The following is a 144,179-nucleotide window of genomic DNA, read 5'->3' as shown; positions in this document are numbered from 1 at the left end:
TCTGTTCCCTGCGTTAGTCTTCTTGCCGCATGTTGCGGCAAATACAAGGTGCGCACGTGTGCTTGTGCGGCAGGGGATGGGGGGCAGCTCGGCAGGGGAATCTGTGGCAGGGGGCCCTGCGACAGCAGCCCCGGTGGGCCCCGGACCCCCCAGTCCGACACTGAGAATAGATCCTATACCTGTATATATTCTTTATTTAATTTTCCTTTAGGTTGTTTGTTTTATTGTAAACAAACAAAGGAAGAGTATGTGACAGAGCATGTGACAGATTCAATTGTCTACAAATCTGTATATTTAAATTTTACAAACCCCACCAAAACAATTAAACAAATTTTATGTTTAATTTAAGGGATGGTTTTTCCAGTTTGGCATAAACGGCCTCATTCACAGCTCTTTCAAACCATCTGTTTCCTCTATCCAAAATGTGAACATTGATGTCCTCAAAAGAGTGTCCCTTTTCCTTTAGATGTAGGCTGCCGAGTCTTGTCCCGAGGAGCTAGCCCTTATGTTAGGCCATTCTCTTACAGAGCAGTTGTTCTGTCTCCCCAAAGTAAAGATCCAAGCACTCTTCACTACACTGGACAGCATAGACCACATTACTCTTCATGTGCTTTGATGTTGGGTCTTTAGGGTGCACCAACCTCTGTCTCATGATGTTGCTGGACTTGAAAAACACAGGAATGTGATGTTTCTTTGAAATTCTCCTAATTTTTTTTTTGTTCCAGCCACATATGGGATGACTATGTTGCTTCAACTGCTTCAACTGAAGAAGCTGCTCGGATGAATGGTGAAGTGTTTTCAAGAAAACTCTAAAAATTGAGTTGCGTTTTGACTTAATTCTACTAGGTACAATATAGCATGACCTGGATGAATGTAAATCTTCATTGACATCATAATATTAGAATTATTTTTCGAGATGTAAATTGCTATGATCAAGCAGATTTTATATTATAACTAAAATGAAAGATATTTTGGAGTATTTTCTTTTTTCTGACCTAAGTAGAAGAGAAACTTTGATGATGTACCCTTATTTATATTCTGTCTTGAAATATTATGTTTAATTTCAATAAATAAGAATAAGAAAACCATTGGCACTAAAAAGGGAGTGAGGCATGTGAGGTCCAAGTGTGCTATAGAAATTTTCAAAAAAGATATTTCAAGCTTGACAAAATGCAACATGAAGGGGGTTGGAAAAAAACTTGAAAAATTTAATTTTTTTTTCTATAGAATTGGAATTCTTAGTGGGAAAAAAAAACTTGAATTTTTCGAGATTTTTTTAAAGCTGGATGCTGCAAAAAGTCAAAATCTGGCATCTCATCTCTGCCAAGGTTGTATATGTCAATGGGAAAGCTCCCAATCCTAATTGAAAGTGCCTGTGATATGCACTGAAATTAGCCAGAAAATCCAACTATTTCAGACTTTCAGGCAAAAACCCAAAACAAAAGATAAATTTTGCTTATGTATTACAGAAATTAGAGGGAATGTTGGCCCAAAGCTAAAGGCCCCCATACATGGGCCGATAAAAGCTGCCAACAGACCGAGTCGGCAGCTTATTGGCCCATTTGTAGGGCCATCCGATGGGCAGGTCTGATCTGGCAGGTTAAAAAATCCCATTGGATTGCGGCCACATCTGTGCGTATATACGGTCCCGCGATCAGACCGTCCGTATCGGATGCATTATAATTCTATCCAAAACAAATCTCTGTAGGGAAGCACAAAAATGGATACTATGGTGCAGTACCCTTAAATTTGGACATTAAAGTGCCAAGTGCAATACACTGTGCTGTGTTAATTACGTAAAACTTGTTTAAAAAAGTGGCATGTGCTGTAGACACTTCAGGTAAGTTAGACCAAGGATGGTAAATCAGGCCACCTCTGGTGAAATTGCCTACTCACCAGATTTTATTAGTATGTACACATCAAGCAAACTGGTGCTGACTCCAAGGTGTCCTTCAGTATTCACACAATGTTCATGAAAATAAGAAATATATGATAATGAAAAATTCAGATTTAATTTATTTATGGTGAGCTATTTGTGGCAGCATTTGCATATTCAATTATATGGCTAATCATAAGCACATATGTAGATAGGGCAAGGGAACTGCTCTCCCCAATGTTGCCAACTATACCCCCAACTTTTTTCATCTGTGCGCAACATTCAGATGTAAAAAGACTATTGGTAGCCCCTATGTGGACTGGCAGCCTACATGAGACTCTGTTTGGCAGTACATCTGTTTTTTATACAACCAAAACTTGCCTCCAAGCCTGGAATTAAAAAAATAAGCACCTGTTTTAATACCACTGGGAGCAACAGCCATGGGGTTGGGGAGCAACATGTTGCTCCGAGCTACTGGTTGGGGATCACTGCCTTAAACTATGGACCTACCTATACTGAAACCATTTTACAATAAGGCAAGGGACCCCCATGCCAACTAACTATGCCCCAAGTCCCAAAACCACAAAAGTTTAAGAAGGTTAAAATTGAAAAAAGTTAAAGTCTATGTTTAAACCATGAGGATGTAAACTATTCAGCTCAAAAATTCAAAAGGTCTCTCTCAGCCTAATAGGGCCCACGATTGGATAAGCCCCATATCACCCACTTCAATATGGGCATATCGGGGAGAGATCCGCTCATTTGGCGACATCGTGAAACGAGCGGATGTCTACTTCTATGGCCATCTTTAGTCACTTATATTTTATAGAGGAAGATTTCTTTCTTCTATCAGAGAGCTAATTAAAGATGAAAGGGACTATCTAGTCCAGGATCTGTGGCTAAATGCATAGCAAAGCATTATAACCTAGAATGTGAAATGTACCTTACTAAATTATTTTTTTTAGCATAAAATAAAATGAATATACAGTATGAATGATTTAAGCTGAAAAGTCCCCTCAAGCACCTCTGACAACATTTGGAATATGTTGGGTAATGGTTTTGCAGAGAGTAGTAACATATTGGGCTAACGGTAACATATTAATACTGGAATGTCTGCAATGGTTTTCTGGTATCTCCTGTGCATGTTCATGTCTTACTCTGTTCCAGTAAATAGGATAAAAATGATTTAGAAGCCTTGTGTACTGACAGGCATGGTTTGATTTTGTGACAGGTCAATATACTTTTGTTCTAGTGTTGTAGTAGGTTGACAAGTGGAAGACATACCAGTAAAGAGATGTCTGTTAGTGTTTTGCTATAATGCCATTTTGTATATGGGAAAGGTATGAAATATTCATAGGGTTTATTTGGAAAGCTTAGTTCATCCTCACAACCAATAAATGTGGTAAGGGACTGCAGGATTGATTCTTGCTTATTCTTTGATCATTTTATCTCTGGTTTATGGCTGCGGTCATTAGATGTCAGATTGGTTCCCTGGAGCACTTTTTAATATGTAGGCTCCTAAAATAGATCTAAAAGGCATCTACAGTATGTGCCTAGTTATTTACAAATGTATTTATCACATGTTTCTCTGCTGTAAATACATTAGAACTAATTAACCTGTATATCTACCATGCAGGGCTGTACCATGGCAACTTTCTAACGTTTATAATAATAATTTATAGCCCTGTTGGGTGTCTTATAGCTTAGCACGACTCAAAACCTGTGGTCTCTGTTTCTTCAGATTCATTTTTTTTTTCAGTTAGCCCATTTCCAAATTTAGCTGAATGTTTTATTATTCACATAATATTTTTTGTTGACAACAAAAGTGCACTGCAGCCTGCCATACAACACCATCACCAACATTTATTCTGATATCTGCTCGTCTGCCTCTGGCTATTGAATTCTTGTTATGTATTTCAAGGGAAAACAGATTTGTGGATGTAGAGTTCAAGGTTTACATTTTATTTAATAATGATTTAATCCACTAACTTTAGCAAACTCCTGGCCAATAGATCCTATTTCTATACAGAGATTAGTAGCCACCCACAACTGAATACATTTTTATTCTTTTTTTTTTTTAATTTGCTAAAATAATAAATATTTTAAAATGTATTATAAAGTATTTGAAGAACTACATATGCAGCCGTGCATGTACATTACTACTGTGCCATTCATCTAAACTATTATAGTGCCGTAGTTATTAAAAGACAAGATATCAACCCTCAATAAGCATGGTTAATAAGCAGAAAACCTATGAAATGCAGTTGTTATAGGAGTAGAGGTCTTAGCATGCGTCATTGGTGGGTATATGCTCAAGGCTGTAGTCCTGGTTCAGCAGACTGCATAATATTGGCATGACAGCTTGACTCTCTAGCATCTCCACTATGACACAGCATGGTATGAAACAATAAGATGAGGACTAAGATAAATATTAGCTCAGATACCACATAGTGAATTTAGGATAACATACTAATAGGACAAACAAGATCAGTAAGAATTTTATAATGAGCATCTACGCATGTAGCATCTACTGCTACTCACAAACAAGGAATTAATAAAAAAACATTATTTTCTTCCAAATTCATATTTTTTTAAGGAAATTGGTATAAATGTTGGTGTCCGGTCAATTGTGCTCCAGTTGTCAATGTGTCCCTGTGAGTGCCTTTTTTTATTTATTAGCCATTTCTTACACTATGCCAAAAAGGAGCATGCAAAATTTGGCACACAATTTCAGTTACAGACAAATATAAATATAATTTGTCCTACCATAACTTTCTCCTAAGTATGCATATTAAGCAGGCTCAACATGAGCATATTGCATTTCACATTTGTCCAAAATCTGTAATTAAGCTGATGCAAAACAATCACCACTTGGGCACACCACAGGACACATAGTCCTGTTTTATTCACGAAAACGAAACTTTCTAAATACAATCAATTAAAAATTTTGCATTGTTTCTGAAATAATCAAGTTTATCTTGATTGCCCCTTGATGTGCAAAATTGGCATCTAACAGGGTTATTTATCAATGTCCAAATTTATCTCAGTAATATCAAACTTCGAACAACTCAGAATTCCAGAATTGACCTTATTTATGATGAAAAAAGCCAGAAAAAATAGGGTCGGGCAAATTTCGGAGCTTTCCCCGAAAACTCCTAATTGTTTGGAGTTCTCTGCAAAAACTAAGATTATTTAGCGCCAAAATCATTGGATATCGGTACAGACATCAGTGCAGACACTGGGACCTTCCCATTGACTTATATAGGACCTTGAGAGCTTTTAGATGCCGGAGTTTCGAATTCAGAGTTTTTAGATCATCTGACCTCCGAAAACTACTAATTATTCGAGGTTTGGATATTCCGACCTTGATAAATAACCCCCTAAGTGTGCGTAGAAGTCAATGGGAGCTATCCTAGCAAGGTTCAAGAGTTTTTTCAATTTGAGTTTTTTTTTTTGTAGTTGGTAAACTTTGAAAACGGTAGTAGAGTAGAATGGGATTGGCCTGAATCTCAGTGTTTTTAAAGGGATACTGTCATGGGAAAATTTCTTTTTTTTCAGAATTAATCAGTTAATAGTGCTGCTCCAGCAGAATTCTGCACTGAAATCCATTTCTCAAAAGAGTAAACAGATTTTTTTATATTCAATTTTGAAATCTGACATGGTGCTAGACATTTTGTCAATTTCCCAGCTGCCCCTGGTCATGTGACTTGTGCCTGCACTTTAGGAGAGAAATGCTTTCTGGCAGGCTGCTGTTTTTCCTTCTCAATGTAACTGAATGTGTCTCAGTGGGACATGGGTTTTTACTATTGAGTTCTGTTCTTAGATCTACCAGACAGCTGTTATCTTATGTTAGGGAGCTGTTATCTGGTTACCTTCCCATTGTTCTTTTGTTTGGCTGCTGGGGGGGAAAAGGGAGGGGGTGATATCACTCCAACTGGCAGTACAGCAGTAAAGAGTGATTAAAGTTTATCAGAGCACAAGTCACATGACTTGGGGCAGCTGGGAAATTGACAATATGTCTAGCCCCATGTCAGATTTCAAAATTGAATATAAAAAAATCTGTTTGCTCTTTGAGAAATGGATTTCAGTGCAGAATTCTGCTGGAGCAGCACTATTAACTGATTCATTTTGAAAAATGTTTTTTTTTCCCATGACAGTATCCCTTTAAGCAATTGAGTTTTCCAAATTTGAGGTTTTTAAATAAATATATGCACATTTTGAATGTGGAGTTTAAGAGATTTATAGAATTTAAAGACAACTTCACAAATTCAAAATTTGACAAACAGGCCTCTAAGCCTTATAGTATATTTGAAACATGTTATTTTGATGTCTGATCTAAGGGTTGCTTGTAGAGAATCAGTGTACCTTAATCCATTTAATTGTACAAAGAGTTGGGGAGGAACATAAGCATAAAAAATGTTCCCGTGTATGACAAATAAGGGCTGTGATTGGATATGTGGTGAGTTGTGTTGCACTTCATCCACACAAACTGCATACAAAGCATCAGAACATTTGACAAATACAAGAGCCTGCCCTTGAACAAAAACATTATCACAAATGACTAATTACTGATCTTTTCACTGGGTTTGCATGTTTATCTGCACCGTGAATACAAACATGCTTTTGATATCTCACCAAGACTCTGTATGTACAAGAGCTAAATTAATTTTATTTCTGGGAAATTATCCAATATTTGAATGTGAATGCTACATGTTGATGCAATGGCACAGCAGCCGCAGCACTTGCTTATAGCAGTAAATCACATTACACAATAGCCAGGATTTAATTACTGGGATTATAGATACAGAGTATTATTCCTATGAATGCCTATATTTAAAAGTTGCCAAATGTGCTTATTTTCTGCCTTATTTACTCTCTTCACTTGAGGAAATAGGAGTTTTCCTAGGTTATTTTTTATTTCCAGCATCTGATTACAATTCAAGTAATGAGTTTTCTCTTACGGAAGAAAAGGTTTATTTTTTTCACAGCATAAAAATAGCTCTGTTATTCCCAAAAGCGGAAGGAACACATAGGGTGATGATTGTGAGCAATAAATATGCTGATATTTTATTTGTTTTTAAATTTAGGTATATATTATTTAAGCATTTAAATTGATGATCATGTGCCTATTTTTTAATGTATAGTGGGAAAGCAAAATAGCCTGACTTGACTTGTATTGGTTAAGGGACTAACACCATTATAATACTGTATGTAATAATAGGCTCTACATTTGCCCAGGTGCAGTTACTAGTTATGTGTGGGTCGAGAAAACCTCGACCTGCACCGCCTTCCCCCCTCCATTTATAGACTCGAGCTGCTCCGCCCCGCTGATGACGTCACAAAAGGGGCGGGGCAGGCACAAGTCTATAAAACAGGAAGCCGGCAGTCTAAGGTCGCAGGTGGGGAAAGCAAGCAGAAGAGCTCAACCCAAACCCACCTGCAAACAAAGCAGCGTGGTTGGCCCGAACTCGCGCAACCCATCCTGCAGGTATCAGGCCAGCCCACATATGACTAGCAGTGATGATGACCAGTAAATGCTACCTCTGGATTGGTTGCTATGGGTTACTGCACCTGGTCAAATATTGTGTCTATTATTACACAAACCCCCTAAATCTTCAGTTTTTTAACCTACAGTAATAGTAGGTCTGGCAACATAATTTCATAGGTTTAAGAGCATTAATGGTGGGGCATGCTGGGAACAGAGTAGCATCAGGAGGAGGACATAAGCTACTCAGAAGGACCCCCTGCGCTGGTGTTATGTTTTGAGTAGCCGAGGATGAGTAGAGTATAACAGTGCTTTATTAGCAGGCTCATGCAGCCATTACACAACAGTAAGCAACTCTAACGCCACAAGCTGTATAGAAAATATGCACAGTATAAGTCTTGAGCACAGTGACATCTACAGGCCATTTGTATAGACACCACAGTTGGGTTTAGCCCAAAAATCTGAAAAATTCTGGGTTTTCGGGAAAAAAAAGTGCGATTCGGGAAAAGAATCTGAGAAATTGGACAATTCAGGTTTTCACTCAAAAATGTTTTTTTCCCTATCGGATTACTTTGCTTTTTTAATTCATATATAAGGTCAAATCAGGCATGGGAGTTTGGTCAAGATAAATTCCAAGTTTAGTAAATAATCCTCAAAATGTTCATAAAACAAATATTTTTTTTACAAATAGTATACTCAAAAGAATTATTTTTTATCCCCCCTTAATATTTATTTTATTCAGTTTTTCTAATAATGTTTATAGTTATGAATAAGTAAGCCATTATATTAGCAGCTGAGGCAGCAGTTGCTTTAATTTCACTCACGTTCTTCTTAAAGGTGTACTTAAAGTTATCTTTTTGTATGATATAAAATGTGCTATTCTTAGCAACATTTCATTTGTATTTGTTTTTACAGATTTGCTGCCTACTTTCGTCTTTTTCCAGCTTTTCTAATATTGCTTTGCTGGGCTACAGTTCTATCCTATTGTTACTTTTTATCACCTATCTTTCTATTCAGGCCCTCTCCTACTCATCATCCAGTCTCTTCTTCAAACCACTGCTTGGTTGCTAAGGTATATTGGAGCTTAGTAACCAGATAAATACTGACATCCCAAACTGGATAAGCTAAGGAATAAGCTAAATGATGGCAAATCTCAAAATGACATACTAAGTTACTTTAAAGGTGAGTTACCCTTTTAATTGTGTTACAGTTTGATACGTTAATTGTTGTTTTCATGTCAGGAAGCATGCTCAGTAGGGGTGAAGCTGCTGCTACTGAGATTTTCCAGCAACCAATGTATCAATTTTAACTGATTACAGAGTCGGAGACCTTACTTATGGAACTACTATGGGAAACATGACGGGGGGGGACAGACAAAACCTTTTTGTGTTTTAAATTTAAACTTGGGAACTGCAAAAATGTTATTACAAAAAATAATGCAGTTGAGAGGGGTTTTTCATTTGTTGTGTACTATTTGCAAACAATAAGTTTTTGTCAAGGTATACTTATCCTATTTAAACAAATACTTCCCATTCAAGTGTGTAGAAGGAAATTCGAGATGGTTTAGAAACATGGCAGCGGGGAAAAAGACCTACGTGGCATAGCCCATAACCCCACATGTAACCAATGACTCATGCCTTCCATGCTATTTTCCACCCATCGTGGATATACCAGGTTGCATAGCATGGAAATGAAGATTTTGAAAAGCAAAGAACTTCTACTACAACTATTGACTTTCTTGGGATTGAAGGAAAAATAAATTCCAAAGCTTTTGTGCCCCCCGTTCAGAATTCATTCCAGCATGACAATCTTCCCGAGCATGCATCAATACAAAGAAATGTTTAAGTGAACACAAAATCAATATTCTTGACAGGCTTTTGCAATCCTCAGCCCTCAATCTGATTGAACATTTGTGGTTTGAAATGAATAGAATAGTTCAGTTTGACTGGAGAAATTCTTCTTGAGTGAATGGTCAAAATATATTTTCCGTGTGATGAAAAGGTGAATGTACCAACTTGAATAACCTTGGTCACAGTCTGCTTTATCGTTCTCTACACCTTTGTTTCAGTTATCATCTCTGTACCTATAATATACAGTGCCATAAAGCAGTGTTCCCCAAACTGTGGGGTTGGCCCCCCCTGGGGGAGCTCGTAGCAGTGGCACGGGAGGGTCAGCCATAAGGTTAGTTAGGGTGAGAATTATTCAGAGTGGAAATTTGTCCTCCTAGATATACCTGAATGTCCTGAAAGTTATTAAAGTTGGCCTGTCACCCAGACATAAAAATCTGTATAATGAAAGTCCTTTTCAAATTAAGCAAGAAATCCAAATTCTTTTTTTTATTAAAGCATTCATAGCTGTCAATCAAATACTGCCTGCCCCTCCTCTATACCTTAGGCATAGAGGCGGGGCAGGCAATTACTTTCACTTTCCATTCAGCACTTCCTAGATGTTACTGGACTCCCCACTTTCCCCTGTTCTCTTCACTATTTAATTGTGTAGCCAGGGCATGGGGATGGACATCAGGTCCCCCATTCTGGTGCACAAACAAGATTCTGAGATGATACAAGGCTTGTCTTAATAACAATGTCCACAAAATGGCTCCTGCCTGCTTGTTATAATTATGAGTTCCCAGACAGAAGGAAACAAGATTCAAATAATTTTTACAGTGTAATTAAAGTTCATTTTGCTTGACTAACATTATAAAATAGGATTGGGAATAATTTTTTTGGGTGACGGGTCCCCTTTAATGGTGAGATTTGGGGTAAATATATACTTGCTGCCCTGGATATTCTTGTAACTATGGATGAATGGCTGATAATCATTTCATGAGTGGGACAGACCCGTGACATGCATTGTAAATGCTGATTATTTTTATTTCTAAATTCTGAAAGGATTTAGGAGATATTCAAAAGTCTGCGCCTGACAATAGGCAGAGGAACAATAGGCAGCACCATCAGTGGGACATAATCCAGTCGTCAAGGCTCCAATACGTCTCCACACACCTGCATGAGAACAATGGGAATTTACTGGGAGGCTGGGCCAGTATAGGCATAAAAAGAGTCACCAAGAGAGACTTGAAGACAGTCTTCAGAAAGAGAGGAAAGAACTTCTGCACATCAGATCCATGACTTCAGTATTATTCACCAATCATTTATTTTGGACCTTTCTATATGCTTGGGACTTTGGAGCTGACTTATTAGATGTTCCATAAACTAATTTGTTGCTTTCATTGGATTTTACATAATAAAGTGAACCAAGGAAGGTTTACAGCTAAAAAGAATAACATATACTGCCATAAAGCCATATGGATTTTATACATTGTAATTTTGCAGATCCAGGGACTTTGAGGGCCTTAGGAAGCCCAAGGTATTTTGTGAGGCCTGATACTTTATCCGGAAACCCGCTATCCAGAAAGCTCTGAATTACTGAAAGTCAGTATCCCATAGACTCTATTGTATCCAAATAATTCAAATGATAAAACATGACTTCCCTTTTCTCTTTAATAAAAAAACAGTACCTCGTAGTTGATCCACACTAAGATACAATTAATCCTTATTGGAAGCAAAACCAGCCTAATAGTTTTATTTAATGTTTACATGATTTTATAGTAGACTTATGGTATGAATATCCAAATTATGGAAAGATGCATTATCCAGAAAACCCCAGCATTCTGGATAACAGGTCCCATACCTGTATGTTAAAGAAATAATTTGGCTCTTTCATTGAGCAGGCACAAAGTTTTAGCATGCCTTGTCCCCCTGTAATCTAGTGGCGGTGGTTCTCCTATGGCGTGTGCGGCCGCACGCTTCCAGGTTTATGTGCCGGTGTGATGACATCACGGCACATTGCCGCAAAATTTAAAAAAGGGATCTCTGAATTTCAATCATTGCCCGTTGTAAGGTTCTATTTGTTGGTTTCTGGTTGTTATTTCTACGTGAATCCTGTTGATCTTCTTGTTATTGACCCTTGCCTGACTATTCTGAACTCTCCAATCTGACCATTGCCTGCCTGTTCATTCTGACCTCTCCAAGCTGACCCTTGCCTGCCTGACTATTCTACGCTGTCCTATCCTGATCCTAGGATGTCTCACCATTCCTAGAACTCTGCCTGCACCGACCCGGCCTGTCTGACTATTCTTAACTCTGCTTGTGCTGGCCCGGCCTGCCCGTCCACATTGTCTGGTCTGTCTTCCAAACTGTGTTGTCTTCCATCCAGTATCCTTGGTAAACGACCGTGCCCCTTTGCTTATCCAGAACCCTTAGCTTTGCTCCTCTCTTAATAAGACCAGGTGGCATCCAATTAGTGAAAGTGAAAGGCGGCTGTTTTAGGCAGAAGCAAGAGCTGAGACCAGGGAGCCTAGCATTGGTTCTGGATTTAGGGTGCCGAACGTGGGCACCCTCTTCCTTGGGCACCTGTTTATCAAAAGAGTTGGAGTACCTATTTATTTTTATACATGGCAGCAGTCATATAGAAAAGAATGGAGTACTAAGTGCAAATATTTTTATACTGTGACCCCTTATTCATCACTTGATCTTAGTAGAGGCCACATTGGGAATCCCTTGAGATGAGAAGAAAGGAGCTTTCAAAAAGGTTTTTACAGTGAGATCTGTCAAGATGTGGAATTTCCTCCCTGAAGTTGTTGAACTGGCAGGCACATAACATAAGCAAATGTGCCTTTTGAGCCAGTGACAAGGCTACTCATAGCAAACGGTCTTCCACCTAAAACCGTTTTGGGAATAAAAAAAAAAACTATTTTAACCAACCTTCCAATATATATATCAGATTTAACCAACCTTCCAATATATATATCAATAGCTGGTGGTTTTAAGGTTTTTTTTTTTTTTCAAATGCAATTGCTGAAGAAAGTAGTATTGATGTTTATATACTTTACACTATTGGCTTTGAGTCCTGAAACAATGTAACAGAAGCCAGCTTAAGATTCACAGACTTGGAGGAGAACTGATCTCTGTTACAGAATAAACAACAGTTGGAATTATATTTACAAATAACTTTTTAAATCAATGTATGATGGAAAGTCACTTAGAATTCCATTGTCTTTCAGTATGCAAAACCAGTTTTGGGTGGAAATGTATTTTTAATACTCTTAATACAAAGTTGATGAAGAAAAATGGAAATGTTCTATTGCCAAACAAGTGCTCTGTGTTTTTCTGTAATTTGTAGTTGCTTTCATTTGATCCCTAGCATCACAAACTCATAAAAGATTAAGTCCCCTCTGATCAATGAGAGGCTGAGACAAAGTAGAAACATAATACAAAACACAAGGAAACAGAGGGATAAAGTTTCATAACTGGTAAATAAACAGTTGCTAGGGTGGCTCTGCTGATATTGTCCAATGTGAGAAGGACAGATAGTATTCAAGTTCTACAGTATAAACATTTAATTGCACAATATTCTCAAATATCTTGCAAATATCACAAATGACTAAGCTCACATTTTAACACCCAGACTAAAACTAGAAACTATATATGTCCTATTTTGGCTTTTTGTGGCCCATTTTACAAATCAAAAATTTAGCAATGACCTTATTGATGCTTTAAGAAGTAAATATGTCAAAGGTATGGGATCTGTTATCCAGAATGCTCCAGACCTGTAGTTTTCTGGATAAGGGTGTCTTTCCATAATTTGGAACTCCAGAACCTAAGGGTACTAAAAAAATCATTTGAACATTGAGTTAACCCAATAGGAGTATTTTTCCTCCAATAAGGATTTATTATATCTTAGTTTGGATCAAATATAAGATACTGTCTTTTAATTACAGGCAAAAGGAAATAATTTTTAAAAATATTTTTTATTTGATTAAAATGGAGTCTAAAGGAGATGGCCTTCCTGTAATTTGGATCCTTCTGAATAACCGGTTTTTAGATAACGGATCCCATACCTGTAGTAAAAATACAGAGCTAACTTCACATTTAAAGAATAAATAAATCCTAAAAATGCATATGGCTAAAAACGCCATATTCTCTATACTGAGTTTAATGCAGCAGCCTAACGGTTTAGCATCTCTACAATAGTAACGATCATAGGCCTTCACAGTTGTCACTGAAGCTCCCCAACCCGGAAGTGCTGCAGATCGTAGAATCTATGTTATTATATTCTGTACAGTATATTGTGAGTTGGTCCCTAAGTTCAGGTAACTGACAGCAGCCCAGTCAAGTGAATCAGCAGAAAAGAAGATGGAGAGCTATTTGAGCATCTTTGGAGACAAAGATCTTCACTGTTAAGGGGCTGTGGTTGCCTTGGGCAGGTACAAAACCCAAAACATAATGTATATCATTCATATCTTACTGCTTTGGTAAGCTTTAATTCTCCTTTAATGTCTTTAGTTAACCCAGCAGCTTCAGTGCAGTGGTAACTACATGTTGAAATCCCCTGACAATATAGCAGTAAAAACAAAATAATAGGCTAGAAGATTTGAGTTCAAGGCTAGTGTTTTATCTAAACCCTAGATGAGCTACAGTACATTCCATTAAGGTCTGGGTATGAATTAAAGTTTCTCCAGAGATTTTAGTTACTTGACATTAGCTTGAATGCATGTTATGCTATAAATAGGGATGTAGCGAACGGCGGAAAAAATGTTCGCGAACATATTCGCGAACTTGCGACAAAACATGCGAATAGTTCGCGAACGTCGCGAACCCCATAGACTTCAATGGGAAGGCGAATTTTAAAAGCTAGAAAAGACATTTCTGGCCAGAAAAATGATTTTAAAGTTGTTTAAAGGGTGCAACGACCTGGACAGTGGCATGCCAGAGGGGGATCAAGGGCAAAAATGTATCTGAAAAATCCATTGTTGACACAGCGCTGCGTTTTGTGCTGTAAAGGGCAGAAATCACACTACGTCACTCAGGTGATGTTTCTGGACACGGAATGTGAAAAAGCTCACACAGCTAGGTGGCACTTGGTTAAAGACTGGGCAAACAATGCCTGCAAGGGCAACGTATACACTACAGCAGTGGATACGGAATATATTATTGCTGCTTGGAAAACGTCACTCAGGTGGTGTTTCTGGAGACGGTATTATTATTGATATTTAGACAGAATGTGAAAAAGATCACACAGCTAGGTGGCAGTTGTTTGAAGAACAGATGCAGATGAGAGATCAGCAGCAGGACAGCTGCCCACAGCAGCTACATACAGAGCACTGCAGTAGAAGGTAGATTACTAGCCAGCAAAGCTACCTAACCTAAAATGTCCCTCAAATCCCTGCAGAGTTCTGTCCCTACAATACAGAGCAGTATCAAGTAGATTACTAGCCAGCAAAGTTACTATCAACTGTCCCTCAAATCACTAACAGCTCTCTCCCTACACTAGCTCTTCCAAGCACACACAGGCAGAATGAAAAAACGCTGCAGGGCTTCAGTTTATATATGGAAGGGGAGTGGTCCAGGGGTGTGGGGGTGGTCCAGGAGGGAGAGCTTCCTGATTGGCTGCCATGTATCTGCTGGTCTGGGGTGAGAGGGCAAAAATAAGCGCCAGCTAAGGCGAACCCAAATTGGCGAACGTCGCGCGACGTTCGCGAACATTCGCCGAACGCGAATAGTCGATGTTCGCGCGAATTAGTTCGCGGGCGAACAGTCCGCGACATCCCTAGCTATAAAAGAATGTGTTAATTTTTGTCACTCTGAATGGTGATCTTCACAAGTATCAACTATATTTAATATTAAGCCAGATGACCATATTTCTTGTTATTATTTTCTTCTGGTTTCTATGTCTAACATGACAGCCAGAGGAAAAATAGCAGATTCTTGCCATATTTTACTTTCTCGTACTTCTACCCAATGCCCCGCCTGTGCCCTGGTGTTTGTTAGGAAGAAGGGTCTGTCATTGAGCCAGCCACTGAATATGCCTTATGAGAATTTTATCAGAAATATCCCTTGGCGTGCATTGGCGCAGGACATAAGGCTTTATGTAACTTTGCTGACCTCAAAACGATGATGCATTATTTAACATGCGGGTGCTATAAATGCTAGCTGAAAACAACAGACATGCAGTTCCATCATTCTACATTATATAACAAAACACTGCACAGAGATTGGCGTACAGATGTAAAATCACCATAACGCTGACAACAAATTAAATATTTTGTAAAGCATTTATCTTTAGTGAATATTTAATAAAACATCAAAGCAGTGTGCTATATATGTGTATCATGGCCAATGAAATATATGCCATACAGCAGCATATAGAACTGAATTATTAATCACTGGCTTCGGGAATACAAAAATGAGAAACCTCAGGATTCTTCTCACTAAAGTTTGTCATCATAGAAAGATCACACAGAACTACATCTGTGCTGTATAATCATAGCAAAACATGTAATCGCAGCCTGCTTAAAAATAAACAGTCCCACGTCTATCACTAATATCAGTTTACCTAAAGAGAGAAATAAAATTAAAAAAGAGAAAATAAAAAATATATTTAAATATATCTACATGTTATATGAAATGTATATAAACACACCTGAAAAGTTCTTTGATCATCAATGAATCTACTTGTTGTATATCTGCAAAATATACATATATATACAGACTATTTAACCAGTAGTAGAGCAATTCATTGGAAATAGATAGGACAGAAACCTGTCAGTGTTCTAAACTGACTTGTAGGGCAATAAGGAGAGCAACTGTGATTTGTAAATTCCTTCTCATTATTCCAGACACGAGTCTGTAACCTCATTCCGAGAATGAGGCCTTTGTGCTGTATCAGTGTATCCCACTTTTCAAGATTACAGTAGTTTCTTTTGGCTGCAGAAGCCTGTAAGTGCTGTCAAGCCAAATTAATCAGTACAGTAGAGATGGTCTAAGACAAGAGTGTCAGACTCGTGGCACATAAATTCTATAAATATCTCAGACACAGGCAGAGGTTCTCGGTATTAAAACTCGCCAGAAATGTATGGTCTAGGTTCAGGAGCCCCAGACCTTCTGCCAAGGGATCAGAAATCCATAAAAGTACAAAAAGTTGATGTGCTGTCAAAGATCCACACAGGCCACAAAGTAAATATAGTTAAAAATATAAAAAATCTTTGATGTGTTTCATGCTAGAAGAGCATTACATTATTGTCATACTCATTACTCAAGGTCCTAACACTTTCAGCTTTTGTAGATGCTAGAATGTTGGGAGTTGTCGTCACAAGTTGCAACTTGAAGCATCCGACAAACAACTGATGCTGATGTTGCATCCTTTAACTTAGTAAAATCTCCAGGGTTGCCAAATTTTATGTACCCCATGAATCTAGTTACCTAATTGGTGGTGCTCCTCTTCTTCAAAAAACACATTGGCCTGGGGTACTTTTTGCTGAGCGACATGCCACCATCTGTTTCTTGTCTTCCTATGTTGGACTTGGATATGCACATTTGCAGTACAAAACTTTTTTGAAGATTTCTGTATTGTACTAGTAACTTGGCAGCCCCAGCAATTTTACCTTTACCACCTTTACCTTATGCAAGACAGTACTTTGTTTACTTTAGTAGCCCCAGAATAACACTGATTGGAACTTGTTATTTACTAAAATCCTCAGCTGATTCTCAAGAAAACCCCCAACACACTGTCATTTAATGTACTCTCATTTACGTATATTATTTCTATCAAAGTGCATAACTTTGCATTTACCAACATTGAACCTCATTTTCCAGTTTGCTGCCCAGTTTTCTAACTTAATCAAATCACTCTGCAAAGTGGCAGCATCCTGCATGGAACCTATAGTTCTGCACAATTTAGTATCATCTGCAAAAATAGAAACAGTACTTTCAATGCCCACCTCCAGGCCATTAATAAACAAGATGAAAAGCAAAGGACCAAGTAAAGATCACTGTGGTACTCCACTAACAACACTCGTCCAATTAGAACATTTTCCATTTACCACCACAATCTATCTTTTAGCCAGGTACAAATACTATGTTCCAGACCAATATTCTTTAATTTAACCAGTAACCTTCTGTATGGCACTGCATCAAATGCTTCAGCATTAAAGTCAATAAAAAAGAGATCCGAGATAAATAAATGTTTCAGCAAAGTCTAAGTAGATTACATCCACTGGCATCCCAGAGTCTAGGTTTCTGCACACCTGTTCATAAAAAGCAATTAAATTATTCTGGCAAGATCTGTTACGCATAAAACCATGCTGGCACAAACTCATAGTATTATTATTTGCAATGAAGTCAAGTATCTTATCCCTTAATACCCCTTCAAAAAGCTTTCCTACCACTGATGTCAGACTAACCAGCCTATAGTTTTGAGGCAGGCAACGGTATCCCTTTTTGAATAGAGGAACCACATTATCAATTTGCCAGTCTCTCTGCACCATGCCAATGAATCCTGACTTCAGCCCCAATAGTGACCTTAGCCTTATACTAAACAAGACAAGCAGGGAAACGGAAGCTGTTGTAGCTTTCTTCTCCAATCAGGCATAGCATGTGATCAGCCAGCTGAGGGCTGCTGTCAGTCATCAGAACCTATGGATCATTGAACAACATACTGAGCAGAAAGCAAGGTATTATCTGTCAAATATATCTTTTCATTGATATTAAGGGTCAGTTTTGGATTTATTGCTAAACTGTACCCCATCAACCTAAAGGTGATCAGTTTTATAACTCCACTACAAACAATCAAATGCACAGATTTCTATACAATCTGAACAGCAGGTACTGATGTTGCGTGGCTGATTGCAAGTTAGTCTGCACCCTACATTGTAGCAACAAAATGAATAAACTTTGCATCTGATTATGCTGCTTAGCATATATTATAGAAAGCTGAGAAAAAGGAGCACTGATTTATATGTACCCATGAAGCTCCAATTAGTGGACTTGGCCAGTTAAAGGGGTGATCTGGTCAGTGTAATCATCTTAGAATAAATTGGGTAAACCTGAATCTCTCATTACTCATTCCTTTAATACACAATTTCATATGATACATCGCTGAGCAAAAAAATACAAAAAAACCTTTACTGAATCAGTCAAAGCTAGTTCCCGGGGCGTGATGATAGATGAAACAGACCCTGCGGCTGCAGGGGGCCCAGGAGATATAGTGGCCCCATGAGGTCCTAATTTATATACAATTTCAATAAATATTGGTAAAACAGGTCAACCTGTAGACATTTTGGGGCCTGAAAAATAATTTGCTGTGGGGCCAAGTAATATCTAGTTACACCACTGGCTAGTTCAGTTAGAATTATGCAAATTGTGTGAAAAAGTCCATTCATTAAAGGTATTTGTGTCAAAAGTTGCTCCTTGCACTTATATTTGCACTCAGTCCTTCCTGCCTCCTGTTCTCAATTGAGCCTGTCGTACCTTTTAACGCAGGGGGACCCTGGAACTCCTGTTACCTCTGAACCAGTTGGAAGCTCTAGGGTTCCCACATTGGTCTGCGTTAATTGTCACTGTGCAGTTGCACCTAAACAATAGGATGCAAATGTCACTCACACTCAGAATAATATAGACTACTCAACACATTTTCAAGGAGAACGAAAGCCTAACTAAAGAAGTGGCTAGAAATATTGTACATTATGTTTTGGGCTTTTGTACCAGCACAAGGCAACCACAGCCCTTTAGCAGTAAAGATCTGTGTCTCCAAAGATGCCACAGTAGCTCCCCATCTTCTTTTCTGCTGATTCACTGCACATGCTCTGTGCTACTGTCACTTACTGAGCTTAGGGACCCACTCACTATATACAGTACACATAGAATATAAATGTCACAATATAAGGCTGATTAATAATTAATACAGATAATAACTATATGGCAACACATAAACCAGTGCAATTAGCATCATAATGTAACAATCAGCCTTGTAGCATCAGTTTATATTACAGACCAACCTAAATTGCTGCTTGATAATTTGTGACGACCCCTAAGCTTAACTTATCAGCAGCTGCTCAGAGAACTGAGCATGTGTGTCCCCTCCACTGGCCGCTCTAGTCTTAATCAATGCACTTGCATCGGCCTGCTTGTTTGAGCAAACGCTTGCATACATGGTTGTGTGGGCCAACTTGTCCCACCACTGCTTTATGCCTCTGACATACAAAACGTAATTTTGTGCTAATTATTTTATGAGTTATAATGATCCCAACCAGGGCCGCCATTAGGGGGGACAGTGTCCCGGCCCGGGCATGAAAGGGGGTCCGACAGTGCTGCAGTTTTGAAAAGAGCCGGGCCCCCCTTGAGAGCGCCGAAGCCTGCAGCCATCCCGAACAGCCGAAATGTGGAAGTGCAGAAAACATCCGAAGGACCCGAAGCCATGAAAACAGCCGAAGCCGAACTCCCGAAGCGGCGAAAAGACCAGAAGCTACGAAAAAAGCTGAAACCGAAGTCCAGAAGCTACGAAAACAGCCAAAATTGAAGTCCTAAAGCGGCGAAAAGACACAAAGTCTTGAAAACAGCCTAAATTGAAGTCCTGAAGCGGCGAAAAGACCCGAAGTCACAAAAACAGCCAAATTAAAGTCCCAAAGCGCCGAAAAGACTCAAAGTCACGAAAACAGGTGAAATTGAAGTGCCAAAGCAGCAAAAAGACCCAAAGTCACGAAAACAGCCGGAATTGAAGTCCCAAAGCGGCGAAAAGACCCTAAGTCACGAAAACAGCTGAAATTGATGTCCTGGACCTGCGAAAAGACCCAAAGTCACAAAAGGAGGCGAAGTTGAAGTCCTGAATCCACGAGTTCAATTCTACTGAACACCAATGTATTATTTTAATATTCTATAGGCCCCTGCCACCAATGTAGTTTTTATAAAAAGATTTTTGGAGCCCCAATTATTTTTCTGACTTGTAAGGGGGGGGCCTTGCCACCAATGTTTTTTTTTAAAAAATGTTTTTGGTGCCCCAATTGTTTTAACTTGTAAGGGGAGGCCTTGGTACCAATGTTTTTTTAAAAAATATTTTTTGTGGCCCCAATTTTTTTTTAACTTGTAAGAGGGGCCGTGGCACCAATGTTTTTTTAAAAAATATTTTTTGGGGCCCCAATTTTTTTTAACTTGAAAGAGAGGCCCTGGCACCATTGTTTTTTTTTTTTTTTAAACTTATAAGGGGGCCCTGGCCGTCAATAGCTTTTTATAACTTGTGTATGGGGGGGGGGTTACTTGATGTCTGTGTGGTTTTTGGGCGGGATGGAGTGGGGCTTGGGTTGGATCTGGGGTGCGGCTTGGGCGCTAGTGTGGGTGGGGCCCAGGGGCCCCGTGATTTCTAATGGCGGCCCTGCTCACAACCCTTCACAGCGATCAAACGTTTTGGGATGGGACCGCATGGAAGGGCCATGCGGTCCCGAAACTTTTGATCACTATGATGTATCGTGAGCACCATGGTATAAAGTTTGGGATTCCCCCGTTTGTAGCAGACAAGGTATCGGCTCTCTTTTTCCTGAGCATGTGCAGTGTCACTGACACTAACAAGATCATGATGATGGAGGCGTGGCTGTTGGCTACTTTGAAGACACATATCTTTACTATAGTAGGGTTGCTTAGCCTCTAGGTTGGTGTAGTAAGTAGAATACATACAATGCAACATTTCTAGCCTTATTGTTTTCAGTCTTTAGAACTCCCTTAACATTTTGATTAGATAAAAACAAAAAGAACATAAAAGCATCTCAGCGTGCATTTAATTTTCTACTGAGAGAAAAATCCATTTTATTGGCCCTGTAGAGTCGTGGAGTCCAGTACAATATTTAAACCTTCTATGAGAAGTGAAAAATGCAGTGAAAGGCACTGGCACTGCACACAGCAGAATGGACATCTGACAGCTTTCTAATTAGGCTACATTTTAATATCCAGCAATTAGAGCACGTAGCAAACCATCATCCAATTTTCACTAGCAGCACGGAGCTGTCATTTTTCAGGAAGGAAAGCCTACATCTGCTGGAATGGCAGCGTGCAAATTTAAACTTTGCTTTTAGAATTGTGAGCCGGCAAACCCCTAAGGGTTTACGGAAATTAAAACTTTTTTAAATTACAAAAAGAAAGAAATAAGAGAGAATTTATTTCCGAGTCAGCTATCAAGCTATTATGTTAAAAGCCATATTTTTATCTCTCGAGTTTATAACAAATACAGTATATTTACGTTTTTCAGGGGACCAGGAAAATGTAAATCAGGGAAATGTATTATGCATAATATATAGGTGGGACTACAAAACAACTATGTAAAATAAGGGTAAACTTAAAATCAGGGGATGTAAAATGGGGGTTCTACTGTAATTTCACAGCCCTTTTCTGCCACATAATGCTTTGTGAGGAATATATTCATCATTGCCTTACAATGCTATTTTCTGAATGGTCATGGAACTTCTATGATGACTTCTAATATTTTGCAGTATTATATATATACATATTTCCTGGTGTTCATATAGTACTGACACAGTTCTGCAGTTCTTTACATACATTATACATCATCCCCAGTCCCTGCCACTGTGGATCTTATAATCTAAGGTCCCTATCGCAGCTTCAGGTGCCAATTTAACCTACCTGTATAATTTTACACAAAAGCAATGCATATTCTGTAAATTATATCCTTATAATCTACAGTCTGGTCATTTCCCTATGGGACCAGACTGTAAATTATATCCTTATAAACGGCGCGTTCTGACGTCAGAATGCGCCGTTTATAACAGGGGCCCCCAGACCCCCGAATTTGACTCAGCGCGTCGAAATTTGACACAGCGCGTCTGAAACGGATGCTGCTGCGCCCAAATTTGACGCTGGCGACCAAAATTTTACGCCGGCGACCTAAATTTCAACGCCGACCCCCCACAAGATGTAGATTATAATGCATAATGGACCCCCTACTAGAAATTTATAAAGATATCAGAAGTCACCTTGGAGTTATGTGACCAGTATAAAAGCACTCGGCCTGCGGCCTCGTGCTTTTATATGGTCACATAACTCCTTGGTGACTTATAATATCTTTATAAATTAAAGTAGGGGGTACATAATCCACCATATAATCGGAGCTTAGTGATGTGATTTGTGACATGATTTACTGAAATCTGTGGATATAGACAAATATATATAAAATAGGGCATATTAGAAGTGACCATCAGCCTTTTTGTTTTTATTTGGTCATCAAAAATCCTCAGTGACTTATAGTATGCTTATATTTTACAATAGATGAATCAGCCTGTACCACTGATTCAGGGAGAGAATTCCACATCTTCACAGCTCTCACTATAAAAAACCCCTTCCGAATATTTTTCAGATTTTTCGTCTAATCGGAATGGACCTTGTGTTAGCTGGAAAAGACCTACTGGTAAATAAAGCATTAGAGAGATTATTATATGATCCCCTTATATATTTATACATAGTCATCATATCGCCCCTTAAGCGCCTCTTCTCCAGTGTGAACATCCCCAATTTGGCCAGTCTTTCCTCATAACTAAGATTTTCCATACCTTTTACCAGTTTAGTTGCCATTCTCGGTGCCCTCTCTAATTCAATAATATCCAGTTTGAACGCTGGAGACCAAAACTGTACGGCATATTCTACATTATAAAATTGTATTTACTATAACATTTACAGTTTGGTCATTTCATCATCATCATCATCATTTATTTATATAGCACCAACAAATTACACAGTGCTTTACCTTATGAACAGGGAACAAATAACAAACAAGATGTTACAGAATACAATAGGATTAGAGGGCCCTACTTGCAAGAATTTACAAACTAAAGGGTTAGGGTACAACTGAGATATAAGGGTTATAGAAACAAATTTGTGATTTAAAATACATTTATGTCTGATTAATATGCTTTGAATAAGCTTCCCTTTAGGAAGGGTTTGAAAGTTTTGAAGAAAGGAGAAAGTCTGACAGCTTGAAGAGAGTGAGTTCCAGAGAAAAGCAGAAGCCCAAGAGAAGTCTTGTAAAGGTGAATGGGCTGAAGTGATAATAGGAGAAGCGAGGAGAAGGTCAGAAGCAGAGCGAAGGTTGAGTAAAGGAGTGTACTTTAAAATCAGAGCTGAAATATAGGGAGGGGGTTTCATTGTTAAGGGCCTTGAATGTATTAGTAATTGGAATTTGATTCTGGAGGATATTGGGAGCCAGTGAAGGTATATGCATAGGGGAGCAGCTGATGTTGAGTAGTGAGATATATATATATATATATATATATATATATATATATATATATATATATATATATATATATATATATATATATATATATATATATATATATATATGTAGCCAAGACAGAAGAAATGTTTTGGTTGTATGTGAACTGAGATATGGTCATATTCACTCAATGTTGGGCAGCTGAATACGACAAGATTTGGACAGATGAGAGTCTGGGATAAATCTAGGTAGTGTGCCTGTGTGGTCGAATGTAAGCAGATGTTGTTAAAATGTGAATGAGATCTGAGGGACAGGGGACAGGCTCTTGGAGGAAATATAATGTGCCCTATTATCCCTAAAATAGTATTGTGCTGGGTAATTTCTTTTTCTGCCAGCAGGGGTCCAAACATTGTGCTGCACTTACGGAATAGAATAACATAAGCCAAAAGTACAGGTATTGTGTTTAGTTATGGAGTGGACAAAGGGGGATAAAATTCAGAAATGTCTGATACTACACTCAATAATATGATAATGTTCGGCATAAGAAAAGAGTATTGTATCAAGTAATAAATCAGAGATAATTCTAGATGATACAGATTTAAAAGCTGCACTGATTACATTTAATTGAATTAAATTACATTAATGGATTTCCGGATAACTGATCCCATACCTGTACTGGGAAATAATGTACAAACTCCATGAAAGCATTACACTGTAGAGTACATGGGCCAGTGGAAAAGCATATGGCCCGTTTCCTTTCACCCTTTTTTTCGTGTTATCATTATTTCACTGGTTCGTTTTCCGGAGTCGCCCGAAGTTGCCTCACAAGGAAACTTCAAACGACTTCAGAAAACAAATTGCCACGTGTGATTAGCGCTGGTGTTTTTTCATTTTAGCCGGCGCAGATTGAAGGCGTTTGGGGAGATTGGTCGCTGCAAAAACGAGTCGATTAGTCGCCAGGCGACCAAATCTCCCCACAATGCCCTGTGTGGCCTGACCCTAAGTCTATAAAAAAATAATGTAAACATTAATTAAACCAATAGGATTATTTTGCATCAAATAAGGAATAATTATCTCATAGTTAGGTAATGTTTTATTATAACAGAGAAAAAGTAAATCATTTTTTAATATTCAAAGGGATTCTGCCATGGGAAAACGTGCAGACTTCTGCACTGAAATCCATTTGCTTCTTTGTCACTACACGGTCCCAGAAGCATTACAGAGAAAAGGCCAACTACGAAGACACCCAGGTTTATGTAAAGGCTCCAGTGTGTGGTAAGAGTCTCCACTTCCTACAACAAAAAAATTCAACAAAATGCCAGTTCATCGCCGGTGGAAGTCACTCTAAGGGGCATAGTTATTATGCTGTGTAAAAAACATTGGGGTAAAACAGCGTAAAAATTTGACTTACGCCAGAAGCAATGTAAAATAACGGCGGCAAATCTGGCATTTGCATGGCATATAATTACACTTATCTGGGAAACCCCAGGTCCCAAGCATTATTGATAACAGGTCCCACACATGTATAACTTCACTCCATACATTCCTCAGATAATGGTTAGAGCTGTATCAGGCCCATTGTCAAACAGAAGTGGCTGATGAAGGATGTAAGACCTGTGGAATGAAGTATAGAATGACATATACACTTGTAACTCAGGAACTGAACTGCCAAGAAAACTTTTGCCATCGAACACAAGTGAAAGCCCACTTTTAGATAATGATATTAAGGGATAAATTTAGTAAAGAGTGAAAAACCGTCTGACCTTGGATAATTTCTACCCAGGTAAACAGTGGCCTAACTAGATTTTACTGGGCCCTACAGCAAATTCATTTTAAGGCCCCAACATATCCAGAGGCTGTCCTTTTTTACTAATATATGTTGAAATTGCTCATTGCTTCCGGTGTAGTAATGACCCTGCAGGTAAATATATCTCTTGTTTTGAACAAAACAGTATAAAAAACAGCTATATTAGGTATAATCCAGTCCTACCATTAGAGTGTTGTGTATTTTAGTAGAAAATGTGAGCTCATTGTGTAAGTCCTGACATCATCTGGAGATGGATGGCAATTAGACACATTGATTTTCTCAGTTAAACCTGCATATGTCCTGTAGTTTGTGGCAGATCTCTACGATGTTATACTTTGCTAATCTTTCTATAAAAGAGACAACATACACCTACAGTATGTTAATCATGGACCCAATTAAAAAAGGTTGTAAGCAGGGTCGGACTGGAGCATGGGGGGAGCCCACTGGGTTCCACACTTCCGGGTCCCCCACATCCATGCGTGACAAACGGTGTGCATGCGCGGACACCGCCACGAATGCCGATGCGCATGCACGAAAACTGGCACAAACGCGGGCGGGTACTGCGCCGCACACTTTTTTCTTGGGGCTCGTCAGATAAGAGGAGAGGGCCCACCAGGTTTTTTACTGTTGTCCCGCTGGCCCAGTCCGACCCTGGTTGTAAGTGGTACAGCTGAATGGTTTCTTGTCATTCTTCCTCCGTCTTCCTGGATTCTGTAGAGTAAGTGGGGTTCATTCATCAACACTGGGCAAATTTGCCCATGGGCAGTAAACCGTGGCAACCAATCAGATTGCTGCATTCATTGTTCTACTTGCAGCTGGCTTTAAAAAACTTATCACTGATTGGTTGCTATAGGTAACTGCCCATGGGCAAATTTGCCCAGTGTTGATAATTGAGCCCCACTGGAGTAGACATTTGTTCTCAGACCATAAAATATAAGCATAAATTTACTATAATTTACTAATTTACTCTCCTCCAACAGTGACACTAAAAAATAAGTTAATATAATAACAGTTTGTTTAAAGGGGTTGTTCATTGTTTAATTATTTTTTAGTATGATGTAGAGAGTGTTATTCTGAGACAATTTGCATTTGGTTTTCATTTTTTATTATTTCGTTTTTTATTCAGCATTGCTCGAGTTTTCATTTTCAGCAATCTGGTTGTTAGGGTCCAAAGCATTTGTTTTTTAGATAGGGTCAGTGACCCCCGTTTGAAAGCTGGAAAGAGTCAGAAGAAAAAGCTAAATAATTCAAAAACCTCAAAAAAAAGTGTTTTTAGACTTTGATTATAATCCACTCAGCTACTACTTTTCATATCGACTGCTCTAATATCTAAGATATGGAAATCCAATTTCTGCTCACAAGTCACAAGTAATGTTTTGTTAAGTGGAACCCCCCTCTGCATCCATTCTCTTAAGCTCCCCATAGACGCGACGATTCTTCTTGCCGAACGACCGATTTTAGGGAAGTCTGACCAATCCTTCGAAATTATCGTGCGGTTAGTGGGATTCGAACGATCGTACATCTTACGATTTTTTGGCCGACATCTGTCAGGAAATTGATCGGCCAGGTCAAAAAATCTTTGTCGGTCCCAGTGCAATCTATCTATGTTTGCAGGGCCAAGCAAGCAGCTCCCCTTTGTTTTCCTGGCAAATTGGTCTTTTTAGCTGATGGTAAACCATACGATCGTACAATCGTTCTGAGAAAATCGTGGTCTCACGATGAGGATCTGATCTTTTAAAAATCTATGGCCAGCTTTACCTTTGGCCAGGGAAGGGGGATGCAGGCTGCTCTGGAGCTGCGCGGGGAGGGGGCGAGGAGTAAGCGGGCGAGGGTGGTGCAGATGGGCGGGCTTCTTCAGAAGGGCAGGCCCTCCGATTTTTTTTGCAGGGGGGCCAGGCGCACTGTATTTAGGCCACCACTGGCATGAATGCAAAATTAAGCATACATTGATGCAATACAGAAGGTACTTGTGTCCGTACAGGCTCCTTTGTAGCTTTTGGGGTGGGGTGGGGGCACCAGTGAGCCCCTTAATCCTGCTCTGATAAATGACATGCCTTGGTGCCAGGGGGTTGGGGCCTGCCAGTAATTCCAGGGTTCCCTTAGTGATTTGAATCAAGTGAATCAGACACTAAGGCCATTATTAAAGAGATACTGACACCAGAAATTAAACGGTTTTTACATCTATCATAATCTTGTCTTTGCATGCTATCTATCATTTTGCCATAAAAGTATATAGAGATGCTTTTACATTACCCATCTGATCCCCCGTGTTCCTCTCTTAGGGTGGTGCCATATTTTAGCTTCAGCAGTCTATTAACATTATAAACTCTAACTGACAGTTGAGAAGGGACAAACAGGTTGGCAAAACAGTCAGGTTAAGGAACTTAAATAACAATTACTTTACAAAAGCAGCCCTATGAGTGAAAAAAGATCAACATGAGCTATAGGTAACTTTTGATGTACATTAAATATTTGAAGAATAATTTTTTAGTGTCAGTATCACTTTAAAATCTCAAAGTGACACCATGGGAACCCAAATGCAGGGGGGAAATGCTTACTGCAGAATTTGTGCAACATATTAGTGCATTGTGGCCAAAAACATCAGAATTTTGCACATTCCCTTTGAGTCTAAGGGTAAGGCCAGACGAGGAGATTCGGGGAGATTTTGTCGCCTGGCGACTTATCGCCACGTCTTTTGCGCGACTATCTCCCCGAACTGCCTCAGCGTTTTTTCCCCATAAGTCGCGCAAAAGACGTGGCGATAAGTCGCCAGGTGACAAAATCTCCCCGAATCTCCTCGTCTGGCCTTACCCTAAGGGTCAGTCCACACTAGCAGATTCGGGGAGATTAGTCGCCCCAGTGACAAATCACCTCTTCTGCGGGGCAACAATCTCCCCAAACTGCCTTCCCCCTGCCCTCCACTGGCTTAAGTTAAAATCGCCTGCGGCAATGCACACGAGGCAACTTTGGACGACTTCGGAAAACGAAGTGCGGCGTGTGCATTCCAGCAGGTGATTTTTTTACCCGAGGGAGGGCAGTTCTGGGAGATTGTCGCCCCGAAGAAAAGGCGATTTGTCGCTGGGGCGATTAATCTCCCCGAATCTGCTCATGTGGACTGACCCTTATAGTGCAAATATACAGTATGTTTATATGCAGCACAAGCTTATTTGGCTAGATCTAAATGTAAAGTAGAATAATAAATGCAGCAGGTACCACGGGATTTTTAAAACTAGGGTGTCCGTGATGTGCCTGACAAGTTTAAGCATATTAAATGGGCACAATATGAACGTAATTGGTTAAGTGCCCCTCTGGGAAGCGTCTTCTGTCAAAACAGTTAACAGTAAAGTCAAAAATGAAAAACTGGATAGCACACTCTGTATTCGTCAAAATAGACAAATTGTTTATTTTTTCATTTTGTGCCCCTGATGAAGACCGGTTCACGGTCGAAATGCGCAGGGCATCCAGAAACCTATTATCCAGAAAGCTCCAAATTACAGAAAGGCCATCTTCCATAGACTCCATTTTAATCAAATAATTCAAATATTTAAAAATGATTTCCCTTTTCTCTGTAATAATAAAGCAGTACCTTGTACTTGATCCTTTAAATGATCTTTAAGTAGACAAAGCATGGTGATCCAAATTATGGAAGGATCCCTTATCCGGAAAACTCCAGGTCTCAAGTATTCTAGATAACAGGTCCCATACCTGTATATACAATAGCCCTACCTGTCCTGGATACGGTGATAAATTGCACTCCCTTCATAACTTAAATGATGATGGGAGCGCAATGAACATGTATTCAGCAGGAAGCTGTATATACAGTATTTATGTGCATGGTACATTAGAATATGTTTCACAGATCTCACATAAATAATTGATCATAACACAAGCGGCTGTAGATGAGACGGCTGTGAGAAGTGACCAAGCGTTTGATCTTAGCACTAAATTAAAAAGTGCCTATGTAGTGCATGCTCTCATTTCTTTGGTGACCTTGTATGAGACAGCTCAGGGGCTGCAAAGGACACGGGCGGTGCGGAGTAGATCATTACTGGGATTGATCTGACTGCATTATTCATTCACTTAGCAGGTATAAATATCCCTCCACCTCTTCATTTCCTTTTTAGAAAACTGATTACATCAGAGATACCAAGCTCTCTGCTTCCAGCTACTGCTGAACTACAAGTCCCTTCATTCCCCACTGTATGGGAGTTGTAGTACAACAACAGTTGGGGATTCCTGGATGACAGGCAGGGTACAGTGATGGGAGAATTTGCGGCAAATTTGCGCGTTTCGCCGCCGGTGAATAAATTTGTGAAACTGCCACAAAATTTCGCCGGCGAGTCAAACTTTTTATACGCCAGCATCAATTAAACAGAAGCCTATTGACTTAAATGCATGTCAAATGTTGCCGACGATTGGAATTGTCGCTGGCATCAATTTTGACGCCCTCGAATTGACGTTGGGGTCAAAATTCGCGTTACGCAAATTTTTCACCTGTTTTGCGAATTTCACAACAAATTCACCCACCACTAGCAGGGTACACTGACCCCATTCTTTGGCACAATGTGAGCATGTGAAGCAGTCGGACTGAAATGCCAGGGGCCCACCAGAAATCTTTAGATAGTGGGCCCACCAGTAAACCCACTTGGGCCCACTTTTCAAACTATTATTCCTCTTCTCTGCAGTCAACCTCTTTATTCTCCTAGTCTTTTACTACTTACTATATTTTATTCTATATATTAAGCCTCTTTTTTTACCATAAAGGAATAGGGCGTGACCATGAAATAGGTGAAATGGTCAGAAACAAGAGGGCCCGCTGACACTTGGGCCCACCGGGAGTTTTCCTGGTATCCCGATGGGACAGTCTGACACTGATACAGCGTTGGACTGGCCCACCGGGATACCAAGAAAACTCCCGGTTGGCCCAGGTGTCCGCGGGCCCTCTTGCTTCTAACCATTTAACCTATTTCATGGTCATTCCCTATTTCTTTTTGGGAAAAAAATGTGTAATAATGAAAGAATATAGTAAGTAGATATAAAAAAGACTAGGAGAATAAAGAGGTTGAGTGACGAGAGGAGCACTAATAGTTTGGAAAGTGGATCCATGGTCTAAGGTGTTCTGGTGGGCCCCTGGCATCCCAGTCCGACACTGCTGACTGATGTGAAGAATGAAAATAAAGGAATAGAAAATAGATACTAGAGTAAGACAGAGAGAGGTGAGTTGGGAGGCAAGAGAATATTGCTGAAGTAAGGAAGGGAGACTGCTGGCAAAACCCCCAAATGTAACAGATACACAGTCGTAATAAATATGTTCCAGGCTCCAACTAAGTGCCAGTCTCTGCTCTGCTCCATGTGAGAGAGTGAAGAGCAGAGAGCAGGGGAAGGTGGAGCAAGCAGGAGAGGAATATAGGGAGGGAGAGGTGAGGGGAAAGACTGTGCCTATAGAAAGCTGCCGCCTGCAGTCTCCTCTGTGAGCTCCAGAGGAAGGAATACAATACACTGAGCTGGGCCAGCCCTTGCACAACCCCGGCATCTTGGTGCTGCCACTTGCTCGGTGCTGCCAGTTGCTGGTGCTGCAGTTAACTGCTTGCTGGTGCTGGGCTGGCTGGTGCTGGCTGGAGCAGGCAGGTGACACGATGCAGACTTGGGGATACAGGCAAGGGGCAGCCTGTGTGTTTGGGTGATTGCACATTCCAGCAGAAGGGGTCTCTCCATGGGTGCAAGGGCTGCGAGCAGGGGAGTGCGTTGCTGCCTGTATACGAGCCGCCGACCCCCAGTGCCAACTGCTGCCGCTGTCTCGCTGTGATGCTGAATGAGGAGCCATGGAGAGCCGCGGCTTGGTCACTGCTGTCAGCCTGACTCTGAGTATCTGCTCGCTGCTCCTCCTCGTCACTGCCATCTTCACCGACCACTGGTACGAGACGGACACCCGCAAACACAAGGAGATGTGCGACAGTCAGGGCAACTCCGACCCCACCGACCAGAAGAACAGGCTCATGCCGCTCTACCAGCTGCCCTTCCGCGGCGACCCCTCCAAGACTCGCAGGTTGGGGCTTCTCTCTCCTGCTTCGGCTGGGGGGGTCAGGGAACCGGAGGATCTGCTGGAGAACTGGAGGTCCCTGTTGGGTCTGGGGGTGTTGGAGTCGGAATGCGGGCGCCCCCTCTTTTCTACCTACTCCGGCCTCTGGAGAAAATGCTACATAATGGGCATCGACAAGGACATTGACAACCTCATCATCAAAGGTGGGCACTGAGCCAAGTAATCAGGGGGCGAATGGCACCACTTACACTGCCTGGGGCACTGCTTTACTGCTTTACTGCTTTACTGCTTTACTGCCAGGCGCTAGTGCAATTCTGCTGCTTAAAGGGCTTGTTCACCTTTGAGATTAACTTTTAGTATGATGTAGAGAGGGATATTCTGAAACAATTTGCAATTGGTTTTCATTTTTTAATATTGAAGTTGTTTGAGTTATTTAGCTTTTTATTCAGCAGCTCTTCCATTTGTATTTTAAGCAATCTGGTAACTAGGGTCCAAATGACCCTAGCAACAATGGACTGATTTGAATAAAAGACTGGAATATGAATAGGGGAGAGTCTGAATAGAAGGATCAGTAATAAAAAGTAACAATAACAATACATTTGTAGCCTTGTACAACATTCGTTTTTTTAGAAGGGGACATTGACACCCATTTTAAAGCTGCAAAGAATCAAAAGAAAAAGACAAATAACTATATAACTATAAAAAAAAATGAATAATGAAAACCAATTGAAAAGTTGCTTAGAATCGGTCTGTCTATTAAAAAATAAAAGTTACCTTAAAGGTGATGGAGCCGGTGCTCCTTTAATTGCTTTGGGGTTAATAATACAACTTTTACCATTAGCTTGGGGGGAGGGGTATTAGGGCAGTCTGACACCTTTCCCTGTAGCACTGGCTGCCCTCTTGGCTGCAAATGAGTTCCCTGTTTGTGTACAATTTAATTGAAAGCAGATTATAATATTATTCCTTATAATAACTGGGTCAAAACAGGCCACTTGGGAATAAAAATGTCCCCAATGTATTGATTAGAGCTGGAGGGACATCAGCTGCTCTGGCAATGAGGGGAATGAATATCATTGCACTTTACCAGAGACTGGGGGCAAATGTTGCTCCTGTGACACTGACTGAAGGCAAATCATGATGTTGTTAGATTTCTACAGAGTGTGTCCTGCTCTTCTAACTCCTTATTAGCACTGCTTGGGGGCACACTGGGCTCTCTATTAATCCTTCTGTTGTACAACTCCCTAGTGATGGGTCGAATTTCTCCCGAAAAATTTACGGGAAAATTATGAAATCGGAAAGTTTCACGAAAAAAAAAAATGAACATTTTCAAGGAAAAATCATGAAATCCGGACATTTTCATGAAAAATTGGAAATAGACGCTTACGTCCAAGCTAACGCTGGTGTTAAAGTCAATAGATGTCTGAATAGTGTTTTACTTTGATGTGAGCGACTTTTCGGACAAGCGTCCAAATCATTTTTGACTTTGCCAGCGAATTTTCGCGGGAGATTCACAAATTTATTTGCCGGCAGGTGAAACGCAGAAATTCACTGTGAATTTGTGCCAGGCGAATTTATTCACCCATCACTACTCCTCATCTTATATACATATGGTGCTCACTCCTATACATACATAGATATACACACACAGGCAATGGGAAATATTTATTTGCCTATCAATTTGCACCTATTCTCCTATGAATTAATACATTACTGTAACAGTATACATTGTATACATTGGGACTTGTATAGAATTATATATGGGCTTGGGAAAGTCAGTCTGAAATTCCATTCTAAAGAAGGACGCTTTCGCCAAGCAATATATATATATTTAAAATGAAAATATAAATGGAAACTTAGTACAGATTTGTAGCATACACCTTTGCTGGATGCGTATGATTGCCATGTACTGTATATTGAGTCTCTAGTCTATGAAGCATGTGGAGGGATGAAGTTAATATGATTGGGTTTCAGCAGGACCTGACAGATGGAGGAGACTTAGGGAATGATGCTTGGCTTCCTCACAGCCCTTATGGCTAGCTGCATGGTACTGTAACACCGACTGCTGTTGTGCCAGATGCCATTCCTGCCCTGTAATCTCATACACAGCTAATAGTGTTTGTAAATAATTTCAGCAAGTGCATATAGTGTCAATTCCACTTGCTTACCTCACTTGCTTCACATTTTTTCAAGGAGATATAAACCCCAAAATTAAATTTTGGCTAATTAAAGAAAATGTCATTCTAGGCAACTCTGCCATATACATTCATTAACTATGTTGTTTGTCAACATAATTAATATTGACGCCAATCCCTTTCTGCACTGCTGCCTCTGACTGCGTCAGGCTTGCGTGCATCTTCGCTGGTCTGTTAATTAACTGGCTTCTGCTACATTGTTTCAAAAGTCAGAGCCACAAGGGCAGTGAATACAAAGGGATAGACGGATATTGCTTTCTAAATAGCAGTTTTATTTACAAATACATTTTGGTGACAAATATTGCAAGTTGCTTGGAATTAGGCAACATTTACATTTTGTTCACATCCTCTTTAATATAGGTCTACAAATTTACAGTATTCCACCATCCCAACTTTTTTTTTGGCCCCCCATACCAAATCTTTAGGTACTCTGATTGTGTAAAATAGATTTGCTACCAATTAAAGTCATAACTGTCCATCATACGAGTATGTGGAATGATTCTATGCTTTGACTCAACTCGCAGCACTTGAAATGCAGAAACAAAAATATTGTTCAGTGTTTTACTGTTACCCAGGGATCTCCCTAGAATAGCTCCCAACAACAGGAATACACGATGGCCACAAAATCACGAGAAGAAATAAAGACAATTGGATATACAGTACAGAAAGAGGCTTCTGGACATACTATTTTGGGAAAGCAATAGCTCATGTCCTTCCCTGTTTACAGGATGCATTATGTTGCGGCATGTAAGTAGCAGTTGAAACTGATAAGGACAAGAATAGCCATAATATCTGTTCTTCACAGATACATTTAAAGAAGCAGCTTATATGTATAAAATCTTCCATGCATATTCATGTGCTGTGTGCAGTAGCCCAAGGGGACCTTATTATTTCATCTCACCCTGCAACACAAACGTATATAGCAACATGTATCATCAGAACCCCTTTAAGGGGGTTGTTCACCTTAAAAATTAACTTTTAGTATGATGCAGACAGACTATGATTGAGACAATTTGCAGTTGGTTTTAATTTTTTATTATTTGTGATTGTTGAGTTATTTCGTTTTTATTCAGCAGCTCTCCAGATTGCAATATTATAAATCTGGTTGCTAGGAGTGGAGGTCTGGGTGACTAAATAAAAGGTCCAGGCGCAAGCAGGAGCGGATAATTTGTGAGCAAACTACTGCCCAGTTAGCAGCTTCTAGTACTCCTAGTTTGTCCATTGTGCCTAAGCAAAACAATTCTGGCTGGGTGCAAAATAATTGTATAAAGGTCTCTGAGAGTGGGACTGTCTGACTGACTCTGTAGGGAGTGAGGGAGGGGGCAGCCAGACAGGCTACAGGACCAACCAAGGCTACAGCTGAGCAAAAAAAAAAATTGATTTTCATCTGGGTGCAAAATAATTGTAAAGGGTTTCTGAGAGTGGGACTTTCTGACTGGAAGGGAGTGAGGGCAGGCTGCAGGACCAAGGCTACAGCTGAGCAAAACAGTATCTACTACTCTTTACTCATCTCATTAGCCAACATCCAAAGTATATTCCTGAGCGAGGGGGCAGAGCAGGTTAGAGGAGGAGAATGATTCCTAAGTGATTAAGGGGATGATGCAGCCTTACTGTTAATCTTTTAACAACCAGAGTGGCAGGTATCTAAAGATTTCAAAGGGGCTGTTCACTGATTTAATTTTTGTGGGGAGGGATTACATGTCCTTTAAAGAATTTAAAGGTTCAGTGGCTTTAGGAAAATAAGGACTTTGGGTACATTTCAATATAATAATCCACACTGGTATGTAGTTTGTATTTACTTCAGAATCTCTAATACCATGATTTCCTGTGCAGATAACAAATAGCCATTTAGAATGCAATTCTCTATTTACTGAGGCGTTCTGTGCCATTCACAGCTCCCTATGTGCTTCTAGAAAAGTATTGGTTTTATTGTTACTTTAACTTGATTTGTTCAGCTTCTTGGGTTGCACAGGGACATGTTGCACTATCATTAGTGTGCAATATAGAGGCCTGACTGTTGGTGGACTACAAATCCTGGCAGGATTTAAAGACTGCATGTAAAACATTCCATATGAGAGCTGTTTTTAAAGGTATTGTGAACAGGAAAAGTTATTGTTCAAGAAGCTGCACTAGAAAGGGAGAGATGGTTCTTATAGTAGCAGTGGGTTGACTGTAGATTAGCAGGTATAGTAGGAGAGATGGTGCCTATAGTAACAGAGGGATAATAGTCTCTGGTAAGGGACTGTGACTGTGGGATAGCAGGTATAGTAGGGAGAGATGGTGCCTATAGTAACAGTGGGATAATAGTCTCTGGGAAGGGACTGTAGCTGTTGAATAGCAGGTACAATAGGAATATATGGCACCTATAGTAGCATTGGGATAATAGTCTCTGGGAAGGGAGTGTGGCTGTGGGATAGCAGGTATAGTAGGGAGAGATGATGCCTATAGTAGCAGTGGGATAATAGCCTCTGGGAAGGGAGAGTGACTGTGGGATAGCAGGTATAGTAGGGAGAGATGGTGCCTATAGTAGCAGTGGGATAATCGTCTCTGGGAAGGGAGTGTGGCTGTGGGATAGCAGTACAATAGGAATAGATGGCACCTATAGTAGCAATGGGATAATAGTCTCTGGGAAGGGAGTGTGGCTGTGGGATAGCAGGTATAGTAGGGAGAGATGGTGCCTATAGTAGCAGTGGGATAATAGTCTCTGGGAAGGGAGAGTGACTGTGGGATAGCAGGTATAGTAGGGAGAGATGGTGCCTATAGTAGCAGTGGGATAATAGTCTCTGGGAAGGGAGTGTGGCTGTGGGATAGCAGGTATAGTAGGGAGAGATGGTGCCTATAGTAGCAGTAGGGATAATCGTCTCTGGGAAGGGAGTGTGGCTGTGGGATAGCAGGTACAATAGGGATAGATGGTGCCCATAGTAGCAGTGGGATAATCGTCTCTGGGAAGGGAGTGTGGCTGTGGGATAGCAGGTACAATAGGTATAGATGGTGCCTATAGTAGCAGTGGGATAATAGTCTCTGGGAAGGGCACTACCCTCTTAAGTGGAAATGGAAAGAGGCAAGGTGGCAGAACAGGTACAACTCAGGGGAGTGTGAGGTCAGACAATGAATTATTGCCTGTCTGACCAACTAAAACTACAGGGCACCATGATTGTGTTATTACTTTGCATACTGACAGCTTACTTACAACACAGACCACTGAGTTATTCATGGCCAATGGCATTACAATTGCCTTTAAAGAGATACTGACACCAGAAAGTATATCTTTTTTACATCTATCTTAATATTGGCCTTCCATGCTACTTATCATTTTGCCATAAAGTATTTGCCCGATGCTTTTACATTGCCTATCCAATTCCCTGTGTTTGTCTATGAGGGGGCTGCCATACTTGTGCAGCAGGAAACTTGTGCATTAGAAACTTTAACTGACAGGCTCAGAAGGGACAGTCAGGTTGGCAAAAAAGTCAGGTGTAGGAACTTCAAGTAACAATTACTTACAAAAACAAACGTCTCAGCAAGAAACAACATGACCTATAGGTAACTTTAAATGTACATTCATATTTTAAAAAGTAGTTTTTTAGTGCCAGTATCACTCTTAAAGGGATACTGTCATGGGAAAAAATTTTTTTTTCAAAATGAATCAGTTAATAGTGCTGCTCCAGCAGAATTCTGCACTGGAATTCATTTCTCAAAAGAGCAAACAGATTTTTTTATATTCAATTTTGAAATCTGACATGGGGCTAGACATTTTGTCAATTTCCCAGCTACCCCATGTCATGTGACTTGTGCTCTGATAAACTTCAATCACTCTTTACTGCTGTACTGCAAGTTGGAGTGATATCACCCCCTCCCTTTCCCCCCCAGCAGACAAACAAAAGAACAATGGGAAGGTAACCAGATAGCAGCTCCCTAACACAAGATAACAGCTGCCTGGTAGATATAAGAACAACACTCAATAGTAAAAACCCATGTCCCACTGAGACACATTCAGTTACATTGAGAAGGAAAAACAGCAGCCTGCCAGAAAGCATTTCTCTCCTGAAGTGCAGGCACAAGTCACATGACATTGGGCAGCTGGGAAATTGACAATATGTCTAGCTCCATGTCAGATTTCAAAATTGAATATAAAAAAATCTGTTTGCTCTTTTGAGAAATGGATTTCAGTGCAGAATTCTGCTGGAGCAGCACAATTAACTGATTCATTTTGAAAAAATTTTTTTTTCCCCATGACAGTATCCCTTTAAGGCAAAGTTTTAAGGCAGCTGAAGCAATGGAATTTATTTTGTTGTAATCATTTTATCCAATACCTCTTTGAAGCACAAATGAGTTGTAGTAGTTGCATCCTTCCAATAAGAGTCAATTAAAAGCCTGTGTGCCATATATATTAAGCTAGTGTACGCCAAAGCATCAGCAGTATATCAATAACAGTAATAATATCCTTAGCAGACCCACAGCTATCAGTTGTCTTTCAGTGACAGTAGGAGAGGAATTTGTAGTTGAAGATGGGAGCTCAAGGAACATAAGGAAAACAATAAAGTAAAAGTCGAATGCGAATAGAAAAAAGATAAGATCAAGAAGGGAACAATCTGAGGGTTTTATCTACTCTTTCCAAGTTTTACTTAGATTCATTCATTGTATTAACATTACAGAGAGATATGTAGGGCCACAGCATGCTACATTATAAAGGAAAACTATACCCCCAAAATGAATACTTGAACAACATGGTGGCATGATTTTAGGGGGCGGCATGCTTCCCAATCATACCCGCATTGGTTCAGAAACACTGGGGATGAGCAGGTGATATGATAGTTTTTTTAACTTCCTGTGCGTCAATCCCCATTGCACTGGTCCCAATGATGAAAATTTGAGCAAATAAAAGGGAGGGGACAGGGGCGACCGACTACAGCGGGCCCAGTGTCGGACGGGCCCACCAGGATACCTGGAAAAGTCCCGGTGGGTCAAGGTGTCAGTGGGCCCTTATGCTGCTAGACATGTGGCCTATTTCATGGCCATTCCCTATTTCTATGAGAAGTGGCTAAAGAGATGGAATAATAGATTATAGTATGTAAAGAAAAGAGACAAGGAGAATAAAGGTTGAGTGAGGAGAGGAATAATTATACTACTAAGAGTGGGTCCTTGGTCTAAGATTAATTGGTGGGCCCCTAGTCAAAGGTTTTTGGGTGGGCCCCTGGTATCCCAGTCCGACACTGAGCGGGCATAGGGGCCCGCTCAGAGCCATGCTGCCTCAGAGATCACCTGACCAGAAATACTTCAACTCTAACTGTAACAGGAAGAATTGTGGAAGCAAAAGACAGAACTCTGTCTGTTAATTGGCTCATGTGACCTAACAAGTATGGTTTGGTTTGGTTTGCTTGTGTGCACCGTGAACCATACGATCCCAGGGGGCTGTCCTTTCAATTTATGATTACCTTATGGTACATGCTACTAAAAAAGTATATTATTATGAACATGGTTTATTTAAATGAAGCAGGGCTTTACATATGAGCTGTTTTATGCAATATCTTTTTTATAGAGACCTTCATTTTTGAGGGGGTATAGTTTTCCCATTAATAGAATGTTCCAGTTCATTGAGAAATTGAAATCAAAATGTATTGTGAATTTTCCTGTTGTGTGCCAGTTTATAATACGCAATGAAATTGCTTAACAACCATCTGCAATTTATTTAGCACTAATGCATATCAAAGTACTGATCCAAATGAATATTCATAGATTCACACTGGCATAGCAGTCACATACCAGAACCAGAATTAATAGGCTATGCTTAGTGATTAGAGTCAATTCTACATCCAGCAGCCGTTGCAAATGGAGAATATCTTAATACAGACCAAAACTGGACGAGAGGCAGGAGAATGCTATTTCTGCCTGTTTTTGGATGAATTTATAGTGTTTAGTGCGTGGAATATGTCACACGGGATCTCTTTTGATGTTGTAGACACGGTAGTTAATTAAGATGACGACATTGTCCTTTCATGTCCTAAAAAATCTTTAGACAATTATATTCACATTATAACATAACAATCTCTATTACAAATATTAACATACAGATTGGCTAATGCTTACATTATTTATGAGATTAGCTATATAATTGGTTTGCTTTTAACCTCAGAAGAGCATAAACAACTCCTTCTAACGTCTATAAAATATTCCCAGTAAACTGCTGTGGTGTAATTGAAAGTCCCCATCACATAAGCACACACACATATTGACATATTCAGCAGTTCTAAAGGTTGTTGCAAAGTCGTAACTGACAGTCCGGAAATTATTTAACCTCAAGTACAACAAACATTGTGAGTGGTCGGAATGAAACCTGATTAAGGCAACCTTGTCTCCTGATTGTTTGTATGGGAAAAAGATTATTTCAAGCAACAAATAAAACATCTGCCCTGCAGTAGTGATAAAAATCACCATTCCAAATCTGGGATCTCTTATCCAGAAACACAATTTCCAGAAACCATCCCCCACAGACTCAATTTTAAGGCAATAATTACATTTTTTTTAAATGAATTTCCTTTTCACTGTTATAATAAAACCTTACCTTGTACTTGAATGGTAACTAAGCTGCATAAATCCATATTGGTGGCAAAACAATCCTATTAGGATTATTTTGGTTTTTTTATACATATATGTTTCTATATTGTAGGATTCCTTTATTTATAAGCTCAATTTGAGAATAGCAATATATATATATATATATACATGATTAACATACAGTATATATGTATATATGTATATAGCAAAAGATATTCTTGCACAGTGTTTCTTGATGACATGTTATAATCGATGCAAATTGATGTCACTTGTGTCACAACTCACCGAAAATTCAAACACAAATACAGGTATGGGATCCGTTATCCGGAAACCCGTCATCCAGAAAGTTCTGAATTTTGGAAAGGCTGTCTCCCATAGACTCCATTTTATCCAAATAATCAGAATTTTTAAAAATGATTTCCTTTTTCTCTGTAATAATAAAACAGTAACTTGTACTTGATCCAAACTAAGATATAAATAATCCTTATTGGAAGCAAAATCAGCCTTGGGTTTATTTATTTTTAGTAGACTTAAGGTATGAAGATCCAAAAACCCCAGGTCCCGACCATTCTGGATAACAGGTCCCATTCAATACAATGTAAACTATGAGCATTATTGAAGTTACTTTGGGGTTCCACGACCTTTATTAAAACAGTCGGCCATTATATGGTCATAGAATGGCTCAGTGACTGCTGATATCCTTATAGTACAATTGGGGGTACAATGATGTCTATATAAGATATGTGTGTCATCGTGCCATTCTGTTAAGATAATATAGAGTAGATACATTATTCTAATTTTAGTATGATTGCATTAATCCTAATAATCTGTACAGCCGTACCTTGTTATGCTGCAACCAATGACCCTTGTAAACTGTGTTTTTTAGGCTCTTGGTACATGCATGTTACTTTTTAAACAATGTTGCAAAATTCTTAGTTCCCCAGCACAGTCTGAGCCACCAGGGCAGAGAATAGAAAGGGACAGACAAACACTTCTTTCAATAGCATATTACAAATAATTAAAAAATCCCAATTTATGTATATTGCAAAGTTGCTTGGAATTTGTTTTATTAGCTGAAAAAACATTTTTTTGGATTGACATTCCCTATGCTACAGGTATATGACCTGTTATCCAGAATGCTCCGGGCCTGGGGTTTTTCCAGATAAGAGATCTTTCCTTAATTTGGAGCTTCATAACTTAAGTCTACAAGAAAATTATGTGAATATTAAATAAACCCAATAGGCTGGTTTTGCTTCCATTAAGGATTAATTGTATCTTAGTATGGACAAAGTACAAGGTACTGTTTTATTAATACAGAGAAAAAGAAAATAACTGTAAAAAATTTGGATTACTTAGGTAAAAATGGAGTCTTAAGAGAGATGGTCTTTCCATAATTCAGTGCTTTCTCGATAATGGTTTTCAGGATAAAAGATCTGTACTATATTTTCTGATTTTAATGTATTCCCCATAGAAATAAGGTAGCCAGCGACGTAACTAGAGGGGGGCGGGCCCTGGCGCGGGACGTGCAGCCGGGCCCCGCCCCCTCCGTACGGGGACCCCCTGAGGGGGTGTGGGCCCTGGCCCAATCGCACCCCCTGCTCCCCCGGTAGTTACGCCACTGAAGGTAGCTCTCATTATTTTTTACCAATTTAATGCGGCCCTTCATATCATTTAAGGTTAGGTTGGCATGTCTGGCATCGAGTAACAAAGGTATCTTTAGATACTTTATTACCTGATTATCTGAGTCTCAGTTAGACCAACAAGAGTGTTGGATTGGGACACTTGGGTAATCTCAGCCTGAAAAAGGCAATGATTTGAAAAATGACTGCTTTGTGGTTTCCAAGTTCAAAAAGCATTGGCCTGCTTTTTGATATTTTCTATATAGGTGCAGGTGCTCCAAGCCCATTAACATGACAACTTGATGAGGTAGGTGTGAATACAGAGGGTTCATTTATTTTAAGGAATAGCTCAATAGTAAAGTCAGTGGATTCATAAAAGGAGGACTGGTTTCAGTTCAGGAGTCTTCACTTCACTTTTTTTTTTCTAATGTGGCTTAATTATAGTTCTTCCCATTGACTCTTACTAGAGTTATTGTGGTGGTGATGCTTAATAGTTTGACTCATTTCAATAGTGATGTTTGGCTTTTGATCATGATAAGCATGGGAGGCTTTAGTGAAAAATGATTGAGAACCAAGATGGTCCCTATGGGTGAAGAGTAAAATAACAACCTGGTTTATCGGAGCCACTACATAAATAAAATATATAGTACAGGTATGGGATCCATTATCCGCAAACCCATTATCCCGAAAGCTCTGAATTTCTTAAAGGCCGGCTCTCATAGACTCCATTTTATCCAAATAATCTAAGTTTTTAAACATGATTTCCTTTTTTTCTGTAATAATAAAACAGTACCTTGCACTTGATCCAAACTAAGATATAATTAATCCTTATTGGAAGCAAAACCAGCCTATTGAGTTTATTTAATGTTTACATTATTTTCTAATAGGCTTAAGGTACGGAAAGATCCGTTATCTGGAAAGCTCCAGGTCCCGAGCGTCTGGATAACACGTCCCATGCCTGTACATATAGGCTTTAGAAAAATCGACGCAGTTATGCTAAATGTTCTCAGAGGTCAACGTCACTTTAATACCTACTTTTTTCAAAATATAACAGTAAGTTGTTTGCCAGCTCAGGCAGAATGAATAACTTCAATTCATCAAAATGATGGAAGTACTAATTTAAGTTGTAATAATGGGATTTCTGTGCTGGTTTATATTTCTATAACTGCTTTCACAATTGTTCCAATTAGGGGCCCATTTACTAACAATTGAATTTAGTTTTTCCACGAATCTCTAAAAAGTTGTGGTTTTCGAGGTCCTATAGAAATCAGTGGGAGCTGCGCTGTTGTTCTATAACTTGTAGGTGACTGTTCAAATCTAATTGCTGGGCAATACCGGTGATTAGCACATTCTCTGCAAGGTACATCTCAGACCGGAAATATACCAACTGTTTCAGCGTATATTATGCTTGTATTTTCCTTACACATGTCTCAGTTGCAGAAACTGTTCTCAATTTAAAGCACACAAAGAAATGCAGCAAAAATATATTCTGTATATAATCTCTCCTTGCTGTGCCTATCTATCTTCAGTCCCTGTCTATTTTCTCGTGCAACAGTCCAGTCATATGACAGTTAGAGAAATGTCATTTACGCCCACTGCCTTGCCCATTACAGAGGATTTCGGAGCGTTAGCAGTAGGAAGGAGTTGGTGTTATTCCTATTTGCTAATGACAAGAGTAACACACAAAGACATAGGGGTATGCTTTCACACAGACACACTAACACACTAAAACAGACACTAAATGACCCAGATTCCTGGAAGAAGACAGAATATTCCAGAGGAATTAACACAACGAGACAGAGGCATACCCAGTGATACATATACTGAGACATAGTCCCCTTTGGGTTTCTTTTCTCCAAAGGTCATGTGTGTGCTGAGACCCAGCTAGACTGTCCTATTCCTTGCCAGTATAATTCTAGCATCAAACCTTATGACATGCCTTTGTTAGGGGCTAAGGCACAAATCAAGCTTAATCTATCAATGTAGCAGGATTCAAGATGTGGGAAATGTTAACAAGAGCATTCACAAGATAATTGGTAGGCAAGAACAGTCTGCAAAATAAAGCATCATAACATGGGGACTAAATACAACAGAAACAGGACAGGGTCTTCGCTTTGACTCAGAGTTCAATTCCATCATCCCTCTGAATTGTTAATACAAAATGCAAGCAGAGATTCATCAGCACCGGCTTTTCTGTAGACCAATACAGAGCATGTTAATCTTTGTGTCTTACCTTTACAGTTTCTGCTCTGTTTCTATAAATTTACTTGTCCTCTTTATTAGTCTCTCATTGTATTATATTATGCAACACCCAATATATATTGAAAGAAACTTGTTCATGTTTGCATTGTATTTGCAAGAGGAACAGAGAAAGTTGGATGTGATCAATTGAATCAATTTACTGTTGGATGCAGGTTTCCTGAATTTTCATTTAAGGAATCATTTGATTTTCAAAATATGTTAAGCCCTTTGAAGATACATTTCTTTGTAAGTTTATTATGCTTCAATTTGCTGTGTCTGGTCTTTGTTGCTTACCTAATTATACTCTAGGGCAGTGATCCCCAACCAGTGGCTTGAGAGCAACATGTTGCTTCCCAACCCCTTGGATGTTGCTCCCAGTGGCCTCAAAGCAGGTGCTTATTTTTGAATCAAGTTTTGGTTGCATGAAAACATAGTGTCCTGTCAAATACAGTCTCTTGTAGGCTGCCAATTCACATAGGGGCCACCAAATACCCAATCACATCCCTTATTTGGCACCCTAAGAACTTTTTTAATGCTTGTTTTTGCTCCCATTTTTTTTTTACATTTGTGGCTCATGAGAAGTGATGAGCCAAGTTTCACTGCAAAAACAACGTCCATAGACTTCAATGCATTCTAGCTAATTTTCACCAGATTCACCCATCACTACTCATCAGTAAAAAAGGTAGGGGGACCCCTGCTCTAGGTTATATACAGGCAAGTATTCTAGAGGGAGTGGGGGTGGACAAGCCAAATCTTTAAGGTTGTGGACAAACAGGAACATAAAACCGCAGAAACTGTGCTGCAAGGTTTTTTTATTCACAACATGTGGACAAGGGCATGGACCAATTACATTGGGGGCAGTGACATGTGGGGTCATGTTTGATTGGGGGGGTCTGTGACATAGCCAGATTTTTGTTCAGGTTTCACAGTATTAAAATCCAAACATACAATATTGAACTGCCTCAAGAAAAGACTAAGCGCCCATTTATCAAACTTCGACTTTATCTGGTCAGAGTTTTTTAGAGATTTAGTATGCCCCAAAGCTGCTAAAAATACAATTCCAAAAATACTCCCATCTCAAACCTGTCAAGGTCACGCATAACTCAATGGCAGATGTCTTTGAAGTTGTTTCTGGACATCGTGATCTGCGCTGGATAATCCGATAAAGTCGAGGTTTTTGTCCAATAATCCAAAAAAGCAAAGTTTTTGCAGCGGAAATGCTATAAAGTCGAGTTTTTGCAGCATCAATAAATATACACTACAAATTGATGCTCAATTTTGTCACAATGCTTTGTTGCAATGTTTTGACACTTCGATTTTTTTCGAGAAAAATTATTGATTAATGGCCAAACGATCTAATTAAGATACGCCAAGGGGCTCCGATGGGTCGGTCGATTAAAAATCAAACCTTCCCGATCGATATCGTGGCCAGATATCGATCAGGAAGACCCGTCGGAAGCCCCCATACACGGGCAGATAAGCTGTCAAATTGGTCCAAACGACCGATATCGGCAGCTTTATCTGCCCGTGTATGGCCACCTTAACTTTGCTTTAGAAGTAAAAAGACATTGAACAGTGCGGTTTCTATTATTATACAGCAGCCACCTGCAACATTTCTGTTTCACAGGAAAGCTTGTATTGATCTATGCAATTTAAATCAACTTACATATATATACATATATACAATAGTTCTTGCAGCTTTAATGGTATATCTTTTTTACTTTACAGAAATCATTTAATAAAGTCAGCCCAGTTTAGGAAGAAGGCTGGAGAGCACAAGCCTAATATCACTAAGAACACTTTTTCATAAATATCAGTTATATAACCTGTTCTTTGCTTTGAGCTACCAGCATTTCTGGGCTCCTGCTGCTTAAGTTGGCTACCTGTACTTAGGTTATCGGACCTGACTGCTGAACGTATGAATCTAGAGGCAATTTAGCTGCACAAATGGGATACAGGGATACTGTCATGGGAAAAACATTTTTTTTCAAAATTAATCAGTTAATAGTGCTGCTCCAGCAGAATTCTGCACTGAAATCCATTTCTCAAAAGAACAAACAGATTTTTTTATATTCAATTTTGAAATCTGACATGGGGCTAGACATATTGTCAATTTCCCAGCTGCCCCAAGTCATGTGACTTGTGCTCTGATAAACTTCAATCACTCTTTACTGCTGTACTGCAAGTTGGAGTGATTCAACCCCCCTCCCTTCCCCCCCCCAGTAGTCAAACAATAGAACAATGGGAAGGTAACCAGATAGCAGCTCCCTAACACAAGATAACAGCTGCCTGGTAGATCTAAGAACAACACTCAATAGTAAAAACCCATGTCCCACTGAGACACATTCAGTTACATTGAGAAGGAAAAACAGCAGCCTGCCAGAAAGCATTTCTCTCCTAAAGTGCAGGCACAAGTCACATGACCAGGGGCAGCTGGGAAATTGACAATATGTCTAGCCCCATGTCAGATTTCAAAATTGAATATAAAAAAAATCTGTTTGCTCTTTTGAGAAATGGATTTCAGTGCAGAATTCTGCTGGAGTAGCACTATTAACTGATGTGTTTTGAAAAAAACATGTTTTCCGATGACAAGATCCCTTTAACTAATAAAGGCACAGATACCATTGTTCAGCAGAAGGCTTAGCCTGAGCAAACAGCTAATATTGGAATACACAAGCCCATCAAATACTTATACCAGTCCAATCAATATACATTATATTCTGGTAAGATTTCCAACCTACAATAGAGCCTACTGTATTTCAATTCCCTAGCACATTAGTCATACTGTGCACCATTTGCAGTAACGATGATTAAAGAAAATGATTGGGCATTTACCATGGTCTTGTTACCACAATCAGTGGTCATTGTTCTGTTTTCTTTCAAAAAAAACCATCAGAACACTTTGACAAACAAAATCATTGGCTAGATCAGAGGGAACCAACCATTGCTTCCCAGCAAATGATGAACATGTAGAGATCCTTAGTGCACCAAGAGTTATAATTAAGTTACCCCTGCCCTAAATACATGTAATGAGAGTCTTTATGCAACCAAGATATGTTTAGCTGTGCCTACTGCAATCACCCATTCACTGAAGCCCCTCTCTGTAGATATACATGCTATAAATCAGGCAAATTATATCCTTTCCTCAGTTACAACCTAATGATTACCCCAAGTCCAGTGTTGTTAAGACTTTGCTTTTCCAGGAAGCATCACAAAATATTATAATTAAATGCCACTATTATGATTTTACAGCACTATATTGGATAAAGGGAATATTATCTTACTCCCATGACTGCTACTTTAGCCCTTTTGAATGGACAACAGTATGTTACATGCAGTGTTGGAACAATGAGTAGAAGCCACCTAGCATCTATTAAGAATGAGAAAACATAAAGTAATTTGATTGACTTGTAAAGATGTGGGCTTTAATGGGTTACATTGTAAAATAAGTGAATTTTGAAGTAAGATGAAGAGGGACTTGGCATAAAGCAGAGGGAGAGAAGGGAATCTTTAAAAAAGGAGATTAGGAGGCACCGATCAGAAGAAATGTCTTGGCCTGGGCCTGGGTTCTAAGAAAGGTTGTGAGAATGTATTCAAAGAGTGTTTTGCAGTGCAGCACCAGAGAAATCAAATTGATTTATTAGATGACGTCCTGAGTTGTTCTTTGTGTTGAAATATCCACTGTGGAAAGTAATGTATTGCTGAACTTCTCTCCTCTTGGAAGCATATCACTTCAGACATCATAAATGCAACCCGCATTACAAAGAATCTCTAGCAAAAAGAACTTGAGAGATGTGAAGAGTAAGCATCCACCATTTTACTGTGCGTACACTCAAAGCTATTTAGTATCACATGTCTACATCCAGCTCACAGCCAGCCCTTGTTATGCTGCATTATACCTATAGTCATGATCCCTGAGCGCATTTCACATAAGACATCAGTTGAACGCAGTTTGCTCAGTTAGTAAAGTGAAGCTCTCGAAGTCTGCTCCCCCTTTCAAAATGAAAAGTGCAACACACCTCATCTCCACTGAGGACTTGGTAGAAGAGAATATAAATAAATGCTGGTTGCTTTAATATTTCAGCACCATGGAGAGAAGCCAAGGTTCTAGTTATATGAACACCGTCCTTCCCAGACGGGAGCAGCTGCCTGACTACCCCTCTGAGCAGCTGCCTGACTACCCCTCTTTCTTGTGAGGAGCTATTATAAATGTATGTGCCGCTCAGAGATATAGTGATCTAATAACTAGAAATCTTCCAGCAAAAGCACAGGCAGTTGCATTTAATGATACACCTTCTTTTAATAACAACACTAAAAGAGGCATAGTCTCCTGTTTAACCTGCTGATGTAAATGAGTTGTTTTATTGTTGAGTAGGTATGTCAAAACAAGAAAATCACCTGTAAAAAAATATATTCCCCATTAAAATGTTTTAAAAAGACGATTTTATATGCAATGCACATATAGATGGCACAATGAGTGACTGTCGATCATCTGAGGGTTCATGATGCAAGTGCAAAACTTATTAATCTAGACTCTGATCAAATAAGCTTTACAGTCTCTGAAAACTTCCAGTGCCTAAGCAAATACAGGTTTAACGATGGAAGAAGTGTGGGCAAATTATTTTCATCCTGTCTGAAAGCCACTGTTTCTGTTGGTGTAGGATATTAACACACAAACACACATATATGACACCCAAACATATATATATAATACACAAGAGCCACATATATCCAAAGTTATATCATAAAACTACGTGCTTAGTGATGTTATTTGTGTCACATGAACCTCTTAATCTTGTGTATTATAAGAAATGACATGCCCTTTGCCAGGCATCACCTCGGAGTTCCATGAGTTATATAAAAGCACTTGGCCTGAGGATTTGTGCCTTTATATGATACAAATATGGTATGGAATGATGGGGGTGCATTATTCCCTATATTAAACACATACATATACACACACACACACAACTACACAAACATACATTTACATACTGTACATAACACTGTAGATCTTGAAGCCACTGTAGCCCTGGTTATAATGCTAGTCTTAAATGTATTAATGAAATCAACCATCACATCAACATCACCAAGGGGAGGAGAGAATATTAGATGTCACCTTGTAGTTCCATGACCTATATAATAGCACTTGGTCTGTTGATTTTTGCCTTTATATGGTAATTGAATGCCTTGGAGACCACTGATATTCTTATATTTTACATAGTTACTTAGTTAAATTTGGTTGAAAAAAGACAAAGTCCATCAAGTTCAACCCCTCCAAATGAAACCCAGCATCCATACACACACCCCTCCCTACTTTCACATAAATTCTATATACCCATACCTATACTAACTATAGAATTTAGTAACACAATAGCCTTTGATATTATGTCTGTCCAAGAAATCATCCAAGTCACTTTTAAAGGCATTAACTGAATCAGCCATCACAACATCACCCGGCAGTGCATTCCACAACCTCACTGTCCTGACTGTGAAGAACCCCCTACGTTGCTTCAAATAAAAGTTTTTTTCTTCTAGTCTAAAGGGGTGGCCTCTGGTACGGTGATCCTCTTTATGGGTAAAAAGGTCCCCTGCTATTTGTCTATAATGTCCTCTAATGTACTTGTAAGGTGTAATCATGTCCCCTCTCAGGCACCTTTTTTTCAGATAAAACAACCCCAACCTTGACAGTCTACCCTCATAATTTAAGACTTCTAACCAATTAGATCCCTCTAACCAATTTAGTTGCACTTAGTCTCTGCACTCTCTCAAGCTCATTTATATCCCTCTTAAGGACTGGAGTCCAAAACTGAACTGCATACTCCAGATGAGGCCTGACCAGGGACCTATAAAGAGGCATAATTATGTTTTCATCCCTTGAGTTAATGCCCTTTTTTTTTTACCAGAACTGTATTTGCTTTAGTGGCCACAGAATGACACTCAGAAATAGACAACTTATTATCTACAAAAAACCCTAGATCCTTCTCAGTTAAGGAAACCCCCAACACACTGCCATTTAGTGTATTATTTGCATTTATATTATTTTTTCCAAAGTGCATAACCTTGCATTTATCAACATTGAACCTCATTTTCCAGTTTGCTGCCCAGTTTTCCAGTTTAGACAAATCACTCTGCAAAGTGGCAGCATCTTGCATGGAACCTATAGTTCTGCACAATTTAGTATCATCTGCAAAAATAGAAACAGTACTTTCAATGGCCACCTCCAGGTCATTAATAAACAAGTTGAAAAGCAAGGGACCTAGTACAGAACCCTGCGGTACTCCACTAACAACACTGGTCCAATTAGAAAATGTTCCATTTACCACTACTCTTTGTAGTCTATCTTTTAGCCAGTTCTCTATCCAGGTACAAATACTATGTTCCAGGCCAACATTCCTTAACTTAACCAGTAACCTTCTGTGTGGCACTGTATCAAATGCTTTAGCAAAGTCTAAGTAAATCACATCCACTGCCATCCCAGAATCGAGGTCCCTGCTCACCTTCTCATAAAAAGAAATTAAGTTAGTCTGGCAAGATCTATTACGCATAAAACCTTGCTGGCACACACTCATAGTATTATTGTTATTAATAATTATTACAGTGGGCTGCATTATTCCTTATAATTACTCAAACACATATATTAACACCCATACATGTAGTATACAAATAAACAAACATATATTTATATACACAAAACTAACTGTAGACCTTGAGATCACTGTAGCCCTGGATGTAATGCTATCATCTTAAAGACATTAATGGAATCAGTCAACACATTGACATCACCAAGCAGAGCATTTTACATGCTTTCTGCCCTCATCTTGAAGAACCATTTGGTGGCCTCTTGATCTTTGCTGTAATGCAGTGATCCCCAACCAGTGGCGCATGAGCCACATTTTGCTCACCAACCCCTGGGCTCTCAGTGACCTCAAACAGATGCTTGTTCTTTAATTCCAAGCTTGGATGCAAGTTTTGGTTGCACAAGTCCACTTAGAGGCTATCAAAGAGCCAATCACAGCCCTTATTTGATACCCGAGTACTATGCTTGGGTTGCTCCCCAACTCTTTTTACATTTGAATGTGGCTCATGGGTAAAAAAGGTTGGGGACCCCTGCTGTAATACATGACTGGCAATAGAAATTGCTGGATCTTTGTGTAAAACTTTGACACATAAAAAGAACTATTTTAAAACTGGTATTCTCCTTTTGGAAATTACTTTTGCATTTTCTAAGACATAGATGTTTCTCAGCTATAATTCCTCTTTTTTTCAGACCAATTCAACAATATAATTGGTTTGTTTGCAGGCTGTGTTTTTTTTTCTCTAACATCAGATAACCTATCTCACCAGCTAGGCAGCACTCGGCCAAGAAATCCCATTTAGTTAAATAATTGGCTGCAATTTAGGTGGAAAACTCTTTTGAAATCATTGATAAATATCAGGCATTTTCTTCTGGCTGAGGCTTAACATTTAACAACAGAGAGATATTACTGAAAACATCATTGGAGTAAAAGGTGCATTTAATGATATCTTGCTTCATTCTTCTTCCATAGTCACAAGCAATTACAGCAGTCATTTCAGTTTGTATTTAGCTGAGTGGATTTCTCTGGATTTTTTGCTTTGCATACCTTATCACTGATGCCGGTAGCCTTGTATTATGTTTGAAAAAACATACTCAGAATAATTTCCCATGTAATCAAACTGCTCTTACTGTATTTATGTAATTGCAAATGATTTATGGGAGCATTAAAAAATGAGGATTAGTCCTTTTGACTTTGCCCAGTGAAAACAGGGATTAATACAATTATTTAATCAGAATTTTATTGCATTGAAATCAACAGTGGATCAATTTAGCTCACATTTCTACCCATTATTTGGTCTATAAATAATATTATATAGGTCTATAAATGATAGTGAGCTTTTCGTGCTTAATGGGAATGCTAAGGTTACTCAGTAAAAATTATACAGGTGAGGTAAACTTCTAATATCCTCGTATTTTACAACAGGGGATACATTATTTATTATAATACACAAGTTTCAGTGAGTCATGTGATATTACACTACTAAGCTCCGATTATAAGGATATGATTTACAGGATATTCATAGCTCTTGTGTATTATATTATTATTAATCAGTTATCTTTGTAAGAGGGTGGCCGAGTGTTGTGTGAATCGTGTAAAATGAAAAATTGTAATTGTTTGGAAATTTTGGTATTGAAAGTGTAATGTGTAAGTATCACCACAAGGTAGTAGAGGGTAATAATTTTGGGTGTTTAGTGCAATTCCTTCCCCAGCCACTAGCGGGCCAGAAGGGAATTTAAAGGGTAAACACAGCTAGGGCGTGGTTCTTTTCACTCTAGAAGTAGATAGAGGTAGACACAGTGTGAAGTACTAGTACTAGGTACTTCAGCTAGTTTAGAGATAGCTAGCACAGGTAGCTAAGACCCCAACGAGGAGGTAGAGGCTTGAGAGCCAAGGCTAAGCCAGTTAGGGCAGAAGTGTCAGAGAGGCATAGGCATCCTGAAGGAGGGGCAAGCTACCCATACCATGTGTACTAAAGCACTATACCATCATGGATGCTGGCTTTTGTACTGCGGCCTGAATACAAGCCAGATGGTCATTCTTCTCTTTAGCCCAGAGAACATAACATGCATGAGTTCCAATAAAAATTAAATATTTTTAATTGTGAAACCACTGGACAGTTAAATGATTTGCATATCATCCGATTCTCTTTTAATTTACATTTTTCACAGTGTCCCAACTTTTTTGGAAACAGGGTTGTATTAACCTATTAGTTTGTGGCCTTTGAGCTTGTAATTTATAGGAGTAATAATTCAGTCTTAAATTTGCTTTTAATGTGTTACAGAATGTCCTATTGTTAGCAACTTTTCAACTGGTCTTTATTTTATATAGTTTTTGAATGATTTGCTTTCTTCTTCTGCCACTGTTCAGTTTTCGAATGGGGATAGGGTTACCACCTTCTGTCTTGTGGAACTCTGGCATTGCGCGGAGCCTCGACATAATCTTAATTTTGAAAACCTAAATGGGGATCACCAACACCAAAAATGTATTGCTCTGTGAGGCTTAAAGGTTGTTCACTTTTAAATATTTTTTTTGTATTATGTGGGGATTTATATTCTGACACTATTTGCAATTCATTTTAATTTTCATAATATTTATGGTTTTTTTTTTAGTTAATTAGGTTTTTATGCAATAGGTCTCCAGTTTTCAATTTCAGCAATCTGGTTGCTAGGGTGTAAATTACCCTAGAAACCATGCATTGAATGAATAATAGACTGGAATATGAATAGAAGAGGACCTGACTAGAAAGATGAGTAATAAAAAATAGCAATAACAATACATTTGTAGCCTTACAGAGCATTTGTTTTATATGGGGTCAGTGACCCCCATTTGAAAGCTGGAAAGAGTCAGAAGAAAAAGGCAAATAATTCAAAAACTATAAAAAAGATAAAATATTGTGTAATTGCAAAGTTGCTTAGAGTTAACCATTCTATAACATACTAAAAGTTATCTTAAAGGTGAACTATATTATAGAACCTAATTACATACGCTAGGCAGAGCCGGGCCAGGCAAACTAGGCAACTTGGGGCAGTCACGGCGCCGACTGGGCGATCAAATGCGTGCGAACATCCATTGGACACTCGTAAGCATGCGCAAATAAATGCTTGTGCGAATAAACGATTGTGAGCATTCGCGAATGAACAATTGTGTGCATGTGCGAATAACTGCTTGTGCACCTGCGTGGGTCGATGTGCATTGGTTAAACTATAAGTACAGAGCAGAGAGGGGACTGGACTAGTAACAGGCACAGCTACCCCTAGTTCCTGCCCTGACGTTAGGCCTGTGTACTGTCAATCAGACGCCATATAGCTTTATGGGGATTCAGCAAAATCTTTTTTTATATAAGGTGGGATGATCCCTGACTGCCCTAATATCTCAGCTATGGAAATCCAATTTCTGCTCACAAGTTATGTTATAAATGCCTCAGGATGCACTTAACTCACTGAACACAGGACAGATGCAATCACTAGAGAGTTAAAGCAGTTTAGGTAATATTAATAATGTAGCAATGGAGAGTTCTACTGTAATGAGAAATTCAGATGAAATTACTGTAGCAAATGCACCGCATATAACAGCTGGAATATAATATTTTGTTTTCTTTTCTGGATTTGATTGTGCAGCATAATTTGGCCTTCTTAGTTAGTAAACAGGAAAAATCAGGAATATGGTCACACATGTTAGACCCACATTGGTGACCAAGCAGCACATAGCACCCTACCTGATAAAACAAAATCTAATTAAGAGCTGTCTGAACCAAGCTTCAAACATAATGAGCCAAGAATAGAGAAGTAGGAGGCAGCTGTGTGTGTTGAGTAGCAAGATTGCTAGCTCCCTGTATCACTTCGTCTGTTTGCGTTAAACAGTCTTTATTTGATAAAGCTTCTTAACAATACAAACTGACTTTATACTGCTAAACATATGCCATTTTCCCTTTGCTTGCCTTTATTTAATCACAGCTTGTCACGTGATGTAAATAAACAGTACGGTACACTAAATTAAAGGGGTTGTTCACATTTAAATTAACTTTTAGTATGATGTTGAGAGTGATATTCTGATACTGTGCAATTGGTTTTCATTTTGTAATATTTGTGGTTTTTGAGTTATCTCACTTATTTTTCAGCAGCCCTCCAGTTTGCAATTTCAGCAATCTAGTTGCTATAATCCAAATAACCCTAGCAACCATGCACTGATTTGAATAAGAGACTGGAATATGAAAAGGAGAGGCCTGAATCGAAATAAAAAAAAAAATTAATAGCAATAACTATTAATGTGTAGCCTTACAGAGCATTTGTTTTTAAATGGGGTCAGTGAATCACCCTTTTAAAGCTGAGCATGTCCTAGAAAACTCTGGTTCCACGTGTGATGTGAAAGTAAGTGAACTGTGCCTAAGGTTAGGTGGGAGACTCTCAAAGAAGGTAAACTTTGTAAGGGAGAGCCTATGGCTGCAGTCATATAAGCAAATGTCAGAGTCATACTCAGCAGGCAGTGATATCCAGATATCTGTTGGCTCAAATAATGTGGCACTACAATACTGGACAGATTATGCTAGAGCAGACAAACTCCGACTCCAGCTCATTTATTAGAACTAAACCAGTGAAATATGCCATTATCAGGAAAAAAGCCCTTCTTGTAAACTCAAATAGGACCATTGCAGTGGCGGAACTACCGGGGGAGCAGGGGGTGCGATCGGGCCAAGGCCTGCACCCCGTCTAGTTACGGTACTGGTCCATTGTAATGTTTTACTACCGCAACTTCTAACTAGAGGAAATTTGGGAATGTAGGCAAGTATAGAACAGTGTCTTTTATAACTAGTTATAAATACATATTATAATAAACACACACATAAGGGATTGTGCACATGTGTTTTCTGGAAGGAAGGTACACTATAGCAATTAAAAAACAAATTTATCGGAAGGCCCTTACTGAGCCAAGACTTGTGCCCTGGACTTAATGGAGCTTAATGAAAAAAAGTTTGCTCTCTAAAGTGCTCCCTAATCTATATTCCCTCAACCAGAATGTGCCATACAGTGTTAGTCATGCCTATCATGAATATCCCACCAGTCTTGTGCCATCATTAATATCCTACTAGTCTTATGTCCAGTCTTGTGTCACTATTAATACCATACCAGTCATGTGCCATTAAGAAGCCCTACCATTCTTTTGACAACAAACATAGCCTTGGGAAAAGGTATCAGGAAAATAGATGCTACATCCACTGTGAGAACCAGCATGAAATAAAAGGGAAGACGTCACCCCAACATATTGTATTTACGAGGAAGCACCCCCTTTAAAATAAAAGAAAAAAAAACAGACAAATAAATTCGGTGACTTTTTTCCCTGTTTTTTTGCTTCTATATATTTTATCCAATTGCCTAATTAGACAAATATTGTGGAAGCATTACCTCATCTCCTTAGAATTAAACAACATGAGCAGAATGGGAAAGCAAATTGTACAAATTCAATCAACATCATGATGTTTCACTTTTTTCGTCACAAGTCTACAATGATGAGCTCAATGGCAGAAGCAGTGTGTAGCTGATGTTTAGTATATTGTGGCATTAGGGGGCCTTTAAGCAAAATATATTTACTTTTACTTGGGAAAAGCGTGTTTCTGTGTGAGTGTTCTGTGTTGCTGGTAGAGGAGAAAGAGCAGCGTTTTAGTTTGATCTTTATTTTCCTCCAATTTTATTTTGAGATGTCACAGAAATAGACCATTGTGTCTAAAATTAGATGTTTGACTTGGCATAAACCTAGAAAAAGTCACCTTGTGGTACATGGATTGAAGCCTTCCTTTTTGACGTACAACTTGTGATCGCAGTGTTCGACACTGAGCTAAATCCATCTGGCCAACACTTTCCATATTGATTGGCCTAAAATCACATGGCGCTCATGACAATCTATTTAATACCCCGCACTGCAATTAGTAAGCGACAGACCAGACTGATGTCGACAACTGAGCGTAACACTCGCGTGGGAATTGCTTTTTAAGATTTTGATTTGTTACAGTTACAGAGCTTCTTTCCATAATGCATTATGCATATTTATTTGTTCAGAAGTAATGCAGGAATTCTGTGGCTTATGTTCTGTCATTTATTATTTTACATTTAAGGTGAGGCTTAGCGGCAGTTTTATTAAGGTTCGAATTGTGTTTTCCGTAAAAAAAGGTTATTTTTGAGTAAAAAAATTTTCAGGTTAAAAAAAAAATGGAATTTTTCGAGATTTATTATACTCCGACCCTGGAAATAGCTCTCTGTCGAGGTCATGTAGGAGTCAATGGCAGAGGTCCCTTGAACCATTTGAAGATGTTAATAGCCTTCATGATGTTCAATGGGTTTCTCTCGAAAACTCAATCAATTCAATAGGTTTCAGGTTTTTTTCCTCAGAAAACTCGATCAATTTGAGTTTGTAAACCTTGAACTCGCCGATTCAAGGTTTTTTCTTAAATAAGAAACCATAAACCATAATTCTAAGCAACTTTCCAATATACTCCTGGTTGTTACTTTTTTAAACAGTTTTGCAAAAGTCTTGGTTCCCCAGCAAAGACAGGTCTATTAGGGCAGAGACACACGGTCAGATTTGGGGCGATTAGTCAGCCAGGCGACAAATCTCCTCTTCTTTGGGGTTACTAATCTCCTGTACTGCATTCCCCTGCCTTCCCGCAGGCTAGAATGTAAATCGCCGGCGGGATGGCACTCCGAGCACTTCGTTTTCCAAAGTTGCCCGAAGTTTCCTTGTGAGGCAAGTTTGGGTGACTTCGGAAAACGAAGCGTTCCGGGTGCCATTCAGCCAACGATTTACATTCTAGCCGACGGGAAGGCAGGGGAAGGCAGTTCGGGAGATTAGTTACCATGAAGGAGAGGAGATTTGTCGCTGGGCAACCAATTTCCCCGAATCTGACCGTATGTCTCTGCCCTTAATCAGCTGGCTTATTTTACATTTTATCAACAGTCTGAGCCACCAGGGCAGACAATAGACAATAGACAAGCCCAGACAAACACTGCTTTCAATAGCAATACACGAACAAATAGCTTAAAAACAATAGAAAATTTGAAATCTATGTATATTGCAAAGTTTCTTAGAATTATATTTTTTTTATTAGGCAAAAACTATTTTTGGCATTGACATTACCTTTAATGTAATTGCGAAACACATACTGTATCTGCTGTATAGTGTATACTGTACACAATCTGGGGACAGACAACACATTTTCAAATGGAGTTAAATCACAAATGAGAGTAGGTTTAACAAATGAGCATCTGAGTACCCTGGGTAATTTATCCCATATAGGTTATTTCTGACAACATGGCGTCTTAACTATGCTTTCTGCTCCAGGTGCTTAAACTCACTCACTGTACCTTGATTGCCCATGAGGCTCTAGCATGAATGACCATATTCCTGACAGACAGACAACCAGAGAGATTGCTAGTGCCATGTCACCCTGCAAAACTGAGAGAAGAAAAAGATTTATATATTTCGACTGTTATATGTAGTATATTTGCCAAAGTAAGTTCTCATTGCAGAAGAGATTTCTGTATTAATACATTTCCAAAACTGCTGCTACTCTCTTGTGATTAGATCTATCCAATATTCACTTTCCTAAATGCAGTCTAAGGCAATAAAAACATAATTTGTGATCAGAAATTGGATTTAGATAGCTGAGATAGTTGGGCAGTTAGTATGAAAAGTAGTGGCTGAGAGGATTATGATCAAAGCCTAACAACACTTCCTGGGATCACATCTTATATTAAAACATTCCTGCTAAATCCCCGTAGAGGAAAACGGCTTCTGAACTGTTGCCATGACTCTCGCTAAATTGCAACTAGAGATTACTGATCCCCGCATTGTGGTCATTGCTAACTTTGGCCACTCAGGGCATTTACCCACTGATTTTTAGCCAGAAACTAAAGGCGGGCATGACTTTTTTAATTTATGAAAACATTTTACATTTTTGTTTCTACTAATGAATGCTTTCCAGGTTTGAACAGTATAAACCATTCTCTCCTATGAACCAAAAATGTAAAAGTCTACTCCAAATTGAATTCTGTTAAAGTAGATCTCTAGAACTGAAGCATTTTGTGAAGATGGCACATTTCTCTAAACATCTGCACTACCTATATAAAGAGGCTTTGATATAGTAAAACCGAGTTTCAAGTTTCTTGCCCAAATAAACACAAATTCAAGGCACAGCACAGTCATGATTATTTGAGGGAGAGCTTAATAAGTCCCAATACACTTTAAGATGTTTGAGACCACACCAGTTGCAAGTTTCAGGCACCACCTCCATTTCTTTATTGTATGCATGTATATTATTTATAGTGCTACTATGCAGCACTGGATACATTAAAAACACAGAACAATACATTAAAAGAACAAACGGGGTCAATACAATAATAGAGACAAATAAATATAAAGTACAGTTGCATGAAAATTTCCCAGAGCTAAGAGACAAGAGGATGGAGGGGGGTTCGTACCCACCAAGCTTTCCACATCTGGAGCACGCCACCTCACCTCCACCCCCACAGACCCCCTGCCGAGCCACAACCTTTGCCGTCCCCTTCCCCCTGCCAAGTGTACCTTCTTATGGCAACACGCAATTTCAGACAGCCATGGCGAGCGGGTCTGGGTCAGCAGGGCCCACAAAGGCCCAGGGGCCCACCAGTCTGATCCTGGGGGAGGTCCCTGCCCCGTAGAGTGGGAAGTGGGTGGGTAATTTACAGACATACAGTTAATAGGAGGATATTAAATGCTGCAGGTTACAGTGGTTGACACTGCAATATAATAAGTTCCAGAACTGGGTCAGGTGTTATGTGAGTGTCCCAAGAGGGAGTCTTTGAGTTTATTTCTGAAGAGACAGAGGGAGGATTCTCTAGAGAAGTTCTGGGATGGCATTCCAAATGTAAGGAGCAGCAAGAGTAAGTTTTAAGGTGGAAACAGCAGTAGTAGTGAGGCACCTGACCAAGCGGTTGCTCTGAGAGGAGGGGAGGAGCAGGTCATGAAAGTATGAGAGGCAAGAGAACATATGTAGTGAAGTCCAGAGGGATGAAAGGCTATGTTAATATGAGAGAGAGTTTATAAGCAATGCTTTTTTTTTGGAAAGCCATGATAAGGAATTCAGTAGAAGAGGGGTCCTTACTCTCTGAGAGGAAGAGAATTCTGAGGAAGAGGTCAGGGAGGGTTCCCTGAAGACCACCTCAAACTATTGTTGTCTTTAACTTCACAACCATTTGTCATTAATGGGTGGTCTGCAAATAATAATACAAATCAATGTATTGAAAAAAATTAAATACTGTATAATTTACACCCCCCAGACACAAGTACAAAACCACTAAGGGTAGAGAATTATGGCCCTAAGTGATCATTTAAAAAGCACTTCTGTTTGGGGTCTGGCTGTGTTCATTATCTCACACTGGAGATATAATCCATTGTGCCTTACCTTTGTCTGCTCATCATGAGTACAGGGCTGTGTGTGGAGAAACTTGAAGAAAAGTTTGAATTTGAAGGACTTTTATTTGTATTTGTAACCTCAGCTACTATATGACAATGTAATAAAACACAACCCATAACTAGTGCCAGGCCAGGCCTAGACAACCTTGATCCACCCCATACGTGATGACATCTGGGTGGGGGTGGAGAGATGAAGGAGCATTGGAGAACATTAAGGAGTGGGCAGTACTGAAGGGATTTTAACGCCTGGACTAGGAGTATGCAGGCAAGAGGTATGTGCCTAGAGCCCCACCAGCATTGCTCCCTAGGCACATGCCTCTTCTGCCTAACCCTAGTTTTGGCCCTGCTACAGCTGGTAACGTAATGTTCTATGGGCTAAAATGTGCATCTCAGTTCATGAAGACAAACTATACAGAAGCAATGTTGTTTTACAGAAAACAAGTCAGTATACAGAAAGTTCCAAATTACAGGGAGGCCATCTCCCATTGTAATCAAATAATTATATTTTTTAAAATGAAATGATCTTTTTCTCTTAAAAGAGCACCTCACACTATTTACTGCAGCCAACACTCCAATAATTTGTCATAAAACATCACTGCTCTTCTCCAATTTGGAGAGGGATCTTTGCCTCTCATTCAATGTCAACATTACCCAATGTTGTAAATCCTTTTTTATAAAAAATATTATTAATTTGAAGTAATTTGTTTGGGTGATTTCCTAATATATTGCCACTTTAACCTCCCCCTGTAAAATACAAACTGAGGGAATCTGTGCTGCATAATAGAGGCTTGGCACTGTGTGGAAATTGGCAGCATATCTGGTTTCATCATTCCGGCTTGTGCTGGTTTGAAATCAGAGCCTTTTGTCTTATTGTAAATCACTATCTGAGATGTTAGACCCAAAACATATCCAAGTCTCTACCAAGTCATAGCAAACACACATTAATGAAAATGTGCAATATATATATATGTTTCCATTTTACTAAATATTCATTAGGTTCTTCAACAATTTACATTATTATTATTTCAGTAAAACAAAAGAAAACATCCCAGATCTGTGTCCCTCAGTCTCACCTCACTTTTAAGCATTCCCCAGATTTCTGATGGTTTTCCATGATTTAGGATTGTTTCCGGTAAAAATCTGATGAGTGTATGCTCAGAACATTTCAGTGATGCCAGCGGGAGTGATGTGAGTATGTGCAGCATGAAATCTTTGGCTTTAGGAAAGGCCTGTGCACCCGTGTGATGTCACTTCTACCAATGATGCAGTTTCCACAAAGCAGGCCTCGTGTTATTCAAATTTTTAAGATTAAATGTAATAACCCTGCCCTTTCTCAGAGCATGGCATCCCGTGTAGCCCTACACCAAGCAATTGCTTAAACAAAAGTTTCCTGGAAGAATGAGTAAGGTAACAAGGTTTCCATCTGGTTTTAGAGTTAAAACCATTATCCTATCTGGATTGATGTGCCAGTAAAATGTGCAGGTGCACAGTTCAATGTCTTTGTCCTAATATTACGCCTTTTTTTTGTTTCTGGAGGTCAGATACCCTTTCAGATATCAACTCTGCTGGTATAATTAATTGTCATGATGGTTCCTTGCAAGTAAGGTTTGAAGGTAGTTATTTGTTCCTACCATGAATCTGATCAGTCCCAAGCACAAGTTCTGTTGCAATAAGCACAAATATATGCCGCCCCCCCCTCTGATCTTCTTCATAAGAGGTTTCCTGATTGGCATTTTCTACACCTGGAGTTGTTTTCTATGTTCTATGAAGGCTTCATGCTTATTATTTCAGCCAGGCGTATTTTCGCCAGCGCTATGCAAAGCAACGAAGTTCCGATGGCGTTAATTCGCCAAGCAAAGCGAAGTTACACTAGCGCTGTTAATTTGCATACGGCGCCAAATTCAAGTTACAATGGAGGGGTATGTAGCAGCACTACAAATGCCTGGGAAACCTTCAAAACAGCAAATAAATTTTTTATTTTGCCCTACACATATGCCCACTGTATAGTTAAGTTGCCATGAGTTAGGAAATGTAGGGGGGAAGGAGGGGAGCCCCAAAAAAATGTTCGATCTTTTTCAGCCTATCACCCATAAAAAATGAAAAAAGCCAGCGTTTTTTGGGACTTAGAAAAGTTTTTTAACTTTTTTTGGCGAAGGAAGTCTGGCGTAAAAGTTAGCGTTCAGAATAATTTGCGCAAATTCGCCAGGCGTAAGGGTGCGAAGTAACACTAGTGAATTTACGCCAGTGTCCGTTAGTGAATCAGCGAATTAACGAAAATGCACTACGCTGGCGTATTCACGCTAGCGTTAGACACTTCGCGTTTAGTGAATTTGCCCCAAAATGTTTTGGGAAAATGGAAGTACGTCTGTATTTCAGGACAGGACAGCATTGGGACAGAAAGTGATGTCACAAAGTGACACGAACACTGGGGAGCTCTGCTTTTTTTTCAGTTTTATTAAGTTTTAAAGCTGCCTGCAACCTCCCAGATAGGTACCTATGGGCCATTCAGGATGGTGTTTTTTCTAACTGATTCGAGGGTATTCATTGGGTACCATACCTGCTGCAGGACTCTAGTCTAATTGAGCATGGATAGGATTGCCTATCTGCTATTTCACAGGCTTAGCCAGTAAACTACTGTACCAGCCAGGACTAGTATTACATATTTACTTGCAATGTATTTTCCAGGAAATTTGTAACAATCCAACCCTGGCCCTCCTCCAATCTGCCCCCAGATATTTACCAAACCCCTTCAAAAATTCAGTGTGATGGCAATCTCTGACCCTTGACATTATAATCAACACCCTTGTGGATCTGCCACGTCCGGTATTTTCCCTATAAAAAAAAGACAGCCCTATGCATGGAGGGAGATCGTATTGCTTCAGCGCAAATCTAGCAAAAGGATAAAAATACAAATCCTTGTTTTTGTACATACACCTTTACACCATTTATTACCATTATCTGGAGAAAGAGTTGAATAAAACAACAATCATCTTTGTGGCAAGACTGGGGTTGTAACTGTGTTAGGGAATGTGACAAATGGTACATACAGTTTCCTTGAATAGCTCTTCTTCTTCACGTAACTCCCTAATGAGCAAAATGGATTGCTGACATTTCACACCATCAAGCAGTTAAAATGGGTTAATGCAGTGGCAGTTGAAACAGCAGAGTACATTTTAATATTCTGAATACAAATTCATTTTAGGTATTGCTCTGCTGAAGGGCAAGCTATGCATTGTGTGTGTGCTAATGATGTCAAACAATGACTGTACCAAGTCTTCTGCTGTGGCCTAAAGAGCCCTTAAATCTAATCTATTCACTTGGCATCCTGCTTCACTCTCCTATCTCTTTCAACCTTGCAGTCATATTCTCTTTTTTAGGCTGTTACTCAGACCGACACAATGACCAGCAATGAACTTTTTGAACTGCAGGCTTCGATTAGGAGAAATATGTTGAATTGGCTGCAGAAAACCATTTAAATTATTTAAAATAAGTGCAGGGAGAGCTGGCGGCTCTTTTTGTAGAGGCTCATTCCTTCCTTGATAAGTGACATTTTCCCCAGTGATTGAGATTTTGCCAGAACAATCTGTGTACAAAGCACAACCAAGCTATTCTGAAGAGCACAAACTTCACGTCTTGTGTTGGATTCTGGGTAAAGGTTATGAAAAATCCAATCAATCATTCATTCGGCTCTTTCTGAAGAACTCAGAGGCGCTCAGGGGACTCAAATAAAGCAGCATATTTAATGTATTTGCCTACCACACTTTAAGATTAGATAAATATGGTTTTACAGGGCATATCTTCTCTATAATAAATACAAAGGGGAATCAGGAATTTTTGCATATGTAGTCATGTCTGATGCACAGTACCACACCAGAAACATTGACTGGGTCAGCCTATTAGCATGACCTATAGCTCTTCTCCTTGGTAATGAATGTAACTCTGACATATCCAGGGCAATCAGTGATAGGTGTAATGAAACCAGCTGACTCAGTATCATAATTGGTATAAGGATCTAGATAAGATTTCACCATTGCCAACACTAATCAATTATCTGCCACTGGATGTAAGATGTTATTAAAGCAAGACTGGGTCATTATAAAAAGAAATATGAAATCTACAGGTTGGTGTCAACCCTATGCTTTGGTGCTGGGCAGATTCAAAGATGTGGACAATATCAGCCTTCCTGAATGAGCAGGAGACGGCCCTATTCTAATGAGTAGATTCACTAATGGGCGAAGTAGCCGTCGCTAGCGAAAATTCACTAGAAATCCAATCTGCAGGGACATCATCAATTCACTAACAGGAGCAGACGACAATTCTCTAGCGAATGGGACAGTCGCTAGCGTTCATTTGCACTCTGTCGCCAGGCGACTTTTCGTTCAGGTGAATGGTTGTTGATCAATTACATCATATCCTGTCTGCCGAAAATGCACTAAAGTTTAAAAAAAACGCTGGTGACTTTTCCTTTTTTTTAAACAGAATTGCCTTCCAAGTCCTAGCTTAAACTTTTTTTGGCTTAACATTTTTCTCCAGAAATTTGAGGACACATGGAACATATGGAACATTCATTTTACAGTGGGCTCATGTGTAGGGAATAATATTAACTCTTTTGTCTTTATTAAGGTTCCTTGGACATTTTTAATAAAAAGTGGCAACTTCAAGCATTTGCACCAATTTCTCTAATAAAGACGTCCATACAACTTTGATGTACCTGCCCTATTCAAATTGAACTATGCGCAAGATCACTAGTGAATTTTCGCTAGGCACAAATGAACGCTAGAGCATCTTCGCTGTGAAATGCTTGCACTGCCGAAGTAACGCTAGCGAAAAGTTGCCACCGTTCTGCGTCTAGGATGCAACTTTGCATATTAGGGTAGTGGTAGAGAATTTGCACTTGGCAAAGTAGTGTGAGGTGTGCGAATCGGTTCACCTCCAAAAAATTACCCCAAAAAAGTAAGTGGATTCAGTGACCAACATCACCTGCATTTTCTCTTACAGAAGAAGCAAATCAAATGCTAGCTATTAGCAGATCTTTGCTACAACCTTAGTACATTTGTGCTTTACTACCATAAGCTAAATCAGAGACTATGGCGTTAAATGTTAATATAAAAAATTATTTGGGCAAAAGGTATAGATATTCTTATATTAAAAATAATCATTAAAAATCCATTCTTTATAGTGCATGCCTCCATCTATCACTCGAAAGTTGCAGAATGCATGAAATATAATGCACCCACAGGGATATACACTCAGCAATGCACTAATCGACAATCATTTCAATTAGCAATGCAAGGACATCAGCCTTCTGGGGGGGGGCTTTTTTGGGTTGTTCACCTTTGAGTATGTAGATGTAGTATGATGAAGAGAGTGATATTCAGAGACAATTTGCAATTGGTTTTCATTTTCCATTATTTATAGTTTTTTACTAAAAGTTAACATAAAAGTGATCCACCCCTTTAAGTCTATATAGAAAGATACTATCCATCTATGCCAACATAGTAAATATTAGGGATGCGCCGAATCCACTATTTGGGATTCCAAATACCGAATCGAATCCGAACCCTAATTTGCATACGCAAATTTAGGGTAGGAAAGGAAAACGTGGAATAAATTCTTCTTTTGTGAAGAAAAGTCACGTTATTTCCATACCTACCCCTAATTTACATATGCAAATTAGGATTTGGATTCGGTTCGGCCTGACACAAGGATTCGGCCGAATCCGAATCCTGCGGAAAAAGGCAGAATCCTGGCCGAATCCCGAACCGAATCCTGGAATCGGTGCATCCCTAGTAAAAATAAATTAGCATAACATTTTCGGTATAGCGGCCCTTAACTACACATATACTAACCCATTTAAAATTCAAGCAACTTGTAAAATGAGTAAGATTTGAGGCGTTACCGTCCTGGGGAACTTTTTTTGGAGAGGTACATGCACAGTATAGCAGTTTAAAGTGCAAATTAGAACTAACCTTAAAGGGAATGTAAAGACAAAAAAATAAATCCAATTTTTACTTTCTTTAATGAAAAAGAAACCTATCTCCAATATAATTTAATTAAAAAATATGTGTTCTGTTTTTATAAGAAACCTGACTGTATGCTGTGGATAGAAATTGACGGTCCCTAACTGCTCTGCAGGGAAACAGTCATACTTATGAACAGCAGAGGGAGCCCCCGCCTTACTTCCCAGCCATGCAGAACTCAAGCAGCTTTGTTTGTCTCCCTGTAGAGCAGTTGGTGACTGTGAGAGATTTGTATTGAATTTAATTTTTGCCTTTACATCCCCTTTACTGTTTCCAACTCCAGCAGCAGGGACAAAGATCATGGAGCCAGATTTAAACAGATAAACTGGGATTCTATTTGGAGGATTATTTTGCTGCGGCCACTGGTTCTGCGGAGTTGGAGAAAGTTTGGATAAATAATACAACAACTGTAAAACCCACATTAGAATACATGACAACACAGGACCCAGTGCAGTCTGCATATTCTGATTATTAATCAGTCTTGCTGTATCGGCTTCTGGCAGATATTATTTGACTTGTGCTGTTTTGATCATTTTTGACGATCCCTAAGCAGCTCAGACCACACTGAGAATGTGCGTAGTCTTAGTCTTGCAAAGATGTTTAAAAAAGTTACAATATGGTGACCCCCTGTGGCCAACTTTGAAAGCATAAATCATTTGTTTAATTAGGCTTGTGGTGCAGTAAGTTCATGTTTATGTTTAGTGTACAAAATACAGCATTTTTAGCCTTATTTTATTTTAGACTTTACTTCCCCTTTAAGTAGTATACTTAGCTGTCTATTTAATTTGTAATATCAATTAGTCAAATGACCTTGTATAAATATTCAATTGCTAAAGTATAGGAAAATAAGGTACAGTAAATAGCAAATGTAATGGGAGAAACTACAATTAATGGTGCTATATACAAGCGTTAGTCTCTGAAAGAGCAGTGGGTGCTTTGTATTACTGAGCTACTGCTTCAAAGCTTGTTCCTCGGAGATTAGCTGCAACTGTGGCTTTCAGTTAACTTATCTGAAAGTCAACTTTCTCTGTAGTATATGATAAATGGCACATAATGTGTTTTTAAACATGACAGGTAACATACACAGGTAATTCCCAGCCATTTATCTTGCTGGAGAGTGGTGGAACACAAAACAAGGTATATAATCAATTTTTCTTGTAAGGGACTGTCAAGAAAGGGGACAACATATTTCTATTAGATGTGTATTGGAAAAGCACAATATCTAATCCAACTTTTACTATAGAAGAAGCTTATATAGAAAAGACAGATTTGGTCACTTACATTTTGAGAAAGAAAGACATAATAAAAGAAGAAAACTGCATAGCATCCAATTCCATTCTACCTAATGCTCCTGATTCAGTTGGGATTGTGGATCCCCCCAAAAATTGAGCTTGGAGCATAGTGAAATTATCTTCAAACTCGCCTCAGGAGGAGACCTCAGACACATGGTTCCTGCAAAATGATGGAAGTGCAGGATTCCAAGAACTCCAGCAACTCAGATACTCAAACTGGAGCTAATAAGCAGCTGGGCTTACAAAACAAGCATGGCTAAATCACATTGGGAGCATAGCAGACAGTTGAAAAGCAGAAATGTAGGTTAGGTATAGGCAGGCTGTAGGGAACTAGGAAGGTCAGAAACCAGGCTGATGTGCAGGAGACCAACCACAGAGATGATCTGGGCAAGTACATCACAACAAAAGCACAATAAAGAAAAGGAAGGGCAATTTGCACGGAGGACATAATGACAGCACCAAGAAATTATAGTAATAAATTCCAGTGGCATAACTAGATGTTTCTGTGCCTCACATCAAAATAACTTTAGGGCCCCAAAATATTGGTAAGTTGACTTATTCTACCAAGATATATTGAAATCACTCATTAATTAGGACTTTATTTGGCCCCTTACACTCCTGCCCCCCCCCCTGCAACCCCAGGGTCTGCTTCCTCTGTAGTTACACCCCTAATAAATTCTTACATATTTGATCAATTCCTTTTGGTCAGGCTTCCAAATCACATACAGCTGGGCACACATTAATAACTAATCATCCTAAATGGCTGTCTATCATTATAATTAAATCATTGAATAACTAAGATATTCATGAAATGATTACTCCAATCTGTGAACTCAAATAGAGCAACTTTGTCTTTTCATATGAAATTTTAAGTTAATAATTCAAAAAGAAATTTCCTTTGTGAATTTTACAACTACCATACAATATTCATGACGATTTCTTACAATCAGTTAAGGAGCGGAATTCATACATTTATTCTGTGAATGTAATTACATGGCGAGATCATCTGCACTGCAGTAATGACAGAAAAACATACATTTTTTCATATATGTTCTTTTAAATAAATATGAGGGTCTAGGTTTTTAGCTGACTGTTTTGCATTTGCAGTAAGACAACATGAGCCCTTGCATTAGTCATCCTCAATGTACACTATACGGACTCTGTTTTGATTCATCCCGTTCACAAAATCCCGTTCACAAACGTACTTATACCTAAACATGCTATTCTATACTAGTTCCAAGCTCAGAATTGCTAGTTATACCTGGTTGATGCATAAGGCTCTTTGTACATAGAGCAATGTGTTCCGGTGCAATGGAACCGATACATTACACTTACCTTGAACAGACGCAAAGTACAGGGCATACTGTGTGTGGTGTGCCAGTTAAATCACACTTCATTCTTGCCACTGCATGTTTTGAACATCTACATTGAGCCTAACGCAACCTACATCTCATTTAAAAAAATGGATAAAATCTTAACCCCAGAAATGAAACTCCAGGTGCAAATAGAGGGGCTGCAAACGTTGCAGTGCCAATGATCTTGCTGAATTTCCTCTTTGTAAAATGTACAGTAAGTAAATTATACATCTATTGTGGAGTTACTAGCTTCTTATGGTGTGTATGCCCTTACAAGTCCCCACTTGCCCCTTCATGCATTTAGCTTATGATTCTGCTCCCACATTTGCTGCTAACGAGGTAACCTCTTCTATCTGTAATCAAGAACAGGTCTAAAGGGCATCTCCAGTTGTAGGGCCAAAGAATTTAGAGTCAGATTTACACGGATCAGGGTGATTTGTCGCCAGCGACCGATTCGCACACATTGCAACACTTCGCCAGCTGCAAATTCACTACCACTACACTAATTCACTAATAAGTGAAGTTGCTCCCTGTGCGCCGAACGCTGGCGACTTTTCACTAGCGTTACTTTGGCAGTGCGTGCATTTCATAGCGAAGATGCGCTAGCGTCTGTTTGGGCCTAGCAAAAATTTGCTAGTGATCTTGCGCTTAGGTCAATTTGAATACGTTGGGTAATTTATAGTTGTATGGAGGTCTTTGATATAAATGTTGGTGCAAACATTATTACAAATGCTCAGGGAAGCTTAATAAAGACAAGAGGATTAATACAATGCCCTACACATGAGCCCACTGTAAAATGAATGTTCCATATGTTATGAAGTGTCTGGAGAAAACCGGTTACCCAAAAAAGCGTTTTTGGAACTTTAATGCATTTTCGGCAGACAGGATATGATGTAAGTGAGAGAAGATTGAGGAAGATCTAGCTTGTTTTTAGCACTTCGCCTGGTCTGAAGTGGCAAAGTCAACGCTGGCGAAAGAGGTAACGTTCAGTAAAATCCAAACTTTAGTGAATTTATGGAGTAGCGCCCTTTCGCCGGAGCGAAAATATGACTGGCGATTGGATCCGAAATTGCGCTAGCGACGGTCTGGTTTGCTAACGAATTGGCATTTGCACCTGTTAGTGAATTGGCAAGGTCCCTGTGGGTGGCAATGCTGGTCGCGAATAATCAATGCTGTATCACTATCACTAGCCACTTCGCTCTTTAGTAAATCTGTCCCCAGATGAGATGCTCATTGAACAGTTATTTTGCATTATAATTATATATAATTATAAAAAGTTGCTGGCTCTTTAGAGATAGAGAAAAGTTGAATTGAGCATTACAACCCTGATTTTAGTGTTTTTTGATACCATGAGTAAACCCATTTTCTCTAAAAACCACCAATGTCATGAAATTAGATCCGAACTGAAAGCACAAATGGGTCGTAGAAAAGTTGAGAAAATCACAACTTTGTCAACTTGTCGCACAATAACTACGACTTTTTCATATTGTCGAAAACCTCTAAATCCATGAATCAAAGAAAGATCTTCCAGTTGTAAAAGGGACATCTGCCGTTGATTTCTAAATGACTGGTCTTTAGCTGGAGTATTTTCAAATTCAGAATTGTCACAGTTTTGTCTCATAATCCCAGAAAAGTCACTCTTTTTTTCCAGCAACCTTTTTTTTGGTGTCAAAAAGCCCAACCCAAAACAGTCGCGGTTTAATAAATCGGCCCGTAATGTGCAGCATTTCTCCCCTACTTCTTTGTTTAGCTTTAAGCTTCTTTAAGGACAAGGAAAGGTTAATACACTAGGGGTAGCAATATGTTTTTTTTCACCAGGCCGATGTTCCTCTGCACAAAAAAAAAGATTATATAATACACTGCCAGACATATTGCCACCAACCAATTGTCCTTCCTTGTCCTTTTAGGTATCCAATGTATAACACTCCATAAAAATCCTTTAACATCTTATTATGGCTCGTTCAGAAGTGTTTCTCAGTGTGACACCTCCTGTCATATACTGTTGTTTTATTGCCAAGCTTGGGGCCTTCATTCCTACTTGTCCCTCTCTATCTTTAGGAGAAGTGTAACATTAATAGCAGGGAGGCAGGAGAGAGAGAGGTTTTCTTCAGCAGTCTAATAACAGAGCCAAGCTTCCTTTGGGACTTGATATATATCTACCTCTCAGCTCCCACAGCTCATATCAGTTCAAGTGGCTGCTATTGCTTAGCAATAAACCAGCTGTGAGCTGACATCTACCTTTTACAATCGTTTAGGAAAGCGGTGCGCGCTGTATAAATCTGGGCAAAATGCACATTTGGGTCATTTGTAGCAGATCCAAACCAGAGCACTTCAAGAAAACATTACAGACTGTTATCGTTTAGTTCAGTTCTATTTACAGGCTGGATGTGGAGTCCAGAGAAACTCCTTGCTTGTGTGGCTCACAGTTGGTCGCTTTGACCTCGTTTTTGCTGCTTTTCTGTATTTTTATTGGTTTTATCTGTTTACTTAAAATAATGTATTCCATTGCTGTATAAAGGGGGTCTCATTTGGTAGAGATATCTTAAATAGAGAAGCAGCAGTTTGCTTTAATTTTCTAATTAAAAAACACATTTCTGATTCTTCTCTATGGGCAACAGCACTCAAACCATAAATGGGTTGTTCACCTTTAAATGAAAGTTTAGCATCACGTAGAGCTTGATATTCTGAGACAATTTGCTATTAGTTTACATTTGTATTTTTTTGTGGATTTTGAGTTATTTTGTTTTTTTTATTCAGTAGCTCTACATTTTGCAATCTCACCAATCTGGTTGCTAAGGTCCAAATTACCCCAGCAACCATGCATTGATTTGAATAAGAGACTGGAATATAAATAGGAATTTGAATAAGAGTGGAATATGAATACGAATAGGAATGGAATATGAATAGGAGAAGCCTGAATAGAAAGAAAAGTAATAAAAAGTAGCAATAACAATAAACGTGTAGCCTTACAGAGCATTTGTTTTTAAGATGGGGTCAGTGACCCCCATTTGAAAGCTGGAAAGAGTCAGTAAAAGAAGGCAAATAATATATACTATAGAACAAAAAATGAAGTCCAATTGAAAAGTTGCTTAGAATTGTGTATTCTATTTAGGGATGCACTAAATAGACTATTTTGGATTTGGCTGAACCCCCAAATCCTTCGTGAAAGATTTGGCCGAATACTGAACTGAATCCGAACCCAAATTTGTGGGGTGGGGGAGAGAAAAAAATCAGTTTGCTGTTTTGTTACAAAAAATTCACATGATTTTAAGGATTCAGATTCAGTTCAGCCAGTTCGGCTGAATCCAAATCCTGCTGAAAAATACCAAACTGAATCATGGATATGAAACTTACTTACTATGTCTTACTATATAATAAAAAATGAAAACCAATTACAAATTGTCTCAGAATATCACTCTCTACATCATACTTAAAGTTAAAAGGGGAACAAGCCCTTTAAGACTGAGAACCAACTGTATCCACCGATTATTTTCATATTTATATCATGATGGTGACAGAATTAGTGTGGGCTGTTTCTTTGGCAGCTGAAATATGCTGGAGGACTACCCCATGAGATAATTATGTGTGTATAAATAAGTGGAATCTTTGTCCTCCAAATAAAACGCTTGACTTTGATAATGAACAGTCACTCAGCTATAAGCAATAAAAACATTTATTTCATTCAACATCATGTTTAAATAATAATTGTTGCCAGATTTATAACTATCTCATCACATTTACTTTATTTTTACTGTGTCTGAGAAGCTCTTTCATGAGTAATGAGATTCATGGAAATAATACGATTAATGGGAAGGTTTACTTAATCATGTGACCCTGTCCAGTTCAGTGAATGCAGGAACCTAGACAGGATCCACATTCCCCTATTAGTCATCTGTGCTGGGTTAATGTTTCTGCTTCATTTAAAAGGATTACGGGCTATTAGTTAACCATGAAGTGATGGTTGTGGTGGTTATGGTCTGATCATTGATCTGCTGGGCAGGGTGCAAAATAAATCTGTATTGACAGGTGGATTCTATGGAGCAGATTTACTAAAGGGCAAATTGTCGCCAGCGACCGCTTCGCACCACCAGGCGCAAATTTGTTACCACTACGCTAATTCACCAAAGTTGCATCCTGGGTGCTGAACTCTGGCGACTTTTCGCTAGCGATACTTCTTCAGTGCTAGCATTTCATACCGAAGATTTGCTAGCGTTCATTTATGCCTAGCGAAATGTCGCTAGTGATCTTACGCTTAGGTCAATTTGAATAGGGCGGGTACATTGAAGTTGTATGGACGTCTTTATTAGAGATGTTGGTGCAAATGCTTGAAATGGGCTCCATGAGGGGAAATGCTATGTATTTTACTGTGATATAATAAATTACTTTTTTAACAGCATGAATATAGAGTAAAAATAATTTTTTGCAAATGCTTGAAGTGGCCACTTTTTATTACAAATGTCCAAGGAACCTTAATAAAGACAATAGAGATCCTCTAATGCCATAGACATGAGCCCACTGTAAATGTCTGGGAAAAATGTTAACCCAAAAAGGTTCAAGTCAGGACTTTTGCAGGCAACCCCACTTAAAAAAGGAAGAGTCGCCAGCGGTTTTTCAACTTTAATACATTTTTTTAATGCATTGGATATGATGTAAGTGACATAAGATTGAGGAAGATCTAGCTTCATTTTAGCAGTTTGTCTGGTCTGAAGTGGCGAAATCAACTCTGGCGAAAGAGGTAATGTTCAGTAAAATCCGCACTTTAGTGAATTTGCGGAGTAACGACCATTCGCCTGAGCGAAAAGTCGCCTGGCGATAGAGTGCGAATGAACGCTAGTGACTTGGTGAATTGGTAAAGTCCATGCAGATGTGATTTCTGCCGAAAAGCCGCTAGCGTTAGCCACTTCGTCCTTTAGTAAATCTGCCCCATTGTCTGTATATTTCATAATGGGCCAAATCCAATTTTATGAGAAAACATTATTTTATGGTTAATCATGTGAATACGTATGGGCAAAATTCAATTTGGGGAGAAAAAACTTTTCTCCTAATTCAGCTCCAATTTTTTTAATAGAGTTTTTATGTGATCATTTGTCTCATTGAAGTGCTTCTGGCTGCATGGGAAAAACTGGTGGGTTTTTTTCACACCAAATACATTGAAACCAATGGCTTTTCTTCGCAGTTTTTTTTTTTTCATGCAAAATGCATGGAGGTCAATGGGTGTATTCTGAGTCAGTGTGAGACAAACTCTAGATTCCCTGCCCTATTCATCTTTCAATCTGTCATTCATATCATATTGCTGTACAGTGCTTTGCCCTCAAGGAGCGCTATACAAATAAATATATACATACACACATACAAGGCCAGAACTAGGGGTAGGCAGAGTAGGCACGTACTTACGCCTATCCCTAGTCTGGTCCCTTCTCTGCCGACCACCCACTGTCCCATCTGTTTATGCATGCGTCAATTCGCGCATACGCTGAAGCGTTTTTTTGCACATGCGCAGAAGCAGTTTTTCACGCATGCGCAGAAGTGCTCAACCAGCCGGCTCAGCATACATATCACTTGCTGTGTTGCTAGGGTAAGTAAAACCTTATCAACCAGATATCAGTGTAAGTCCCAATTGGCAGTTGTCTTAGGCTGGAACTACATGGTGCGCACAGGGTCGGACTGGGCCAGCGGGGCACCGGGGAAAAAACCTGCTGGGCCACCGGCTCTTGTGGGCCCTCCTGGTCCAAGGTCGACACCTACATGTTGCTCAATGCTGCGACCCCCTTTGTCAGAGGTTGCGGGAAAAATATTTTATACGCACGCATACGCACAACCACGGTGCCGCGCGCATGCAGTGGGGTCTGGAGGGGGGCCCTGGGGCAGCAGCCCTGGTGGTCCCCCAGTCCGACCCTGGGTGTGCTTCTTTCCGATCCAAAGCGATGAGAGGAAGTGCAAGTAATACAAATGTCGCATCTACATAAACTGATTGCATCCGACACAACTGTCGGATGCGAATGCTGCACGTTACGTCTTCATTCAACTGTCGTGTCGGATGCAATCAGTTTGTAGATGCGACATTTGTATTACTTACATTGGATTTGGCGCATCCGACATGACGCCTGCGCTTCCTCTCATTGCGTTGGATCGGAAGGACGCACACCGTGTAGTTCCAGCCTTAGGGGCAGATTTATTAAAGGTCGAGTTGTAGTTAACCTGAAAATGTTTCGTTTTCAAGGGCACTTTTCAGTCAAAACTCGAATTTTTAGGTTAAACAAAACTCAAATTTTTCAAGGATAAAAACAACTAAAATTTTAGAGATTTATTATACCCTGACCCTGGAAATCGCTTGAATACAAAAATACACCAGCTAAAGTGAAGTTCATGTAGAAGTCAAAGGCAGAGGTCCCTTAAACCATTTGAAGTTGTTAATAGCCTTCATGATGATTTTCGTTTTTGGTGGGTTTCACTCAAAGACTAGATTCATTTGAGCGATTCGAGTTTTTCCCACGGAAACTTGATTAATTTGAGTCTTCGGGTTGTTCAACTCCAATCACTGATTCGAGTTTTTTCCATTCGAGTCAGAAAGCTCAAAAATTCAACCTTTGACAAATAACCCCCTTAAAGTAACACTTTACATCAGACTAAAATTTAGAATGGAATGTGAACTTCTCCTTTAATATTTGAAAGTATATTCAGATACCCTCAGCGATTATAACATAGATACAGTCCAACCTTTTCTGCTAGATTATCCCAAATAAACCAAAAATACATTTTCATTTATTTAGACAGTTACTGACATTTAGACTAACGATTTAAAGGGATCCTGTCATCGGAAAACATGTTTTTTTCAAAACGCATCAGTTAATAGTGCTACTCCAGCAGACTTCTGCACTGAAATCCATTTCTCAAAAGAGCAAACAGATTTTTTTATATTCAATTTTGAAATCTGACAAGGGGCTAGACATTTTGTCAATTTCCCAGCTGCCCCTGGTCATGTGACTTGTGCCTGCACTTTAGGAGAGAAATGCTTTCTGGCAGGCTGCTGTTTTTCCTTCTCAATGTAACTGACTGTGTCTCAGTGGGACATGGGTTTTTACTATTGAGTGTTGTTCTTAGATCTACCAGGCAGCTGTTATCTTGTGTTAGGGAGCTGTTTTCTGGTTACCTTCCCATTGTTCTTTTGTTTGGCTGCTGGGGGGAAAAAGGGAGGGGGGTGATATCACTCTAACTTGCAGTACAGCAGTAAAGAGTGATTGAAGTTTATCAGAGCACAAGTCACATGACTTGGGGCAGCTGGGAAATTGACAATATGTCTAGCCCCATGTCAGATTTCAAAATTGAATATAAAAAAATCTGTTTGCTCTTTTGTGAAATGGATTCCAGTGCAGAATTCTGCTGGAGCAGCACTATTAACTGATTCATTTTGAAAAAAATTTTTTTTCCCATGACAGTATCCCTTTAACCAGAAAAATTGTGAAAAATCCCACACAACTAATATCTGTTTTAAAAAGAATGAGAAGATTGGGTGCTTACTGCCCCCTACTGGACAGAAGAAAGAAGCAGAACTGTTCTGCCCCGGCTGTGTTCAGGAAAGACATAAGAAAATTGTTGCTCCCAGAGAGAGAGCAACATCAGAACAGTTCTCTGTCCTTCTTCTGACACATTCCATTGACCAGATCACACTTGAAAAACTGACCAGGAGGTGGCGCTATTGTCACAGAATTCATTATATTAGCCTATTTTTTAATACCTTGGAATTACCAAAACAAAATGTAAATTGTGTTTAAAATAGCACTTATCAGTTTTACATTCCTTTCTATTAAAGGGGAACTACAGTGTAATTGAAAATGCAATATAAGCTTTAACATACAGAAATAATACAAATGCTGTACCATTTCTGAAATAATGGAGTTATTCTTCAGTATCCTCCTCTCAGCATCTGTCTCTCTTCATGCAGGAGTTGGGTGTCAGACAATTAAGTCTAATATATCCCTTTGGGGAGGCTCCTTTTACTTAAACCATGTATTAGAGCTCACTCATTTAACATCACCAGAAATATCATCTCTCTCTACGTGAAGGATTTGTGCCAAAGCCAGTTCTTTTATTCGATTTTGTTTGCACTGGAATAAGTTATATGAGTTAGCTTTAATACATTTGCTAAGAAAGGGAACCCTCCTTAAAGATATATTAAATCTGTCAATCAAACTCAGATTGAATCTGTATGAAGAGAGAATGAAGAGCGACAGATGGTGAGAGCAGGAGAGTGAAGATGTATTTCAGAAATAGTATAGAATTTTCAATTTATATATTTAGAAAGTTTCTTATTTCAGTATGATAAAGCTTATATAACATCTATACAGTTTTATCTTTATAGGTTTACATTTCCTTTAAACCTTTCTTCTTGTTCTCCACATATGGAATTCCATCCTTGAAGGAACTTTTCATCTGCCTCTTTGAAAGAAAACATCTTAGATCCTACCTCTTGGGGTCTGAGCAAAATATCTGGTCTAGTCTTGCCACTTATGGAACAGTACTAAAACCACTGGCAACAGCGCTATTTATTACCCTTCTATTTGTTTCCATAAACTACCAACCTGCTTAGATTGTAAGCTCTAGACATAAGGGGCCTCCTTCCTACTGTGTCTATTAGCTCATAACACTTAATCATATGTGTGTATATAGTACACATATAAGACTGATTGATTTAAAAGATACTATAGCCCTTCTGTTGTGTTTAAATTGTGAGTGTGGTATGATGGCATACTCAGGGCCACCATTAGAAATAACGGGGCCCCGTACAACAAAATGTTCAGGACCCCCGGGGTTTTTTAAAAAAAACATTGGTGGCAGGGCCCCCCTTACAAGTAAAAAAAAAATTGATGGCCTGGGCCATCCCCCACGAGTTATAAAAAGCCATTGGTGATCAGGGGCTATTGGGATTGGATAAGGGGATCCAATCCCATGCAGATTTACCGGGACTTATTCTTAATGGACCAATGAGGGTACAGGAAATCTTAATAGGAGAAAAGCTTCAGTGCACGGTGCTACTGTGCCATATTTTGTGCAGCGCGCTGAAAGCAGGGGGGCCCGGCTAATCAAGTAAGTGAAGCATGTCCGGACCCCCCCTTAGACACAAAACCCTGATGGCGGCCCTGGGCATACTGCATTGTTTGACTGCATGGCCAGTTGGACATGACAATGGATTCGCTCACCTACTTTCATGGAATCTCTCTGAATGGATTATCAGTCCGATATTTCAGGAAGGTGTCCATCCAACAGTACAGTACAATTTATTTTTGCTGTTGATGATTATTAAGTATATTTAAAATGTATTGGCAGAGGCAAGCAATAGGGCTCTTGCCAGAAATATATTGTGGTACTATTAAAGGAATATTTGGGGCATACATGGCCTCTCAAATACATATTTGGCATAAATGGCCTCTTTCACACCTCTTTCAAACCACATGTCCTCTCTACCCAAAATGTGCACATTGCTGTCCTCAAAAGAGTGTCCCTTTTCCTTGAGATGTAGATAGACTGTCGAGTCTAGTCCTGAGGAGTTAGCCCTTCTATGTTGGGTCATTCTCTTAAAAAGCAGTTGTTTTGTCTCTCCAATGTACAGATCTGAGCCTCTCTTCACTACATTGGACAGCATAAACCACATTACTGTTGGTGTTGGGTCTTTAGGGCGCGCCAACTTCTGTCTCAGTGTGTTGTTGGGCTTAAAAATCACAGGAATGTCATGTTTCTTTCACTCTGCCAGCAGTTTCATCAATGAAAATCATGGTACCATTGTGACTGGATCACACTTTGACACATCAGCCAACACCTTACTGAAGTTCAATGGAACCATTGTGATTGGTAGCGATGGGCGAATTTTTCTAGTTTCGCTTCGCCAAAAATTCATGAATTTCCCATGAAATTCGCAAAACCCCCAAAAATTAGCGATACGTGAATTTTGACGCCGGCCTCAATTCTGACGCTGTCGACCATTTCCAACACCCGTTAAAGTCAATGGGCACCTAGAATTGACGTTGGCAACTTTTAGCGGCAATTTCGCAAATTTATTCGCCAACTGCGAAACAAGGTAATTCACTGCGAATTCGCGCCTGCCGAATAAATTCGCCCATCACTAGTAATTGGATGTCTGTGACTTCACTACCCTCAAGGGTTTAAATGCCGGGGAATTACCTACCACTTCAGTTGAACTGAAGAAGCCACTAGGATGAGTGGTGAAACGGTTTCAAGGAAAACTGTAAATGTCCAGATGCCTTTGATTTGATTTTACTAGATACGGTCCATATTATACATCATATTATCTATCTTATAAATCATATTTTAAAAGTTTCAGATTCAATGGTAGCAGTCCTCTTGAATGAGTGGTGAAACGGTTTCAAGGAAAAAACTGTAAATGTTAAGTTGCCTTTGACTTAATTCTAATAAATACCATAAATATCACGATCTGGATAAATCAGATCTTCATAGAAAATATGGAGTGTCATTAAATAAAGGGAGTAAAACCCGTGATCGCTAAACGATGTGCTTTCCTGTCCTATTGCTGAGATACAAGATATATTTGTGAGCAGGCAGTAATAACAGCAGAGGCTTTTTCTATCATTAGACAAACACAACACACACTTGGCTGCTGCTTGTACATCTATAAAAAGCATTTGACATCCTGTTATTACAGCCATTCACGTTGCTCGTTTTTTTGTGAAGTATTAATTAATCAGTGTCAATCAATTCAAGCTGCATGTCTAACTGGGAGCAAATATAGGCCTGAACTATAATGTCTTGTTTTTGTACTCAGAACCCCTGGCTCAGTTGCTTTCTCTTTTATTTTATTGTAGGAATTGCTCAGAAATGCACAGCCATCAAGTATCACTTCTCTCAGCCTATTCGCCTGCGGAATATCCCATTCAACTTGACCAGGGCAATTCAGCAAGATGAGTGGCACCTTTTACGTAAGTTGTACCAATCAAATGGCGTCATGGAGCAGTTGAAAGGGAGATGCATTTGAGTAGGGAAATGACCAACTTGCCCAATGTAGGAAATATGAGACAACTTTTTAAAGGAGCTTCTCTGAAACTGGCAGGTGGCACTCAAATATCACGAGATGCTGCTGGAAATATAAAACTTGTATCCATGTATTGCCCGGGGCAGAAAAGGGACATTGAATTACATTCAATAAAAGAAGTTCTATTTTTTGCGAAGGTTGAATTTTTAGCATTGAAGTTTCTATACAGTGGGAGATATTTGATGCTGATACAGTCTTTCTTGAGGAAATGGGCAGCATCTTATCTCTAGGGATAAATTAAATAATTGTTTATGCCAAGGGAAGATGCCCAGAAAATCTACAATCTTTGGGACAGAAGAGTGTACATTGAGGATGTAGGTGTTTCTGGGGATCCACTGATACCCATTCTGCCCGTCACTGGATATAACACACACACTATTCTGAATTAAGAGAAGACTTTGAGAACCTTCAATGTCAGAGGTTGAAAGTGTAATCCATGAAAAAACCCTTAAAGGAGAACTAACCCCCCATATAATAAAACCCACTACCCCGACCCTACATAGTCACCCCTCTTTGCTCCCACAAGTGATAACTCCAGTTATTGCCCCAAATCCTGTAATTACCCCTGGTTGCAGAGTAAGCACACAAGCGCCATTTTCTTCTCTTCGGATTTGGAAAGTAAACGCCCTATTGGTGCATGCACAGTTGAACTTCAACTGCGCATGTGGCGAAAGTGAGTAATTACAGGATAGGGGGCAATTACTGGAGTTATCACCTGTGTGGGCGGAAGCGGGAGTGTAGGGGTTTTAATAGTTGGGGGTTGAATTCTCCTTTAAAGAGATAATTTACAAACCAAGTGTTTAATCTGTATTACCACATATAACATTTAGAGGCAAAAATCAATATTTTTGTTTTTTCATTAACTTACCATTAATTTCCATGATGGTATTGTGCACAAGAAGTAAGCACAGCTCTCCTATAACTATGGAAATGTAATGCTAACCTGGGAAATGCTGCAGCAAATCAAAGATCCTCTCCCCATGCTCATCTCTTTGATCCAGTCCATCAAACATGCTCTAAATACCTGTATATGCAAGTGCCGACCTGTGACATCATGTAAGTGCCTGCAAGATCTGAGAACATTTTCCCTTGCTAATACATTTTGTTTGATTTGAAGGATGACAGAAGGACTTTATGTTGTTTGATGCTGTTATGTATAAGGAGTTTAATATGCCAGAATGAGGTTTTTAATCTTCCAAAAGTTGCATGTCAGCAGCAGACATTGTTAAAGTGGCAGTAACAGTATACATTCGATGTTTGAATAGCTGACCAAAATAGTTGTGTCTACTGGAACACAATGTACATGAGAAGATTAGAACATCTCTGTTATAAGCAGATTTGGCTAAAGCTCAGCACTTTAAACAAGTTTCAGTATCGGCCAAATCTTTACTATTCTGTTGTGCCTGAACCTTTAAATAAAATATAAATCCTCATAATACATGTATGCAATATTATTCAGAGCACTCCTCTAAGCACTTTTGCAATTGGTATTAATTATTTTGCCTTTTGGTGTCTCTGATTAGAACTGACCAAGGACACCTCATTCTGTAAGCAGAGCAACATCACAAGATGTCTATATTCTCAGTAAATCAATTTTCAGCTGAGTGTTGCCAGTGAGTTAAATTGACCAGCAGGCGGTGCTGTGTTTCACATTCATTATATTACAGGTATGGGACCTGTTATCCCGAATGCTCGAGATCTGGAGTTTTCCAAAAAAGATTCTTTCTGTAATTTGGATCTTCATATCTTAAAGGAACAGTAACGTCAAAAAATGAAAGCGTTTTAAAGTAATAAAAATACAAACAGTGTTGCCCTGCGCTGGTAAAACTGGTGTGTTTGCTTCAGAAACACTACTATAGTTTATATAAATAAGCTGCTGTGTAGCAATGGGGTCAGCCATTCAAAGGAGAAAAGGCTCAGGTTACACAGAAGATAGCAGATAAGCTTGATGACCTTCATTTTTTCTTTCTTGTAGTTTTTGAGTTATTTGCCTTTTTCTGACTTCTTCCAGCTTTCAAATGGGGGTCACTGACCCCATCTAAAACAAATGCTTTGTAAGGCTACAAATGTATTGTTATGGCTACTTTTAATTACTCATCTTTTTATTCAGGTCCTCGCCTATTCATATTTCAGTTTTTTATATCTTAGTGTTAATACAGAAAATAGCGATAACAAGATACAGCAATACTGCTCCAATGGCAATTACATTTACAAATAACATATATAATTTATGTATATTGAACGTTTGCTTAGAATGATATATTGTGTTTACAGCCCCTTTAGGGCCTAGTCTTAGGTGAAAGTGATCACAGATTTAATACACATTGAATGCTTTGCCTGCGCTACGTCATGAAAGTGCATAAAGAACAATACTGAAATGGAATACTTTTATAGGCACCTGCACAGAATTCTCTATTAATTGTTAGACTGGCAATCCCCAGGCACATTGATTTTTGAAGCGAACAATTTCTAAGAAAGAGTATTTCAATAAATCAGGTCTTTTAATTAGATAAGTGTTGAGATAAACAAGCTTCCTATCTCAGAATTGATACACAGCCTGTAACAGAGAAGTGTTCTGAAATACAGAGCCAATCAAACTGCAGCTTAAAGGGGAATTCACCCCCCCCCAAATAATAACGACCCCTACCCTCCATAGCTCCCCTTTCTGCTGCCCACGCACAGGTGTTAACACCTGTAAATGCCCCTAATCCTGTAATTACCCCTCGTTACAGAGTCAACGCAAGGAAGCTCACGGGGGCCATCTTCAGCACTTTGGTTATGCGCAGTGGGAGCAGAAAGTGTTGAGAAATTGCCAAAAGGAAGAAGACCCAAAGATTACTGAATCGCTGCAAGATGGCGCCCGTGAGCTCTGCTGCAATGACTCTGCAATGAGGGGTAATTACAGGATTAGAGGCATTTATAAGTGTTAACACTTGTGTGGGGGGAAGCAGGAAGGGGGGTATGGAGGGTAGGGGTTTTATTAGTTGGGGGTTAAATTCTCCTTTAATGTCAATAGGGTGACTTTTCCTTTGCTCTCCGACTTTCTCATCAGTGATGCTCTTTATGAAACTGATCTACAAGCAAGTCAGACTGAGAGTGCTCATGGTGCTACATTGTACAGTTGGAGTGCAATACAAAGTGTAGCTGCAGCACAATGCATAGTATAGCTGGAGCACCTTACATGGTATAGCTTGAGCACAATACACTGTATATCTGGTGTGCATTATATACAGTAGTACAGTTGGAGCTCAATACAAAGTGTAGCTGGAGCGGAATACATCGTATAGCTGGAATGCAATATACAGTACAGCTGGAGCACATTGCACAGTACAGCTGGAGAACATATATATGGGATAGCTTAATCACAATCAGGACCGCCATCAGAAATCGCAGGGCCCCATACGACAAAATTTTCTGGGCCCCCTGGGCTGAGCCCACCGCGAGCCCCACCTACAAGTCCGCCCTCGCCACCCCACAGTAAAAAAATAAAACAACTATTGGTGGCTAGGGTTCCCACATGTTAATAAAAAATAAAAAGATATTGGTGGTCAGGGCCCCCCCCCATAAAAAAACTTTTGTGGCCAGAGCCCCCCCCATTAAATATATTGGTGGCTAGGACCCAACATGAGAAAAAAAAATGGTGGCCAGCACCCCCCCCCACACACATTATAAGAAAATTGGTGGCCAGGGCCCCTTAAACATCCATGCCTTCCCAAAGTCAGCAGCTCTCAGAAATATGGAGGGCCCAGCTAATCAAGTAAGTGTGGTGTGGCCGGGCCCCCCTTACCCTCGGGCCCCCTACAACTCTCCCCCCTGTCCCCCCCTGATGGCTGCCCTGATCACAATACAATGTATAGCTGGAGTTCAATATACAATATAGCTGGAGCACAATACACAGTATAGCTGGAGCTCAATACATAGATTAGCTGGAGAACAATACACAGTATACTGTAGATGGAGCACAATACATTGTAGCAGCCAGGGCTCAGCCGCACGATATTCAGGCAGATATAGTATTGATCCTCAGTAAAGGGTTCAGATAACTATCAGACTGGCTCTAAAAGAAACACCAGCATCCACTTTGGCTATGTGCCCACTGACTAGTATCTGGGATAGATTACTACATTAATTGAATGTTCAGTCTATATCAAAAGTGGCCAATCTTATATGTTTCCTTACTTACTAAGCACCCTAGTGGGGAAATTGGTGAATAACCTTAGAATTGTATCAGTTCCATATATACTTTTATAAGGAGGCTTTACTGTATAGTTTCCTTCATTTTCCTTTGGACAATAACAGTGCTTACATTGCCTTCATGGGATGGTGTCTTTGATGGTCTTTGAGGTTTGAGCAGTAATAGATTGTGTCACGTTTAGGAGCCTATTTATCATATTGTGTAAAATTATTTATGTCAGAAAAATGGTGGAAGAAGTAGTGTAAAGTTGCCATTGTTGGCATGGTTCATTTGTTGCAAAATGCAGAAATATTAATGACATTTTAGCACATTCTTCCCTTAAAGACTTGTCTTCATGGTTTTTCATAAAGCAAATTACAAAGAAACATCAATCATTTGAATCAGATACAGCAGCCAAGTGGCTACGCAGGGACATGCAGGGTCTTAAGGCTGCAATATAACTGACTGAGAAGGTCGGGAATAAATGTCAGGGCAGTCAGTATTGTAGGAATGCTGGGGATCCAATTAAAAAGAGGAAATGATTTAATTAATGTAATATCCAACCTATTGTAACAAAAATACCCAACGTAACATAATGTAGATCAAACTTATTTCATGGCCATTAAGCTTTTGTTAAGACGTATGAACATTGGCCAATATTGACTGGCATGTCTCTAGACTGTTCAACTGTTTATGTGTAAAAGGCCCAAACCTGTGCTTTCATCAATTGATATGTAATTGTGTCTTTATCAGATATCAGTCAGGATGCTGAGATGCATCAGGCAAGGACTACATTCAGCTACTTAAGTGGTTCTGCCCTTGTAGTTCTTTTGTTGATCCAGGGGCCAATTATTCTCTTATTTAGACAGCTTTAGGGCTCTTACTGACGAGCGGTTGAAGCTGCGCTCCCCTGCGTTCTGTTTTTCTGCGTTCAGCCACAGGGGAAAGCAGGAATAGATGCATTAAGCTTTTTTCAATGGGGCTGTACTCACACAGGCTCGTGTAGGCGCCGAACGCAGGTTGAGACGCAACATGCTGCATGCCCCATTGAAAAAAGCTTAATGCATCTATTCCTGCGCTCCCCTGCGGCTGAACTCAGAAAAATGTAATGCAGGGGAGCGCAGCTTCAACCGCTCGTCAGTAAGAGCCCTTAGCCCATGGCACATGGGGCAATTTGACTAGTGAGAAGTGTCCAATTATACACACCTGGATCATGCTGATTTCAGTGCCAAAATGCTAGCTTGAGTGTTAGGATTCAGTTCGGCCAGGGACTTAGATTCAGCCGAATCCTGCTAAAAATGCAGAATCTTGGATTTGGTGTGTCCCTGAATTTTATAGTTTGCACCAGAGTGGATTGTATGTAATAAAACTTCTTAATGAAAAAGTTATGTCTGCTCCAAAAGTTTACTCCACCTTCAAATACTTCTTAAGGGTATGGCCACACGGGCAGAGTCGGGGAGATTGGTCGCCAGGCGACAAATCTCCTCTTCTTCGTGGCAGGCACTCGGAGCACTTTGTTTTCCAAAGTCACTCGAAGTTTCCTCATGAGGCAATTATGGGCGACTTCGGAAAACGAATCACTCTGAGTGCCTGCCCCCAGGCAATTTTCATTTTAGCCAGAGGAAGGCAGGGGAAGGCAGATCGGGGAGATTAGTTGCCACCAAGAAGAGGAGATTTATCGCCTGGCAACTAATCTCCCGAATCTGCCTGTGTGGCCAGATCCTTTAAAGGAAAACTATACCCCCCAAACAATGTAGGTCTCTATAAAAAGATATTGCATAAAACAGCTCATATGTAAAACCCTGCTTCATGTAAATAAACCATTTTCATAATAATATACTTTTCTAGTAGTATGTGCCATTGGGTAATCATAAATAGAAAATTGCCATTTTAAAAAATAAGGGCCGCCCCCTGGGATCGTAGGATTCACTGTACTCACAAACATACCAGCAAACCATACCATGTTAGGTCACATGAGCCAATTAACAGACAGAGTTGTGTCTTTTGCTTCCACACTTCTTCCTGTTACAGTTAGAGTTGAAGTATTTATGGTCAGGTGATCTCTGAGGCAGCACACAGACCATCACGAAATGGTGGCTCAAGGCAAGAGATGTAAAAGGGCAATATTTACTTAAATATATTTTCCAGTTTGGTAAGATTCTTTAATATGCCACTTTATATGATATGAACTATCTGTTGCTTAAAGGAAAACTATACCCCTCAAACAATGTAGGTCTCTATTAAAAGATACTGAGTAAAACAGCTCATGTGTAAAACCCTGCTTCATGTAAATGAACCATTATCATAATAATATACTTTTTTAATAGTATGTGCCATTGGGTAATCATAAATAGAAAATTGCCATTTTAAAAAATAAGGGCCGCCCCCTGAGATCGTAAGATTCACTGTGCACACATACAAACCACATGTAAGGTCACATGAGCCAATTAACAGACAGAGTTCTGCCTTTTGCTTCCTCACTTCTTCCTGTTACAGTTAGTGTTGTAGTATTTCTGGTCAGGTGATCTCTGAGGCAGCACAGATAGAGTCACGAAATGGTGGTTCAAGGCAAGAGATGTAAAAGGGCAATATTTATGTAAATATATATTCCAGTTTGGTAAGATTCTTTAATATGTCATTCAATTTGATATAAACTATCTGTTGCTTAAGTATTCATTTTGGGGGTATAGTTTTCCTTTAAGTGTTCATTTTGGGGGTATAGTTTTCCTTTAAGTGAACAATGCACAATTAAAATTTGCAATGCAATAACAGTCTAATGAAGAATATTACATCATAAAATGTGATTTTTTATTCTTATTTGTGCCAATCATTTTTCTCTTTGCAATTTTTATTACATTTCCCCTTGGATTGGGGAAGCAATTCAAATGTTGTATTTATATCTCTGGTTACACAGATTTAAGAAGAATTACGGCAGGATTCCTGGGCATGGCGGCAGCTGTTCTCCTGTGTGGATGCATTGTGGCAGCAATCAGCTTTTTCTGGGAAGAGAGCCTCACACAGCATGTGGCTGGACTTCTCTTTCTCATGACGGGTAACATGAAAGAATATTTCAATACTCTGGCAAATAGCCAATGAATGGACACTAATTGCAGGGACTGAGATAGGTGTGAGATAAATGTGATATTCCATAGTGAATAAAGATTATGTAGCTAGCCCTAGATTACAGGTACAGGTATGGGACCTGTTATCCAGAATGCTCGGGACCTGGGGTTTTCTGGATAATGGATCAGGTGCTTAACTATAGAGGAAGCAAACCCTGCGGCTGCAGGGGGCCCAGGAGGTATAGGGGTCCCATGAGGCCCTAATTCATTTATAATTTCAACTAATATTGGTAAAACAGGTCGGCCTCTAGACATTTTGGGGGTCTGAAACATAATTTGCTGTGGGGCCCAGTAATAGCTAGTTATGCCACTGTAACAGATCTCTCCGTAATTTGGATCCTCAAGCCTACTACAAAATAATGAAAACATTAAATTAACCCAATAGGCTGATTCCAATAAGGATTAATTGTATCTTAGTTTGGATCAAGTACACTGTACTGTTTTATTATTACAGAGAAAAAAAATTGGATTATTTAGGTAAAATGGAGTCTATGGGAGAGCATTCTGGATAACAGGTTTCCGGATAACGGATTCTATACCTACTAAAAAAAGCCTTTTATTTGCCCTTGGTGATATGGCTTTTTACCTGTTTAAAGACCCAATGAACTAAAGCCATTATTATTATTATTTTTGTAGTGGGTGAAAGCATTGGTTTATCCTATTACAACTCCAAATCCCCTGTCTTCAGCTCTCCCTGTACCATCTATGGTTGCCATCTGTCTGGCTTTGATCTGAACAGCTTGATTTTCAGAAGAGCTGCCCGGCCAAAAGTGCTCTCTGAGACTGATGTGTCATAGCTCCACCCTGCAACTTTATGGAACCCCCCTGCCCGGAGTTAGTGGTGTGGAAAGGTGGCAACCCTAGTATCATCTTGACGTTAGGTCATTCTTATCAAGTGCCTCTATAAAACAGACAGACACATTATGATGTAAAAACATTTACCAAATAGGTATATAAAATATTAATCTTAAAGGAACAGTTCATTATAAAAATAAAAAATAGGCTGTGCATTATAAAAAATGTTTCTAATATAGTTAGTTAGCCAAAAATGTAATGTATAAAGGCTGGAGTGACTGGATGTCTAACATAATAGCCAGAACACTACTTCCTGCTTTTCAGCTCTCTAACTCGGAGTTAGTCAGTGACTTGAAGGGGGGCCACATGGGACATAACTGTTCAGTGAGTTTGAAATTGATGCTTAGCATTCAGCTCAGATTCAAAAGCAAGTTATGACCCATTTGCCCCCCCTCCCTCAAGTCACTGATTGGTTACTGCCTGTTAACCAATCAGTGGAAACAAAGAGAGCTAAAAAGGAAGTACTGTTCTGTTCTGTTATGTTAAACATCCAGTCACTCTACATTACATTTTTTATTTTGCACTACCTAGTTTTTATTTTTCTACTGAACAATTCCTTTAAATCAAATTCTTCCATACATTCTGTTGTGATCTTAATACACAAATAACAGAAACGATGCCTTTCTCATTCAGGCAGATCATTACATGGCAACAGCAGGGATTTCTGTCCGTTATTTTTATTTTTTAAAAACCATCTGCTGCCTGGTGGGACCAATTATCTGGAAATAAAGCAACTGGCAGTTAATAAAATAACAGTATCAGTAGTTTTTATTCACGCAGATTAATCACCTCTCTTTCTCTCTGGTTTATTTTCAGGAATATTCTGTACCATCTCCTTATGTACTTATGCAGCCAGCGTCGCTTATGATCTGAATCGCCAGCCAAAATTTATTTATGGGCTTCCCAGTGATGTTGAACATGGATACAGCTGGTCTTTATTTTGTGCCTGGAGCAGTCTGGGCTTGATCGTGGCAGCGGGGTGTCTCTGTACAGCCTACCCCTTTATCAGCAGGACCAAGATTTTGCATCTAAAGTTTGCCAGAGACTCGTGTGTATGATTAAGGACGGCAGGGTTCATGACTTTGTTGCCAACCAGAAGCTTTTCTGCTCACTCCAGTTGTTCTGTGGATGAACAGATTCTATAAATCCATTTCTTAAGCACAAATACTGAACGTTTTAACAAATCACTGCTGGAATGGTAACATAGAATCCCTACATGTAAAGAAAACTCTGTACGTCATGCGGTGGCCTTGCATTGAACCACTGTAGGACCTTTTCTGTGCTCTTCTAGCCCACGTGGGTTCCTCGGAAAAGCAGACCCTGAGATCTCACACACGGAAAAGCGACTCCACTTTCACGGGGATAAACCCTTCCAAGCATGGAAATACTGTGCAAGTTCAAGTGCTTTAACCAATCATTATTTATGCAAAATATTTATGTCTCAGTGTAAGAGGAAGAAAAATGCCTGGAAAGGAACAGTGTTTGTTTCTAAGCCTCTCTTCATTTTCTGATCCTTTTGCTTGTTGTCGTCTTGAAACAGAGAAAAAGCAAAATTATAAAAAAAAGACCCATTTGTGAGATGAACCTGGTGGAAATAAAATCAATATGTTGTTAATCCCAAACTTTGCAAACCCCTTTGAAATCTGTTGTTCCATAATAGCATCTTCTTTTGCCTTTCCCTTGCCAATCCTGTTATCCTCGTTGTGCCATTATAAACATTGTCATTATAGTTCAGCTAAGGAACCGAGGTTTCTGTGCCTATTATTTGGTATCCGTTATTCAGCATTTAGCAACGTGATTGTTTTAACCAGGTCAGTGATGATTTTTACCATTTTTACTTGCTCAGAGTACAACTTTGCATTAAAAATAAACCGATTTTCTTCCCAGTAAGTGGCTACAATTTATATTACCTTCTTGTTCCGTGTAAAGCCAAAATGATTATGTGCAATGTGCAAATATCAGTGCAGGTCGCAATGCTGTGTTTAACCAAGTTTCTATCAGCTTTTCAGACAATCTGCAATTGGTTTTAATTTTTTAATATTTGTGGTTTTTACATTATTTAACTTTTTATTCAGCAGCTCTCCAGTTAAGCAACCTGGTTGTTAGGGTCTAAACGACATGCATTGATTGAATAAGAGACTAATATATGAATAGGAGAGGTCCTGAACAGAAATATTGGCAATTAAAAAGTAGCAATAACAATATATTTGTAACCTTATAGAGCATTTTTTTTTAGACGGGGTCAGTGACCCCCATTTAAAAGCTGGAAAAAATCAGAATAAGAAAATTAAAAAAAAGAAAAAATGAAGGTCAATGAGAAGTTGCTTAGAATTGGCCTTTCTATAACATACTAAAAGTTAATTAAAGGTGAACCACCCTTTATTCTGATGACGGAGTAGCTGCTGACCACATTATATACCATTATATGTAAACCTCCAAATAAGTATTGTTAATCTTGAGTGTTTTCTAGAAGGTGCAGTGCAGCTGAGGCTATGCTTTATCTCCCCTGGGGAGGAATTTACAAAAATGAAACAAAGTAAAACTCAAGTAAGTTGATATTCGATTGTGGGAGTAAGGCTTTTGTGATGCTCTTTCAGACTTCATTTTAATCAAATAATTGACATTTTTAAAAATGATGCCCATTATCTCTATAATAATAAAGCATTACCTTGTACTTGATCCAAAATAAGATGTAATTAATTCCTTATTGGAGGCAAAACAATTCTATTGGGTTTATTTAATGCAGGCATGTCCAAAGTCAGTGCAATAAACTGGTACTTGTTTAACTGGTCCTTGTTTAAATGATAAACGGAGAATAAGTCCAAACAGACTCCACTTCCTAAAAGCCGTGTACGCGTCCATCTCCGGGAATGAATGATCCTGATCGCAAGCTAGCTACCATGGAAGGGATAGCGGTGTCAGGCTGAATGGTTGGCCCCCAAACATTTTCACCTCACCAAATTTGGACCTCGTTGCAAAAAGTTTGGACACCCCTGCTGATTTTCTAGTAGACTTAATGCATGGAGATCTACGTTACGGAAAGCCCCCAATTATCCAGAAAACCCCATCAATCTGTATATCCATCTATCCATGTATCATCTGTCTGTCTGCCTGTCTATCTATCTATCCATTTACTATCTATCTATCATCTATCATCTATTATCATCTCTCTATCTTCATCCAAATAACTAGAAAAAGGTGAGTTGCTAGGTGACACGCAGCACCAGAGTGGTATCATTTCCCCCAATAATACATTAAGACAGTCCCTAATATCTTTGATTTGAAAACTCTGCAGTAACTTGCCATGATATGCTGAGTCCCAAGGTTTGAAGGAACTGTGCTATTTCTTGTAATCCAACCATGTCTAAAAGCTAAAGTTCTCGGGAAGTACTTGGGAATAGAAATGCTAGATTCATTTTAGGTTTCTTTTAAATGGGCTGTGTGATAATAATTTGGAAAGAAACCTTGTTCTAAACAAATATATCAGAGATGCTTTGGTGAAACTCCTTAAAAAGGCAATTACTGGGATGAGTTATTGAAAAGCACGGCAGAGCAAACAAGATCATTTTGCTTGAGAATGGCTCATAGCAGCAGAGTTTGTGCCTGAAGGCTGTTAGGCACCACCAGAATGGACTATGATCTGCACTCAATTAAGCATTAGGGAGAGTGTTAGTGCAATATTACCTTGGAATGAGGCAGAATTGAAGTCAAAAGGCGATGCGTGAATCACAGAGCAGTTACATGTCTCTACTTTATTAAGCCGCTGTGTTGCTTTCCTGAAATTGCTCACAATGATTTTCATAAGTGTCTGTTTCATATTAAATCATCCATGTTATTACAATTCCTTTATACTCTGCGTGTTTCTATTATTTCATCTGAACCAGAAAATGTTCCTGGCGCTTATATTGTCTAAATGCAAATGAGGATAATCTTTAAAATAACAACTTCCTAAAACCAATGAAGTGTACAACTATATAAAAAAAAACTATAAAAAAAATCTTTATATTGAAAAAAATTGGAGATTTTACAAGAATAAGAATGTTTTTTCTTGATGAGCAAGCAATAGGCACTTCCAAATGGGAGATGTCATTGCTAGTGATGAGTGAAATCGTACCCATTTCGCTTAACTGCGGAAAAAATTATGAAATGAGGAAAATTTGTGAAACGATTGAAGTCAATGGGAGTCAACATTTTTTTGCAACAATTTTTCTTGCTCCAAATGCATTAAAGTCAATGGGAGATTATTCTTGTGGTGACTTTTTTTTGTCTCTCTGACTCTCTGACCAAGTTGCACCCCGCTACTCTACACATACCTCCTCCCCACTGTCAAGGATTAGGTAGGGGGCGCTGTGGAGGTAGAGGAGGAAGGAGAGTCTTTAAGGCAGGGACTTGCTGTGCCCAAGGAACATAAAGGGTAAGGACAGGGTGAAGATCAGGACTGGACAACAAGAAGAGGGCGACGAGTCGGTACAGGACCAGACTGCGTAGGAGTGGGATGGAGCAGGTGTAGAACAGGAACAGACTGGGAGAGACAGGACGGTGCAGGCGTAGATCAGGACAGGACAGTGCGGGCGTAGAATCAGATTAGACTGGGGATAGGGGAACAGAAGGACTGGAGCAGGAGAGGACGGGATAGCAGGAAAGGGGGACTGGATAGGCGGAGAGGGGGACTGGATAACCAGAGAGGGAGGAAAAGGCAGAGAAAGATGCAGAGCCAGGTGAGCAAAGATATAGACAGGGTAAAAGTCAGAACAGAACAAGAAGCAGGAACCGGCAAGGTCAGGTCAAGGCAGAATAAGGTTAAGGCAAGGGTTAAAGCAGGACTGGGGCAGAACCGGGAGGGGAAGGCAAGGCAAGATCAGAACAAGGCAAGGCATGGAGGAAAGATTCAAGGTAAGGCAAAGCAAGAAAAAGCAAGACAATGAAAGTAGGCTAAAGAAGGAACTTTTATCTAGGGGAGTGTTTGGAGGGCTGGCCGTAAAAAGGGCAGAGTCAGCCGTGATTGGCTGACTGCAAACCAATCAGGCTGCTGCTGGGCTAGGGCTGCAAATGTCAGGTAACATATAGTGAGTAACCCTACAGGCTGCTCACCTGGCCCGGTGGTTGAAGCATCGAACCAGAAACCCAAATGTTCCTGGCTCGAATCCCAGCAGAGCCTGCCATCCATACCATGTGCTTTCTCTTCCCCTGGGTTTCTTTTCTTCAAAGCAAAACATATCTCACCCTTGCTCCACCCCCCACAATGCTTTCCTAAATGCAAACTCTCAGCAATGGCTACTGAAAGTAATTTCCTTACCACAATGCCAACTGGCTTCTGAGCAAAGGGCTCTCCATCAGCGTGTATAACTTTTATCTGCAGGAGGATCACTGACAGCTAATCTGAGCATGCTTGTTGCTCTAGAAGACAGAATATGGCAGCACCAGACTTAAAAATATATATGGAGAGAGAAGGGCTGTGTATTAGTGCATTAAATGGTGTAGAACTAAGACCCCTTTGAGATGTTTCACAGATGGACACACAAACTTCATCCCTTAGAGTTAACAAATAACCAGACAAATGTAATATTTAGATATTAGTGGCCTTTTAATTTGACCTTGGCATGGGAAGTTCTGTGAAAGGTACTGTACATAATAATAAACACAATATCTCTGCTCAGCATATTGTTTATCCTAGTATGACATTTTAAAGGCCTGAACCAGTGCAGTTGTGCATTCCCAGGCAAAAAGTCTAATTTTCTTTGTTCTCTAAGCTTCTTTCCCCTTGTTTGCTCTTCACTTATCTCCAGCCAACCTATACTCTGTTTGAGTTCCTTTCCATCACACACCTTGCTTTTCTATACCATCCTCTCTTCTACATCAACTTTTCTCCACCCTCCCATTTATTTGCTTCTCTTTTCATTCACTCTGTTATATCAATTAATCTTTCCCTTCCCATTACTTCTTATTTCTGTGTGTCATATTCAGGCCTTTGGGATAAACTGCTAGAAACTGATGCATTGTGATGCAGTGTATAATGGCATAGGACCAATTTCAAAGGGTATTTCAAAGGTGCTGAGCTTGGCTATACAGTGCATTTTAGATCCAAATGTAAGATTATGCCGTTCACAGTGAAATGATGCAAAACAAAAACAGTAGGCCACCCTTACAGCTCCATACCATATGGGGGCCTAGCTATGTCTAACATGCAACAGTACTACCTAGCGGGACAGCTAACTGATGTGCATAACTGGTTTAATCCAGACCCTGACAATCCCCTTACAGTCCTACATGGGAACATTATGGGATCTCTAGAGGCATTGCGTAATGCGCCATACCGGGCCATGAAAGATTTGCCTGCTATACCGGAGGTCCTTATCCCCCAATCAGAGTTTGGGACAAGGTAATGAAACAGAAGCCAGGTACCTCCACAACTCCCTCCCCACAGACGCCCATTTGGAGAAATTTCAACCTCCATCAATTTTTAGATATTCCTGATTATCACTATTGGCCCCATATGGGAGTGAAATGGTTGTCCGGCTTAATAATGGAGGAGAACTTCCCTCAATTTGAAGCACTCAAAGAAAAAGTAGGAAACCAAAACATCCAATTTTTTAGATACTTGCAGTTACGTCATGCATTTAAAGCGCAATTTGGCTCCCTCATTTGGAGACGTGCAAAGCGGCATGGGAAGCAAGACTAAGGGAGCCCACAGCTGATAAATTACTCTCCCAAATATATAAATTGCTTGCTCAGGTTACGCCTACCCCCTTTGCCAAAGCTAAAAATAAATGGAATAATCTGGTTAAATTATACAATTTAAATTTATCCACCAAGTGTATATAACACCACGTAAAATGAAAATTATGGGGAGACTGCCCAATGCAGAGTGTCCTAAGTGCCAGGAAGTGAACACTGGTTTTGAACATATGGAATGGGAATGTGTACACATTAATAGATACTGGTCCTAGGTGATGGGGTTCATAGATGAGTATTCGGCCTTGCCTAGGGTTAAGTCCCCTGAGGTTTACCTCCTGGGGGTGGTCGATGATATAATTTCTCCGAAAGTGGGTCTAGGAAACTAATGAGAGCAGTTTTGTTTTATGCAAAAAAATTGATTGCCATAAAGTGGATGAGCTCTGAGACGCCAAAGCTGGTAGATTGGATAGCACTGGTGAACAAAACTTTACCACTCATAAAACTGACATATGTAGCACGGGGCGCTCCTGCAAAATTTGACAATATTTGGGTTGACGCCAATCCAACAGTAGCACTCCCCAATTCAGAATGTCCACATTCACCCCAATAGAAGGGATAAGAATTGGTACTCCGGAAGGTAAATTGTAATATATGCTGATACAGGATATTGGTACAGTGTTTGCCCTGCTTTGTCAAATCGTTGCTAAGCTGTAATTGGACGATGAACGTTTTTGTCTTTATTGTTGTTTGTTAAAAAAACAAAATAAAAACCTTTAAAAAACAAAAACAGTAACTCCCCCAAAATAGTGTTTCAGGTGCACCAACTCCAGACTCTCAGAAAGGGAAGTGGAAAACCATATATACCAGAAATAGGATGGGCACTCCAAAGAGATCAGCCTGTGACTATGTACTCTTGGAGCATGAAACGAATAAGGTGACTGAGATATTGTGTCAATAAACATTTTTGTCTTAAGGCACTTTTTTGGTGACTTTCATAAGCTTTTTTTGAGTGCCCATCCTATCTCTAATACATACAGGGCAGCCCTCAGGGGGGGACTGAGGGGAGAGTTGTAGGGGGCCCCGAGGGTAAGGGGGGCCTCGGCCACACCACACTTACTTGATTAGCCAGGCCCCCCCATCTTTCTGAGAGCTGCTGACTTTGGGCCACCAATTTTTTTCTAATGGGGGGGGGGCCTGGCCACCAATTTTTTTTTCTCATGTGGGGTCCTAGCCACCAATATTTTTTAATGGGGGGCCCTGGCCACAAATGTTTTTTTATGGGGGGCCCTGACCACCAATATCTTTTTATTTTTTATTAATATGTGGGAACACTAGCCACCAATAATTTTTTTTGTTTTTTTTACTGTGTGGTGGGGAGGGTGGATCTGTAGGTGGGGCTTGCGGTGGGCGCAGCCCAGGGGGCCCAGGAAATTTTGCCCCTGCGATTTCTGATGGCAATCCTGAATATATACAGTGCATTTACCTCAAAACCTGATTGGTTTCCGTGACGAGAAATTGCCGAAGTACTGATCTTCCCAAAGACACAGTCTAGAAATACTGAGCAGTGCAAATGATTCTATTATTTTAAATATGTAACATTCCATTTTCCAAACAATCCTTTGTACCTCAACTACTTTATAAACTGTCTTTTCGGTGTGGATTATCGCTATTATTCTTTTTTCTATTGTATAGTGCTGACAGATTCTGTAGAGCTCTACATTATGTTTAATATGATTTTATATATATATAGTTTTGTCCTTGAGAAAGGTTCCTGTGTGGAACCGAAACTTCGTCTTAAATAAACCTTGCACTTTATTCATAATTCTGACCTTTTTGCTTGTATATACAAATCCTGTGAGTGCCAGTAACGTGGATATGGTATTTTGAAAATTTTTTACTGCAGCACCCAGGTAGTTGCTTTTTTTATGGTGTGCAGCCACTGCAGCAGCCTGCACCTTTTCTTCCAAACCCTGGTGAGCCTACCATACCTTTTACTGCTTGGATCCATATGTTTGAAAATTACATTATTGCTACTGACCAAGGGGATTTGTGCTGCTAGAAAGCGTGCTTTACTTATTCACTGCCTGGGAGCATTACCATTACCTGATGATACTTATGAAACTGCTCTTACTGCTATAAAGAACTTTTTCATGCCAAGAGTAAATGTGGTTGCTGAAAGATATAAATTCCGCCAACGTGGACAACGTAATGGCGAATCCACAGAACAATTTGTAGCAGCTTTGAGAGAGCTGGTTGTTACCTGTGAGTTTGGGAATCTAACAGATGAAATGCTAAGAGACCAAATAGTGGAAAAAACAAACTCACCTCTCATTAGAGAGAGAGACTGCTCCTAGAACAGGATTTAACCCTTACAAAGGCTATTACAGTTGCTAGCCAAATTGAAACAGCAGTGGCAGAGGCTAAAACTCTCAGTCAGGGAACTGCTGAGAATGTACAGATTGTGAATTCAGCACTGTGGCCTAATAATTCACAGTCACAGGCAAAATACAGTGCTAAGGAAAGGGATTCACTTACACTGCAAAACCGTGCAGCAAATACAAATAAAAAATACTGCTTTCACCGTGGTTCAACACAACACACTACTACAAATGTCACAGTATTAAGTGTGGATAAAGCTGGTACATTTATTCCAGACAAGTTTACAGTATATGCACTGTCAGTGTCAGTACTGCTTCTGCTGACAAGGGACACTCCATTAACCTGATGCTTGATACAGGTTCAGCTGTTTCTATACTACCAAAGGATATTTTCTTGAAATACTTTGCAAAAGATCCGCTTGTTGCACCTGCCCTGAAACTGGTCAGTTACTTAAAGGATCCAATCCCTGTGCTTGGTTGCTTGCCAGTGACTGTACAATTTTAATCAAATACTGCAAAATGTGACTTTTACATTGTGAATAAGGTTACTGCTATACTTGGAAGGGATCTCTTTGCTGCATTAAACCTACAATTAGTTGATGGTCTCATTACTACAGCACCAGTGCCTGCCACACAGCCAGTGTCTAAAATTTCACCACAAAGCAACACTTCACTTGTGTTGTGCAAAGAACTTTGTACACAAAGTTAAGTTGAGACCAAATGTAAAACCAGTACACAAGAAATTGAGGCGATTGCCCTACTTTATAAGGGAAGGAACTAAAGAAACTGGTAGAGCAAGATGTGATTGAAAAATCAGAATCCTCTGAATGGGTTTCACCGATTGTTGTAACAATGAAGAAAACTGGAGGTATTCGATTGTGTGTTGATCTCCGTGAACCTAATAAAGCAGTTGTTATCCATTGCCACACATAGAGGAAATATTTTCAGAACTCCGAGGAGCAAAATTATTTTCTTCTCTGGATCTTCAGAGTGCTTATCACTGCATTATTGCATGAGGAAAGTAGAGACCTCACTGCATTTATCACCCATCATGGTTTGTTTCAGTTCAAGCGTGTACCTTATGGACTGGCTTCAGCACCGAGTTGTTTTCAAAGACTGATGTCTTCTATACTCCATGGCATACCTGGTGTAGAATGCTACTTGGATGATATAATTGTCTACGCTCCAACTATGGATCTTCATGAGAAGGTTCTGAAATGCATTGATTCTGCAGGACTGAAACTGAACCTTTCCAAATGCCCCTTCAGACAAACTGTCAGATGTAATTTCTGGGTCATATAATCTCACAAAATGGATTACTGCCTGACCCTGTCAATGCTGTTACACAAGCACCTCCTCCATCTGATTTCTAGACCTTACGAGCTTTCTTAGGTCTTACTTCATGGTATTCTAAGTTTATTAAAGAAGAAATTTGCCAGACACAGAAGGCTAGTGTAGCGGGGCAATCCCCTGCACATTTATTTTGTCATATGATGTAACGTTTCGGGGGCGTGCCCCTTCTTCATGTCTGAAGTCAGAGTCTGCTCAACATAGCTTTGAAATAGTGAAACAGCTAATTGTGAAAAGTCCAGCGCTAGCTTATTTGATCCTGCACTACCCACTATGGTTACTACAGATGCTTCAAGATCCATGCTGATCATACAGAGAAAACTGTTGCATTTGCATCCAGAACACTTACAGAGACAGAGCGTAAGTATTCCACTGTTGAAAAAGATGCTCTAGCATGTGTTTGGGCAACAGAAAAATGGAGAACCTACCTATGGGGTAGAGATTTTACCTTATGCACTGATCATAGCCCTTTAACTACACTGCTTACAACAAAGGGACTAGGAAGAGCCGGAATGTGTATAGCTAGATGGTCAGCAAGGCTACTGAATTTCAACTACAAAATGCAATACAAACCAGGTTTGAAAAATGTTACTGCTGATTGTTTGTCACGTTTACCTTTACCTGCAGCTTCTGATAAACTGGATGAGGACATAGACGTTGTAGCATTGACTGAGTCGCTATCATCTACAGTTACAGCTGCTGATTTTAAGCAAGCTTGCCTCACATGTCCAATTCAAGTAAAATTACGGGACATCTTACAAAGCAAATGGCCAAATGCTGAGAAGAAACTCAGTCCTGATCTTCAACCTTTGATCTTCAACCTTACTACAGGATTAGACACAAACTGTCCTTAGTAGATGGCTATGTTGTCCGTGGAGCTCATCGTTTACTGGTACCAGAGACCTTGCGAGAAAAGCTCATACAACTTGCACATGAGATTCATCAAGGAATTGTATGTACAAAACAAAGACTACAAGAACTATACTGGTGGCCAGCAATGGATGCTGATGTGGTAACTGCCATTCATTCTTGTGTTACTTGTCAGAATCATGACAAAACAGTTATCACACATACACCTCCACTTCAGCCAGTACCATTCCCTGATTCAGCATGGGGAAAAACTTGCTATTGATATTGTCGGTCCTTCTACAGATGCTCCTATAGACTGTAGATTTGCTATAACCTTGATGGACTATTACAGTAAATGGCCTGAAATTGTATTTACAACAGAGTTCCTACATAACTAAAGAGCAACGCGCCATGCAACAACCCAATCATCTCCAGCTGAATTATTACATGGCAGACAGATGTGCACTAAGTTACATGTTGCAGACATCAAATGTCCACAAAATACTGCGCCTACGAAATCATCTACTGCTGACATTGTGAAACATCAACAAGCCAAATGCAAGGCTTATATTGACAGAAAATGTGATGCAAGAGAAGTAGACTTTCAGCCTGGATCTTTAGTCAGAATTAAGAAACCAGGAATACTAAAACAAGGTCAAGCTAAATTTACTACACAACTTGAAGTGAGACGCCAGAGAGGACCATACACATATGAACTGTCTGATGGACGCATATGGAATGCAAGTTGCCTTGCTCCTGTTAGATATGACTTTGGAGAAGCTCCATTTGATGGAAGGACATTTTCCTACTCCTGATGTCAACTGCAATAGGCCTGAAGAAAGTGAACCTATAAGGCCTACTGAGAGAATCAGAAACTACCTGCATGGACCAAGGACTTTGTGATGTGAAGAATGTATAATATTGTTTTAAAATGCATTCTGTTTAATTGTTGCTGTTATTATAGTTGTCCAAATGCTTTCCTACTATAGGGGGAATATGTGGTGTTCATGCAAATGGCCTGTAGATGTCACTGTGCTCATACTTATACTGTGCATAATTCCTAGTAGCTTAAAAGTGAAAGCTTACTGTTGTGTAATGCCTGCATGACTCTGCTAATAAAGCACTGTTATACTCTACTCATCCTCGGCTAACCAAAACATATATATATAAGATTTGATAGCCTTACAATTGAAGGGCTATGAAATCTATACATTATAGTCAATTACATTAGGAACTAGTTATCTTACTTGCATGTTTTTGGAGTGTGAAAGGAAACTGGAGTACCTGGAGGCAACTCAAACAACCATGGGGGAAAACAAGCAAACGCTTTGCCTCACTTGCCATCGCTATCAAGGTACAAGGTAGCCCTGCAGCTGTTATAAAAATACTACTTCTAGAATCCTCAACAGAACGGATGCTGTAAGCTGCAGATCTTCATGTTAATGTACCTGCTCTAAGCAATAATACAGTGGAAAAGAGTGGGTGCTCATAAACCAATTTTACCTACGATTTCCCTTTAAGCACAACTAATAAGCTGCTTATGTGAACTTGAAAGTTAACTCAAGGCCAGGAATATTAAAGGTGCTATTTATCATCTTTACACAGAAGAGTCAAAATAATGGCCCTTAATAATAGGCTTGGCTACATGTGGACAAGGAGATAAGACGGTAATGTATGCAAATGCACTTCAAGCTTTAACAGCCACGCTTTAAAAATGGGATTGTGCAGCCTACGCTATAATCATTGGCACAGCCCATCCAGTTCATTAGAATTGCAAACACAGACAATATTAAAAGTACAAAGATACACTGCTTTCATTAAAATAAATAAAATAGAAGGCAACATTTCCTTTAAGCCATTTAGGGAAAAATACACTTTTGTTGTTTAAAGTAAAAAACATATGTATAATAATAAAAAAAAACTCCCCTTCCATGCATATTATTATCAAGCTTTGAGAAAATGAAAAGCATTCCATTATTATCCTTTATACAGTGCAACCAGTTAAAGCAGTGAAATATGGAGCCCGGCACTGCAAGGCAGCAGTGCGAAACCAGTTAATCAGTCTTGAGATTTACATAGTTACAAAGTTAGGGCAGGGGCACACGGAGCTATTGTGGGAGATTAGTCACCCAGCGTCAAACCGCTTCTTCTTCTGGCGACCAATCTCCCCGGCGGGATGGCACTTGGAGCAATTCGTTTTCCGAAGTCATCCCAAGGTTCCTCGTGAGGCAACTTCGGAAAACGAAGCGCTCAGAGTGCCATCCCACCGGCAATTTAGACTCTAGCCGCCGGGGAGGCAGTTCGGGGAGATTAGTCGCTCCAAAGAAGAAGCGTTTTGTCACTGGGCGACTAATCTCCCCCAGGAGCTTCATGTGCCCTTAATAAACTGTATATTCCAATATCTATATTAATTGTAGATTTTAGTATCACAATAACCTATGATATCATGTCTGTCCAAGAAATTATCCAAGCCCCTCTTAAAAGCATTAACAGAATCAGCATCACAACCTCACCCGGCAGTGCATTCCACAACCTCACTGACCTCACTGATCTCCCGCTAGCTGTCTATAGTGCTCTCTAAGCCATCCCATGTGCCATCTTCCTTACCTAACGCTCGTCTTCATGTCTGTTTGCCTCATCATTTTCTGCAATCTACTCCGACCAAATCCGCACGGGTTATTTCCCCTTATTTATCAATACATTTTGCTGAAAATTTCCTGTGCGGGAAAAAACTCGAAATCATGAAAAGTCTTTTTCATACAAATTTTTCGGATTTTTGCCTGACAAACTACAAAATCTTCTAATTATTGCATGAAACCCAGCGCAGATCAGGATATCTTTGGGACTTCTCCCATTGACTTATATACAACCTCGGCAGGTCTCAGATGCCAGATTTTCAGATTTAAACTTTTTCCATCCTCAGGGTATAATAAATTAGAGGTTTTTTTTTCATTAGAAATTCGGATCTTATAGTAAAAAAAACTCAAATTTTTAGAGTGTTTGGCATTCAGACTTTAATAAATAACCCCGAGTTTGCCGGAGCATGCACAGTTTGAGCTAGTCCAAGATCAGCTTCAACTGTGTATGCTCCGTCAGGCTCCGTGTTAGCAGACAAACATGAAGACAATCGTAATGGACAGAAGATGGTGCCTGTGAATTCCGCTGCACAACTCAGAATTTTTATCTCAGGTTTTTAAATAGAATCACTTGCCTATGTAATAGACTGTGCAGTGAGGGAGAGGTCAGGGAGGCAGTTGAGAGGGGCTTTTGAAGATAGGGGGTTTAGTTCTCCTTTAAGCAAATAATTCTAATTCTTAAGAATGATTTCCCCTTTCTCTGTAATAATAAAACAGTAGCTTGTGCGTGATGGTAACGAAGCTGCATGAAGCCACATTGGTGACAACAAAAATCCTATTGGATTTTTTTTAAATGATTTTAAATAAAGGTTTTTAGTAGACAAGGTATGGTGATCCAAATGACAGAAAAGATTATAAATTTATTGTGTTCTAAAGCATTAAAAACAACCAAATAACTTATATAACAAACTTACAGTGGTAAGTGCAATCTTCTTTACAGCTTGCATATAGGTTATAAAAAATATATCTTTACTAGGCACAAAGTGTCCATGAACAAATCATACTTTGATTACACAAATTTGTTACAAGGCAAAGAGGACACGTTTTTTTTACATTTAAATATCACAGCTTCAGTAACTCCAAGGCTCACGGAATGTGACTCAAGAGCAACCAAGGAATCAAACCAATGAGTTTTGTTAATAATATTATCTTTATTTACTCCTTTAGCCTCCTCAGAAACCGTATGGTTGTCACTGCTGCTTATGTTCTTCTTTTCAATAGCACCGAAGTGAAAGTTGACTTTCAGGTGATGATGAAGACACTGGCTGAGCAGTAACACTATTATCCCTTCAACTCGTACAACTCTGTAAAAGATAATATTTTGTTGTTAGAACTCTCAAAATGTGTTCATATAGACAGTTGTGATCTCAAAGGTGCTGCCCAGGTCTGGACTGAGATTCAAAATAGGCCCTGGCATTTCAGCTACACAGAGGCCCAAACAGCACCTCACCAGCCCAATAAATAGTGACTGTCTATGGCATCTTACAGCAGCCCCTCTGGCATTTGCCAGAACCCACAGATTGCCAGTCTGGACCTGGTGCTGCCATCAAAAGCTGCTGCTTAGACTTCCATACAGTTGCATGCATAAAGAATCCTGCACAGACGTCAGTTTGACAGAGAGCTCTGGAAATTACAACATCCCGACAATTGAGGGCAGATTTACATAGGGTCGAATATCGAGGGTTAATTAACCCTCGATATTCGACTGCCAAATGTAAATCCTCGACTTCGAATATCGAAGTCGAAGGATTTATCGCAAATAGTATGATTGAACGAAAAAACATTTGAATCGTTCATTTCGAAGGATTTTAATCCATCGATCTAACGATTTTTCTTAAAAATTGTTACAAAGCCTATGGGGACCTTCCCCATAGGCTAACATGGCACTTCGGTAGGTTTTAGGTGGCGAACTAAGGGGTCAACATTTTTTTTAAAGAGACAGTACTTCGTTTATCGAATGGTCGAATAATCAAACGATTTTTAGTTTGAATCGTAGTCGAAGGTCGAAGTAGCCAATTCGATGGTCGAAGTAGCCAAAAAAATCATTCGAAATTCTAAGGTTTTTTTATTCTATTCCTTCACTCGAGCTAAGTAAATGGGCCACTTAATATTTTCAGTGCAACGGTGATCAGTACGTGTTAAAGTGCAAACACAGCCACATGATTTAACCTATTGGCAGCAACTGCATAAGATGCATCTATCCCTCATGCCCACAACTACGCTAGAATTATGAGAAAAAAAATGCTGCATTATTTTACAGCCAGACTGAGGTTTTGATTCTACAATAAGGGATACATGCAGAAAAATGTACAAGGGGGATTTTACAGAGGCACACATGGGGGCAAATTCACTAACCTCCGAAAATTCGCCAGCAACAGCTTCCCTCACAGCGCAACATGCCAGGTGTAGATTCGCCAGGACAACGCTAATTCACTAAAATCCAAAGTTTTGTCGAGGGCGCCAAAACACTGGCGAAGTTGCGCTAATGTTGGCTAATTTGCATACAGTGGGAAGTTAAAGTACAATGGACATATAAGTTGCAGCAAATACATAACACTACACAAGCCCGGGAAACCTTAATAAAATAAAGTTGTTATATTGACCTACACGAGTCCAGTGTATAGTTTATAGTTGTATATAATGTGCCATATGTTAGGAAATGTAGGGGGGAAGCCGGATACCCTAAAAAAAATTTACACTATTTTTCAGCCTATCACCCTGAAAAAGGAAAAGACGCCAGCATTTTTTGGGACTTACAAAAATTTTCAACTATTTTTTGAGGAACTCCTATCTACTCTATTGTACTTCGCCTGGTCTGAGGTGGCGAAGGCAAGTCTGGCGCAAGACGTAACGTTCAGTAAAACCTGCATCTTAGTGAATTTGCGTAGTTACGTCCATTTGCCAGAGCGCAAATTCGCCAGGTTGTAGGGAGCGAAGTACCACTAGAGTCTATCTCCTTTGCTAGCGAAGTTACGCCAGCGACTGTTAGTATATTGGCGAAGCACGAAATGACTTCACGCTGGGGAATTTTCACCCGCGTTAGTCACTTCGCCTTTAGTAAATTTGCCCCATGGTCTTAAAAAAACTGGCATTTTATATAGTGTATGTCTAACAAAGCTGTGTGTGAAAACTGCCATGATTTCTGTCATTCTTTTCCTCCTAAAGCAGCTGTGCTTTCCCAGGGAATCGAGGCCAGTGCAGTGATCAACAGATGGAGCCGCCTGCACGATAATTGAAAATGGCTGCTTGCTGTGAGCTTGCTTTTCCATCTGCAGCTCAAACAGGGAAAGTAAACCTGCAGACCTCCAGCTGTTGCTAAAGCCAAGATTCACAGCATCATTTTATATTAACAGACAGGCTGAATTCAGCACACAGACAGCCAAGGGAAGAGACTAAGGCAAAGAAAATCACCTTGCTATTGCATGTCATAAATAAAAAAACTTCCATTGCTGATTGGTTGGTTTCCAACAAGTTTTGTCTTTGAGAGACAATTTAATTGTAATGTTCATACCAATGACATCAAATAGATATATTTCCAAGTAAAAGTCAAAAGGGAAGGTTGAATTCATTTTTACCTGTTATCTGCCCCTTAAATGTACATACTTTGTTAGACGTTACCAAATGTTATTTACATTTCTTGCGTATGTCGCCACCTCATCAGACCCTAGAAGCTTCACAGTGTGTCTAGTTTACAGAAACACAGGAATGAATACCTTTGCATTTCTCGAATTATATCTGGAAGAAGATCTTTCATATTTCTTGAGGATGTGAACTTTCTTCCAAAGGGAATATCGGAAATCACTGCATCTATGCTTTCTGAGACAAACGGCAGGTCTACAAAAAACAAATCAATTGATTATTTTTTAAAACTTTATAATTAATCATTCTTAAAAGGCCAGTATACCATCTCCTATAGATTTCTACTGCATATATTAAAAGCTGTATATATATTTGCTTTGATTTTCTTTATTTCATATGTTCTCTGTGTCTGGGTGAGTCTCCTCTGGGTACTCTGGTTTCCTCCCACACTCCAAAAACAGACAGGCAGGTTCATTGAATCAATATAAAACTGACCCTCGTGTGTGTGAATGTTATATTGTAAGCTCCACTCGGGGAGTAAGTGATGTGAATGATGAATAATCTCTGTAAAGCTCTGCGGAAATGTGTCTGCATTATATAAACAACAGATAATAATAATAATAATAAAAACCTCATTTTTGAAGGTATAACTAGCTCAGCCTATCAACGTTGCCTGGCTGCAAGTTGGCCACAATCTCCTTCAGGCCTACAAACATTACAGCTGATGTACCCAGCATGCTCATTCCACTGGTCATATATTTGGTTGGTGGGCTGAATGGCAAGAGATCAGAATGAGATGTAGAGTACAAAACATCAGGTGAGTGTTACTGGGAAATCCAGTCAGATAGTTTCACATTGTAGTGCTAAGCCACTCTCATTGCATTGCAATTCTTCCCCAGCATTTAATTGCCATAACAAACAGCTCTAGGAATAGAAACTGTGCACACTAAAGTATTTCATTCTTTGAAGTCCCAGATGGTAGTTCAATGGTTTTTCTTTGCAATGTAGCCTTGTTACCGTGTATAACATGAAATGATATATAAAATAATGATTAACACTACAAATTAATTAGTGTCAAGGATATACTATGACCAGCAGGAAGTGCTTCATTTTTGTACAAGTGAAGTTACCTTGCAGTATAGGGGTAACGATACAATAACGATATAATAAATGTCTAATCTGCTTTATTGATTGCTCACATATTCCTTCTACCCATTCCATTATCTTATCCTTAGCTCCCTGCTGGGCAAAATTGTATATATTTTGAATCTTACCTAAAACAGAACCTTTCAGTAACTCTATAGAGCCACCAAGACCAGCCCCCTTTACATTGGAAACTGCACTTTTTAGCTGTGAGTCATTATTGTCAACACCCACAAAATGACCAAACTGCAAGAAAAACAAAAATATACAGTTGTAATAAAAACAAGGACTGAAAGAACAATTACAATACATTGGCAGAAGAAGAGTTTCCAGTTTCGGGGTCACATGTGGAAGTTTGTGAGTTTTATAGCTATTTTTTAACCTCTATGGTCAATATTATACAAGGTTAACTGTTTCTTTCCCATACTGGGAGGTATTAGAGCAGCATTTCTTGGTCTAAGCAAACCTTGTAAGGCGAGTGGTTCCTCGCTATTGTTATTAAGTTCCTCTAGGTCACACCAGGGGCCCCAGACCTTATCAAATTTGGTATGCGATCCCCTTTTTTCATATGTTATTTTGTACAGAGGGGTCACTTTGTGAACTAGTCGTTTCCAGGCCTTCAACGTAAGAGGTGTGGTTCCCTTCCAGTTCATGGCTCAGAATATAATGTTTAATTGTACTACAGTATGTTTATCTGGTTGAGCAGAATCTTTTGATATGTTACTAAAAAGTATAATATGTTAGTAGGAATTAAATTCAGTTTATTTCTTCCATAAATGTGCAGTAAAGTATTCATAAATACATGTCATAAAACCTCAGCTAAATTCTAACATTTAAATGAGTACTTACAGGCCATTCCTTTGCAGCCTCCAACAATATTGTTCCCACTCCACACATGGGATCCAGAACAAGTGCTCCTACCTACAAACAGGAACATTAAATGAAAGTGTAGAGTGCAAAATGGATGCAAATTTGGACAGAGGCCATGCATAAACGGCACTTGCTTGTGCTAGCATTATCATACTGACTTTACCTCTATTATCTATTATGGTCCTCTGGGTACATAAAATAAAAGGTAAAACAATACTGAGAAGGGACAAAGATCATTCAATTCAAACTGAATTACAGGAACAGAAAATAATATTGATGATTGATGGTTTTTCCACTTGATACCGATATTTCCACTCTTACAGTATTAACTTCAGTATTATTACATACTGCATGTCTGCCCACATTTCATCTCTGCTAAAGTACTTTTTTTATGCAGGTTTAAAAAAAATGTCTTGTCATTAACACAGTTAATATACAGCATGCAGATAGTATCAGATTTGATATGTGCAATTATTCCTCACTGCTCTCAGTCTGGCTACTAAAATGATTCTGAAAATATGGAATATGGAGTTACTTACATGTAGTTCAGCAAGTGCTCCCATAGCCCAAGCTGTGGTAGATCGTAGACCTGTATTTCTTATATAGTCTCTGCTTGCCAAAGGTTGCCTGCAAGCCATACAAGGAAACACATCTTGATTAATTGTAGATAATTCACATTGTCTTGTCTCTGTGATAGAGTCAGATTAAGGAATCACATAAATGAGGCCACAACATCAATTAGTGTGTTCATCATTATGGATACATAAACAACTAATAGGCAAAATGCTGAAGTGCTTAATGACAGCTGATGATTACCCATGATACACTGCCATTCGTTTTATTGTGTTACCACCATCACTGTGGACTCTTAAAAATTTTGGTGGTAACATGGGTGTGGTTTAAAGTAGGTGTGGTTTAAAAGGAGCGTAGTCAAAACTGGCTTCCGTTATTGGCCCTCCACAATGTAGGCCAGAAAAATTTCGGCCCTTGGCAGCACAGAAGTTGGACAGCACTGCTCTAGAGCAGGGGTGTCCAAACTGCGGCCCGAGATGCATATGAATGTGGCCCAGCTTGGTTCCCGAGGAAACGTCATGTCAAGGATATAGGAGGAGGGGGGACTCTGCCCATTGCCCAGTTAGTAATAATAATATAATAATAAGCCTATTTAATATCCAGGTGTCCCATTTTCCAGTGTATAGCTCCATCTGGTTATCCAACTGGCATTGTAGTTCTTTTCTGTGTATTTCCTTTACTTTTACAAACATCAAACGTGTTTGTGTATTTCATGTGTGGCCCCAGACAATTTTTCTTTTTTCCAATGTGGCCCTGCGAGCAAAAAGTTTGGACACCCCTGCTCTAGAGAATAATAAGTACAGCACTGTGAGCTAAAACATTGGTTTAAAACCATTTATGTCCCTGAATTACAATTTTCTTTTGCAGGAAGAAATTTGACAGGGGGGGGGGCTTCACAGAGGCCCACATTAAACAGTACTGGTGATAGATATTTTAGGTCCTGACCCTTAGCTTAAGAATCTCTGTAGTGCAATACGTGTGGATTTAAAAAAAATCTGCAAAATACAAACAACAGTGTAGGGTGCCCACAGTTTTTCAAATATATCACAAGTGTACTACAAATAAAATGGACCAGAGAGAGGAAGAAAACATTAGGGATAGGGATATATGTGATATTGTGCAAATATGAAATAACATAGGTTTGGTACAAGAGGAAAATAGTTACCTGGTGACTGGAAATCCAACCACAGAATATTGATCATTCAGATGTACAAACACCTAAAAGAAAGAACAACATTTAAACATTGTTTTACAATAGCAATGCCATATTTTTTAACTTGGCACTACAAAATTTAAAATGTAACTGCAATTAAAAGCATTTTTGGTTGACTTTTGAAACAATGCACTTAAATGAACAAATCTGCTTGCTAGAGATTCACTTGGAGTACCAAGGCCCAGATCATTGGAATTTTACATGCACCTACATGTACAGTATGTGGTTCGGAAGGCAGCAGAGCAGCCACAACTTAAAAAAGTAGAGTGGGTGTTTCCTTTTCAATTAGTTTCGAAATACGAAGGATACAAAAAGCATAGTCAGTGTTCTACAGTGTTATGACACAGGGTACATTTTGTCACCTGCACTACATCTCCTCCAGTGCAGGAGACAAAACATCAGAAAATAAATTTGTATAAAAATAATCGTTTCATTATTGAAATTTGGCAATTTCCAATTCATTGATAAAAAACCTACCTCTAGACTTGGTGTCCGGAGATCAGGTTTCCAGCCAAACTGTTTAATAATAGATGCACCAATAACAGCACCAACCTCCTGGAAAATATCAAATATTATATTAACAGAAACCAGGATAAAAATCCCATGCTTACAATTTACAATGCAGAAGAGACCACAGTGTACTCATTGAATAGTTTGCCATTAATTCAAGGAGTGGTTCACGTTTAAGTCAACTTTTAGTATCTTATAAAATGGCTGATTCTGAGCAACTTTTCAGTTGGTTTTTCTTATTTATAGTTTTTTCCATTAATTTGCCTTCTTCTTCTGACTCTTTCCAGCTTTTAAATGGGGGTCACTGACCCCATCTAAAAAACAATTGCAATGTAAAGCTACAAATGTATTGTTTTTGCTACTTTTTATCACTCATCTTTATATTCAGGCCTCTGCTGAATCATATTGTTCATATTGCAGTCTCTTATCAATGCATGGTTGCTAGGGTAACTTGGACCCTAGCAACCAGAATGCTGAATGCAAACTGGAGAGCTGCTGCATAAAAAATAAAATAACTTAAAAACCTCAAATAATAAAAAATGAAAATCAATTAGTCACACATAATTAGTGTTCAGTGTTGGAAATGACCTCAAACGCCACTTTTTTATTAGGCACCACAAGATAAAAAAGGCTTCACTGCAGATGACACCCATTAAAACATTTGTTTAAATTTTAAGGGATACTTTACACATTTAAATTCACTTTTAGTATGTTGAAGACAGTGGCATCTCTAGTTTGGAATTTAGTAGCTTTAGCAGCTCTTTGAATAAAATACTGGAAGATGAATAGTAGAAGTCCTCAAAAACTGTAACAAAAACTGAAGACCAACTAAAAAGTGGCTAAGAACAGGACATTTTAAAACAAAGTAAAAGGTGAACTACCCCTTTAGATAAAAAAAAGCTGGAAAGAAAGATAAGTGGATGTACCAACCTGTGCTGTAAACACTTTGGCAGATGCCCCAGAACAGCGACAAGAAACTCTAAAAGTAATAGGAGTGGTATTCTTGTGTGTTTTTGAGAGCAGCTGTTGTTCCGTGGCATCCAGTTCTTTACTGTCCATGGTATTCTGGTCTTCAGTTTCGGACATGTTGTTCTTGTGGGTTTGATCGTCGAAGAGGCAGACTCTGTCCCTGGCAGTGTTATCTTGCTTGCTATATTTTGATATGTGGAATTCTGAAGCACTCCCTGATTTTCTTTTGGAAGATATCCCAACCATTCCACAGACATGTTGATGTTGCTGTAATTGCTCCTGAAGTTTTTGCCATACAGCAAGGCAATGTAGCCATATCTGGGGCTCTCCAATGACATATTCCCTTAATGCGGAACGTGCTTTTCCTAAAATATTAGGGTACCATTAATGTTAAACAAAACATACAGCGCCTTTTTAATTAACCCTTATCATGTAGCCAGTGATAAAGATAGTGCCTGATTTAAATTTAGGCTAAAAACTATCATTAGAATTCACTCAGGAGTTATATGTGTGTGTAAAGTCACAAGGCCAAAGGCAGATCCCTTATATATAGTTCATAGTACATTTATTCTAATATCTTAGAATATGAATCTTTCTTTTAAAGGAGAAGGAAAGGTTAAAACTAAGTAAGCCTTATCAGAAAGGTCCATCTAAATATACCAGTAAACCCCCAAAGTAGTGCTGCTCTGAGTCCCCTGTCAAAAGAAACATTGCATTTCTTTCCTTCTATTGTGTATGGTCTTCTGTATCAGACTTCCTGTCTTCATCTTAAACCTCATTGCCCTGGGCAAGAGCATGCTCAGTTTGCTCCTTTTCCCCTCCCCCTTCCTTCTCTGCTGTAATCTGAGCCCAGAGCAGGGAGAGACTCAGGCAGGAAGTGATGTCACACCATGTTAATACTGCAGCTCCTATCCTAAACAAACAGAGACTTTCTAGAGCTTTTTACTCAGGTATGGTAAAACATTCTACAGAATAAATATAGCATTCTAGCTTGCACTATTGCAGCTAATCTATTCGCAATAAAATGCCTCCGTAGCTTTCCTTCTCCTTTAAATATAATACAATCAATCACTAAACACAACTGACATTACTATGCTATATATATATATATATATATATATATATATATATATATATATATATATATATATATATATATGAGAATATGTATGCTTCTATGGTTATTTAGTATCTCTGCTGCACTATGAACAAATTTGTGTAAAATACTACAGCAATTCCATTGTAAGAGCCATTATTAATGAATGTGTTCATACCTTTATAAAAAAAACCCTTCTATCTTCTTATAATAAATAGTAGATACAGAAGGGAAGCTAAATCTACTCCATGTTTGGTCCTTGCATGATAGATAATTAGAATACAAGTATATAACCCCCTACCTTCACCCTTTGTTGTGACTGTTTTTTAACCAGGAGTCAATTATGCAGGGGGGATTATCTGTGCACTTGAAACCTAATTATATGCCTCACAAGGACTATTCATGAGTAACTTCAATTTCCCTGTTTGCTTTCTTTAGCTCAAGAAATAACAAAAATCACAGATTTCCTGTTTAATACAATGTAGGCTCTGCACTAACATTTTACCTTTGTTTTTTGGAAGAGATAACGGAGAATCATTTTTCAGAAGCAGAAATAATCTTTCACCGGATTTTATTAGCCTCAGTCTGCATAAATCAGGTTCAGCTGTAAAAAGTACTTTTCCTGACATTGTTTCAACCTGAGGAAAGCAGAAATGTCATTACCAAATTGCTCTAGTTTGGCACTATTTCCTGTGCTGACAAACCATGTTCAGATGCTTACGTTACATGTTAAAATCTTAATGACATATAAAGGCCCAACACAAACATCCATCATTGTCTGTACTAATGCACAGGGAAGCTGTATGAGTTTGTTTTTGTTAATGGCATTAGGGTACTGGCAGATATGTTGTCTGTGTATAACCTGCGCTACAACTGGTGACAATGAAATGCTTTCCTGCTGGCCATAAAGTAAATCGGTGGGAAAATAAAAGTACCGGTATGAGGAATTAGGCCACACCTGGGGAGATTTTATTAGGTGAACTCAAATATCAGCTGCATAAGGTTCACGCAGAGTGAAACAGACCTATGAATAAGTATGAACAAAATAAGAACATCATATATTGAGCCTTTAGTTGCTCTTTAAGTAATACATTTTACTGTGAACTATTATACTATTATACTATTAAAGGTATTTCATATTACAAATGATTATATTCAAAAGCAGCAATTAAGTTATCACAACCAATAAATCATGTGGGATGGGAGTCGACCATGTCCCCATAATTGATGTCTATGTTGCAGCAAACCAGGGAACTCATGGACTTGTATCATGGATACTTTTAATAAAAAAGAACTGACATTTTGGCACAACTTACAGTGCCTTTTGATCTGCATTTCATCTCTAAAAAAAAAACACCAGTTTGTGTCTGTTTAATGTCTGTTGGTGCAATATGATAAAACAACTGATCATGTAGCTCTGGTATTCAAGAGAAATGCAGCAAAAAAAAAAAAAAAAACACAATAAAGTCTGACTTTTCCTAGGTTCAGTTACAGCTACAAATACATTTTCTGCAGCATCACTAATCAAGGGTTAATTATGCTCATATGGCTACCATCCAAGCAGTTTTGAACAGCGAAAATCTGCCCAGAATGTATTTGAAGTCAAGCCCAATTCAGTAACCCAGCTGTTATAGGCAGGGTTGGACTGGGCCGGCAGGAAACCAGATAAAAACCCGGTGGACACCACAAGGCCAGACCCACACCCTCCTACGGCCCGCACTGCCCCTGATTGTGCTCACCCCAGCCCTTATGGTGGCTGCAGCTCCTGCACAGGTAAGAGTGGGGTCCAGAGGGAGGTTGTGCAAAGGGGCCTCTACGGGGTTGGTGACAGAGGTAGGGGAGCCCAGAGGAGGGGGTGGGCAGTCCAACGTTGGTTATAGGATCTCATTACATGTCAGTGTGACTATACCTACAATTTTTATTTTGAGTATTAAACATCATATTTTAATTTTCATCGTTTCTATATGTTAGACTGTACATGCATGCATATAACTCTATCATTATATTTACTTCTGGAAGTTCAGTGTTTATCCACATTTTCTTTATAGGCCACACTAACTGAGCTCATGTTCCCTTTAGGACAATGGCAAATGAGCAGCAAATCTCCATTCAGAGATCGACCATAAGTCAGGAAAAATGGGGAAAAAGACATTGCCTATGTTCCCGGTGTCTGTGTGAGATAGGGACCTTTGAGCTTAGACTGTAAGTTCCAGTAAATCAGGGACAGATAGTCTCTGTAAAAGCAATGCATAAATGTATCACAGGCATAAAGTATATATATTTTTGGAAGTTTCGTATTAGTGTTTATGCAATTTTTTATATAAGCTTAAATGATTGAGTTCATGTCAAAAAGGTGGGGGGGGCATATTTTCGACCAATCAGGAATATCAATAAAATAAATTTTCAGCAGTAAAGATGGTGGCATGCACCTCATCTCCCTACATACCTCTGTGGCAGATAATTTTTTCATCACCTCCTGTGTCACAAAATGTTCCATACCTCGGCCTGCAGTGCAAAAAAAACGCTCTGGCATCTTGTCTCACAGCAAAGTGGCTACAGGGTAGAACAGAATAAAACACTTTCATTTATGCCTCATTCATTCTACATGTTTCATAAATACAAAACAGAGTAACAAGCAATAAAACCACGCACTTGTCTCTTATGACTATTACTAAAAAGGAAGCTGCATGTATACTACCAACACACCTAATATAGATAATGTAGCAATGCTTTTTGCAAATGTGAATATACCTGCTCTCCGTTTCAATTAGGTAAAACTAAATACAAACAGACTTTTCACCAGCGTTGCCACCCGCAGGGACAGCAGCAATTCAATAACAGTCGCCAATTCGCTAGTGAACGGGACCGTCGCTAGTGTTCATTTGCACTCTATTGCCAGGCGACTTTTCACTTTGGCTAGTGATCGTTACTCTGCAAATTCACTAAAGTGCGGATTTTACTGAACGTTACCTCTTTCGCCAGAGTTGACTTCGCCACCTCAGACCAGACGAAGTGCTTAAAAGAAGCTAGATCTTCCTCAATCTTCTGTCACTTACATCATATCCTGTGTGCCGTAAATGCATTAAAGTTCCAAAAACGCTGTAAACTTTTTATTTTTTTAAGTGGAATTACCTGCAAAAGTCCACTCCTGACAAACTTTTTTTGGTTAACCGGTTTTCTCCAGACATTTCATAACATATTGAACCTTCATTTTACAGTGGGCGCATTATATTAACTCTCGTCTTTATTAAGGTTCCCTGGACATGTATAAGAAAAAGTGGTAACTTTAAGCATTTGCATCAACCTTTTTTAATAAAGACGTCCATACTACTTTAAATTATGCAAAGTGACGTAAGTGCAAGATCACTAGCGAATTTTCACAGGCACAAATGAACGCTTGCACATCTTCACTATGAATTGCTCGCACAGCCAATGTGAAAAAGTTGCCATCGTTCGACGCCCGGGAAGAAACCTCGCATTTTAGTGAATTAGCGTATTCTTAGCGCATTTGCACCTGGCAAAGTGGTGCGAGGGGTGCGAAGCTGACGTTGGCGAAAATTCGAATCTTCGAATCTGTCCCTAAGTGGTATATTCAGTGAGTGCACACAAAACAGGTACCTTGGATCTATGTATGAGCAGTGTCAGACTGGGGTGCCCAGGGCTCACAGAGGCTGCTGCCCCCACCCCAGTCACGGGCTCCTCCAAATGCTGACACCATCCCCCCACCATTGCATACTGCTTACCTTACTTCCTGTTGCAGCAGAGATTGGGGCGAGGGGATGGTCGGAGCCTGCAGTTCTTGTCAGGGTGAGGGAACCTGGGTCGGTGGGGGCCACACAAGGGGTGAGGATTTTTTGCTGGTGTCCAGTCAGCCCAATCCGACCCTGTGCATGAATAATATGGTGAATAAAAGCCCACAAAAACTGTACTGTTCACTGTTAACACACTAGTATACCAACACAAGGGCTATGTCTGTAAATGCCTCTGTATAATCTCAATGCTGTTTTGCTCGAATAAAAGAAGCCAGTTGTGGTGAAGTAAATATAAAACAGGCAGGCTGTATAAACCCCATGCTTATAACTACTCACAAAACATTCATAAACTTCAGGCACATGGTTGCAATAGGAGTTGTTCAGCTCATCTCCTTCTCCCTGCTACAGCGTACAGGCAGTCTTGCTTCCTGGTTAGCTGGTCACATGCTCACTCTATGGAAGCCTTTCTGGCTCAAACCTTTCCAAAATGCAAAACCCCAGTGCGGAAGTGTAGGGAGGTTGAAAGCAGAGTCAGTAAAGCAATGTTCTGTCCAAAAGCAATTCCAAATGAGATGTTCCAGTGTTTATTCTAAATATAACACATCTTACACATTAGTAAGCAGCCAGACAAATGTTGCAATCAATGTATATGTTATATTTATCTGTTTAATACGCAATACTAGGCTTTTACCCTGTAATAGTGTCCAAACCAGTATTCATTTTAAAAAACATGCCAATGAGAGAAACACGGGTGAATGCCAACAGGCTTTTTCTCGGACTGCATTTATCTGCATTGTGGGGCACTACTAGAATAGTGGGATCGGTGAGCTTCATTTCCCAAAGGCGCCCGAAGTTGCCTCACAAGGAACGAATTCGAAAACTAAGCACTCCGAGGGAAATTAGACGCCCTGAAGAAGAGGCGATTTATTGACAGACGACTAAATATCCCCGAATCTTTGCGTCTGCCCTTACCCATAGCCTGGTTGAAAATAGGCACAATGAGAAACACTTTAAGGGCAGAGACACACGCTCAGATTCGGGGAGATTAGTCGCCCAGCGTCAAATCTCCTCTTCTTTTGGGCGACTTATCTCCCCAAACTGCCTTCCGTCTGCTACAATGTAAATCGTTTTCCGAAGTTGCCTCACGAGGAAATTTGGGCGGCTTCGGAAAACAAAACATTCCGAGGGAGATTCGTCGCCCTGAAGAAGAGGCGATTTATCGCCAGGCGACTAGATCTCCATGAATCTTCGTGTCTGCCCTTACCCATAGCCTGGTTGAAAATAGGCACAATGGCAGAGACACACTGGCAGAGACACACGCTCAGATTAGTTCCCCAGCGTCAAATCTCCTCTTCTTTGGGGCGCCTATTCTCTCCAAACTGCCTCCCGTCGGCTACAATGTAAATCGTTTTCCGAAGTTGCCTCATGAGGAAATTTGGGTAACTTCGGAAAACGAAGCACTTTGAGTGCCATGCTGCCGGCGATTTACATTCTAGTCGGCGGGAGGCAGTTCGGGGAGATAAGTCGCCCTGAAGAAGAGGCGATTTATCGCTGGGTGACTAAATTTCCCCGAATATTCATGTCTGCCCTTATCCTAAAACAATGGGCTTTAAGGCTTTCCCACTGAAATGATTGGAAGGTACATTTGTGATACTTTTAAGCTGGCTACAAGTGTACTGGGCTGAAAACCACCATATATGTAGGGTTGCCACCTTTTGTGGAAAAAAATACCGGCCTTCCTATATATTTATAATTTTTCCCTATGTTATAGGGAACCCCTTTTGAAATAAAAAAATAACAAGTGGTATAAAGGTGATATCTTTATATAATCATAGCAAGCTTTCAGAATATTTTAGTTCCTTTTTCAAGCTAATGTTTCCCTATTAATAACATTGGGATCAACCATCATTTTTACCGGACAGGCCAGCAAAATACTGGCCAGGTGGCAACCCTACATGTATGCCATCCTATATCATAAGGTGCTAGGCTGCTTTTCATGATCTCATCCTATTGCACTTAATAAAGAACCTCTAACCAGCCCCACCTAACTCTTCCCCTATTCTTCAGGGACAGGCACACAAAAAGCTGAATCAAAAGCTGAATCAAGTACCCTGCAGCTCAAGGTGGCACACTCCACGTGCACTATGCCAATGCAAATGCAGTAGTGGTGCACTGGTGGAACCTGGTGGCGTGGTAAAACAAAGTACAGTGGCTGGGATTTGAGGCCACTGTCACATAAGGCATTTTCTACGCTGTTGTAAATAAACCAGGGAAGAAAATGGTGATCAGCTGTATCTGTCCATAATTTAATGTGCCCTTTGCCAGACAAAGTACGCATTTTCACTCCTGTGTGTGCACAGAGAGGCAGATATCATACCTGTCAGTGTAAAATAAGCTTAGAGTGGCAGGTAAACAGTGTTTTCTCCTACAGAGTGTTTACACCAGTGAAAAGTGTGACAAAAGATCATAAATTAGCTCCTGCAATAATGTTTTTGATATAATGTGTTGCTTTGTTGGACAGGTATGCTGCACAATGTTATTTGTTTGCTTGCTGTTGTGTGCAGTACATTATCATATCAATAGTGAGGGGATGAGCAAGAGATACAAGGGTCAACTTTCTGTATGGGAAGCCTTATTTACACATTGTCCCATCCCCCAAGGCCCTGCATTAATGAATGTTGTAATGCTAAAACGGAAACCTGAGCTCTCCAGGAAGAGGAAGAGAAAAGAAAAGTTTATGTGGAGCACAGAATCAGCAATAGTTATTTCTTGGCGTGGCTTCAGTGAGCATTTGTTTTGGAAAGGACACAGTGTTGGGATAAATCTGTTGCCTTTGTGGGAATTTTCTGTACTGCCGTGTATGTGCTTCTGGGATCAGATCTTCGCAAGGTAAAGTGAGAGCACTTGGAGGGATTGCTTTGCCTTTCTTTCTGGATACTTTAGACTACTGAGAATGATTTAGGATTGTTTTGAAGAAATATGTACACTGTACATTTTTTATATGTACAAATAAAATGTGTGTGTGCTACTCAGGCATGCCCATTTATCAAAATTGGAATTTGAGATGTTTTTGAAACCAATAATACACTCATTTTCTTTAAAACCACGAATGCCAGGAGAGTTATTAAAAGAAAGTACCAATGAAAAAAAAAGCTGAACGATCCACAATAAAATACGAAAACCTCTAACAGTTCAAATGGATTAAAAATGGTACAATCTAAATCAGCACACTTTTCATTTACTTCTATAGGATCTTGACTGCTTTTACTTGTAGTTTTGTATTAGGGCAGAGACACACGCTGATATTCGGGGAGATTAGTCGTCTGGCGACAAATTTCCTCTTCGGGGCGACTAATCTCCCCCCGTACTGCCTCCCCGCCAGATAGAATGAAAATCGCTGGAGGGATGGTACTCGGAGCCAGGGCTGCATTTACACAGCTGGCACCCCTCGGCCCTCTGTCATTAGTCATCCCCGTCCCCTCCATTTTATTCGCTCAAATTTTTATCATCAGGACCGGAGCAATGGGGATTGGTGCACGGGAGATTTAAAAAACTATCTTCTCTCCTGCTTATCCCCAGTGTTTCTGAACCAATGTGGGTGTGGTTGGGCAGCATGCCGCTCCTTAAGATGCTGCCGCCCTAGGCCCGGGCCTTGGTGGCCTCTCCACAAATCCGGGCCTGCTCAGAGCGCTTTGCTTTCTGAAGTTGTCCGAAGTTTCCTCGTGAGACAACTTCAGAAAACAAAGCACTCCTAATGCCACCCCGCAGACGATTTTCATTCTAGCCGACGGGAATGCAGGGGAGGCAGTTCGGGGAGACTAGTCGCCCCGAAGAAGAGGAGATTCGTCGCTGGGCAACTAATCTAACCGAATTGCAGCGTGTGTTTCTGGTGGTTTTTACAAAAAATTTTAAAAATGAATTTTAAGAGGAAAAAATGTATTTCTGAAAAAATATAAATTGGAATTTTAGTAAATAGGCCCCTAACTGAAACTGCCATTTCCTATGGCAGCCACCAGAATATCACTGAACAGCAACTTTTCTCTTGCCTCAAAAATGAAATTTCCTTTGGTTTTCTACTAAGAGAATAATAATGGTCTAAAGTCCACCTATTTATGACTTAAGTATCAACTGGCCTCTTTGACCATTGTGTATACAGTACAGTATGATTATAGCAAAAGGATATCTTTTTATATAAATAATATACAAGGAAACTCAAAAATGTGTAAACGGTTTTTACTATTTCATTGTTTTTCATTTGAACTACATACATTTATGGGTGGTGATTTTATGGCAGCTAAGCTGATATCTGATATTAGCTTCAAAATGGTCATTTTATTTTTCAAACTATGCTGTTAACTGTAATAAAGGAAATCATGGACTTAAAATTATGAACAAAAAATAGGAAAAGTTCATTAGTCGGAGTATATTACTTTTAGGGCAATGACACACAAGGAACTTGGGAAGTCACCTCTCTCATAGGTGATGAGTGAAAAACATGCCATCTGACTGGAATCACTGCATTAAAATAAAATCCTGTGTAATCTCACAAAAATTGGAAAGCAGGCACTGCTGGTATAGATGGTATTTAGACTCATTCCCCTGCTGGAGAACATATGCTTATGGAGAAAATCAGATTGTGGGACTTTTGCCAAATTCAGAGGCCCTTTGGATAAAATGGCTAAACTTCATATGGGCATATTCCCAGATATGCAGTTAAAAAGGTGACTACTTAGGGTATTTTAAGCCTGTCCTAAGCTGATGTCAGTAACTATAATATTAGATCTGGTGTTTCCTAAATGATGGCGATTTCTGGGTATCAAACACACCAGCAGTAATGTCACTGTGGTCTCTCCTCTCCTGTATTTCCCCATCGGTCCAAACCTGTGCTGAGATCACTAGCAGCAGGCTTGGACTGGGATTCAAAATAGGCCCTGGCCTTTCAAGTGCCAAGGAGCCCAAACAGCCCCCCACCGGCCAACTACATAGTGACCTTCAATGTCATCTTTCAGCAGCCCCCCTGGCATTTGCCAGAACCCACAGATTGCAAGTCTGGGCCTGACTAGCAGTCAGCTTCTAACAACTATCTACATCAGATACATGAAGTGAAATAGTCACTTATGTTAAACTAACCTTAGGTCAATGGCACAAGAGATTTTTTGGAAATCTTCATTCTCTTTTAATACAAGCGCTCCCAAGTATTTATCAGTAATGTATTTTAAATAACTGTTTATTTCTTTTTCAAGGTGATTTATGGTCATTTCTAAAGAATATCAGTTTCTTCAGACTAATTTACAAGTAAGTTATCTCGTATGTACATTTCATTAGCAGATCATGTCAGTTTCTTTGTTTTAAGTGATAAAAAAAAATCAAAATACAAAGACACAGTCTGTGGGTGATCACCACACTCACAATGTAGCTTAGTGTGTGTATTTAAGTAACACAATCTGCATTATGTAGTTGCTGTTTACTAAGGCAATAACACAAGTGATTTATTTACATTTCACCTCTTTTCATTTTCATTACAACAATGTCTCCACAACTTACATTAAGGAACGCATACAGTATACAATAAGTAGCGTATAAATGTAATGATGCCTGCATCGTGAAGAAATAGTAAAAGAGGAAAAAAAGCTTTTTGTGTAAATCCCTGATTCTCCCTGATTTTCCAGTGCTAGGATGGGTGGCATAGCATATTTCTAATCATAGTTCTAATTATAAAAATGTTTGTGGCCAATTTGATGGGCAGAAGATTTTATTTATTTAAAATGTTTATTTCTTGTGCTATGATTAAGTCCACTCAATCTGTCCTTTCCTTCAGTGGATTTAATTAGGAGAAAATATGCGGAGCTGGTTCAGAGAATGGGAAGGACCATTGCCGTTCAGATAACCAGTGACCTGTTCACAAGAAATATTCTTTCTATGGGTGAGATGGAGGAAATTCTGTCCTATAAGGTGGCACAAGATTTAACAAGACAGCTGCTTAATGGAATTTTAAAAAAAGGCCCAGAGTCCTGCACTCAGTTTCTTCAGTCCCTCGAAAATCAAGATCCATTTTTCTATGAAGACTTGATTGGACAACGTAAGTAATGCATTGCACAATAATTTCTGAAGCACTTTTTTTTTGTTTTCAACATGGACACAGGTTGTATACAACAAACATAATGACATTTAGTGCACTGTATAAAAGGTCAGGTATCTGCCATCTGCCATCAACTAGAATTTTTAGAGATTTATTATACCCTGGAGCTGCTAAAAGTCCGAATCCAAAAATACTCCATCTTAAACCTGTTGAGGTCCCATAGAAGTCAATGGCAGATGTCCCTTTTCCAATTTGAATATATCATGGTCTGCTCTGGGTTTCGTACGCTAATTCGAAAAAATCGTTTTCGGTTTTCGGCTGATAACTCAAAAAAAAAAAAAGAGGATTAAATGGAGTAAAATCTGTAAAATTGGTTAGATTCAAGTTTTTCTACGATTTTATTAAGACTTTCCCCAAACCAAATTTTTGTGGATGGGAGTTTGGTCGTGTTTGTTTTATTGAAATTATTAGAAAAATTCTAGTTTTAGTAAATAAACCCCTTATGTGTAGAAAGTCATACATACATACATACATACATACTTGATGCTCCATTCAGAAGTGAGCACCTTTGATTTTTATATCTCGCCCAAAATAACTTTCTTATAACAATGCCAAACTGTTTCATTCCACAGAGTAAAGTCAGACAAAATATTTAATTCTGTGTTAGAGCATACTTCTTTTGACCAAAATTGGTCGGTAACCTCTTTGCAATCTTGTTAACATATATAGTATAGCATCAGGCCTGGATTTGTTGAAAAGCCACCAAGGCCAGTGCCTAGGGCAGCAGGATTTTAGGGGCAGCATGCTGCCCAACCACACCCACATTGGTTCAAAAACACTGGGGGATGCACTGGAGATGCAATCATTTTTTAAATTTTCCCAATCCCCATTGCTCCGGTCCCGATGATGAAAATTTGCACAAATAAAGGGGAGGGGATAGGGGCAACGAATGGAAGTGGGCCTAGGGGCGCTCAATATGTAAATCTGGCCCTGTATAGCATGCCTGAGATCTCCATCTCTATTTTACTGTTTTGATCCTTTTTTGGTTAAGCTTGGCTAAATTTCCTTAATTTAATATATATTTATATTCCATACAGGTGTTCAGAGTGGAGTCACAGAAGAAGATTTGGAAAACCTAGCTGACCACTTAAAGCGTCTGTACCAATACCCCTTTTTCAAGAAATTTAATCCTCTTGGTGAGGACACTGACATTGATATCATTTTTGATTTAGACCGAACATTTACAGATCCGTTGCTGTGGAGGAAAGGAACCCTTAATCGTAGGGAAAAGCAGTTTACTTTAATTGAAATGTTGGAAGAACTGGAAAGCCCTTGTGTTATTGAAGGAGAAGCAGGGAAGGGGAAAACAACTATACTTAAAAGAATCGCTATGCTTTGGGCCTCTGGAAAATGCAGTGCATTAGCAAATTATAAACTCGTCTTCTTTGTCACTCTGCGTGGTGCCAGTGAAGGGCTCTATGAAACACTCTCTGACCAGCTTTTTCCTATAACTTACTCGTGGAATAAAAAAGAATTCATGAACGAAATATGGAATTTAGGAAGAAAAGTATTGTTCCTGCTTGATGGGTATGATGAATTTCAGTCCGAGAGCTGCATTGAAATTGAAGAACTTATTAAAAACAATCCTAAATTTAACAGCACATTGATTGTGAGCACGAGAACAGAGACAATTGGAAAACTAAGGAGGTGTGGTGCGCTTATTGCTGAAACCAGTGATTTTTCTTTAGATAATGCAAAACAGTTAATTGAAAGTGTTTTAGAAGAGAATGAAGCAACTGGGTTGTTGATCCAGTTAGAAGAATCAAGTTTCATGCAGAACCTCATGAAAACCCCATTATTTGTCGTTATTGCTTGTGCTCTTCGGATGGGGGAAAGCGATTTTCAGATGAACACACAGACAACCCTTTTTTGTACATTATATGACCTGATGGTTGAAAAAAAAAAGTACAAAATAAGACACCTAAGTGCAAACATCCTAGCAGCAAACATCAGGAAATTTGGAGATCTGGCTCTGGATGGATTGTTTGAACAAAGATTTGACTTCTTTGAGGAGCATCTCTCTAAAATTAAAGAAGAGGTTCTCTTAAATATAGGCTTGCTGAATAAATACACTGCTCAGAGGCGCAAGGCTGTTTACAGATTTTTTCATACAACATTTCAGGAATATATTGCTGGGAGGAGACTCTCTCAACTTCTATCGTCTGAGGACACCTCAGATGTTACTAAAGGAGAGCTCTTTCTAAATAAGATTGGTTCTGTTTTCGATATCACCACTAAATATAAAAATCTCCTCTTATACACTTGTGGATCATCCAAGGTGGCAACACAAAAAGTTGTAAAACATGTTGCAGAAGTACACAATCAGGACACAAATAATTACAGTACAGAGTTGGTGGAATTTGGGGTTAACCTTTTCTTTGAAAGCTCCACCAAAAAAGACTTAAGCCAAGAATTTGAAAAGCTCTTTTCTGAGAAACGCTTGTATATTAATTCCCATAATATCTCTTCTCACCATATTGAATTTTTTCTATACTTACCAAACTGTCTTAGTGCATTACAGCTGATCAAGTTAGATCTATCAGGTACTTGTGCCATTGTACCAAGTGAAAGTTCTGTGGACAGAGGTGCCGCAAGTGCACATTCCACTGTTTGCGACAGTTACATTCCAGAGAAAGCCGTCAGATTATTTTTTGATTGGAATCAATCAATTCAGACTTTGGAAGTCATCCTCAGAGATTTTCATCGATTAAATAAAAAAGATATAAAATACCTCGGTAAAATATGCTGCTCTGCCGACAGTCTTCGACTGAACATTAAAAGGAGTTCAGGAATAACTGGATCCTTGGTGGGTGTTTTGGAGTCCTGTAAGAATATACAAGATTTAAATGTTGATAGTACCCCACTTAGCATTGAAGATGAGAGAAGGATTGTAGCAATGACAGAGATGAAAACACTGAGTATTTCAAACCTACAGAGTGAACATCTACAAGGTATTTTTCAGAATATTAATTTCCATTTCCTGTAGCTTTGTTATCAAACAAGGGAAAGTTGTGCTCACCACTAATTAAACCCATTAAAGGAGAACTAAACCCTAAAAATGAATATGGCCAAAAATGCCATTTTTATATACTGAACTTATTGCACCAGCCTAAAGTTTCAACTTCTCAATAGCAATTTCTCAAATTTTTCACAGGGGGTCACCACCTTGGAAAATGTCTGTGACACTCACGTGCTCAGTGGGCTCTGAGCAGCTGTTGAGAAGCTAAGCTTAGGGCTCTTCACAAACTATCAAGCAGAAAATGAGTTGGTTGGTCTTTAATATAAGCTGATGCTATAGGACTGATTATTCAATTCTGATTCTAGTTGCACTGGTTTCTGTGCTGTCATATAGTTATCTGTATTAATTACTAATCAGCCTTATTGTGTGACATTTATATTCTATTTGTACTGTATATTGTGAGTGGGTCCCTAAGCTCAGTAAGTGACAGCAGCACAGAGCATGTGCAGGGAATCAGCAGAAAATAAGATGGGGAGCTACTGGGGCATCTTTGGAGACACAGCTCTTCCCTGCTAAAGGGCTGTAGTTGCCTTGGGCTGGTGCAGAAGCACAAAAAATAATGTACAACAGTTCTAGCTACTTCTTTAGTTAGGCTTTAGTTCTCCATTAAGCAGGGTGCAATGAGGCTGTGACCACAACATTTATATAGTCAAATACAATAAGTCCTTTGCAAGTCCATATGTAAAATGTATAATGAAGGAACATAATTCTTAATGATGCTAGTTAAGTGTAGTCATGCCATACTAGGCATGACTTTGACGTAGTTGGCCATCTTAAATATATGGAGAAACAATCCCTGTATTGTTTAAAGAGTAAGGCATTTTTAGTATCTTAAGGCACAAAAGGTCTTAATGTCCTAAATATATTGGTAATGGGTTGAGTGCAGAGGACCTCTTGTATTTGTCTGTATGAGCTTTGTTTAAAGAACAGTAACACCAAAAAATAAAATTTGTTTAAAAGTAATGAAAATATAATGTAGTGTTGAGCTGCACTGATACAACTGGTGTGTTTGCTTTTGAAATACTATTATAGTTTATATAAACAGGCTGCTGTGTAGCCATGAGGGCAGTAGTGTAGAAAGAACCTCACGGCACACAGGTCTGCATGAAGTTTTCAGTGATTTATTGAAGCGGATTGCACAGCAACGTTTCGGGGTCACCCCCTTTTTGTGGGGGGTGACCCCGAAACGTTGCTGTGCACTCCGCTTCAATAAATCACTGAAAACTTCATGCAGACCTGTGTGCCGTGAGGTTCTTTCTACACTACTGCTTTGGGGGGTTGCCGAGCCTCCACCCACGTGCACCAGGCATATCTTTGCTGACCTAGAAGGTGGGTGTGCTAATTCACACTACATTGCTTGGAATAGCCATGAGGGCAGCCGTTCAAAGCTGAAAAAGGAGAAGAGGCATACGATACACAGCAGATAACAGATAAGCTCTATAGTATACAATGGGATTCTTCAGAACTTGTATCTACTGTGTATCCTGTGCTTGAATGGCTGCTCCCACAGCTACACAGCAGCCTTTTTCTATAAACTATAGCAGAGTTTCTGAATCAACACTCCAGTTTTACCAGTGCACAGCAACAGTACATTATATTGTTATTCCTGTAAAACACTTTAATTTTTTGGTGTTACTGTTCTTTTAAGTGAATATGCTAAGTTTTTCTGAATATTGTCTAAAACAGATGCTTTAAAGTCTCCCAAAGTCTCATACTAACTGGCCTTCAGTCTGATCCTCATAATTTGGGAAATACTGTCTTTGGGCTATGGTACACATGGGGGCAGATTTATCAAGGGTTGAATTTCGAAGTACAAAAAACTTTGAAATTCGTCCATCAAATTGAAAAACTTCGAATTCGAATATCGAACGAATTCGAACGATTTTAGCGTACGATCAAAGCATTTTTATTCGATGTGTAAAGACTTACAAAAGGTTTGTAGAAGGTCCCCATAGGCTAACATAGCTATTCGGCAGGTTTAATTTGGCGAAGTATTGAAGTCGAAGTTTTTTTAAAGAGACAGTACTTCGATTATCGAATGGTCGAATATTTGAACGATTTTTACTTAGAATCAAAGTCAAAGTAAATTCGAAGTCGTAGTATCCTATTCGATGGTCGAAGTATCCAAAAAATTACTCAAACTTTTTGTACTTTGAAAATTCACTCGATGTAAAACACCTTAGTAAAAAAACACCTTAGTAAATCTGCCCCGTGCTGATTGTAGCATTCTTTGCCTTTAGGATAATTAAAAGTTGTGCCAGCAGCTGGCAAAATGTGCAAAATCTAGATTTCTAGATTTATTAAACAAGTCTTCAATTGACGTTCTAGATTTAAAGAATGAAAAAAAACCTTGAAAACTTTAATTAAAAAATTCTGCATTATAAAGTTGGTTAATTTATTATAAAAATAAAGTTTTTGAGAAAAAATTGAGAATGAAGAGTAGAATGTTGTTTTAATGTGAGTTTTTTTAAACACAATCGAGTCTTTGCAATTCAAGTTCCTTCAAAAATAAGTTAACATTCAATAAATTCAAGTTTGCATTAAAATGTTAGCATAAAAATTATTTTCTTCGTAGTCAATAATAATACAAAATTATTTATTTTTCTACAGGTGGACTATTAGAGGGATTGTGTAATCTAGTAAGGCTTGAAAAATTGGTTTTCCACAACATTAAAATGGGCGAAAATGATGCAAAAACTCTGGGTGAGTATTTCTAGTAATTACAAAAATATTTGTGCATACATAATTGAGTTAAGCTAATACAAATACATTTGCAAACATATACATATGAGTAGGAAACCTAGCATTTTAGCCTAGAATTAAGTGCAGCCTTTCATTGCAAGGATACATTGTACAGTACTGGACAGATGAAAAACAATTGAGAAATGTATAGAAAGATTCAAGCGTAAAGAACAGTTAAACACTTAAGGGGTGCTTCACCTAAGAGAACTTTTAGTATGTTATAGAATGGCTAATTCTAAGCAACTTTTCAACTGGCCTTCATTTTTTTATTGTTTATTATTTGCCTTCTTCTTCTGACTCCAGCTTTCAAATGGGGGTCACTGACCCAATCTAAATAACAAATACTCTGGTAGGCAACAAATGTATTATTGCTTCTTTTTATTACTCATCTTCTATTCAGGCCCTCTCATATGCAAGTCTCTCATTCAAACAATGCATGGTTGCTAATGTAATCTCAGAAGATCACTCTCTACATCATACTTAATGTTAATTTAAATGTGAGCAACCCCTTTCATTTCTCAACCTTGATTATTGTGATACTTATTGCCTGACCTATTTACAGAAATCATTCAAGTGTCCATCAACTTGAACAGTGGGATGAGTATTCTTTCAGTCCCAGGTCTAAAGCTGCCCATAGATGCCAATATCCACTTATTTAAGGAGGTTACCAAATTAGTCTTGGTGTTGTGCTTGATTCAGCCAATTGTTTAGTCACTGGGCTAATGATTGAATCACATTGTGGGCCTGTGTTTAGAGTTGAGCCCATCCATGTCACAATTACATTTTTTTAAGCCCTCTGATCTGACCAAGACCTAATCAGGTATAAACTGGAGAGGTTGCTATTTGGGCCACATACTGTATATGAACCACTAAGCTTATGACTCAGTCAGGAATTAATCTGTAGATAATATAAACCCATGTATTTCTACCTTTAGGTAGAAAGGAAAATATTACTCCTTACTAAAAGGAGGCTGCACTCAGAACGTTATGTACCCATTATTGAGAAGCTTCAACATAATGTAAAGCAGATAACCATAATATGCTTTAATGAGAATCTATATGATGTTAGAGATATCTGCACACCTTACATACCGCATATTCATCTCTTGATGCTCAGTGATAGAGGAATCGGCCTCCTCATATGCAAGATATAAGGGAATTCACTGGCACACAAGATGTGCGTTAGCAGGGCAAGCCCTTGAAATGTTATTAATGCAGTAATGCAAAGTTTCAGGACACGCCCCTTTGTCAAGCTTGACAAAGGGACGTGTCCCCGAAATGTAGCATTACTGCATTAATAAAATTGCAAGGGTATAAACTTGCTAAAGCACGTCTTGTGTGCCGGTGAATTCCTTTATATCTTTATGGGAATCTAGACATTTTTGAATAATGAGCTTGTAATGCTAAGCTCACAGAAACACGTATTTCTGGATAAACACTAAACAAAATGAATATTTTTGAATCATCATCTGCCTCTAACAGTTATTGAGAGATGCTTCTATCATTGGTTCCTAGTCATTTTCTCTAGACTGAATGTTCTGTTGGCCAAGGCATCAGCCATGAGGAAGTAATAGAGCAGGACCTCATTCCTGCTTCCCATGGTATCAATCTATACGTGTGTTTTGCCTGTGAACTAACTAATCACATTGGTTGTAGCCCATGTGTTGGAAAAGGCTTCTCTATGGATTTCATTTGCAGTTTCATGTGATAGATATTGTCCAAAGCAATTTTATGATTTAAATATCAAAGAATATCATGAAAGGCTCTGAAATTGTAATATCTATAACTTAGAAGAGAACTAATTTAGAAAAGCATTTACTTTTTCTGACTGTGCTTGACTAGCACCACAGGACACATTTGAGGGCATTAACAGCAAGGAAGGCAGTGTGGAATGTATATAAAACGGGTGCAACAGACACCTAAGAATAAAATTAGGTCTTAAAACTAAAATCAAGAATGTAATGTGCAGTCGATATGGACTTGCTCTTTTGATATGTCAAATTATTTCTGCGTTTTTGCCCTACAGCTGTGGGACAAAGTCTTGTAAAATTTGAGGCTCCCACCCATATGACAGAAAACGCTTCTGCTTTGCAATTTAATATCATGTGCATTCAACTCTTTTACAGCTAAAGGCATGGGCAGTCTGAAGAGGTTAAAGCGATTATCAATATCTCATATCTCCAACATTGGAGATGGCATGGAGAGTATTGCAGAATCAATTTCCTCGAGTTGCCATGAGCTTAAAGAACTGAAATTAACAGATTGTTGTTTGAGTGTGAAAGCCCTCAGGAGTCTTTGTAAGTAGCAATTCTACATTCCCCTTCTTTTGTCTTTCTTCATTATAAATTACCTGTACTCCAGCATACCTACAGTATAGTGGTAAGTATAAAAATGTTTGCAGGGATTGATAAACAATAAGCTGTATGATACTGTATGGATATATTTTCAGCCCAACCTGGGAAAGCTTTAGTAAAAGAGCCATGTCCCCTAAAATTATTTATTGTACTGTCATTGTACTGTAGATGGAGACACAGCTATTATTCATTATGCAGTCCTAGGTGGCAGTAGAGATCTGGTCTTGTAGAGATCTGGTCTTGTAGAGATCTGGTCTTGTAGAGATCTGTTAGGATGTTAGCAAGCATGAGGTACATGTACTTGTCTTGTCTAGGTTTCAGCAAAGGGCGGTCTCTTTTCACTTCTCTAACTTTCCCAGTGAAACTTTTTTTCCTTAAGGGACAGCATCAGATGAAAAAATGACTTCATATATGCAGACTTCAGAGATGTATGGAATGTTTTTATTTATATTCATCAGTGTTTAAAAACAAGGGAACTGAGCAGTCATCAATAACTTGCATGTGCCCTTACATTAAGAGAAAATTTGCCAGCGCACGGTTTGCCTTTAAAAATAATTATTACAAAAAATGAGGTGTTAGTACCACACTTTGGCCAAAATATGTAAGCTCTAGGGATGTAGCGAACTGCCGATTTGGTGTTCGCGAACGCCGTTCGCGAACACCGGCAAAAAATGCGAACGTTCGCGAACAGTTTGCGAACTTCGAACACCCGCTAAAATCGTTCGAATCGAACGATCGAAGGATTTTAATCGTTCGATCGAACGATTTTCATTCGAATCGAACGATCGAAGCATTCGATCGAATGCTTTTCATTCATTCGAATGCTTACAATCGTTCGAACGAATGGAAATCGTTCGATTTTTAGCGGTCGAAGGAATTCGAATGATCGAATGGTCGAACGATTTGTATTCGAATCGAACGCGAACTCAAAATGCGAACGTCGCGCGACGTTCGCGAACATTCGGCGGACGCGAACGGTCGAAGTTCGCGCGAACAAGTTCGCCGGCGAACAGTTCGCTACATCCCTAGTAAGCTCACGTGCCACATCAAGGCCCCTCATTGTACATGAGTCCTACACTATCCATTAGCATTCTAAGTATGTAGTGCATTTAAAATCAAGTCCCCCAGCAAACAGTGTGACTGAGTAGTAAGACCAACAGTGCACTTACCCTTAAAGGAACAGTAACACCAAAAACTGAAAGTGTTTTAAAGTAATGAAAATATCATGTAGTGTTGCCCTGCGCTGGTAAAACTGATGTGTTTGCTTCAGAAACACTACTAAAGTTCATATAAACAAGCTGCTGAGTAGCAATGGCGGAAATTGAAAAACGGCTATATGGCACAGGATAAATAATGGATAACAGATAACATTATGTTCTACAGAGCTTATCTGCTATCTGCTGTGTAACTTGAGCCTTTTCTCCTTTGAATAGCTGCCCTCATGGCTACACAGCAGCAGTTATATAAACAATAGTAATGATTCTGAAGCAAACACAGCAGTTTTACTAGTGCAGGGCAACACTACATTATATTTTTATTACTTTAAAACAATTTCATTTTTTGATGTTACTGGTCCTTTAACTCAGAAGCTGCTAGTGAGAAAGCCGGGAGCTTTTAAGCCCCAGCCCATTAGCATACACCTGTAAATCATTCCCTGTTTTAAAGGCTGAATGGCAGCTATAGACAAAATTTACAATACATACATGTACAATTTGTACATGAAACACAAAAAGAAATCGCCAGCGCTCGGTCTAAACCACGCTTTGGCATTGACCAGCTGCTAGAAGCACCCTTGTGCCAGCATTCGAACAATTTGGAGTTGACCAGCTGCTATAAATGATAAAAAGCCAATATTTGTAAAATTGCCAGCGCATTGTTTGCCTTATTTATAATTATTACAAAATATGAGGTGTTAGTACCATACTTTGGCCAAAATATGTAAGCTCATGTGCCACGTCAAGGCCCCTCATTGTACCTGAGTCCTACACTCTCCATTAGTATTCTGAGTAAGTAGTGAGCCCTTACATTGTTTGCCCTTGAGTTTGTTCCTTCAAATAATAAAACTGTTTTAATATTTGGGTTTATGATTTTGTGATCAACAGCTTTCAGTTTAAAAATGTTCTCTAGCCTTGAAATACTGGATTTGTCTGGGAATTATTTACAAGAAGGAGGAAAGGAATCAGTAGAAGAATTGGGTAAGTCTTTAAACAGCTGTATATATATTAATTCATTCTTGCTTGAGTATGTCTGAAAATGTGCATGGGTTTGATTCCAGCTACCAACCTGACTCATCTGGATGCAATAATGACACTTTTGCTGCCTGGAGGAACAGATGTAAAGTTTTGCCTGGAGGGGTTATTACTTACATTAAGGCGCATTCCTAACTTGTCAAAACTTGCTTTTAAACAATGGAACTTGACCAGTGATGACATGAATACGTTAGGTAAGTTTAATTGGTTTCTCCTATGTTTGTAACTTTTTGATCTTCAAAGAGCTGGCAGTTTGGGTTCCTTTTAACCATTTTATTCTTCAGCGAAATTTCTCCCATTAATAAAAATGGAAAATCACACTTGTAACATATTCATTCATTCCCCTAATGGGAGCAAAAAGTGGTGGCACTTTCTTATAGAATAGATCATTTTGCATTCGGATCTAATATAGGGTTGGATTTGGCTGAAATCCTTAGCCAAACCCAAATTGCTCCTTATATTTTGCATGACTTTAAAGCTCTAGACAACTGTAGTTGATATATTTTTGTTTACAGATTTTTCTTTTCTTTATTTTAAATTTAAATATGCAATGGTTTGGCATGACATTCTTCCAAATAAATATAGATACATTTTTTTTTACAACCCTGTTTGCCCATGCAAATCATTTCAAATCAGAGCAAAACCTCTATAGCTCCCTAATGAGGATTGCTTTAAAAAATATTTCTTATTTGATTTTAACATCTTCATAGTTCATAAGACAAAAAGTGGAAGAATGAGCCCTACACTCACAGTCTATCATCCACAGTCCAGAAAAGTGATTTGGTCCATATTCTGATGTAATAGTAAAGACAGCCCCTGTTCATATGACACTGAAGTGTTATTTATTATTTTATATTTACATTTAAATGAGACCCATACAGACGCACACATATAAATACATATTTTTCTTGTTCATTCTTTTTTCAGCTTCTCATCTTAGCAGCTTTAAAAACCTTTCATATTTGGATCTTTCTGATAATGGTGCTCAAAGTGCAGGCTGGCTTTCCTTGACTGCCATACTACAATATCTGACGAATTTGACCTATGTAAACTTTAGCACTGAGGACATCTTCACTCCAGATCCAGACTTAGTGCGGAAGCTGGTTCGTGCAATATCAACGCTGCCATTTTTATATACAATGGAACTGAACAATTGGCAGCTAGATGATTTTGACCTTGCTCAAATCAAAAAAGCAAAAAATATGATTCGCCGGCCTGGGAATACATGTGTTCACTTTTTCCAAGTCAGTAACATGGAAGTTGATGGAAGATAGAAACAGCTTCTCTCAACAATATCATGTCATCACTCCCTCTGATTTAGAGTATTAGACTCTTCCTGTATGTTGATTTTATTGCTGTTTTAGCCTTTAAAAACTTTTGGAAGCATTGTTCATGCTTTGGTAAGAGCAGTATGTTCTCAGCTTTCTAGTTGTGTCTGTAGAATTGAGTCTGGTACCTCCATCTTCTAATCATGTGACACCAAAATGTAGTTTTAGGGTAAAATTCTTCTTTAAATATCATGAAGATCTTATCTGTTTTGTTCTTGCATCTGGGCACTGACCCATTCTACATGGAATCCATTGCAACCAATAACATTGCTGCCACAGAACAATAAAAACTTACTGCCATTGGTGGATTTTAATTAAATATAAGGCAGCCTGTGTTCAGCCTCAATATATTCATGAGTGGTAGGATTGGGGTGTGGCATGTAGGAGTCCCTTCTCCCTCCCCTTACATGGGAATGGAAGAGGACTCAGGCTGCAATGGGGCCCTGACTTTACTGCAAGGTCCACATTAAAGTTATTCCCCCAGGCAGAGGTCCTATGTGGATGAACACTAAGGGAAAAACTCTTACGCCCCATTGTGCTCTTGCATGTCTGGACTATAAATGACCCTAATACATTTCACCTAGTCTGGAGTGTGATATAATTTCTTAGCATTTTTTTTCATGTGGTCTATAATGTTCATGACCCCAAAGTTAACATTAATCACACCACCACAGGGCCTCCTCTCTCTTAACATTTGCCATGAAATCTTTGTTACTGTGTATATATATTTCAAATTATTTTTATTTATGTTTTATGTATTTAGGATTCTCATTTATACAGGTCATGATATATACAATATTTAGTAGAATTAAGTCAAAGGCAATAAAACATTTATTGTTTTTTTTAGAGGTTTTTTTTCTTGAAAAAGGAAAAAAAACCTAAATGTCCAGTTGCCATTGATTTAATTATATTAGATACTTTATATTTTTATTTATGGCCATGTTTTGCACTATTGCGTGTTTGCACTATTTATTTATTGCTATATTGTACTAATGTGAAAATGTATTGTGCTGCTTATACAGGAGCATGTTATTATACACGCATACAATGGTCTGATGTGATGGTGAAAAGATCACTTCTATAAATAGAAAAAAATTCAAATGTTTTCCCGTGTTTTATTTCATTTTTATAATAAGACCCATGTGTGCAGATTATTTTGTTCTATGTGGAGTTCAAGGCAAGGTCCATATGTTTCTTTATAGCAGAAGCTCCTCTTAATAAAGTTTGCCATTTTATAATGCTTGGCAATGTTTTGTGGTATAATTTCTAGGGACACACTGAATCAGGCCTGGACTGGCAATCTGTAGCCCAAAGGGGCTGCTGTAAGATGCCATAGAAAGTCACTATTTAGTGCACTAGTGGGGGGGAGGCTGTTTGGGCCTCTGTGTACATGAAATCCCTGGACATATTATGAATCATAGTCTAGGCCTACACTGAATCCAAAATGTTGAAAAATGTTGGCCAAATAGTATACCAAATCTGAATCCTAATTTGCAAATATAAAAATAAGGAAAAATGCCATTAACTTTTAACACAATTTGTTGCTTTTAGTCCAAAGCTTTAACATCACATGACTTAAAGTGGACCTGTCACCTACACATAAAAAGCTGCACAATAAAAGTCCTTTGCAAATTAAATATGAAGCCCCAAAAATTGTTTTCATTAAAACATCCATACCTGTTATAAAGGTGTTTAAATATCTGAACTGTCAATTAAATATTACCTGCCCCGCCTCTATGCCCGTGGCATAGAGGAGGGGCAATCAATTACTTTCACTTTCCATTCAGCACTTCCTACATTTCACTGCTCTCCTCACATTCCCCCTTCCCTCCTCAGGCTCTATAATTGTGTAGGGCACTGCACATGGACATCAGGTCCCCCATTCTGGTGCATACACAAGATTTTGGGGTGATACACAATTTCCCTTAATAACTGTGTCCACAAAATGGCTGCTGCCTGCTTGCTGTGATTGTATAATTCCAAGAGAGAAGGAAACAAAATTTAAATAATAAATACCGTGTAAGTAAAGTTTATTTTGCTCAACTAAGATGATAGAAAAAAATTTGAAATTATTTCTTAGGGTGACAGGTCCCCTTTAAGGGTTCTGATTTGGTTCAGCTGCATACTTATGATTTGGTTGCATTGCTGGAAGAGGCTTATGCCTAAGGCGTAAAGGGGCGCCAGACACATAATTCATCTACCTCCTTCCCCTAGTCCAGTCTCTTGTGTTGCCCACCTCAGCAGCTCTTACATCCTTTGCTGTACCAGTGATAGTCGGAACAAAAATGTGCTCTTCCACTGCATGACAGGATGCAGACTTGCCACAAATAATTATAAAAAAAAATAGAAAGTATTAGTTTGTCTGTAGCTGCACCATGTGCCAATATGCCAGCTGCTCTGCACAGTAGGATGCAAGGTGCATCACTCTTTGGTGTATTTTACATATATATATGTATATACTGTACATAAAGCAAGAACTGAGCAGCAATACTGATGTTGCTATAACAACACATACCATTTTTTTAGGTTTGGTTTCTGTACAGATATTTACCATTTATCCAGTAAATGGCATACTTGCTGCAAGAAACAGAAGTAATGTGCTAATTAACCCTCGATATTCGACTGGGAATGAAAATCCTTCGACTTTGAATATCGAAGTCGAAGGATTTTGCGCAAATACTTCGATCTAAGGAATAATCGTTCAATCAAACGATTAAATCCTTCGAATCGAAAGATTTGAAGGATTTTAATCCAACGATCAAAGGATTTTCCTTCGACCAAAAAAATTTAGCCAAGCCTATGGGGACCTTCCCCATAGGCTAACATTGGGTTCGGTAGCTTTTAGGTGGTGAACTAGGGGGTCGAAGTTTTTTCTTAAAGAGACAGTACTTCGACTATCGAATGGTCGAATAGTCGAACGATTTTTAGTTTGAATCCTTCGATTCGAAGTCGAAGTCGTAGTAGCCCATTTGATGGTCGAAGTAGCCAAAAAAACACTTCAAAATTCGAAGTATTTTTTCTTCTATTCCTTCACTCAAAGTTAATGAATTGGCCCCACTGTGTGTGTAACTATAGAGGAAGCAGACCCTGTGGCTGCAGGGGGGCCCAGGAGGTATAGGGGCCCCATGAGGCCCTAATTCATGTACAGTTTCATTAAATATTGCTAAAACAAGTCAACCTCTAAACATTTTGGGGGCCTGAAAAATAATTTGCTGTGGGGCCCAGTAGTATCTAGTTACACCACTGCTGTGAGTGCAAGCATAAATGTTATAGTTCTACTGTGAGTGCAAGCATAAATGTTATAGTTCTACACTTGTTCTCTCACTCTGCAATGGTGGTGCTGGCTTTCCAAATATAGTGCGCATGGGTGAAGTTCGCGCGCATGCGCAGAAAAGCGTGAGGAAACGGGCAGAGAAGGGAACCGGACTTAGGGTAGGCGACAGAGGAGGTAAGTGCCTGGCGCCCTCCCAGCTTTGCGCCGTAGGCACGTGCCTACTCTGCCTACCCCTAGTTCCGGCCTTGTTTTAGTAAACTCCTCCACTAGAAGTATCAGTAGATTTCCCTATCTTGTCCCCTGCTGGTAAAGTCATTATGCAAATGAAGGGCACACGCTAACTTCCAGCAGGTGGCAGCACTACTGTACAGCAGCTAACACACAGGTTTGGCTGATTTGAAAAAAGCTTAGAAGGGTTGAAAAAAGGAATTTCAACTGAGCATGTGTGAGATTTCAGAGCTACAGTTGGCTGGGAAGATATAGGTAGGAGGAGCCAGTGAAATCCAAGATGCCTGCCTCAGCTAGAACTGCAGGGGAGATAGGGGAGATCTTGCTGAAGGTATAGTGAGCTGATCATTTACATTATACAAACAATTCTAACTGCTGATGCATTTCTAGTGAGTTCTATCACTCTTGTCACACTGACCAGAAAATTGTGAGTAAGATGTGAGGAGATGCTTTATGCCTCTTTCTGTTAAGCTCTTGCCATTCTCTCCATCCCCCATGGTGCTCCTTTTATCCATTCATAACATTAGAAATATACTCGCGCGAATACGAAATCTAACGGAAAAAAGGTACTTTCTTTTGTACATGCTTTTTTACACTTGTGTGCCAATGTGACCACCCAAGCTGCTCTGTTGAATTACAAGCAAGTGCAGCCATTATCTCTAAGGAAACCCTGAATTACTGCCATTCTGGATGGGACTAGTTTCTGGGTTCCACTAGTGAATTATGTCAATAGCTGCTACTGACTGGCACCAAGTGAATTGCATGCCAATGCTCTTAATAACAGTGTTGGCATTGGTGTGCTGGAAGTGACGCCACCCCACTTATGATGCATCTTGCTCCCAGATTTACAGAAGAATGCACAATAATAAGTAAATTACTTACAATAAACTGCAGTGGATGCAACACAATGTGTGACTGCAATGCTGCTGGAAGTTTGGCAGAAAAACTAGAAAAGTCTTAATTTGAGTCTGAAAAGCATCTCACTGGTTGGTTAAAAGGGTGGTTCACCTTTAAGTTAACTTTTAGTGTTATAGAATACCTAATTCTTGGTGACTTTTTAACTGGCCTTCATTTTTTCTTTTTTTAGTTTTTGAATTATTTGCCTTCTTCTGACTCTTTCCAGGTTTCAAAAAGGGGGTCACTGACCCCATTTAAATATTGTTATTGTCAGAACCTCTCTATTCATATAGGGAAATTTGGGCCCTAGCAATCATATTGCTGAAATTGCAACCTGGAGAGATACTGAATTAAAAGCTAAATAATGCAAAAACCACCAGTAATAAAAAAACGAAAATCAATTACAAACTGATTATCAGTCTCTACATCATACCAAAAGTTAACTTAAATTTAGATCTTGACTTCTCTGTTTAACTTTTGTATGTGTTATACAGAGTATGGCCACTAAGTGTCAGCAAAGTATTAAAATGTCAATCCAGCTGTATTTGTTTTTGCTGAAGAAAGTTTCAGATGCATGTGTATATTTTTATTCTGCTGTACAACAGAACATACGAGACATGTAGCAAAAAAAAAAGCATGGGTGCCTTGTGTGCAGTGTCTGGGATCATACTGAAAACAAGTAGTGACTGTGAAACCAGTGCCAAGGCATCGATTTGGAGCACCGTTACTGGGGAACACTGAGGTTTTTCACTTAAAATCATAGCATTATGTAGGTGGGCAGGCAGAGTCTTGAGGAAAAACATGATAGATTTTCTTTACCTTTGTATGAACGCTAACATTCTTAATATGAACGTACATCAGACTGTTATAGTATTAAAGCAGAGTGTCTTCAATTCTGTAACTGGGTTGATAAACATTCCCCATCAACTACTCTTACACAAATATACATTGCGCTGCATTTATTGTCACACAACACTGTATTACTTTCCACAATTACATACACAATTTTTAGGTCCAGTTTAATTTAAAAAGTTTCAGACCTAAATGAGCTGTCTGTCCCTAATAAGTGCATTAAACTACTATTTATAACTCCCTAAAATGGTCAGAGTGGCTCCAGATCAATCATGCACAGTGAGACTGACGATACTAGGGGGTCAATGCAGAGCCAAACTGGCTAGGGCACATGCACTGTTGCGTCAGCCTCCAGCCAAGATGGATGCACTTGGTCTGTTACCAGCTGAAATATTTTGAGTAATGTCTGAGAGCACACACAATGATCTGACCACAAACCTCCACCCTCTAATCTGCAAATCACATTCCATGTAGCATTAATAAAGAAATTGCATTAAGATGTTCTGCAGTGTTAAAAAGTTCAGGAGACCCAGATAACAAAGAGGGGCTGTCCAGGCCCCATTGTGAGGCAGCAGGCGGGGCTTACACACCAAGCAATCCAAGCAATCCATGATACCAACCAACCCAATTCCATACCTTCCAATGGTCCCAATACAATATCGCTAATCCCAAAAGGGGATGTGTCTTACTGAGAACTGGGTGGGCTTTATGATCATGGGCATGTTTGAGACGATTGATAGGGTTTATTAGATAAACAACTCTAATTTCCATCAAGGAAGTGTAGTTGGATTAGAAATCTAGGCCACCATACAGGGAGCAGTGTAGGTACTGAATTCCCCCAAGAGAAACAAGAATTGCCAGTGACCATGAAGTGACACCATAAAAACTTTGGGAACTTTTGGTAGAACGATTTTTAGTTCGAATCCTTAGATTCGAAGGTCGAAGTAGCCCATTCGATGGTCGAAGTAGCCAAAAAAACACTTCGAAATTCGAAATTAATCACATTAGAAATATACTCGCGCGAAAACGAAATCTAACGGAAAAGGGTACTTTCTTTTGTACATGCTTTTTTGCAGGTGTTTATTTTTCAATTCCAGGCTTGAAGGCAGTTTTGTTTGCATAAAAACAAGGAGTACTGCCAAACAGAACTGTATGCTGCCAGTCCTCATAGGGGAAACTGAATAGCCAACCACAGCCCTTATTTGACATCCCTGTAACAGTTTTAATGCTTGCGTTGTTTCCCAACTCTTTTTATATTTGAATGTGGCTCACAGGTAAAAAAGGTTGGGGACCCCTGCTTTAATATATACTGTATAATATAATATAATATAATATATAATATATATATATATATAGTATAATATAATATAATATAATATATACTGCTTTAATATATACTGTATATCGCCTCTGCATGAGTGTCAGTGTTCTGATTATTCGCCAAGGTCTAACTAATATCAGCCATTAAGCCAGAGATATTTAGCACAACATATTGACACAAGTACTTTGCAGAGTCAGACTGGGTGTAATATATTATGCTGTCACCTTAAGCTAGGGACAGCAGCTAGTCACATGTTCAGGTGGTGCAAGGTGAGGATCAGGCCCGGCAGGCCCCGCAAGAGCCGAGTTTTTTCCCGGTGTTTCGCCGGCCCAGTCTTTTGTTATTGGTAAATGGGTAAATACAAGACATTCATCCCATGTATACAATGAATTTCAATGGGAAATATATCATACATTAACAGGTTTTCTTCTTACCATTACATTTGTTTTTTTTTGTTTTTTTACAGGATTTTTCTGACCAGTGCTGAACGCTTTACTTTGGGGTTCAGTTATAGGGGCAGTATAAAATATGGCCCCCAGCAGCTGTAGGGCATAGTTACATTCTGAAGCAGCTGCTGGGTTAAAGAGTTATTAATATAATCAATTAATTAATAAAAGCAGGGGTTTTGCTTTTCTCCAAAAATATTAAATATGTCTTTCTCCAGAGGAGAGAAGTGACCAATGCTAAAGATGTTGCCTGACTCATTCCGTTATTAGTCATTTTAATTATGCCTTTAGTATTTATTTTATGTGTAAGGAATTAGCAAATGAGTGATTCCACTTGAGTTTCAGAGGATTGAAGTTTATAAAAAGGAACCTTGTATTAAATCTAATTTCATATTACCCTTATTAATTTTATATTCTCATATTGTAACCCAATAAATGGAGACATTTACTTTTACATTTATTTGTGACCTGCATATGTCATCTGTTAGCATGTGTTTAGTGTCTCAGCAGATCCCATGAGAAACAAACAACACCCAGAAACAAATAAAAATGGGAGTTCATTCTCAATAATTAAAAGGAATGATGAGTTTCTACCATATGAGCAGCAATGCAATTAATGATTAAAAGAGTCCAAAATGAATATATATAATTGTAGGTATTATAGGTTTAATTACAATTTATTATCTCTATTTAGAGACAAAATGTATTAACTTGAAACCTATTATTTTGATTTGTCTCATTTACTGGACAACCAAGTAGTGTTTTACTTCCAGATGGCTGAACAAAGCGAATTGCTCATTGGTTGTCATGATGAAAATGTGCCTGTTGTTAGTAAATGAGTTTATTTATTAAAATCCATTTTTTGGAACAATAAAAATAATCATAAAAGTGCAAAAGTGGGCTGCAGAAAAATAGTCTAAGAGCTCGTACAAATGTGCTTTTCACCCTGTGGTCAGTTTTCCTCAAGATGTTAGGTTCCATCTTAGATGCGCATGTGTCAGTACAGCACTATTAGGAAGAACAGGCTGCATTTCATTCTGCACTCCCCTGCGGTGCAACGAAGGCAAACTTACCACAGGGGGATGCCAGGCAAATTGCCTATCTGTATGAGCCCCTAATATAGGATTTTGGATCATAATTAAGTGACCCTTTGGGCTATGGCACACAGGGTGTGACATCACTGGTAAATACTTTTTTAGACTGAAAACACAATGAAATCCCCAAATTTATTTTATCCATGAGCCACATTCAAATGTAAAAAAAGTTGGAGAGCAACACAAGTATGTAAAAAGTTCCAGGGGATGCTAAATATGGATTGTGATTGGCTATTGGTAGCCCCTATGTGGACTTGCAACTTACAGGAGGCGCTGTTTGGCAGTACACATGTTTTGTATGCAACTAAGCTTGTCTTCAAGCCTGGAATTCAAAAAGAAAAACCTGCTTTTTAGCCACTAGGAGCAACATCCAAGGGGTTGGAGACCAACATGTTGCTCACGAGCCACTGGTTGGGGCAGGGTAAGACTGAGCCCCCCCTGGACCCCCACCCCGGCCACGCCGGCAAGCGCGTGCAATTGTGCACAGGGCACACTATCTTTTTCAAGTGGTCTTGCCAGGAAGGAGCCAGCTAATCAGAGGATCTGGGTGTGGATCTGGGCCGGCGGGTCCCACATGAGCCTGGGGCCCGCTGGGTTTTTTCCCAGTGTCCCTCCATCCCAGTCTGACCGTGGGTTGAGGATCACTGTTCTAAGTCAAAATTCTAGTAATAGAGCTATCACTTCATCTAAAGGAGAACCAAACCCCTGTACCAAAAAATCCCCTTAACTGCCTGGCATTGTCCCCCTCTCCCTCCCTGCACTGGGCATTTGTACAAAAAAATCCTTAAAAAAAATCTGACAGTGGAGCTCCATCTTTCACCCCTTTGTATTTTGAGCATGCAGAATTGAAGCCGATTCCTGATTTCGCCCAACTGTTCATGCTCCTGCAGGCTTTGTGTTGGCATTTAGCCACAAAACAATACAAAGTGGTGGAAGATGGTGCCCTGGAGCTCCGCTGTGCTGCTCTGCATTTTAGGGTCAGATTTTTTTTAAGGGTTTTTTTTTTTTACTAATGCACAGTGCAGTGAGGGAGATCGGAGGGGGGATACTAGGCAGTTAAGGGGGGCTTTTTCAGTATGGGGGTTTAGTTCTCCTTTAAGGACAGAGACACACGCTGTTATTTCGGGAGATTCGTCGCCCAGTGACAAATCGCTTCTTCTTCGGGCGACTAATCTCCCCAATTTGCTAAAAGACTTAAGGTATGACGATCCAAATTATGGAGAGATCCATTATCCAGAAATCCCTAGGCCCCAAGCATTCTGGATAACAGATCCCATACCTGTATTTAGACAGATCTTGAACTCAGATTAAAAAACACATAAATTGTATTAAAACATAGTATTTGCCTTATGATGGGCAGCATGAATTTTCAGATTCCACTATTCCAATGCAAACATCTTTTAATCAATAATGTCCGGATACTTCGTCTTTATTAACATACTTACTAAGGGCTCTTACACACAGGCATTTTTAGTTGCATTTCTGTGTGGGGGACTTTAATTGCATTCTACCACGGAGGAAAGTTTGAGTTAGCCAACCCAAGTCTACTCTTGACAAATGGAAAAAAATGGACATGCAGCACTTACTGTATATAAATTTGTCATTTCCCATTGGTACAGTCCCCATAGAGCAGTGCTGTCAAACTTTTGTGGTACCAAGGGCCCGAATTTTTCTGGCCTACATGGCGGAGGGCCGATAATGGAAGCCAGTGTTAGCCACTCCCTGTTTTTAGTTATTTTTCATGTAGATGAGCCAGCACTATAAGCTCGGGGTAGACAGAAAAAAGTAACATTATATAGTGTAGTATTAGTTATTTTACCGTTATACCCTTCTGTGAGGTTAAAGTTATTGGACGAAGTGTCTATTTCCCTTCACCTAAGGCGTTCACTTGCCCTTTAACCAAACCTTTAAGAATCAATGGCACCTTCTGTGTGTTCAGATTAAATACTCACAAACGTTTAATAGTATTGCTAGCGTTGATAATGATTATTCCACCGTTGTAGGCATCAGTCAGTTGTTGTTGTGCTCAAAAAAAAGAGATGTGCTCAACATTGTGTAAAAAACTTTTCAATAAATAATTTTATAATTAAAAGTTGCACTCACATATGTACACTTTAAATTAGCGTATAGACAGTCAGTCCAGAGGTTTCTCAGCCCCAACTTTCGCTGAAGTTAATGGTAGTAGCCGGCATTGTGTGTGTGTGATGCTGGGCTCCCCTCGATGATGCCACAGCTGACGCATTTCATCTGACAAGACTTCCTCAAGGCTTCGAAAACTCCCTGTTTTTAAACCACACCCACTTTAAACTACACCCATGTTACCACAAAACCATGTACACATTAATGGTGGTAGCACGCCAAAAAACCAAATGGTTGGTGCTCACTATATATCACTAAATATCACTATATGATCACTCATATATGTAAAAAGTTTAGTCATATGAAGACATACCCTTAAATCCGTATGACTTCTCCTCCCCTTTGGATAACACAGCACCCCCAGCACATGATTAAACACCTTAAGGGCCCCTAACAATTTTAAAATGCTAACAAACCCCCAGAACCAATACCAGGTTTATGTTTCATAGGCAGAGCAGGGCACACACAGGCAGAGTACAGCACACACAGGCAGAGTAATGCACATACAGGCAGAGTAAGGGACACACAGGCAGAGTAAGGCACATACAGGCAGAGGATGGCACACACAGTCAGAGTAAGGCACACACAGGCAGAGGATGGCACACACAGGGAGTATAGGGCAGGCATAGAGTAGAAGACAGGGAAACCTATCAGGACCACTCTAAGATGTACTACATACAGTGACACAATGCTGGTGCCCCTCCAGCAGTTTGCATGAGTGTGAACAGGTGAAGAATGCGGGCAGT

The 144,179-nt window shown here is 39.3% G+C and overlaps 3 protein-coding genes across 5 annotated transcripts; 2 read left to right on the top strand and 1 right to left on the bottom strand.

The window, feature by feature from the left end:
* Positions 1–30,324: 30,324 nt before the first annotated feature.
* On the top strand, positions 30,325–89,644 carry tmem178a.L (transmembrane protein 178A L homeolog). The gene is made up of 4 exons (XM_018262946.2): positions 30,325–31,455; positions 79,381–79,494; positions 86,696–86,833; positions 88,575–89,644. The coding sequence occupies exons 1-4, from the start codon at positions 31,035–31,037 to the stop codon at positions 88,814–88,816; spliced, it is 915 nt and encodes a 304-aa protein (XP_018118435.1). The 5' UTR covers positions 30,325–31,034; the 3' UTR covers positions 88,817–89,644.
* Positions 89,645–102,486: 12,842 nt separating this feature from the next.
* On the bottom strand, positions 102,487–115,754 carry thumpd2.L (THUMP domain containing 2 L homeolog). 3 transcript variants are annotated; one of them, NM_001093392.1, is given in 12 exon segments: positions 102,487–102,950; positions 105,360–105,480; positions 106,500–106,614; positions 107,218–107,289; positions 107,778–107,865; positions 108,977–109,029; positions 109,502–109,579; positions 110,465–110,868; positions 112,105–112,237; positions 114,046–114,152; positions 115,343–115,483; positions 115,688–115,754. In NM_001093392.1, coding segments are annotated over 10 exon segments (1,410 nt in total). In that variant the 5' UTR covers positions 114,097–114,152; positions 115,343–115,483; positions 115,688–115,754; the 3' UTR covers positions 102,487–102,655.
* Positions 115,755–118,001: 2,247 nt separating this feature from the next.
* Positions 118,002–134,279, top strand: nlrc4.L (NLR family, CARD domain containing 4 L homeolog). Its single transcript, XM_018262945.2, has 9 exons — positions 118,002–118,240; positions 120,595–120,646; positions 121,170–121,430; positions 122,528–124,441; positions 127,120–127,212; positions 129,378–129,548; positions 131,708–131,800; positions 131,881–132,048; positions 132,782–134,279. Coding segments are annotated over exons 2-9 (3,048 nt in total). The 5' UTR covers positions 118,002–118,240; positions 120,595–120,645; the 3' UTR covers positions 133,129–134,279.
* Positions 134,280–144,179: the final 9,900 nt, after the last annotated feature.

Source organism: Xenopus laevis, chromosome 5L (assembly GCF_017654675.1).
Source record: "Xenopus laevis strain J_2021 chromosome 5L, Xenopus_laevis_v10.1, whole genome shotgun sequence".
NCBI lineage: Eukaryota > Metazoa > Chordata > Amphibia > Anura > Pipidae > Xenopus > Xenopus laevis.
Note: the sequence above shows the minus strand (reverse complement) of the source record. Positions and strands in the feature narration are given on the sequence as shown.

Bases quoted from the DNA above. Each gene is read 5' to 3' on its own strand.
- tmem178a.L (XM_018262946.2), top strand. From the start codon at position 31,035: ATGGAGAGCCGCGGCTTGGTCACTGCTGTCAGCCTGACTCTGAGTATC. The intron at 79,495-86,695 runs GTAAGTTGTACC...CTGGTTACACAG, and splicing joins AGATGAGTGGCACCTTTTAC to ATTTAAGAAGAATTACGGCA. The intron at 86,834-88,574 runs GTAACATGAAAG...GTTTATTTTCAG, and splicing joins ACTTCTCTTTCTCATGACGG to GAATATTCTGTACCATCTCC.
- thumpd2.L (XM_018261952.2), bottom strand. From the start codon at position 114,132: ATGCCAGAGCGTTTTTTTTGCACTGCAGGCCGAGGTATGGAACATTTT. The intron at 110,869-112,104 runs GTAAAATGTTAG...CTAATATTTTAG, and splicing joins ATCTCTTCCAAAAAACAAAG to GAAAAGCACGTTCCGCATTA. The intron at 109,580-110,464 runs GTTGGTACATCC...GATATTTTCCAG, and splicing joins CCAAAGTGTTTACAGCACAG to GAGGTTGGTGCTGTTATTGG.
- nlrc4.L (XM_018262945.2), top strand. The intron at 129,549-131,707 runs GTAAGTAGCAAT...TGTGATCAACAG, and splicing joins GAAAGCCCTCAGGAGTCTTT to CTTTCAGTTTAAAAATGTTC. The intron at 131,801-131,880 runs GTAAGTCTTTAA...GTTTGATTCCAG, and splicing joins GGAATCAGTAGAAGAATTGG to CTACCAACCTGACTCATCTG.